Source organism: Tripterygium wilfordii, chromosome 13 (genome assembly GCF_013401445.1).
Source record: "Tripterygium wilfordii isolate XIE 37 chromosome 13, ASM1340144v1, whole genome shotgun sequence".
Lineage (NCBI taxonomy): Eukaryota > Viridiplantae > Streptophyta > Magnoliopsida > Celastrales > Celastraceae > Tripterygium > Tripterygium wilfordii.
The window spans coordinates 10,985,317-11,124,332 of record NC_052244.1 but is presented as its reverse complement, the minus strand read 5'-3'; the positions used below and the strand labels follow the sequence as shown (position 1 = coordinate 11,124,332).

Below are 139,016 nucleotides of genomic sequence, written 5' to 3'. Positions count from 1 at the left end.
GCAACCACGAACTAAAAGCAACGATATTAGACGATAGCAGAGCAAAAGACACATCGAGAACTTTCCAGGGACGACGCATGTGCCTGGGTAAGTGGGTTGGTCTTTACTGGGTTTATCGTTGCTTCATCAAAATCGGAACGAAAACATACAGAGTTGAGTGATGGGGCAGAAAACGCCATGTGGATACATGCACCAGCTTCAATCGTCGAGATCAGAACACGCAGGACAAAATTGACGGACACAAAAGCGAAATAATGAAGACAACACGCGCATACACAAAAACCAGCCTGGCTCGCCACAGAATTGCTCCAAAAGCACCCAACTTTAGAGCTATAGTATTAGATTAGATTAGATTAAACAAAGTAAAGAGAGCAACTGATAATTATGTTTAAGCAAGTAAATACCAATGCTCGAGGAGTTAACTCACAAGCGGCTCGAATTACAAAAGACACTAAGATTCAAAAAGCAAATGCAAGGATCTCCTCATCACGTTCGAATCTCGCCTTCTCTTGCTCCTCCAAGGTTACCCAAGCTTCAATTCCATCACCACATCTTGTTTCCAGCAAGACAATTTTGTTTGTAGCACTGCTTGGACTAGTAGCCCGTAGGGGTTTTCCCCATCCAAAATCTACTCCATAAAATGGAATCTTGCACAAGGTTGAGCATACATAAGTATTTACTGAGTTTTTGAAGTTTTCTATTTTCCTTGAGGCTTGCACATTGCCTCATGTAGGTCATTACTGTGAAATTTATGCTCATCTTCATTGTAGAAGTTCAATGAACTTCCACTTATATTGCCAACCATCTTGTTTAGTCCCATCTCATCTTCCTCAAACACTACTAGAATCGACCAAATGATGTTCCCCATCGTAACAAAGATCACTTTTCTACTACTTTGTTGAAGCACAAACAGACCCAGCTTAGAAGCCACTTGTTCTTTGGCTAAATGGAGGTGTGTACACTAATTTGGAATGGGGGCATTTGTTGACCACAATCCTTTTAAACCAACTAAAGACAAGCTAATAAAAAATCATTATAGCTGCAACAAAAATTATTACAGAAAACGGTCGGGAGACGGCACAATCACAGCACTGAACATTAACAGTTCCATTGGAGTTCATTAAATCATGAAGGGCAATCAAAACTCCATCATGCGTAGCAAAATATAAGGTATAATAAAAGGCTCAAATACTACACCATTAGAGCCCCATAAGCATTCTCCCATTAAAGTTCACAAAAAGTGAAAAGGTGATAAAAAATCAATCATATCTAGCAAAATAGAAAGTAGAAAGCAGAAAGCCCAAAAACAATTATATATATAAATAGAAAGTCCAAAAACAACAATATATATATATATATATAATAAAAGGCTCGAAGACTGCACAATTAGAGCCCCATAAGAATTCTCCCATTAAAGTTCACAAAAACGTGAAAAGGTAATAAAAAAATCCATCATATCTAGCAAAATAGAGAGAAGCAGAATGTCCAAAAGGCTCGAAGACAGCACAATTAGAGCCCCATAAGAATTCTCCCATTAAAGTTCACAAAAAGGTGAAAAGGTAATAAAAAAAATCCATCATATCTAGCAAAATAGAGAGATGCAGAAAGTCCAAAAACAATAAAATATATATATATATATATATGGCTCGAAGACAGCACAATTAGAGCCCATAAAAATTCTCCCATTAAAGTTCAAAAAAACGTGAAAAGGTAATAAAAATCCATCATATCTAGCAAAATAGAGAGTAGAAAATAGAAAGTCCAAAAACAATTATATATATAATTTAGGAAAAATGGTCAGACCTGAAGACCACACTATCACAGTCCCATTAGAGTTCATTAAATTGTAAAGGGCAATAAAACTCCACCATAAGTAGCAAAATCGAATGTATAAAACATAATCTTCAAAAAACAATTTTGCAATTTTGCAAAAATACTGGATCGAATGGAATAAGGCTGGAAGACTACACACAATTACAGCCCAATTAGAGTTCATCAAACATCTTATAGAAATCTTCCTTCCTCATGTCACAATCTTCTTCGTGTAGGAAAAATATAATTTAACAATCCTCATAATGTCTCGACACAGGTAGAGCAAGTATTTGCATTTGCATGTTTCAATCACACTAACAAAAATCCCACCGCAGGAAGGAGAAAGGAGAAAGCCCACACAATTTATATCAACATCAGTCTCACAGTAGGGTCTGCATTGATCCAACGTCATGCAATAATGAAAATACTACCAAACAAATATGGAATCGGGATTCTCAATTTCCAAATACAATAACAATTATAAGCAAATAGATCAATTTCAAAATATCAATCAGGCATCCAAATCAAGCCCCCTATAACTCGAGAAAACAAGATGATATGAAGCCAACAATAAAACAGGAAAAATCATACCGTTATGACAATATAAAGTAACCAACCGCCATAAGAAAATAATGATTAACCCTTCCGAACGAACCAGCGACATCCAGAATCTCAATAGTCTTGATCGACAATCAAGCACTCCAATTTGATTGCGTTGATCAGACTGAATGGCTTTCATAAAACACCAAAGACCAAGGCGAGAGACCCCCAATATGATTTATCGAACCCTAAATCTTCCAAAAAAGAACCTGGAAGAAACAACAATCAGAAAGACCCCACGGATTTCCGTCTCGAATTCAGAAAAGCAAAATCTGAAAGAACCACCACCCATGAAGCGGAGACACCGACATGAATTATCGAACCCTAAATCTTCCAAAAAGAACTTGGAAGAAAGAACAATTTTCGGTCTCGAATTCAGAAAAGCAAAATCTGAAAGAACAACCACCAATGAAACGGAGACCCCGACAAGAATTATCGGACCCCTAAATCTTCCAAAAAGAACCTCGAAGAAACAACCATAAGAGATTTTCGGTCTCGAATTCAGAAAAAACAAAATCTGAAAGAACCACCACCATAAAACGGAAAAATTGAACCTTGACAGTCTCAAACACGAATAATTGGTAAAACCTAAAACCGCAACCCATCTTCGGAGTCCGATCACCAGGAAGCCAGAAGAGAAACTCTGTGAATCTGACGATGACGAACGAGAAACTTTATTTAAAGATTGAGATTTGAGAGATCAATATAGACGGGCTAGGATTAAGAACTGACCGATACGCTCACGATTAATCCTACTAACGGACTCAAAAGGCGGTGGTGTTTGAAATTTGAACAAAGCTGAGGTTCTACGCGACGCGTTGTCGAGTTTTATTTATTTAAATATCACATTTTCCCGTTGTCAAACGTACAACACTTTCCGCACGTGCTGCATGACCCAAGTGTCCTGAATTGAATAAGGCTTATTTCCATGCGGCCCATCAAAAAGCCCACAAGCAAGGTCCAATCCAAATCCCAAGAGAGGGCCGCATTATTTTTTATGAACTTCTAATCACAGCCTTACAAATTACAATGTTGTGCTTTTAATCAACATAAACGGATGTGATTGAAATGTTGTTTTTGTCTCAAAATCTTATGGTAGTCCCAGAGTAGTAAACTAGTATCAACAGCACCGGATGTGATTAAGATTTCAGACTCTGCAGCAGGTGTAAAAATACTGCAAGCCTCTCCTCTCCTATGAAGGGGGACCGTTCCAAGTCCAATCCCTCTCCCGTCCCACCCTTTCATAACTGTTGATTTTAACGCAGATCGTTAAGGTTAGAATTAAAAAAAAAAAAAGGGTGGGATCCCATCCCATCTTTTTCTTTTTTGGGACGGATTTGGGAAATTCCCCTAAGAAGCGCCATGAGCATCATTCATTAATGTAGTTAAATATTTGGTAGGCCGCCAATTTTGGATTGTTCCATTGCAAGGCCCAACCCCACCTCACAGGGCCACAACTGGTAGTGAAAAAGGATAAGCCTCTTTGCAATGTCATTTGTGCCTAAATTCTGCAATCAGGTTTGAGATTATCCGACATCATTAGCCATCAACTCACTTTCTGCACCTGCAATTAACATGTGGGATCCACCAATTATTGAATCTTTATTACAACTTGTACATTTGCAATAATTAACATTAAATAAACAATCAACACGAGGATTATGAGATTATGTTTAGGAAGGACACTTCACCTTCATAGAATCTAGGGAGTAGCTACTGTTTCTACCTAATTAGCGTGCTATAACCTCAAATTACCAACCCTCTTTTCCCTCCTTGATAAACAGGTAAGAAATACTGCTTAAAAATGGAGAAGAACTAAAACGGTTAATCACATGGCCTTAGCCTAGTTGGTTCTCTCTCCAAACTTAGAAAGTATGCAACTGAGGTCAGAAATTCAAACCAACCAGTTAAAATATTTCTTTGTACAATACTACAATCCTTGTTCCATGGGTTTGTCTTACTCACATGGACTTCAACCCAATCTTATCTATTATTAGCATGGTTCGCCTGTTTTGGCGGCCCATGTACCATGATGGCCACAAACACATGGGGAAGGAAAAGAGAATGCCTAAACCAATCAAGAATTGAATATCATAAAGTTTCTTGCATCCATGTACTAGTGTAGACAAATGAAGGCTTCAACATAAATCACTGCTTGTAAATCATCAGGTCACTTGCTACTTAATTCATGCATCTATAATACAGATGGATGGAGTAACCAGCAAAACCAAGTTTACATTCCGTGAACATCTAAGCATAGAGAAATCCATTGATCCCTCAGCTTTTCTTGTTATAGATGACAGAAAAAAATAAAAAAAAGTTTTTCCAAAAATTTCCACATAAGCTGAAGATCCAAGAAAGTATCAAGTCATCAATATGTATTAATGACTAATGAGTGCATAAACAGAAGGGAATGAGCAAGAAAGAAAATAGAATTGCAGAGAAATAAATGGGTTTTTATTCACACCACAGGCACCCAAAAACAATCCACCGACATACATGCAACACATTATTTTCACACAGAAGAATCTGAGAAGAAATGGCTAAAGAATACGGAAAATTATTTTTTTTTCCAAAACAGAGGTATTACAGAGAGGCACCAGAGCCTTTCATCTCTCACGCACTTGATGATGACAAGTCCAAAAGAAATGCGGTGAAATTGGAAGAAATGGAGCCAAGACAATTTGTGACCAAATAACCTTCCATAGTAATCCAACTTTGCATCCAAGAAAACAATCTCTGCCCGACCCGCCATAGAGAATTTGAACAAATTCAAACGGGAAATATTCCGCGCAAATGACTGGGATTACACACTGAATTAGAACAAATTCTGCAACAGAAAAAGGGAACCATTTTCTCTTCAAAAGCTCCAGAATTCACTCATTGCTTCCTTGAAGCAACAACAATTACCTAATTCTTGCAAACTCGCAGTAAAATTTCAGTCTACGAGCTGTGGAATTAGCACCATTTGCTATTTCCACACAGTACAAACAAGGCAATTACGGAATTCAAACAAAACCCCAAATTCCACAAAACCCTTTGCATTGTACCATGATTTTCAATCGCAAAACCTAGTTCTTTGCTCCAACTCTCCTCCAATAAAACCTCCTCAAAACCTAAGCAAATTAAACTTCAAAATGCTAGTTAATCTTCCATTGATCACTAACAAACCCTAATTGAATGCAATAATTCATACTTAAAGTTCCCAAATTCCACCAAATCCTAAACTTCTAACCCTAAAATCCACTAAACTTTCTTCCCATCATCACACACAAAAAACAATAAGAAGCATACACATTAACCATATTCATATATATACCAACAACCACCAGTCTTCCATACCAATTATCAACGCGGATCATCCTCTCTCCGACCAGAACTACCCGGTCCACCTGACAACGAAGCCAATAAATTGAGATGTCCAGGAAGGTAATTTCCTACCCTCGCTGCCGATGCTTCACCCATGGCAGCCGCAGCCGCCTCCTGCTGTTGCTGCATAAATAGGGTCTGCTGTTGAGACACCGCTGAGGCCGACTGCACCAACATCTCCGGAGGTCCGGCGGCAAAGCCCAAAAAGTCTGGCCGCCCCGGCAACGCCCAAAAACCTCCTGTCGGCATAGCGGATGTCTGTCCCGCTAGCGAACCCACAGTGGGCCACACCGACATACCACCCCCATCATCCTTCCCGTCATCATCGTCGGCCCTAACTCGCTTGCCGAGTATAAACGGTGGACCAAGCAAGGGCTTGTGATCGAGAGACGAAAGATTCCACGAAGTAGAGTTAGTCAAGGACGTAGAGTTTCCCCCACGAACAGATACGGAAACCGTAGAGAAACTAGCCGGAGTGCTACCAGTACCAGTGGCGGCGATAATTGACGGCTCAGCCTGGCGGAGCAGCCACTCGATGGTCTGACCATCGGACTTGTGACCTAGCTCCCGTGTCAGCTGGAACACACGAGCGGCACAAATGATCGGCATCCGGATTCTCCGTCCACGACCATCTACCTTGCTGTGACGGTCTTTCGACGGCGGCTTTTTCACTACAAGAGAACCGTTCCCCTGCGTCAGCTGCGAGTCAATTACAGCTCCATTTGATATACCGTTACTAGCTCCCTCTGTATTTGACATGATCAAGCGAAGCTGTGGAATTCGCAAGTGAAGCAGAGAGATATAGAAAGGGATAATGAGGGTTTTGGGGGGGGGGTGGGGGAAGAAGAGGGAGGGAACAGAAGAGCTAATGATTGAGCGGCAGGAGCTGGTGGAGACAGGAGGGAGGGCACATGGGTGGTGGGTCCATGTACTCTCCCCCACAGCTCACGCCCCACGCCCTCTGCCCCTCTCTCTCTCTCTCTCTCTCTATGATATTTTCCCCACTCGCGGAGGCCACGCGATTTTAATGTCTCCAGAGGAATTTAAGTGGGTGTTGTCAAAGCAGGGGGCCCACTAATCTCCGTACCCCCTTGACTTGTAGGCTCCAGTTACGTGCGGTAACTTCGTTGTCCATTCATCACTGGGCACGTCACAGTGTTTATCTACATATTGGATGAGGCCTGTTTGGCCTTTGGTGCTAGGTTAAGGGCAAGATCAAGCCTCATGAATGATGAAAGAAAAATTCATATCATCACTATAGTGAGGATACATATTGCTCAGTTTAGGTCACTTATCACTTGATGAGGTTCGTAACGTCTAATAAGTAATTGAGAATGAGAGTCATTTGGATTATGGTGTGGGAAAGTCCCTTAATGGGTGTGTTTTTGGGTTCAACCATGTCAACGTGCTAGAGCTAACAGCGGGTTATTTGTTTAGATTGTGAATTTCACTACGATAATTCTTAGGGCAAGTGGGAAGTCGTGAGTTCAAGTCACGTGAATGTTTTTATTATCGCAATTTACTAGATGAACTCTTACTCAATCCAATGTGTGTAGATGTCACCCTGCGTTATCTCCTGCACTAGGCCTCAAACATAACTCAACTAATCCATGAACAAGGGTGGGCGGCTGCCCCCTTAAAAATAAAATTTTAATAGTAAAAAATTAAAAAGTAACTTAATTACACCGCCCCATCCCCTTAAATATCAAGAAAAAACTATAAGTGTATGATCAAATTTATAATATTCATGAGATTGCTAGTCTTGAAGAAAAAAATGGTTACGACAAAGTATAACTTGGTGTATCACTTATGTATAAACTAAAAACATTATCATTGACTTTACTTGTGGTAACTGCAACCATAGAGATGACATTTTCAGCTATAAAAATTGTGAAACAATGATTGAGAAATTGAATAGAAGATAAATGGTTCAATGATTGTCTAGTTACATATATTGAGAAAAAAATACCAAGAACTTAAAACAGAAAAGCTCTTAGCACGAAAGTATGCAAAGTTGTGAATGAATGTTTACCTTGTGAAGGGTACCTTTTTATAGAGTTGGAGTGGTGGTTCTTCTTCAAGTAGGAGTTGGACTCCTGTTTCCTACATGATTTGTGAGACGTATTCTGTTTATTCTCATTGTCATAATAGAAGTCTTATTATAATGTCCCGTGAATATATTGAGGTAATAACATATCTCAGTAATGAGATAATGCTCATCTCGGGACTGAGGTGAACATAGTCATTTGAGTAGTTGATCCTGTTCAGGTGGTGCTTTAGCTTATCCGAGATAATCATCTCAGTCCGAAGAATTGTTTCTCGGAGACTAGGTGATTCTCGATTCCTGATATGAACTTTAGTCATAATCCAGTTGATTTATGGATGTGAACGTCTTCAAGTGTTTTGCTCGTGCCACGAGTTGTGTTAGGATTGGCGACGTGCATATGGTGTCATCACAAAATTTCCGAGGACATTGCTCTTAAACCCTCATACTAAATTTCACACCCGAACATCCACCGTTGGTTCCACCCCAATGCATGAAGGTTGTGGAATTTTTCATGTGGTTTGAGATTTGTCAGTCACTCGGTTGTTCAGTGAACAATTGGGTGAATTCCACATAAAAAAAACAAGAGTTACGACTTTTACGAACGACTGAACAAGAGTTGCTTAACTGGCAAACTTGGTAGAAAAAAATTAAATAACGAAAACGTGTTTCTCGCGGAAGCGTGTTGGTACATGCCGAGCTGGCAAGCGCGTAGGAACCAACATGTCTCTGGCTTTAATGAACCTGTCAGTAAGTTAGTCAGAACTCGTAAATTAAAATCACACTTTGCCAGCTATTTATTTACGTGATTTGCCACTGCGACTTTTCTTTCTTTTTTTCTTTATTACTTGAAGCGTTGGATTCCGATGCCGGTGAATCCAACGGATACTATTTCTCGTTGCGTGTTATAATTGTGGGCCCCACCTTCCAGAAATTGTTCCGTTAATATCAAATATCAAATACCAAAACCGCCCACGGGCTCATTTCTTTGCTCAAAATTTGAAAGGTTTTTCAGAAGGTCAAATTTGTCATTGCACTAATAATGTTCTACTCATATTTGTTAATATATTCCTTTAAGCAAATTGGCAAGGGCATCTTGAGCAGATTTTTGGGTCACGTGTTTGAGTGATACTGTTTCCTTAATTGGTCAATATATTCAAGTGTAAATATATAGATAAGTAGGAAGAACATTGGGGTTATGCTATAAACCAGTTTTTTGTCTGTTCCTTTCAATAATTTTTATTGAATATTCTTTATCAATAATATAATTTTGGTTTCCTTTTTTTTTAATGGTTATTCTAGGATTCTAAAATACCCTACCGTATCCATAAGTACGGGGAGTGTTAATACTTGTATCTCACATCGATTAGGCATATTGACCAACTACATACCCGTGCTCGCAAGATTTAATTTATAAGTAAAAGATTCAATATTTCTTAGAAGAATATTTTTTAAAAAAATAAAATCATGTGGGTTTTAGGTCTAGAATGGATAATACCATTTTAAATTTCTTTGGTTGGATTTATGCGGTGTTCTTATGACTATTTGATTTATAATATTAAATGAATGGAATTTGGTACATCAATTCTTTTGTTTTTCTTTTAATTATTGATGGGGTCTATATATAACTAGACTTGATTAGTACATGCTTATGTTACACATTGGAGGCTTATTCATAAACACATTATTTTGCACTTTTGACTCCCCCCGGCCACACCCCACACCACACCCACACAAGAAAGTGCAACATTGTCCGCAGCCATTTTGCCAATTTAATCCATTTTTAAGGTTCAAGATTATGCGCATCCCATTTCTAAAAATTCCTATGTCCCATTTGCATGGGCTCTCCATGTGGGCCTCTTAAATTAAAGTAGTTAAGGTCGATGGGCTCAATATTATATACTAATTGACTAATCGACAAGATTAGCTAACAAATCCCTCAATTAATTATTGTAAATGATGTCATTTGATTGATTGATTTCGGTTAATTACTTGTCGGAATGGACAAATACAGTACTATATGATTAATCCTTGACTAGTGTAGAGGTCGTGATAACCACTAGGGTTATAAGTTAGTCGGCTAAACTGTATGGACTCGAAAAGTTTTAAGTTTGATTTCTTTTAGGAGCAATACTTTTATGATTAGGCGTTGAGCTTTAACTCAACTTACATTAGGGAAATTTTATATGCACACTATAAAAACATTATCTTACACTACTTTTTGAACATGATAAGTTTATACGAAAAAGTCATAAGTCTAGACACAAAATTATAGTGAAAATATCAAATTTCATTGTATACAATAATATTTACGTAAACTATGAAAATTTTTAAAAGTTGTGCAAATATAGTGTTTTTATAGTGTATAAATAAAATTTCTCCTTATTTTGTCATCTTGCATGAAACTTTTGTATGAAGGAGTCCGATAATTCGAGTTTAAACTCATTAAATATTCAAATGAGAGGCTCGTACACGTGGTTGGTTTACCCAAAAGGAAATGTAGAGGTCGTGATTGATGGGCCCACGTAACGCGGTTTCTATGGATATAATAAAAACAATGAGAAAGAGCCACATATATAAATTTTTTAAGGCACACGAGGACATATATTCCATGATCATCATTGATTAATTAATTTTCAATTATTAGTGATTAATTAATGTTCATTATATATTTGTTTGTAGTAACCCACTACCATAGGAAAGTTAATAGTTTGATCAAATGGCGACAAATAGGGTTGCCACGGATTCAATGTGTGTTTGACAATATGATTACGGTCCGATTATTTAAATAGATATCATGATCTGATTATAATACTTTATCATGATCTCATTATTATTATTATTATATATAGTGAGACAAACTTACATCATTATGGCATCACTAATGATTGTACATCATACCATCCTAGGTTACTCTTAATTACATATATGTAAGTGCGGATGTGTTTTTGCCTCCAAAGATATTGTATGCTCTAGGATATCTCTACAGATATTCTTATATTCACAATAAGTTTTGTTTTCCAATACTAATACATTTGGTTAAGTGATTGTAAAAACGTGTTTACAAGATGTTTAGATATTCGGTAATGTAATTATATAGAACTCCGATGAAGACGTAGGAAGAGAGATTGAAAGGCATGGGCATGAGAAGAGAGAGATTTGTGATTTTGATTTTTAGGGTTTTGGTAGAGAATAAGGAATCATTTTTCAATTTTGTCCAAGTTTTTGAATTATCGAATAGCAACTCGAGTGTTAAAAGTAGTGCTACATGGGTTTCGACTATCAAAATAGCACCCCAAACTAAAAAAATCTACATTTCAAGGGGAGTGCTATATGCGGGTGCTAAAATAATATTTAGGGGGTGGGTGCCAAACTTGGTACTTTTTGATGAGAATGAGAGTTGTGCTATAACTAGAGGGAAATGTATTTAAGAATGAGATGTATAATTGAATTTCTATTTCAAATGGGTTTGGCCCCAAAAAAACCCCATTTTAACATCTCTCATTGGAATCAATGAATCTTAGCACTCCCCTATTGTATTGTTTGAGATACTAAAATAAGGTGTACATGTGGAATTTGGAGCTTTGTTTTTACGACTATTAGTAAAAGTGATACGTCAATTTTGGATCGTGGATTGATCAGTTAGAGTGATATAATTATAGTAAATATCAAGACTAATATTTCATATCAGATTGAAATGACTAAACTAAGTAGTATATAAGTAAAGTCCTTGCACCTCTCATACATCGACGCAATTTCTGACCCTACAAATTAATGACAACGACCCACGAATATCAAATTCATTTCAACTTCTAACTTGAAACGGACAATTTTATTGATGTGTTTGGGTTTCGATTTTCAATAGTAAAATTAAGTGATGTAATCTCACATGTGTACTTTACTTATTTCATGAGGGAATGTGAGTTGATGATGACGAAAAAAGTGGAAAAAAATTTAGAGTCATATATATATATATATATATATTTAAATTCAACACGTCAAAAACAGCTGGAGCCCATTAACACCTGTTTCTTGGAGTTATTCATATTTCATTGATGAAAAGGACTACATCTGATATGTAATACACAAAAGCATCCAATCTCTAACCAACCAAACATATCCTAAAACGATGACGCTTCCAAAGATTTTGCTAATCCGACAACCAATGACCACATGACACGTCACTTTCTTTCCTTTTGCCTTTCCTCTCTTTTAATGGGTATTAATAATCATATGGTCCAAGTGGAGAAAGAAAGAAACGTACTACTACTTACGTTTACCACATCCACTGTTCCACTCATCTCGCAATTATTGGCTTTCCTCATCCATTATCTGATGGCATAAGATTTCCATGCTATTTTTTTTTAATATAATAAAAATTCATTCTCGTCACTAAAAGATATGACTCATTTCAATTTCACTTAATTTTTTAATTTCTCAACTCGATCATGCATTGTTAAATTTTTCTCACAAACAATCACCGAAAATTGATGTGTCAGCCAAACATTCATATGACTTCGCCCTTAAAATTTTCTTTTTCTGTCAAAGTTTGACTCATTACAACACCACTTGACTTATTAGGGCCAAGCAGCCTGACCGATGGACTGAGCCCAAAATCCAAGCAGATTTGATTGGGCCTATGGCCCAATGGGGCAAGGAACAGGAGGCATTTGAATCTTAAGCCATGCTCTCATCCACTTCTTACACAGTGCATATCATAGCTAGATTGATTGAAAAAGGAGGCATCCCCATTTTCCAGCTTAATTCAAGTGACCACAAGGATTTTCGTTGGAGCCTCGGATTTTCCACTACCTTACAAGATGTTTTCATGGCCACCACATTGGACATCTCCGAAACTTCCAGTCTACTCCAGTACCAACTTCAGGTACCTAAGTTCTTCTCATTTAATCAATTCCTGTCTCATGTCCAATGTTTAATTCTCATCAGCAGCCACAATCCACAGCTGGTCCTGAATCAACAACACACTTACAGTAAAAACTTTAGAATCGTGTTTCGTTCCTGGCAATGAATTGAAATTACAACCATAAACAACACTCGTGCATAAGGCTCCCACGGGGGGCGAGGTCGGGGGGACAAGCAAGATGTACGTAGACCTTATCTCCACATAATATGCAAACTTGTAACCTCTATGAAGCCCACAAAAAAACAAAATTAACTAAAAAGGGAAGCCTTTCAGACAAAGCCATTGGTGAAGAAAGAAAGTTTCAAGTCAGAAAAGAGGTAAAACTAACATCACTTGTGTACATTTCTAAAGGAATAATACATTTTGACAGATGAATTTGAGGGCCAGAAATCGTAAGAAATATCATGAATGAAGCAAAACAAGGATTGTTGAATATTCAGTATCCTGTCCAGATGAATATTGTAAGATGCAAGTTCATCTGACGAAAAAACTGCTAAGTTACAGTACCTGGTGATGCGTAATCTATGTTCCTTTTTCTCTACAAAATTGGTGCTTTAGAACTTCCTCGAGTTGTTGGATTACTGATGAGAATGCTCCTGAAAGTAAAATAATCCACAAATTAGCGAATCTGCCATGAGAAACCACAATTACTTGACAATGCATGATATGAAGTTAGGGTTATGACTATCATTAACTTTATTGAAACATAATGCACTTTTTGACCAGAATGCAAGCACCAAAATGCGCATCACCCTTATTGGGTCACATGTAAGTGAGTTGCCAATGTGCAATTTATTTATTAATGGCTGATTGAAAGAATTAGAGGGCAATTGCAAATTTGGCGAACCATAATTTACGAGTACGGAGGCTATGATTTAGAATTTAAATGAGCAAGAAGCGAGCACAAGTCTCGCACGCACACTCTTTTTTTTTTTTTTTGCATAAGAGTAACTGCTTAACAATTAATCAATCAAACAAATATAAAGCAAATGTGAGACTTAAGAAGACATAATCCCTAAAGGTCATAGTTTGCTTCTAGAAATCGACGCCACATATTTTTCATTTTAGTTGATTTTAACACTCAGAAGGAATGAACTTCACAAATTGTGAGTGTAGTTGCAAAGGGTCTTTGATATAACCACCTGGCTCAGGTGGCACTTCCATATTTTGAATATCAAACAAGCATCAAGCTAAGCTAAGACTAAAAGAATAGATATAACCAAGAGAAAAGGAATGCTGTGTTGGCCAACCAACCACACTCAAAACATGCAATAAGAATCCATTTAAAAGAACAGATGCACTCAAAAGAAGACCTCAGCTGAACTAAAGGGAAGAATGAGATAAAACTGGCAGATAGAGCTTGGTCATGACTGAACCCATATAAGTGTTGCAAAGATGAGTTAAAAGCTAAGTAGGAGGCGTGAAAAATTGAAGGCGCAAAAGGAAGGTAGTATGAGAAGAAGATAATAGTGTCCTCTGATCAGCCCAAGTTATATTGTAGATAATTGAGGTAAGCGTACTTCTAAAAGAAATTGCTTAGGATTGAAAAAGAATTATAGAAAGTCAACAAAGAGCTTGTGCAAACACCCAAAAACTGCCACTTTAACAAAAACCAGAAGCACTGGGGGAACCTGCAATTGGGCTATCTCTATGTTGTAGTGATCCTTTCACTAGAAGGGTGCCAGCAATTTGCTGATAAACCTGCAAGAACAATTATTCGGAATCATTTAAATTCTTCAATCACATATGTCCTACCAATAGGAATGAATTCTGATAAGCCAAGGCTAAGATTCATGCTCACTGATATGCGGAAACTCGAGTTACTCAAGGCAGGGAGAGAATGCGATGAATGGTAAGACATCTCCAGCACATGTTCACCGTTGCTGGCTTCACTAGCCTCATTATTCAGGATCACGTCACAGTGTTCAACAGAAGCAGTCACCTATCAAAATTAGATTACACGACATGTAAGAATTCATCAAGGTTAAATACATAATAAAATAAAGATGGATAAATGGATGAAAATGAGCCTTACATCAACCGTAAATGAGGATGTATTCAATTTACAGGATGCACCACTACTGCAAAAGAAGGATTCAATTGATTGCAACACATCTACCGCGCTGAATTGGCGTTGAATACCCTATGGAATACAACAATTTCACGAAGACACATCAATGTTAATGAGAAAAGAAGTACATATCAATCTTTTTTATTGGAAAAGAATTTACTAACGCACCAAGGGGAAAAAACTGAAAGGATTACTAGGAAGAAAGAATTATATCAACAAGTACATTCCTAGAAGAAAAAGATACTAAAGCTTAAGACAATAAACTAGCTATCTAAAAAAAACATCAAATGAGGATTCCTTGTCATTGAGACTTAAATCCCAATCACCCAAAAATCAATCTATAACTTTTCAGAACATAACAGTACATATATGCATGTGATTGATACAGTCTATGCTTAAAAAGCACTTAACTGACCTAATTGGGAAATATTTTATTATCACACACAAAAAATGCTACAGCACATCTCTTTTTTGCTTTATTTACTCCTGGAGCTTGATGAGATACATCTTGGGGGGGGGGGGGGGGTGGTTGTTTTCAGGAGAGGGAAACATAATCTGCTATTCATACAATGGTGTAAAATAGACTTCATGTTTCAAGGACCTACTACGGTTGAGAATTCAGACAATCAAATAATGAAAGTCTGAGCTTTGATTTATGTTAGAACCGTCAGACCATGATTAAAGCGCCCTGACAACAATCAACACACCCAGACACACATAAGACAAGGCAGAGAGACCTCAAATTTGACTTTTTTACCATGAGAGTTCTCGACTTCTCAAAAAATAAACTATGCCAATTTGGCATTTCAAATTATTTTAGGCAATTATTATAGAATCAATAATGTAATTTATCCTGTCAATCCATGTAACATGTCTAAAACTCTAACTTGAAATGAGGCCATATTAATTGACTATACATGTGTGTTAACATTGAATTATTCATAGTAAAATGTGATTATCACACATGACAAACTATAACTTCAATGTGGATCATCCAGCAAGACAAATTTTTTCATGCCAGAGACATCAAAGCGTTGTTATGAAAAATTGAGAAAATATTCAAATGCAGTAAAAGTTCAAACCTCAAGAATGAAAGACAGGTTATTCCTCTGAGCAACACAAGGTGATATTATCTTCCTAGCAGGAGGTACAAAAGACCAAGCGAGCCCCCATCTACATGTATGGCCTTGGACAAATTCAGTTGTCTTTACTATGCTGACTCCGACTTGCCGAAGCTTTGATATGAGAAATTTAAGGTTTGATTTCCTTCCTACCATTGAAGTGTACCACCTGTGAACCAAGTATACACAATAAGTCTCCATATTGTAATAATACATTGAGATGCTAGACATTGATGAAATACCGAAACGACTGCTGCAACAAGACACTATCTTCAATAATACGGGTGATAAAAGCCTTTTCTCCACCGGGACAAACCATCTCATCTGGCGTCCCGCCACAAGAAGTTTTTGGATTTAGTCCTGCTGCCTCTAGTGTTTCAAAAAATGGAGGATTACACATGCAGAAGTCGAACTTTTCGCCATCTTTGACAACACCAAGAAGTACAGGTGGTCCATAATAACTCTTATCTGCACTGCTGGACAAATCAAATGGATAAGATGGCAATGGCTCCCCTTCCTTACCAACAGTCCAGCATAAATCGGTTTGGCTTTCACCAGAGCCTGACTCGCCATTATGTGATTCTTTGAGAGAATTGGAGTCTTGACTAGTCAGAACTTCCCTAATTTCAATTAGCTCTGATATCTGTGGATTATTTTTAACATTTTTCTTCGCCCATTCTAATGCTACCTCAGTTGCATCTGAAACAATTTCGAAACAAAATAATCCAAATTAAATTTTTTATGGGATTCAAACCTAAATAGAGCATGTTTCTTATCTGATTAGTCATCAAAACATAACTAAACACTACCTGTCCCAACAAAACTCCACCCCAGCAGAGATGCTCCAAGCAGTGGGTAAATGCAATTGGCTCCGGTCCCTATATCAAAACCCTTCACATTATCTCCATCAGCATTGGTCTTCAGAATAACGTCAGAGGAGAGAAGATCTTCAATCCAATGAATGTAATTTGATCTGTTAGGTACTGTAGGACAGAGCTGTCCATCAGGTATCCACCTAGAAGATTATAGCTTAAATTAAAAATAAAAATTTACCACATTGGCTATTTCAAGAGAAAAAAAATTTGCACACCATATTACCCATATTCAGAATTTCCAAAAGAATTCCAACATTTTATGAAATGATATTTTGAGAGTTTACCCAATAACCAAACGATAACCTTTTCTTCATACCTCAAGCACCCCAAAAAAAACTCAGCAATTTATTAGACTAAGAAGGAAAAAGAATAAAGAGAAAAACTTCTCGCCAGAAACGCTATTAATACCCAACCATAGTTCCACGCAATTGAGCAGCAAAGTAAAATCTCTTTGTACATTAAAGAATAATTGAAGTTTACCAATTAAGACCATGATCGTGGAGAAGGAGGACGCGGGTGAGCTCTCGGGTGGCGTTGAAGTTAGTCCAGTCGATTTTGGGTCGACCGTCGCGAGAGTATGAGACGAAGGAATTGAAAGAAGGATATAGAGAAGCCAAGAGAGCAAAGTCGGGTGGGTTGTCGGAGTATTTGTTGTTTGGATGGATGGTGGGTCGCTCCGCTCTCTTCCTCTTGTTCTTCCTGCCCCCCATTACTTCACCTGTACAGTGAAAAATCACAAACTAAGGTTTTTCCCCTTCAAATCCGGAAGAAGCAGCCCCGTCTCACTTCTGGGCGGGTCTGGTAGAGAGGACATTGTGGGCCTTGGGCCTTAATATGAGTAATGAACTGGGTTGGATTTGGGCTCGAATGTAAGTTGTACTTTTTTATATAAAATTATTAGATTATAGAAAATTTTGAGGTTAGGGATCTCACTCTTTATTTTAAGTGTGAGATCCATCTAACACCATTTATTTGGTGCAAGTGCGGCTTTTCACACATGATAGAGTTCGCACTTGAGAAGCTCTTGTTAGATTAAAATGATATATATATCCATCAAGATGAGGATATAGTTCACGACTTCTCAACTGTGACGTCTGTAATTTTGAGTTTATGCACATTCGTTTTTTGTATGTATTCAAAAGTGAAATAGATGCTGAGATCAAGCTTTATGGCCGTGCCGTAAAGTATGAAGATGATGGAAGGCTTCAGCCGCAACAATAAGATTATCAGTAATAAGCCTGCCATGAATAAAAGCACTCTGTTGTTATGAAATTATAGTTGCCATAAGCACTTCGAAATAATTTTGTACATTACAGTACATAGGCTAATCGGCCTAAAATGAGGGATATTCTGGGACTTTTACTTTAGGGATCAAAGCTATCAGAGTACGATTAATTGACTGGTGGAATTCTCCTCCATTCAAAAGCTACAGAACAGCTTCAGTAACTTTTGGACCAACCAAGGCCCAAAATTTTTGGAAGAAAAGGGCAGGGAGACCATCATGACCTGGAACTCTTGTGGGATGCATTTGGAATAAAGCAAACTGAACTTCCATCTGACACCATTCATTTGGTACAAGTGTGGTTCTCCACACATAATGGGGCCCGCACCTAAGAAGCCATTGTTAGATTAAAATGCTATATATATATCCATCAAGATGAGGATATAGTTCATGACTTCTCAACTGTGAACATCCGTAATTTTGAGTTTATGCACATTTGTTTTTTGTATGTACTCAAAAGTGAAACGGATGGCCCTCACTGATTCACATAAATAGCATTTTTATATAGTCAAAAGTAAAATAAATGGGACCCTACTAATTAACAGAAACAGCCGATCAGACATCCGTAATATATAAAGTTACGAATGTTCGCATGTAAGCAGTCCTGGGATAGAGTTATACTGTGTTTTATTTGAGCGATAAATTCTCGTGTTGATCCACTCCAAACTGGACAGAAATACTCCACAAAAGAACACATGGGAAATAACAATGTAGTAGTAGTGTCATTGACCTGCTGAAAGAACATGAACTACAACGTTGTGATTCATGTAGAACTTACAAATCATTCCATTACATAATCAAAGAGAATGTACAGCTCAAGACTCGCTGGGAAGAACATCGAAGAAATGATAAACCTCCTCTTCGTCAATAACTCCAACTTCAGTCGAGCAAACTGAGCAGCAGACTTTCTTGAATGTTTCAGCACGAGCAGAACTGGGTTCGCTCCCACCAGAATCTCTCTTCCTTTTGCCTCTTCTCTGGTTTAGACTTATTTGCCGTACTTCTCCACGCACAATCTTGCAGTTGCGAACAAAAACCGCCCTGTATTGGGTTAAATATTTTTCATGTCTGCGGAGAAGTTGATCAAAATCAGCAACTAATTACATCGCATATAGTAGTACTTCCAGCTAAAAACTGCTTCATACTTCAAAATTAACATCACATAGATCCTTAAGGGAATTCATCAACATTACAACTACCACTGCAGAAGAGCAGAAATGATTTACTATTATAGCATTTAATAAATAAATTTCCCCTTGGAAGAACTTAAAATAATTCAGTCATTTAAAACACAAGAAAGCAACTTCTTAAATGCATACTCAACAATTAGCTACATCCGCTTAACAGATTCAATGATATGAGCTTATTCTTTTCCGAACAAATAATCAAAATTTTTTTTACCCGATAAACGACACATTACTTTTCAGGCAGGGAAGAATTGGGTACATTCTTCATCGTCATAATCAATATGCAAAATTCTGCTCGTTAGACTTCAAAATCAGACACGAGTTATAACATGAATTTTAGCTTTATAATGACATAGGAACAAGCATTTATCTCATGCTTTACAAGCATAAAGCATTTGCTGCAAAGAATGCAACAGAAATTGCCTACTAAAATGATAAGAAGTGCCTCTTTGATTGTGGATAATAATTGAACAAGTTCCCTAAAACACAGAAGAAGACGAAAGACGTGAAAGAAGGAACTTCTTCTAACTCACAGAATGCCAGGCCTTCAGGAGTAGCTACCACAAGCATGTCATTTTTGAAATCTAGCAAGATGCTTTTTGAATCTGCTATACCCTACAGGTTCACCATAAAGACAACCACATAATATCTATCGCATGCCATGTGCCACTATTGCATACCAGTAAACCTAGTGAAAACAACTCGTAGAATAACAACTATGGAAAATGACAGTATAACCAAAGTGTTGCTTTTGTTGTAATTTATTGCCACTAGTAAGTTCTGAAATACGAATTTCAAACAAAGAAAAGCCCAAATACAGAGATGCTCCCCTTGTCACAGCCCCAAAAAATGTGTGTATGTACGAAGGTAAAAGGAACAAAGCCTTCTATATAAGGCTCCTGCAGTGGTACAAGGGCCCGGAATGCATCCTTACCCCCTGCAGATGCATGATTGATGTAGCTCCTGTTTGCACATTCTTGGTGCTGCAATAAATTTCCAGCCAAAAAAAAGGACAAAAGCATCTTGATTAACTTTTTACTTCCATTCTTAACTTATGCTTATTGATGTTTTTCACCATGTTCATAAAATTAGCTTTCGTCCGCAAAGCTAGACGTTTACTTATGTAGCATTCTCATCCATCAGCTCAAGAACAATCTTGGAAGACTAATGACGAGACTTTGACAAGCAATGCACACAGATAAGTGTAACTTTAACAACAGATTCAATAGAGAGCAGAATAGGAGCATATCAAACAATATCTTATTTAGAATGAAGATGCAATTGACTAACCTTTGACACTCCAAACAGAGGGTCGTGAAACAAGCTGGACAGCTAAGTACAGCATCAGTATTAGATCCTCTTCTCTGCTTGTTAGCCCATTTTTCATCTTTCTCATCAAGATCTGAATCATAGAACTCTGGTTTGATAGAATAGTCTATTACATCATCATCTGAAACTGAAAAGTCCAAATACATACTCTTATTAGATTGTGTGCCTTAAATGACTGTTCGCAGAAACGTAAATTTTCGCAAATCAATTATAAATAAAAGAAATAAGCCATTACAAGTTGTAAGTATCAGAAATTTGTAAATACTCAGACGATAAACTATTTTTACAAAGCCACTAGTTGTAATTCCTTACAAAGCCTATAATGCATAAATAAGCTGAAGTAGAGATATATGCACCTAAAACAACAAAAGAAACGTGAAAGTTGCACTCAAGTTGAACCCTAAACCTAAACTCCTAATATAAACAAGAAAGTTCATAGATAGCTGCTATCAGGAATTTCCTAAGGAATGGCAAACAATGGAGACTTATAACAAAAGAGAGTAACTTGAAAACTAGTGCTGATTATTGATTCAATAAAAACTGCCTAAGAAGAGAAGTGAAGATCTATACAGAGGCTCAAAACATTCAGTTGAAAACAGTGCATATGAATAGAGGGTCATAAAATCATTTTGTTTCATGCTACAAAGTACAAACTATTGGAGTAGATATCAATCCAAAGGATACTGAAGTGGCATGGTAACAATAACACATCATGATACTAGTAATTAAGTCCCAAACAACAAGAAAGCAAATGATTGACAGATATATAACCCAGCAGAACACTGTAAATATATGTGTGTGTATATATATATAGCTAACAGTAACAGCCAATGAAAGTGCTACCTCCCTAGATTACCAATGAGAAGCAAACAGTCAAACAATATGGAAAAATTATATCCAGTGATTTTTGAATTATGAAATGAAGTGAATGGATTTTACTATTTAGTATGATACAAGAACACAGACATGTTAGATTTCAGGAAAAAAATCATCAATTCATCAACAGTAACGAGTGTTATTCATATCTTGCCAAAAAACAGCCCATGGTTGTGGCAATTACAATGGTGGGAATACATAAAAACCCATCAATTCCTCGAAAGTAACACAGCTGCTCTTACAGTTTAAAAACTCGAATTTTTATTTGAGATGAACACAGAACAGGTGAGCAACGATTGTAAATTGTAATATTTGCAATTGGATGTGTGATATAAAAAAATTAAACATACCCGTTTGTTGTGAATTAGTTGGGGATTCAACGGCATCTTTGTTTTTGTTCTCTCCTTCCATCTTTGTCCAAAACTGGACGAGTCGGCCCCAACTCGTATAACTAAGATGAACGGCGTCTGTGGGAGTTCAATTCAATCACCACAGGTCTTGGGCGGGTTGGATTGTCAAGCGAGGGAGAAAGCCACACCTACGGTCGGTTTGTTTGGGAATTAAGGTGTTGGGAGGTGATAGGGGTCAGGCGAGGTTAGGCCGGGGTGACAAAACTCTGTATACCAAATTTGTCCGATATGTATTAAATCAGATTTTATTTGAAATTCGGGTCTAAATATAAAATTTTTATTCGATTTAAAATCCAATCCAGATCCAAAAAGATAAATATTATCCAGGTCCTACTTTGAATTAAGTTATTATTCGATTTATTTGCCTTGATTTAAATCAATCTAAATTTGATCAATTAAACATGTTCTAAATCCAATTAGGGTTAAGATATAATATGATCGAAATCGATTTTTTACCAACCTAGGTAAGGTGTCAACGTGGGATAGCCCGATCCTGCCCGGAATGAGATGGCAATCGGCCTTCAGCCCGGAACGGCCTAGTCTGTTTGGGGCCGGGAAGACGGCTCATTGTCCAAGGTCAACGTGTCATGCCAGGCCCAGCCCAGCACCTCTTCATGGGCTGGGCTGGGCTGGGGTTTCGGGCTCACCAGACCGGCCTGTTTTGTTGACGGGCCGGCTCACCTAGCCCGTCCCAGTCTCCCAGAGCTGTCCAAGCTTCTTCTTCATCACTTCACTTGGGAGTTCCAACTGCTCTAAATCCCGCAATCTCTCTACCGCAAACTCTTAAAGCCGTGGACACGGTCCTCTCCAGTTCAACGACTTTCTTAAGCTCAACAATTCGTCCGGTTCGTGCGGTTACAGACTCCAATAGACTACACAACATAGCCGCCACTCCCTTTCTACCCTGGTCAACGAAGCTTCACTTCTCATTCCCAAAGAAACCTGAAAGTGCGTTCTCGAGGTTCCTCTACGGTTCTCAAACCAACGTAACGAGTGGGATTACGGAGATTAACCAAAGCCAATTCTCATAATTTGTGCATACTTTATTGACATAATGAACATTATATTAGACTCTCGGGCGGCTTGTAAATAAAGATATCTGATAATTTGTACATACTTGATTGGCATAATGAACATTAGATTAGAACTTGAGCTGGAGAAGTATGTAACTTTTACATTAATTTCTTTGTAAAAGAGAATAATAATAACAACCGGGTGTTCTCTACAGGATGTTCTTGGCAGAGATTGCCTGTAAAAATAGTAATGGAAACAACAACTATGGTTGCTATTTAGGACAACATTAACTACATAAAAACATTAAAGAAACGTATTTTAAGAAAATTAGCCACCACAGGTTTGCTTTAATAATATCCCTTTCATTTGGCAATTATAGAAACATTGTTAGCCAAAAATATTGAAAATAAAAACAGCCAATATTCAGGTAAAAGTTCAACAGCAAAACCAATAAAATGGAATACTGTCTCCTAAAGAAAGGCCACCACCTATTTTCCTGCAGTTTTGGATTCCAACTAAACCCACGAATAGTGTCATAAACACTTGCATAATAACGTGTCCATAAGACCAATTATCCAAGCCGCAACCACTTCCTGCTTGGCATCCTTTATAGTCGAAGGTATTTATTTTCCGAAGAACTGTGCATTTTTTTTCCTTACATAATTCAATAAGATATTAGAATAACCATTTGAGATGATGATTAAGTAAAGAGGAAATCCCCTGAAATGCAAACAAAATCTGACATCCAAAAGCAACTTTAGTAGTTAAAAAACAGCAAAGTAAAAGGTGTGTTTTAAACAGTTGAGCTCATGGAAAGTTTAAAGTTCAATCCCTGGAGTCAACCTCATATTAAGAACTTTTATTCTTTAGGGAACTGTAAGAGTTCGCCAGCATTCAATAGAATTGATTCAAAGACACTTGTGATTTGCTAGTATAATCAAATCCTTTGCCAGGTATTGAATGCTTGTGTTTCATCCCATCAGTGGAAGGGCGTATCTTGGGTTTTGTCTCTAGTTGAGAAATAAAGCAGCCGGTATCGTGCAAAGATGAGATTCGGGTAACAGATGAGTGGTGGTGGGCCAGATGATGAAACGATGGGACCAGTTTTAAATTATTTTTGAGCCTGATGTGTCGGGCCAGACAGGCTTGGTTCGACCTTTTTTTTTTTTGAACCCGGCCTTATTAGGTTATAAGAAAAGAAATGACAATGGTTCCTCGTAAAAAAATTTTACGGCCCCTCTTATTTCGTAGAGGAGTTGAATATTTGAATGTAAGCTAATGAACAACTTTAAAGATAAAATGTAAAATTCGCTCACAATTAACAAATTTAAATTACAAGGTTTTATTTGAAAGAATGACACAATGCTTTATTTAGTACAAAGATGAAAGAACACAATAATTTCTTTAATAATTATAGCTAGTCATCTATTGCATACATCAATAAATCAAACAAATAGATCTACTTCTTCTTGTATGGAAGGGTAGGCACACTTTGTTCATTCTTAAAGAAATTACCAGGATCAACCTTGGTCTTAATTTGCACCAACCTGTTAAAATTCTCCATAAAGTATTTGATCCCATAAACCCTACCTTCAAAGTATCTGTTCTTGCCTTGATTGTTAATACCCAAATCAAGATCCTTATAGTTCAAGAATGCATGTCTAGGGTTCTTGGACACAAATGGTGTCATGTAACTATAGAGCTCCCTGGTCAAATTGATATACTTATTAGCAGCCTCAGTTCCATCTTCATCCCAATTTGTTGCATACATGATCTTCCACAAGTTCCCAGCCCGGTGCGGAAAAGGTGTCGCAGTGGCCGGAATCTCAGCCATTCTACCACCATAAGGATTGAAAGTCAGGATTGGTCTCTCTAATTCAATCATTTTCTTCCAAATCCCCTCCAAGCCCTCCTTTGGAATTGGTTTTGTGACGTAATCTGATTTTCTCTTCAAATGGGTTAGTACTTGGGGTACCCTGCTAAGTAGAGCATTAGTTGGTGTCCCAATTGGGAAATTAGTCCAATACAAGACTGATTCAAGCCAACCCATTTCAATACAATCAGATTGAACCAAACCCAATTCAGGGAAGCTCTCATTCATGATTTTGAGTAGTCTAGTTGAGTCACCAAGAAATAGGGCAAGAAATGAAGCCCTAATTGTTTTCCCCCCAATTCCACTTGTACTGCTACTATTCACAACATCCATATTAAGCCTAATGAAGAGGTTTTGATCAAGATTTGGTGCAACTTGTTCCCAACTATGCACTATATTTGTTGCATTTTGTTCTAATGTCCTCCTCACTGTAAAAACAGTGACTACTTCAGGGACATGGATAACTTTTATCTTGTATGAGACAACTACACCAAAACTACCTCCTCCTCCTCCTATAATTGCCCAAAACAAATCCTCCCCCATTGATTTCCTATCAAGAAGTCTGCCTTGAACATCAATCAACTTCGCGTCGACGATGTTGTCGACGGTTAGGCCGTATTTTCTCATCATATTACCATACCCTCCTCCACTAAAATGTCCACCAACACCAACTGTTGGACAAACCCCAGCGGGGAACCCCCAGGTCTTGTTCTTCTCATTGATGCTGTAGTAGACCTCACCGAGAGTCGCCCCGGTATGGACCCAAGCAGTCTCGGTGGCTACATCGATGTCGATGGACCGGAGATTGAACATGTCGAGAACAAAAAATGGGACAATGTTTGATACATAAGATAAGCCCTCAAAATCATGCCCTCCACTCCTGATTTTCATCTGCAATCCATGTTTTTGAGCACAAATTATGGTAGCTTGGATGTGAGATTCGTGCAATGCAGTGAGGATTAGGATTGGTTTGGGGGTCGTGGACGTATTGAATCGGAGATTTCGAATGTAGGATTGTAGAACAGAAGAGTAGGAAGAGTTGCCTTGAGTGTAAATTGCATTGGAGATTGGATGGGATGGCAAAGCATGGTCTATTAGGCATTGGAGGAAGGTTTCATTTGTTGAATTTGAAGTAGCGAAACAGGGTGTTATTGAGAGAAGAATTGATAGCAATGGAAGAATCCTAAGCCTTGAAATGCCCATATTTGGAGTTCGTTAATCTCGTTAGGATGTAAATGTATATATAAGAGAAGGGTTTATGACTTTTCTTTTTCTTAAGCAATATATTGGAGGATTATGCAAGCCACCTAATGAATTTGTTGACCAAGAAAATTCAAAGTAAAATTTGGACACGTAATGTAATCAAAAAAAAATTCAAAAGGAAACAACATGAATGATTTATCAAAAACAAAAAACACAATGAAACAATAAAATCCCATAAATAAAAATTTACATTAGAAATAATAAATGTAGAGATTATTTACGATCACAATGAATGAATGTAGAGATTATCATGCATTGAAATATAATGAATTAATGATAATGGACAATCATGAAAGCATATAAAGGAAAGTAAATAAATTATAGTAATTTTTAAATAAAAATAAATCACAATAAATGTAGATAAATTCTTTCCGTTCGAAGACGATCTATACATTAAATGAAGATTATCATGCATTTAGATATAATGATAACAGATACAAAAATATTTATATCTGTCTCAATCAGCGCATAAATGCCATTATTAATGTACGCCATATTATTGTGTCTGAAGTATACTAAAAATATATGTACGTGTATATACTGATAGTATAAGTAAATTAGTCAACATGGTTGGTTAAGTTATCTGCTCAGAACTTTGAGATCCAATGTTTCATTCTCATCAGGGGGTTGAGATTTGGCATCCGCTGTGGTTGCCTTCACGTCTCTCGGGCATGACTTATCGTCGTTGGAAACAAAAACATGCATTAAACAGTGATATTGAAGACCTAAAAACCTAGCATGACTCTCCCTCTTATCTCTTTCCCTTTTCTCTCCATCTTTTTTTCTTTTTGATAAGATTTCTCACAAAGTTTCAATAGACAAAAATTACTTAATTTTAATTCATCACCAATTGAAATCACTTTAGTAATCAAAGTGATATTATTTAGTCATGACTAACATTATTTAATTATGTCTAGGCAAGTTCTAATTGATCTTAGTTACTCAGGACTAACTAAGATCACTTAATTTTAATTCATCACCAATTGAACATTATTTAGTCATGACTAGGTGATGCAAATGGGCTCACCTTAATTATCACAAGGATATTTGCATCACTAGGCAAGTTCTAATTGATCTTAGTTACTCATGACTAACTAAGATCACTTAATTCTAAGTCATCACCAATTGAGATCAAATTTTTTTTTTTGTTTTTTTTTTTTAAATTCATGACTAGGCAACACCTAATTGATCTTATTTAGTGATCAAAGTGATATTATGTAGTCATGACTAACATGATTTAGTCATGATTAGATAATATCTAATTGATCTTTGTTACTCATGAATAACTAAGATCACTTAATTTCATCACCAACTGAGTTCAGTTTATTTATTTATTTATTATATTTTTATTGATCTAATTGATCTATTTTTTGGGTTTAACGAATGGGTGTGTTCTCTGCATATTTTATTCACTTTCCAACGTCCATCTTCACGAAGCACTCAATCTTACTATACATCCAACCCTCTTTGTCCTCCTTTTCTTTATGCAAGGATCATCATTGTACACCTCTCCTTTCCTCTCCTCGCACGATGACAGCTAAAAGTTTGAAATTTCCACTCGCCATTCTTGCCTTTAACACCTGAAGCTTTTAGGACACATAATCCTTGCAATCTTGCGTGAACTTGGTACAAATCAAATAACTCCTCTAAACTATTGAAGCTTTTAGGACACAGATTGAATCCTTGCAATTTTGCGTGAGCTTGGTACAAATCAAATAACTCCTCTAAAATTGTTATCATGAATTTGCATTGGAAAAAAAAATAGTTGGTGTCTTGGGAACTTGCTACATGTGTGCATGCTGCTATCCTTTATCAATAATAAGGGTATTACGAGACTAAAAAAAACCAAGTATTTATTGTTCTCCACTTAGCAATTAATACAAGTATATTTGAATCTCTAGTATTCTCTATTCAAAAATACTTTTCCTTTCCACATACTATCCTTGGTGGATATATATCTATCTATTACTTCCATTCTAAACTTGGAAGGAAAGGCGGGCGAGTTGGCGTTGCTTACTGTCGTCAAAGCTGACTGTTCGATTTGTCCTGCTTTTCTTTCATCTTATGGCTGTGCTTGGGTGTTGTTGCACATTTGATTTTCTCTTTTTCTTTGTGTTGTCGTCTTATGAGTTATGAGAGCAGCTTCTGCACATCTTCTTGGTCTAGCTTTTGATTTCTGCAGTATTCCCTGCACGCGGTTCATGCACAGATCTTTCGCTTTTGTTCTGAACTTTTGGGCTTTCGTCTTTAAAGCTTCAAACTTGGCAATTGTTCAAACTTGCAAATGTTCAATATAATGTGTGTTATGAATAATTCAAACAATTTGATTGACCCACTAGAAGGTCTAAATAACATGCATATACATATATACATACATACATATATATGAACACTATTAATAGCTATAGCCTAGAAAGAAAATAATACGGCAGGAAGTCGTATTTACAACTACTACAAATTTTATATGTGAATGCCTTACATATATAGTAGAAGTGGTTGAAGTTGACCAAATTTTATAATAAGTCTTATACTATACCTCATAGGAATTCTGATGTATGACTATCCCACATTGTTAAAATTGGAGTTTCAAATCTAGCTTATAAGGGTGGACACAATCCTCTCTTTGTCAACCATTGTTTTCAGTTATGAGTTAAATCCAAACTTATGACGTTGGGCTAAGACTCAGGCCCACAAAACCCTCTTGGGAGTGTGAGGTCTATTTGCATCAAATTCTCCTATGAATTTTTAATTTTTAGGGTCATCTTTATGGTTCAAATTATTTTTAAAAAAATATATATTTATTTTGATCGGTTTTATGAATCCAACGATATATTTTTTCGTTCAAAACAAAAATCAAATGTAATATGAAAAGTGTATAAAATGTTTTCGTTTTATGTTCCATGATCTAAAATTATCATGCACTTTTCATGTTGAATTTGATTCTTGTTTCGAATAAAAAATATATCGTTATTTTCGTAAAACTGATCAAAATACAAATATATTTTTACTGAATTTTTTAAAAAATACTTTGAACCCTAAAGTTAGGATCTCATAAGAAAATTGCTCATACTATATATATTTTTAATATATATATTTTTTTACATTCTTTCATTTTCCTTATCTGGATATATTGTCAATCATTATCATTATCATATGTGTAAAAGTTTGAAATGTTCTTCAGTACATTGATTGAATATGATTCGGGCTCCAAATATTATTATTGCGTGCACGGATTCATATTTTGCGCCTCTTTTTTCTTTGAATTATTAGGTTCAAACTTTTCAATAATTTTTCTAATTAAGTTGAATAAAAGATGTCACTATTAAAAATACCTAATTTTGAGTTACGTTTTAGAGCAAAATAAGCGTTAGAAGTTCAAATCACGAAGATTATTCACATTATTAACCGATTAACTAAAATGTTTGTAATAAATTAGGTACGTTTTAGGGTAACATAAGCGTCATAATTTTAAATCACGAAGAATATTAAGAATGTCCAATTTAGTGACCATGTGAAATTACAAATTAACTATTTTTTATGGTATGCATGATCATTAATTAAAAAAAGCCATGCATTGGTGGTGTTGATATATCTATTACTATCTATAAAATTGTAAGTGTAGGCGTGATTTGGCGGCGAGTTCCCTCCTCACTTTGTACTCTCGCGTGTGGATGTATATATCTTCAAATGTACCGTTGGATTGCTGTCTTTCTTCTAATAGATGGCTATGATGGGCAGTTGCTTTTCATTTGTTTGTTTATATAGTTTTGTCTTCTTTGGTCCCAGTTTGTGCACGTGTCAATGCAAGGGTAGTAAACATCTGAAATCTGGTGCATGCACCTGCTTTTTACTTCGCCTGAGGCCTTGCTTTTCTTGGGTTCATGCACGGGGATTGGAGTCTTGCTTTCTTCTCCCCTCCCAATACAACTCAGCGACCCATCGTTGATCTTCTTGGGTTCATCGTTCATCTTTGCAATTCTTTGCTCTTTTCATGTTGGGTGATTAGATCCACTCATCTGGTGCGTTTCTGTGGTTTTTTCCCAGGTCATCGATTACATGGGCACATGCGAGCCTGATTTGACTAGGCGTATCTCGGATCTCCGTCGATTCTCCCGCGTTCCATGGAATTGCACCTTCGATTTCGTCCGTTGTCAAGGTTTCTTCTCACTCTTTAATTTCCTGATTTTTAAATTTTTGGGAATTAGATTTCATGTAAAGCTTACCGAAATCTCTGGATCTAAAATTGTAAGTGTAGGCGTGATTTGGCGGCGAGTTCCCTCCTCACTTTGTACTCTCGCGTGTGGATGTATATATCTTCAAATGTACCGTTGGATTGCTGTCTTTCTTCTAATAGATGGCTATGATGGGCAGTTGCTTTTCATTTGTTTGTTTATATAGTTTTGTCTTCTTTGGTCCCAGTTTGTGCACGTGTCAATGCAAGGGTAGTAAACATCTGAAATCTGGTGCATGCACCTGCTTTTTACTTCGCCTGAGGCCTTGCTTTTCTTGGGTTCATGCACGGGGATTGGAGTCTTGCTTTCTTCTCCCCTCCCAATACAACTCAGCGACCCATCGTTGATCTTCTTGGGTTCATCGTTCATCTTTGCAATTCTTTGCTCTTTTCATGTTGGGTGATTAGATCCACTCATCTGGTGCGTTTCTGTGGTTTTTTCCCAGGTCATCGATTACATGGCACATGCGAGCCTGATTTGACTAGGCGTATCTCGGATCTCCGTCGATTCTCCCGCGTTCCATGGAATTGCACCTTCGATTTCGTCCGTTGTCAAGGTTTCTTCTCACTCTTTAATTTCCTGATTTTTAAATTTTTGGGAATTAGATTTCATGTAAAGCTTACCGAAATCTCTGGATCTAATTGGTTCTAAGGTTTGATTCTTTTGCTTTTCCATTTTTGTCTGTTCATTGAGTTGGGTCAATTGAAGTGGTCATTTCTTATTATTCTCAATTCATATGACTGCAGACAGACCTTTCTCAGTCGGTTAGTATTGCAACTTTGTCTTCCTAATTTCAGTAATTTTTCAACAATTTTTAAATCTACCAGTAAACATTTAATAGTTTGTATACTTGGATTGGTTAGAAGTGAATAAGAGGAGTGAGGAAGGGTGCAACGCTACACTGATTTATGTAAAAAAATCTATTCAACTGAGTGAAGAAGGATTATTATCTGAAGAGAGTTATAATATAGTACTATCAATCATGCTCTTTCTATTTGTGAAGCAGAATACAGTCGGGAAAAGGAAGGTTAGCCTAACAGTTCAAAAATTCAATATCATGTGGTTGCAACTGTGAGTTCTTTAACTTGGTTTGTCTTAGCTGTGTTAAATCATCAGTTAGCTTTAAATCATTATGTGATAATTCTTTGTTTCAAGTATTGGTTTTAATGGCCTCTGATCAAAGAGTCCTAAGACTTTGGAAGAACTTTTTTTCTACACTTTTTTGATGGTTTGGTCAATGCGATGTTTCAAGGCATGCATATTTGGTCATTTGAGTTCAGGCTTATGGTTCTCAAACTCTTCGCAGGTAAGGAGTAGAGCTCTAACTAATATCTCCAAAGATCATTATGCTTTGATGTTGGTGGTGGTAATGCTGTTGAAACTTAATTTTATTTAGATCTCATTTCTTGAATTTAGTTGTAAGCCAGTAATTAGGATGCTATTTGAGATGTATAGATTCATATGGTGTTCTTTTTGTTCTCCTTTTTGGTTTGTGTGAAGGTCTGTGATTACCTTACCAATAAACACTCTTTTTTGTGGTTATGAATCACACTTTCTTTTCTCTCATATGTTTGTCGTTGGGTTCCATCTTTGTTCTTTATTGTTGATGTGCTTTTATTTTCCTTTGCAACTGTCATTGATGAAAATAGAAGCAAAAAATTTTAAAAATACTAAACTGGGTGATTTTTTCCTGCTTATTTTCTGCCACTTGATGCTGGTGATGGATTGTAGCAGTTATAGGTCAGGACATGTTGCCCAGTTATGGCAGGAAGCCAACAAATAAAATTACGCAGCAATTGGTCTATATTGATGCTCATGAACCCTTGATTTGATTTTCTGTTCTCTGTTTCTTTTGTGCTGCAACAGGAAACTCAGCAGCTTCTCATTCAACCAAGTGCGGCGTATCGGTTTCTCTCACCTAATTGAATTATCATTTCCTTTGACATTTTAGGTTTGCCCTGTTCAATGTCTCAGTTTGTGTTTTATATTTAAGCTCTTACTTTGACGATGTTGTTCTTCAATTGACAGGGGGCTTGCGTGGAGGACTAGGTTAACTTTTCAGTGGCCACTACAGGACACAACCGAGTGCTTTGACCAATTTTCCAATTGACAAGGGGCTAGGATAAACTTCAATATAAGTTCCCTCTCTATTTGTTCTCTATTTCAAAGCGTATTTTGTGGTATTGTTTAAGTCCTCCATTTTTATTATTGTTATCCTTTACAAACTCTAAAAGATTTTTCACTACGATTATTGTACAAGTACAAAGATAATGATATGTTATAAACAGAGTGGAATAAAATAAAGATATGAAGTTTACATGAATTATTATCCAACCATAACAATATAAGTCCCGCTGCAACGCGCGGGCACTGTAACTAGTATATATATATATATATATATATCAATGATATGGAGATAATTAATTAGGATTTGATTCTCTGATCGACTATCAATCCATTCAACAGTTAGTATTTGATTTGGTTTCTTCTGCGCTTGGTTTAAACTTCAGTGCTTGAAATTGATTTAAGAAAGAATCAAAACAAAAAACTTGGAAAGCCATTCCTGGTAACGATTATGGGGCGCCGAACAGCTAGATCCTCTTTTGCCTCCTCGAAAAGGGAAACCGTTGATTGACCAGCGGGAGATGCATGAATTCGATCGAGAAGAAACGCCCGGAACGAATGAGGTGAACATGAGAGAGATGCATGATTGGAGAGCAGCCAGAGAAGACGGATAGGCGGCGAAGGACAGAAGATAGAGATTGAAGAAAGCTTAAAAGTAGGAAGGAGAAATCTGTCGATATATATATATATATACATCTGTCCTCCGTTTTAGTATATTTATGATGATGATGATGATGATATGATATTCCACGAATAATTGATCGGTCATGATACGAGCATTTTTGAGAAAGATGGACATTGTTCAAGTCCATAAGTCTAATGCTATGTCATATAAATGGTCAAATTATTATAATGCTGCCCTGTAAACACAAACTTGGCAAACATGTGTAGTGTTTAGTTATTTTTTAAGTAATTATGAGCATTGATATTGATAAACTTGTAAGTAGCTCTGGACATTTTAAGTAACATAGCAGTACTCTTGAACTCACAAACAGAAAACATATGGCATTTGCAGAGCCCTGTTAATTTCTTCTGCTTCTTAATTTCAAGCATCTGGGGTTTTCCTGGTATTGTTGCTGCCAATGACAGCGTCATCTGGGATATACCTGCCCCAGAACCAGTGTGCCTTCCACACTGCATTCATCTCTTCAATGGGTACGTTCTTTGTCTCGGGCAAGAAGAAGGCCACAAAGATAGTCATTATAACGACAAAGACAGCAAAGAAAAAGAAGAGACCAAATTTCATGTGGCAAAGCATGGTCAGGAAGACTTGAGCAATGAGGAAGGTGAAGAGCATGTTCACCGAGACATTGATGGCTTGACCTGCTGATCGGATTTCCAGAGGGCATATTTCACTAGGTACCAACCAACCCAAAGGTCCCCAGGACCATGCGAATGCTGCTACGTAAACGCAGATCAAGAAGAGGATGAAATTGGCATCGAAACTTGACAGTTTTCCATCACCTTTGACACCGAATTTCACTGCTATCATGACTCCCACTAAGATCTGCATTGGATTTTATCAAGCATCAATCAGTAAAAATTTAACAGAGCAATGCAGTGATGGAGGAAAATTGTAAGACTTTTTGATGATGATGATGATGATGATGATGATTTAAAGTACCTGGCTGATAAGCATCTGGCCGCCACCTTCAAGGAACAAAGCCCTGCGCCCGAACCTGTCTGCACAGTAGATGGAAACAAAAGTGGCAAGGACATTAACACCACCGGTTATACATGCGGACATAAGTGAAGCATCATCACCAAAGCCCAAAGTCTTGAAAAGGACTGGAGCATAGAACATGATGACATTAATTCCAGTGAGCTGTTGGAAGAATGGAACAAGGATGCAAATGACTAGTTGAGGTCTGTATTGCGGTTGCAAGATGTTTCTCCATGGATGCTCAACTCTCTTTGCAGCTTCAGTTGCATCAAGAAGGTCTTGAAACTCCTCTTCGACATTGTCAGTGCCACGGATCTTTTGAAGCATTTTCTTTGCCTTCTCAGCATTGCCTCTCTCAAGAATGGAATTGGGCGTGTCTGGTAGGCAGAGAGACCCAATGGCCATAATCACGGCGGGTACGGCTGCAAGACCTAGAGAAATCCTCCAACCGTTATTGCCTTCGATCTTGGCTGTTCCGTAGTTGATAAGGCCTGCTGCTAGGATACCAATTGTGATGGCCATTTGGAAACACATGTTGAGAGCTCCACGAATCTTGGCTGGTGCCATCTCAGAGAGATAGACCGGAACTGCCTACAGAAAATAAACAGCAGCAGCAGGAAAAAAAAATACGTAACCGCGAATATGAACACAAAATGAGAGAGGGTTATCATGAACATGCAAAAATATTTACCTGATTAGCAAATCCAACACCAATACCAAGCAACAAACGTCCAATAATTAGCATCTCAATGTTGGTGGCAAATCCGTTCAGAAGAGCACCACAGAGGAAGACAAGACCTCCGAACAACATGGAGATTTTACGGCCAAAGGCTCTGGTTACTACGGAAGCAAAGAAGGAAGCCACCAGTGCCGCAAGGTAGAGGGAAGAGGTAAACAATGTAAGCATCTCACTGTCAAATTTGCAGTATTCAGTTTCATGACGGGTTTTGTCATTCATCTTGTCCCACACCGAAGGGAAGAACTTGGTCAAGAATTGTGGCATTGATGTCACACCACCTGCAAAATATACAACATTCAAGCATGAGATCATATCAATAACACAAGTGAAGCCAATGTGGATTTGGAGAAAAAGAAAAATTGTGATGAGAAGTGAACCTGAGACACCAATGTCATAACCAAAGATGAGACCTCCGGTGGCTGCAACAAGACAAGTGATCACCACAAAGAGGGTGACTTTGCCTTCATAGACCCTTCCCCCACCATGAGCTACAAATGCACCTCCTGCCATCTTTATATTACAAGAAACCAGCAACGCCTTTATTTAATTTGATACAAACAAAAGATTATCGAAGGAGCTTAATTGCTAATGCCTTTCTTTTCCAGGTGAATAGGAGGGATCTCTCAAAGCAATTTGAGTTGCTAAATCCTTCATACGCACCGACGGGAAAACAAAGGTTCTCCTTCTACAATCTTTTGTTTACCTTTCAGCCCAGTTTACCTCTATATTCAAATGAGACTCACCATTATTTATAAGAGTCCAGGTTGAGTGGTTATGCTGTAAAAAAGATGGATCCTACATAACTCTGTCCAAAAATAGGCTTCTCTCTTCCTATCCACTAATTAATCTTGAAATGCTATTTTTTTTTTTTTGTCAAATCTGTTCATCAATTGCCTATTTTTGTGGAAAATTTATTCTGTTAATGTGGGATTATTAGATTCTTTTGATGTGATAAGGAGTAATGTGAATATGGATATAACCAGACAGATTGCCTTAGTCAGGATATAGCTTGGATGACCTTATATTTAGGTGACAATTTCGTCCAAGTCATTTCCAACTTTCATCTTCCCATTGTTTTTTTTTTTTTAATTTATTTATAATTATTCCTTAATTTTATATGCTTGTCATTAAAAACCTTCAAAAGACTCGACTTTTAAGTGAGAGTATGGATAGTAAAATCTTCACATATAGAAAATGACCCTATAATCTTATTGCCAACTCGGTGGCTTTTGCCCAACCTTCTGGGTCGCCCACTCGAGCAGTGTGCGATAGAACTAAACCCCTACATTTTCAATTTGGACTTAGACACCCCTTCATATATTTTCACAAATTAGTATTTTTGTGCTTCTATTCCAAACCCAAAAACTCCAAATGGGTACAAGAGTTTAGTGAGTGTTTTGAGAGATTCTTTGTTACATATTAACACAGGAGTCTTATCCCTGCTTCAAACGGACCATAAATAAAATCCCTCCCCATTCTATTCCTGAATGGGGGGGAGGGGGGAGGGGGGGTGGGGCAAAGAACCCTAGGAGAAAAACGAGAATCAAGCTGTTCTACGATCCTAATTCCACAAAATCTATTTCCTTGAGAACAAGAACCTTCATCAAGGAAAATAGCAAAAGAGTGGTAGAAAGAGTTGTTCTCGCAGTTTCATGATACTGATAAACTGGATTAAAATAACACTTTCAAGCGACATGGTCCAGTAACAGACGGCCCATCTTCAAACACTAAGGTATACTTCGGTAGATTCTGATGAAAAGAAACAGAATCTGACTATCATTGTATAATAATTCCCTTAAACTGAAATGCCTTAAAATGAATTAAACACAGACGAATTTCGACGCATTGATGATACATTGAAATAATAATAATGGATAAAGATGATGCTCTTTCCTCCACCAGGAGAGAGCCCGCATAATAAACAAGCCGTATGCCCCAAGTCATGATGCAGTGGCCTGACTTGCTGAAAGAGACGGTTATATCTCCTACTAGCTATGCCCTGATGTGGAGACCTCAGCACTACAAACAGGACAGACCTGCAGTCTCAAAGCAAAATTTTACAGATTTAGCATGCATTGCAAGATAGAGGATAATTTAAACCAATACCAACTTATAAAGAACAGAAAAAAGAAAATTTCTTGCTGCAACATACTTGCCAATAGATAGTCTTATCATTTCACAATTGAAAAATAGGTAGCGCGAATGACATTTAACTTATTAATGGGCAATGATATGAATGTTTTTCAGCAATAAAAAGTTTCGCAAATTAAACACATGCAGTAAAGATATTGTAGTACAGGTTTTTTTTGGTGGTTCAATGGGATGGGGGGTATAGTACAAGGCAAATTAAAAAGGAGTAAGGAGAAAAACAAGAAAGTAAGGCTAAAAGAGAACAATATGAGATTAAAACATTGAGAAGAAAATTGCTTTAACTGAATCTTACTCAAAGAGGACAGTACCTTGTTTATCTTTAACCAATTGTTGATGCATTCAGAATGGTAGGAATGTTTGCAAGAAAGCACTGTCAAGGTCTCATCATCTTCATAGTCTAACCGGCATATAACACACCTGAAGCATAAAACAAAATCTTGAATTTCACGAGCTCACTATTGAAATTTCAAACATTATGATACGAGTGCATACGAATCATTGCTTCCATTCTGACTACTTCCTGCCTTGTAGTTTACTGAAGGCAAAGATGCAATAGTATCAGCTGAAAGCCCTCTACTTTCACTTCCAACCACTTCACCCAGTGCAAGCAACTCCTGCAATAATCAGATCAGACTCTTGAAGAAATAAAACTCCTGCTTGAAGCACTATAATCCTAAAGTTCTGGTTACCTCATATGAAAGTTCATCTGGATCAACTTCTTCCCAAGTATCCTGCAAAACATGAGCATATGTGACAGAAAACATAAAGACGACCCCAAGATTAGGGGACCAGACAATATCAATTGTATTGGTAATTAAAAATCTTTTCCTCAATAAACCCCACTGCCTTGAGTGTGGTTGGTGCTTCAGGTATTGAGTAAGAGAAACAAGCATGACCACAAACCATGCAATTCTTGGTAGTGGGGGTGGTGGCTGTTTTAATAATTTATAATCACACTGGGAACAGCTTCAAACAAGTCAACTGATGAAGAAATGTGCATGCATGGGTATTGAAGGATGAAGGGTGGGGGGTAATAGGGAGAATCCAAACCCTAGGAAAAAAAACAATTTGGTGAAACAACCTCAAAATAGTAGAAAACAATTCCAACTGAAAATACACAGATGGGAGTCATTTTATTTTGAACGACAAAATTTTTATTAAAGAACTCAGCGGCTGCAAGTAAGGAAACATTATAGCGCGTCTATGAAAAACCAAACAATTCATTATAATGAAATTTGATGGAAAAAATCCACGTTAATATCCCTGAAAAACTTTATAACGGGGGCTGGCATCAGTTGGTACTTTAAAAAAAATAATCTAAGATATCCGAGGTACCTCCGTCTGAGAGTAAAAGTCAAACTCTTGCAACACAAACCTATTTTAACTTCTTTTTTCTCCAGTTTCAATATTGGAACTAAAGTCCTACTAATTTGTTAGCAAAAGAGGGCAATTCTCATTTCCACCATAATGCAAATTCATAGTGAACCTACTTCTCTCTAACAAAAAAGATAAATTAAAAACGGTAAGAGGGCAGAACAGATATGGAAGTATAAGATAAAATGCCATACGAAATAAGTTGACCGAAATTTATCACTCACAGAAACAGAGAGAAAGAGAAGTGGGGTGAGAGCGAGTTGTTAATAACCCTACTTCAGTTAACTAGTACCTGAGAGTTACCATCATCATCCTCAGAGTCCTCAGCTTCTCCTGCAGACAGAAACAGTAAACTCGAAAATGTTGGCCATGCAGTCACTACAGAAACACAGAGGGAACTACAGATGCACAGAGGGAATATATAATTATGTGTCATAGATATTTACAAATTACAACACTCACCATCATTTATCCTAGTAAGTGCCAGCAATCTAGTTGCCATTTCTCTCTCTTCGGCCTCCTGAAGGGCTCTAGCATAAGCCTCATCACTTGAATAGACATCTGGGTCAAACTCAATGCTGGGGTTGTTAGCCTCTCCATCAGAATGAGCATGCACATCAAATGCATCTGCATTATCATCTGCATCAGTGCCATCATCCTCATCCACATCAGTATCAGCATCGGCATCATCAAAATCGTCCTCGTCATCATGCAAATAACTTCCTTCCCAACTTCCATAATCGCTACCATTGTTGTTCATACTTAACAGCATGTATGCCCTTTCCTACTCCAAATCATTCAGTGTCAATCAAAGAACAAAAAAGATACAACTAACCAAAAGCCATCATAAAATATAAAATGCCAATAAAGACAAAAAATCAGGATAAGGGGGAAAAGACCTCAATTGTTTAGAACAACTTTTTTCTTTGGAATGGAATGTCGTTCATAAATATGTACATCTACACACACACAAATACACATGCGCAGACCACTTAACCAAGCCACATAACAACAATGGATTAATGCAAAGAACAAGAACATCAATCATAAGTGAGCTGGCATAGCTTCTAGCTATTTCTAATGAGTCTCAATTTGTGTTTAAATGGTTCTTAAGTTTCATGGTTGTTTGTCCAATTTTATTGGGTTTCATATATTTTTTGTGGGACTACATGCACTGAGTCAAAAGAGTACAAACATCAAGTTGGTCTCTTAGGCTCTCCCCAGGACTTAAAGCTAAATATATCTCCCATTGGGGGTCAAGTACACAGAGGACTAGGATTACCAGGAAATCCAAAAGATGCATGCACCCTAGAGTACTATGATAATGAACAAAATTGAGGATATGTTTGGCTTGAAAATATTATTCCCTGTCTCGCCTTGATGGTTACAGGTAAACATGTGGCCTAGTGGTAGAGTTGCCGGGGCAACCTAGAAGTCACAGGTTTAATTCCTAGAATCAGCCACTCCACATATGTGGTGATTAAGGTATGCCCTATCCCCAACCCCGTCCACTGCGGGAACCTTGTAGACGTGAACTGTTTGCCTTTTCTTTTTTTAGTCTCGCCTTGATGTTGGTAGAATTTTAAGCTCAGGCAAAATAAGCAATTTCATACAAAATATCTGTACTCATCAAAAACAAAAGGAAAGGAATACCAATACTCCTAAAAGGGTTCCCATTCCCATCAAAACATAAGCAAACCAAATGTACCCAAAGAATAGAAAGGTTGAATTGAGATTGTGTGCTGCAATTAACCCTTCAGCATGATGCCAAAGAAGCCAAGAGAAGTGCCTACAAATATTTCTTCATCTCTAATTCTTCAACAATTGTCAACAGGTCAATATTTGGTTTCTAATCTTTCAAATCCTAAAATTCTTGGTTTCAGAAGCCCGAACAATAGACCCACTAATTTTAACCTTAATAGCCTCCGATCTTCAAATAAGCCACACTAAGTCAGCTTCAAAATTAAAAACTTGACCTAGGGCCTAGACACACACACAGAGTCAAGGTGCAAGGTGCTGAGGCACTTGCCTGGGCAGCGCCTGAGTGAAGGTTCCTCACCAGAGGTTTGGTGACCCCTGCATCACCCTAGAGTCTAGGCGGACCTTTGACAGCACCGCCTCTGATGACAAATATATATAATAAATATGGCTATCGATACCAAGAAGTAAGGTGCATCTCGTCTACTCTTCTCAGTCCAAGTCAACGATTCACTCCAGTGCGTCAGCTTCTACACTTCAGACATTTACTTTGGAATTGGAGTGCTTTACAAGGTAGTCTCTTCGGATGATTCACACTAACCACCCATCCAATCTTTAGTTGAGTTTACAATGAATCTTGGTAAATCGAGTTTTGGATTATCATTTGAGTTATGCTAAAATGGGAGCTTGATAAATTTGAGACAATCAAGAGTCTGCACCTTACTAGCAATCAAATAGCGAAAAATAGGGAAAAACGAGCCAACGGAGTAGAAAAAACTAAACCGATAAGATGAAACATGGCTTATCAGGAGGAAGCAAAACCGGATGATAGTCCATAAATTTCGCAGACACTAGAAACCACAATAATCCATTTTTTCACATCCAACTCCATACCCCAACTAACATGAAATCGATACAATCAATCAACTAGAAATTGAAAGCAATTAATAAACTAAACTATTTTAAAAGCCTCTAGATTCTCACAACTTCAAATTGCATACATCTATGAATATACATATATCAAGGCAAGAGAAAAAGAGAGACCTGTTCTTGCAGGGTGCGAGCGAGAGCGAGGTCCGCTTCTTCCTGAGTTAGGTTAGTGAAAGGGGTTCTTGCGGTGGAGGACTGTCGTGGCAGCGTCTCATTCGATGCAATCGCTTCCTGTTCATTCAAATTAGGGTTCTCTCCTTGTTCTTGCTCGCCGTCATTCGTCTTTCGATCACCAGAACCTACTTTCGCGTCACCCTCCATGGATTATTAATTAAATATCGAATCGAATCGATTAATTTTCCGTACAAAATAAGAAATCGTACTTAAGGATCGATTAGGGCTCGATCGATGAATACATATGATTCAAAAAAACTCGAAGGGTAAGGAGAGCCCCCTAGTGTCGATCGATGAGAACGACCAAAAAGAAGCGGCTCTATGGTCTCTCTCCGTCTCAGACAAACAAAGCACCGCTTGTATACGGTGAGTTGTTTAATGGGGTATCTGACCAATGAAATCGTGCCATGTCAGTGTTGTACGAAAAGTCTTCAGTCTGCTACGTTATTTTAACACTAGTGTACACGTGCATGGTGTGTGCTGAGTAGGATTCAAATATACTCTTAACTTTTTCTTTATTTTCAAATTATTCTATGACCCCCACCTTTTTTGCCCTTTTCAAATCTTCCTTTTGATGTCGGACAACCCACGGCCCCACCGCGGGGCCCACTTTTATTTGGTAAACTCAATACAATGATACATCAAAATACCTCGACTTCTGAGTTAATGTTACTTTTGATCATTGATAGATAGACCATATTACAACTCAGTACCTCATGTTTCAAACGTTTCGCTTTGACCACTAATTTAACTGAGTTGTTACACGATAATGATTTGTGTTGGTTCGGTCAATCAAAGTGCTGGCATAGCACATTGACATGCCAAGTCCCGCCGATCTTAGGGCGAGGATATCCAGCACTATACCGACTCCGAGTACCTTGTTTGCTCAATTCTTGGCGGAGGTATCAACACTACTCCAAACCCATATGGTTCTTCTTCAATAACAAAGCTTGATAATGCATACACTGCTCTTCAAATATTAACTTGTTTGATTATATGTGATTTTGGATTACTAGTTATTTGTGATTGTCCTACTCTTGTGTTGCTTATTGTTTTTGCCCCTCCGATTCAGAAGTCATTGGGACAGTCCGATGAGGTGACAGAGGAGTTAGGGGTTGTGACAGCTAGGCTAGGTTGGGTTTTGATGAAGAAGATTTGGGGAAGCTTTTTGATAAGTCGACCGTTTGAAATTGTGGTTGGAAGATGAAGTTACCATTGGAGGCAGCGATTGTGTTTGTTATGTCCATTAGTTTTTTATGCCATGTAAGCATTTGGCTGACCGAACTAACAAAACATCTTATCATAGCACGACTCAATAAGGTCAGTGGCCTATTTGGAACGTTTGGAATATGGAGGACCGAGTTGTACCATGACCTATTTATTATAGGTCAAAAATGAAATTGACTCATCAAAATACATATCTCATTTCATTCTTGAATATAATCTCATGGTGTGTGTGGAGTAGGGTTCAAATAATAAGTATACTTTTAATTTCAAATTATTTTATGCCTCACCCTTCTTCTTTTTTCAATTTTTTTAACGGAGAACTCACTCCATGAGTAGCCCCATCCCAAGACTCACTCTTACATGGTAAACTCTAGAAACGATAGTACGTACCAATTCATAATAAACATAATCTCATATACAAAATCAAACCTGATTACATATAGAAGGAGAAAAGGGTATTTTCAGGGGGGGGTTGAGAGTATTTTAGCTAATTTTCTAGCAATTCATGCCTGGAATTTTATCATATTGTCTTTTAATAGAATAATTTTCCTAACAATATTTTGTTAACCGTACTGCATTCATGCAAATCATTTGAATACATAAAAACACTCTTATGTATGTATACAGTATATATTAACCAGATTGAAAAGAACAAACCAAAAAAAATAATAAAATTGAAGCTTCCAATCATGGATATTTTACTTGAGCAAGAGATTTACAGAAACATGACGGTTGGTGCTAGCTCAACTGGCAAACCATGGTTGATTTAAAACAAAGATGCAAGTTTACGTACACATGACCTGAAAATATCATATTTACAAGTATAATGTGAGGAATGTGAGGAGAAGGATGAACAGAACATTAATCACCTTAATGCAACCAAAAGGAAAAACCACCTTAAATGCAAAGACATATGTACATGGTCTACCTTCCTCAAGGAACTCTAATTACTCATATTCCGCATCAAATCAGATTCACCTTGGTTTCCTTGATGAACTTGTTATCTCACTCCTGTAATAAACAGAGAGCCAGTGTCATTCCACCAAAGTAGCTGAGAAAATTCAGGAAAAATTAAGTTATTAGACAACTACAGAGATACAAGCAACATGTAAAAAAGATGAGTACGCGGAATATTTTCAACTTCAACTCTTTGTGAAATAATAAATATCTTCATATTCTCATGACCATCTTTCTCTCTTTTTTCCTTACTTAGCAGAATCCTCATCCTCATTCACTGGTCATGAAAGATTATATTTTCTTCACTTCTCAATGGATCAGGCTTTGTCTAGAAATTGTTCATTGCATTTTCCAGCATTTGGTACATATATGAGCATAAGTCAATTGAAAATCCTTTCGAGCTTAAGGACCCCAATCTTAATCTTGTAAGGGGAAAAGAAAAAAAAAGTAAAGAAGAGACCATCCTACATCTGCAAATACTACGCATCTATTACCCTTAATCACCTGAATCTAACACCCCATAATATTGAAAGAGGAGTTGTGCTTCGAAACCCATAAAATATTAGGAAATTATATGAAAATAAGTTATTTAAGATTTCACATAGGCATGTTTCAAATGTAAATTATTCTGTGGAAATATTGACAGCCTTGGTTCCCTTAACATATAAAGACAAAGTTTCTCTTGGCTCCATAAGATCACCATATCACACAAAAAGAAGCCATAAAACACAATTATTCAATTGCTACTACTTATAGCTATCACTCGATCCCAGAAGAAGGTATAGCCAGAAGTGTTGTTATGTCCTATGGTTGTTGAGAATTAAGCTTTGAATGATAGTTGTACAAAGTGCTCTAATAAAAAATAATATCATTGTGAAGTCTTAAATAAGAGCATACCTCAACTGATGATGCTCGAGAATTTGATGCCCGAGAATTTGATGCCAGATACAGGATGATTATGGAAGAATCATGGTTCTAACCAGAGAGTTAAATAACACACCACATAAGACACGACTCTTCGATTCTTCAGCCTAACAGTCCCAATCAGCAGCACAATCTCCATGAGCAAAAGCAAGGACACTGCTATAATTCAAATCAAACAATGGGCTCAAATCCACCCTCTCTTCCCACATCTGAAAGGGTAATTTGTAGAGAACTGTTTTCCTCAATAAGTTTCCTAATACATGATGAAGTTCTAGAATCTTCTAAAAGTTTATATATTGCATCTCTTAAAATTGGGTAATTGTTATCAGCTGGATCTGGGAAACTTCCTCCATCAACCATCTGTTTTAGCATCTCCAAAGCCATGGCTAGGTTTGAGTTGGTAATAAAAGCACTTATAAATCCTATATAAACATAAGTATCGGATTTCATTTTCTTCTCTTTCATGTGGTAGAAATGAACTAAAGCTTCATCAGTCCTACCGCACTTGCAAAGACCATGAACAAGGGCCTGATAAGCAATTCTATTGGGAGCACATTTTCTTCCCCCCATTTGATTCAAAAGCATGAGAGCATCATCAGGTCTTCTAGCAGTACATAGTCCACTTATCAAAGTCGTATAACTAATCACATTCGGTTCTCTCTCACTTTCACACATCCTGGAAAACCAAAGCATCGCCTGATCAATACCATCATTTTTGCACCATCCGTCTATCAGCAAATTGTAGGTGGCTACAGAGGGAACAACTCCCTTCATCAGCATCTCATTCAAAAGATTTTGTGCTTCTGCAACTCTTTTGGCTCTGCAGAGACCATTTATTATTATGTTGTGAGCAACCACATCAGGACAAAACCCACGCGTACTTAGTTCTTGGAATATCTCCAGAGCACCGTCCAGTTTATTAATTCTAATCAAACCATCCATTGCAGCAGAGTAGGCAATTATATCGGGAGGAAACCCTTCTTGAGCCATGGTATCAAGAAATTTGCATGCTTCCATTACCTGCCTATTGTTGCATAGATTTTTGACGAGTAACGTAGAGTTTTTTATCCAAGGCTCGTGTCCAAAAACTCGCATCTCCCTCAACAGAGCAATGGCTCCCATAACATCCCTTCTCTGGCATAGGCACCCAAATATGGAGTTATGAGTAAATTGGGTTGGCTCAAATCTTGACTCCTTCATCTCTCTTAAAAGCTCATAACTTTCCTCAAGTCTATTTGAATTGCATAGCCCAAAAATTAAATTGTTGTAAAGCACTAAATTAGGTTTGTAACCAATTCTCACCATATCTTGAAAAAGGTTTAATGCGACGTCTAATTTCCCACATTTGAGAAGGCCATCTATAACAATAATGAAAGAAGTCGTGTTAGGTACTGCAACTTCCTTATTGCTTAAGACACTACGCAATTTAATATCACTAGTGACCTCCCTCCCCATCATCTCCAATAGTAGATCATAAGCTTTATCTATTGTGCCCTTGCTAACAAAAATATCCAAAATACGATTGCAAAGCAATGTCCTAACTTCCTCATCCATGTGTTCCCAACTTTCTCTCAGCATTTGAATTAAATCCCCTTCTTCAGAAAATGAAGATAAGAGCTTTCTGGTTATTCCAACATCAATTTGAATACCCAATTCTTTCATCTCTGAATACAAATGAAAGGCCTTCACAACTTCTTTCGTTTTACAGAGCTCTTCAATGAACACGTAATAAAGAGAAACATTAGGAGTAAAACCTGATTTTCGTATCTCATTGAAAAATTGCAGAGCCTTATCAGTCCTGGACTCCCTCACTAGCAGATTTATCATTGTGGCAAACGTCTTCTCATTCAATCTAATACCATGACCATCCATTCTTTCAATCAACTTGAACGCCTTATCTACTTCACCCCACTTGCAAAAGTACAGTAGCAAGATAGAAAACACGTGTGCATCTAACCAACCCTGGTCCTGGATCTGTTTGTAAACGTCCAAAGCTTTATCAAACTCCCCAGCAGTGCAATATACCTGCAACAATGGGGTCAAAGTGTACTTACCGCAGTCAAAACCATAATCACGCATTTCTTTCAGTCTCATATCAGCCAAATCAATTGAGCTAGACCGAGAAATTGCATCCAACAAACAATTATAGCTGTAACCGTTTGGCACACATAGACCCTTCTCTTTAACTTGATCAAACAACAAATTGGCCTCTTCAACTAATCCCACACTACCCAAACACCTAATCAAGAAACCCAAAGCCCCCGGACTCATAAAGCAACGAGATTCCACAACGTTTGTGGCTAAATCTCTCAGTGGGGCATTTTGTCGAGCACTTGACAGTATTGAGGCCATGGCATTGTACGTATAAATATTGTGCTTGTATCCATACTGATTTGAAGCCCAATCGAAGAACATATACGCTGTCTTCCAGTTCTTGAAACCTGTCAATACAGTCTCAACAATTTTAGTACTAAGCAATGGTGCAAGGCTGTCAAGTTCTGAGTTATTTGTGCAGATGGGATTTTTGGTGAAGATGTTGATGAGGTCATTGACGACGTTGTTGTTGGTTGGAGCGAGAATAACATTATTCTGTGGTTTGGTGAATATGGGTCTGCAGAAACGCGCGCTGCAAGAGTAAATCCTGGCGGTGGCGGAGAGAGCACGCGACTTCATAGGCACGAGTGATAGACGTGAAAGACTTCGGCGGGTCCTGCTTTGTCCGTTCTCTCTTATTTTCAACTATACACCAGTAGAGACGTTAAGTAGGCCAGCCCGCCAGTTTCATGGGCCGGGCCGGCTCATCCTTTAGATTTCGCGGCTTGCCGGGAATCTCGACCTTGCCCATGTAACAGATAAGGTTCGGGCCTAAGCACAGCCCGTTTGACTACTAAAGTCATTGGCTGTGCTGGGCCAGTTCTAAATGGGCCGTACAGGGATCATGGGCCTTCAGCCCATAACTTTGGATAGTAGTCACAGCTTAGTGTGGGCTAAGAACCATTATAGTCAGATTAGAAGTGAGAGTTTTATGTTCAAAACCTTGAAAACCAAAAAAAGGGAAAGATTTCCTCTTTTGTAGCTTCTTCTAATAGACTTGAGTCCGGAAACAATGGTTTACCCACACCAATATTGCAGAACTTTCAAACATCTAAAAATGGCATCAAAGAAAAGTCACATGGTGGACAATGCTAAGTGAAAACCCACATGTTGCTATGTTCTTCAACCAAGTGATATCAAGTTATCAACACATCCCTTATATATAAAGAAGAATCAGGGCAAACTGAATAGATCAAAACTAAATATACAAGGAAATACAAAGGAAAAGTGTTCACTACTTTCCTTTGGTCACTATAGAATCATCTAGTTTACTGCAACAGAAATGGCTGGAGGAGTTTATGTTTCTAGTGGAGGGGGTGGCAACTATGAGGGTCAGGTCACTGCGTTTGTGATAATTGCTTGCATGGTTGCTGCCATGGGTGGTCTCATTTTTGGATATGACATTGGAATCTCAGGTTCATAACAATCTCATTGAACATGTTTTTCATTGTGATTTGATCAAAAAGTTTATACGAGAGTGGGGTACTTACTTTTTAAATCTATTGCAGGAGGGGTGACTTCAATGTCGGAGTTCTTGATAAAGTTTTTCCCATCGGTATATAGAAAAGAGATTTCAGATGGTGCCAGTCAAAACCCGTACTGCAAATTTGACAGTCAGATGCTCCAGTTGTTCACCTCTTCCCTGTACCTGGCAGCACTTGTTGCTTCTTTCTTTGCTTCTGTAATAACCAGGATGTTTGGTCGAAAATTGTCGATGTTTATCGGAGGCGCTGTCTTTCTTGTGGGTGCTATTCTCAATGGTGCAGCTACTAATCTCGCAATGCTTATCATTGGCCGCGTATTGTTGGGTGTAGGCGTTGGTTTCGCGAATCAGGTAATATCACATTGCTGTCAAACAAAAACCAGACACTCAAGAGAATATAATGTGATTAATATGTTTATAAATGCAGTCAGTACCAGTGTATCTATCTGAAATGGCACCGCCGAAGATCAGAGGAGCTCTGAACATTGGCTTTCAGATGGCAATTACAATTGGAATACTAGTTGCTAACCTTGTGAATTATGGTACATCAAAGATGAAGGGAGGAAATGGGTGGAGGATTTCCTTAGGTCTTGCTGCTGTTCCAGCAATAATGATGAGTGTTGGATCTCTCTTCCTACCCGACACACCAAATTCCCTGATTGAGAGAGGCCAAACTGACAAGGCAAAGAAGATGTTACAAAAGATCCGAGGCACTGACGCTGTGGACCAGGAGTTCCAAGATCTTATCGAGGCAAGTGATGCAGCGAAGCAAGTTGAACATCCATGGAGAAACATCATGCAGCCAAGATACAGACCTCAGCTTGTCATTACTTGCTGCATCCCATGCTTTCAGCAGCTAACTGGCATCAACGTAATTATGTTTTACGCTCCAGTTCTCTTCAAGACTTTGGGATTTGGTGACGATGCTTCTCTCATGTCTGCGGTTATTACAGGCCTTGTTAATGTCCTAGCCACAATAGTTTCTGTTGTCTGCGTCGATAGGTTTGGTAGAAGGGCCCTGTTGCTTCAAGGAGGTGCACAGATGCTTATTTGCCAGGTGAGTTCAGAATTTTGACAATGTTAACCAATAGATATTCCTCTAATATGATCAATGCAGGTCATTGGTCTAACAAAGCAGTGCTGAGTTAGGAACTAACCATTTTTTGTCCGATCGCTGTAGATTGCTGTTGGAATTGTCCTAGGCTTGACGTTCGGGACCAGCGGTCAAGGTTCATTGTCGAAAGGCGTTGCAGATTTTGTGCTGTTCTTGATATGTGCATACGTCGCAGCATTTGCATGGTCTTGGGGTCCGCTAGGGTGGTTGATACCCAGTGAAATATCACCTCTAGAGATCCGGTCAGCCGGGCAAGCTATCAATGTCTCAGTGAACATGCTTTTCACCTTCGTCATAGCTCAAGCTTTCCTCTCCATGCTTTGCCACATGAAGTTCGGTCTCTTCTTTTTCTTTGCAGCATTTGTACTGATAATGACTATATTCGTATACAGCCTCTTGCCTGAGACCAGAAGGGTCCCCATTGAAGAGATGAATGGTGTCTGGAAATCACATTGGTTCTGGGGCAAGTACATCCCATTTGATGCGCCAGGTACAAGCCACAGTGTCCAGCTTCCTCCGGGCAAGCAGGTTTGAATAAGCAGATAAGCAAGTTCTGAATAAAAGGCAATAGTCGAGGTTTAGATTGCGAAAGTTCATAAGGGCACAAGAGAGGACATGAAGAGCATAATGAAAGATATATATATATATATATCACTTGAGCCATGCTTGGTGATTTATATATATCTAAGGAAATGTAATCTAAGATGCCAATTTTGATTTGTTTTGACTACTTTCTCCACCATTACTCTGTCACTTGTATCTTTTCTTTGTACTTGAAGAATGAAGCACTTGCTTTTCCCTTTTCAGATATTTGTTCCCAACAACTATCAAAGTCTTTTTACATACTAAACCCAATCCTATCACCTACAGCTTTCGCTACATAACCAATTCAGCACTGGTATTGAAGAATGTACATCACTGGATTTACACAGATAGTAAAAAATCAACAATAAGCATTGGAATAAATAATATAAGGAATAACCTGTTCTCATGGTTTTCTCTTAGCTGTTTCAGTTGCTTGCTCATTAGCAGAAGCATGTCTGATAAATCTCTTAGAATCATTGGCAGGTCCAATTGGAACAGATTCAGATGGATAGAACCAACCATGACCAATCAATAGAAAACCCTATGCTGTGAACAACAATTCTCTTCAACCAATTGACATATCTAATTAGTTATTCTGAACCCAGATTTCATTTATACAGCTACAAAAAGTTGACAAAATGTTCAAATCACCATTCATTAGATCTTCAAAGATGTACAAAAACCTCCATTGATAGAAAAACCTAAAGAGTATGACAACTAATTAAACAAGCACTAGATAGTAGATCTGCTACACATTCAAGATCCAGACAATAATCTAACCCTCTAGGCTCTCTCACCCCTGATTCTACGCGCAAGCTGAATATCTTTAGGCATAATAGTCACACGCTTGGCATGAATAGCACAGAGATTAGTATCTTCAAACAGACCCACTAAATAAGCCTCGGCCGCCTCCTGCAGTGCTGCAACGGCGCTGCTCTGGAAACGCAGATCCGTCTTAAAATCCTGCGCAATTTCTCTCACAAGTCTCTGGAAGGGGAGTTTCCTGATCAACAACTCAGTGCTCTTCTGGTATTTCCTGATCTCTCTCAAAGCCACCGTCCCAGGCCTGAACCTGTGTGGCTTCTTCACTCCTCCAGTCGCTGGCGCAGACTTCCTCGCCGCCTTCGTCGCCAGCTGCTTCCTTGGAGCCTTTCCTCCGGTCGATTTCCTCGCTGTCTGCTTAGTACGAGCCATTCTTGATGCGAATTAGGGTTTATTTTTCTAGAATGCGAAAGACAATTGAGATTTGATTTGATTTCCACTCTGTCTAGGTTGCTTATAAAGGAGAAACGTTGCTGAGGCGGGGAATTTTGAAATTTTGTTTGCCTAAAACCAAAATTTGAGGCGAGTTAATTCTGATGGTAGATTAGTCCTCTTATCGACGGTTGAGAGGCTTTGAAAATACAATCCGTGTGTGCATCGAATGAACCAATAGCAATGATTTGCGAGGAGAGATACAAAAGATATGTGAACCGTAGATATTTTAGGCCAATCGACGGTTTAAATCCGTGATCCGCGTCATCGCGTAAACACCAATCAGTATCATTGTCCCACCTAACACAAAAGCCAGAGTTTCGAAACGCTTAAGAGGAGATCTACACCGCTAATTGGTAACATAATTGACGGCTTAGATTGTATATAATTGAGAAGGAGTGCAAGCAAGCACTTTGTAGTTTGCAGTTTGCACACAATGTTTACGTCTATAAAACGGCATCGTATTAATAATATATTTTGTTATATTTTAACTTTATTTTATAATATATAAAAGTAAAATTCCTTAAAAGAAAAGAAAAGAAATTTAAGAAACAGAGCATTAATATAATATACGCTAAAATAATTAGTACAAGGACAATTGAATATCGAATCAATTGTTAATATTGTATTTTAACATACCTTATCGATGAAAAAAATCGACTCAGGCACTACCTACATGGTACCCGGTCTTTTTAGAACTTGAAAATCGATGGTAGTGGTAATGATCTATTCGATAAAAAAGAATGAATAGTATATATATATTTTGTTGGGGATTTTTTGAAAAGAAAAAAAACAGATGTATCTTCCATTGATTCTTTATGAAAGATATTCAATTCTTCATAATAGAAATGAAAGATGGTATTTATGTCCGCCGTGTCCTTTATATGAAAATTAGAGGTTAAGGGGCAATTCCCTTTAATCATACTGATGAGAATTTGATTTCACAAGAAATTGAGCAGAAAACGGATGAATTGTACTATTTCTAACATATACCCATTGAAGTCTTTTGAAATGAATAATGTTTTCGGGAAAAATAACAAACAAAAGAATCCCTCAATTCTCTAGAATAAAGATTTTTTAAAAATTGTTTTTATTTTGATTTTCAAACCCCCGTCACAATTTCGGTATAGAGCACTTTAAATATAAACGGTTTTAGTACTCTCTAATTAGAAGGATACCCGACCCATTACCATCCCTATTTATACCTCTCCATTTCTACATATATTCCACAGCAACACAAGATATATTATAGTCCACTTCACTAGATAATACAAACACGGTCGACAATAAGCTATACATCAATTTTAGGGGAAGGTATTTGTTTTGAAATTTACTATTCAACTATGTCCTTTTCCTTCTCAATACAAAATATCTCACTTTAATATCTCCCAGGCCATAGCAGATATTCTAAATCATTGAGGCTCTCTTTCTCTCCTTCAATTCAGCTTTTGTGCCAAAAAAAATGGCCACAGCATGCCTCTCCCTACACAAACTGAGCAATACTTTGATCACAAACAATAATTTATTATCTCAAAGGAGGATGAGGAGGACAAGTTATTGTCCTATGACATGCAGAGCTACTTCAAGATCATCTTCTTCATCTTCTTGTTCCATAACAGAATTTGATCTCTACGATCTTCTTGGCATTGATAGCTCCTCCAATCAGTCGCGGATCAAATTGGCCTATCGGACGCTGCAGAAGAAGTGTCACCCAGATATTGCAGGGCAGCCTGGACATGACATGGCCATCATACTCAATGAAGCTTATTCTGTTCTATCAAATCCAACTTCAAGAATGGCTTATGATAAGGTCAGTTGCTTATGACTAACTTGGCTATATCATCCCAGTAACTTAAATAAATAAGAAAATTGAAATAAAGGAAATTGCTGAAATTACGAAAATGTCTAAAATATTAAAATGCTAATTCGAATGTCTAAACAACGAAATTTGACAAAAATAACATGGCGCTAATGACAAAGCACTAGTCTCGATGACCACGTCGAAATGAGTCATCCTTCCAAATTTTACGCGATTATGCACTTGTGACTTTTCAATCATACTAAAAAGTATTCTTGTAATTAAAAAAAAATGAGTAGTCCCTGTCCTGTATCAAAAATTGCAGGAAAAGGACAATTGTTTGCTGCTTATTATACGAGATGGCATTTATGATACATGTTCTAAAAATTGTTTTGGTTTTGAGATTTTTAAGAACAAAGGGACATAATTGTGTAGGAACAAGCAAAGATTGCTGAACTCAGAGGCTACACAGGCAGACCTATGTACTCAGCATGGCATGGCTCGGAGGGCGAAAACCGAGCTGTTTTTGTTGATGAGATTAAATGTGTTGGATGCTTGAAATGTGCTCTATTTGCAGAGAGGACGTTTGCCATCGAATCAGTTTATGGACGAGCGCGAGTTATCGCGCAATGGGCTGATCCTGAACACAAAATCCAGGAGGCCATAGAAACGTGCCCTGTGAACTGCATATCGTAAATCTTCTTGTTGCCTTCTTTTGCCTTAATATTTGTGTGGTCTGATATAAACTGATTTTGATACCAAGTCAATTTCATAGGGTTGTTGAGAGATCGGACCTACCAGCGCTGGAATTCCTCATGTCTAAGCAACCGCGGGGCAATGTCAGAGTCGGCGCAGGCAATACAGGCGGAGTACGTGTCTCGAACATATTTGCTGATGTCAAGAAATTTCAAAACAGATATGTTGATGCCATGGATAAAGGTGCAAAAGAAAGCTCCAAGGTAAACTACTCCATACCGTCTTAGGATGACTAGGAAAACAGGTTTAGGGTTACGCTGTAAAATAACAGAAAACAATGAACTTCAGGAAAAAGATTCGCAGCGAGAAGCGTGGATTTCATCAATTCAAGCCATCAGAGCCATCTCAAATTGGTTATATTGGCAATCAAACAGTGGAGGATCACAATCATCAGAATACCTGATACACATTGCACAAAAAGCAAGCGAACCTGACATCGACAAGCTTCGTGCTGCTGCTGCTGCAAGGAAACAGGCAAGAAAAAATGCAAGACCTACATACCAGAAACCATCCAATTTTATTCAAGATGAATACTGGGCTCCTACACTCCACGCTCTGCCAGCCTCTTCACCGGGCAACGTTGGCTTTACCGAAGCTGTAAAACCTTCATATGCTAAGCAGGAGAAGGAATCAATTGATACAGATGATGAAAATTACAAAATGCAAGTGACCAAACATAGAAATCCCATCTTTGGAATGGTAGTTCCAGCAGGGGCAGCAACATTGGCAGCAGTTATGATCCGATTACAAGTAGGAGAGCGACCAGTTGCCGAATTGAATGAACATATAGGCGGCACCATGGCATTAGAGATTGTCAATAGCCCCTGGTTACAAGTCATTTTATCAGGTTTTACTTGGTATTTTGTTGGGGTGGCCATAGTAGAATTAGTAGACGGCATTCGGAACAGGTAAATAGAATATGCATACGCAGTTAACTTATCCCAAATTGTAATTCTCAAAATTTGTACATCCATATTTGTCTATCAATCCCAAATACAACAAGATTTTATGGTAAAGTATCTTTCAAATGTTGTTTTACAGTAAGCGAACATTAATCATAACACAAACTAAAATAGGATATTACATAAATCTAAAACCGCTCAAAACATAAAATTTGCAATTGAATCCACATATTGTACTGAAAAAAAAGAAGAAGAAGAAGGTGAAACCAAATGCGATGTGTATATCTCAATATCTTGTCTATACTCGTACTTCACCAAGTTGTTTGAGTTTGAGTTCCCGTGTTAATGTTCTCTATCTCCCATAAATGGTATCCCAAAGCTTTTTTATCTGCGATATTCTAATGTAGCTCGTCCTTGCAATTGATTGCCACGTAAACCATTTCATTACCACGCACGGACTTATTGCTCAACGTCAAGTCTTTTCTTCTCTTTCTTACTCTTCAATTTTTGATAATTTCAATCCTAGAATATAGTGTTTAATATAATTAATCCACCACGACACTTGTTTAGTTCTATAATTTCAAGTATGTGAAATGTTTATGATGTAATTAGCTGTGTTCTTAGCCATTTCCAATTTACTTCATTAATTTTTTTGTTCTATCTATCATTTTCTGCAAAACATTATACATATCCCCTTTTGCTCCACTTAATTTTAGTATTTTCCTCCAATATCTTACATTGATGCAAAATTTATTTTGTTGCCCAAATTTCTTCTCGAATTTATTACTAAGCTACACATCAAAATGCTTCACACTCTAGTTTCCAAATAGACATGTCTCATACAATATGAATGCAATGGTCATTATTTGCTTATGAATCACATAAGTTTTTTTTCCACCTGCCAATTCATTCAACCCCATCTATGAGCAACAAATGGCATGTATAATACCACTAATCGTCATGATCATTAAAAAAATTAAAATTATTTTAATCCAATAATCTCTCAAATATGTTTGTAGACCCAAAATTCTGCAATCAATTTGTAAAGTCGAGCGAGACCTTCGACAACCTACAAGATCACATTAGATAACTCAAGTGGTTCAGCCCCTTAATGAGGGGTCCTCCCATATTTATAGTGTTCTGATCAAGTGACCCGAACGTGTTGACCCCCCATATGGACAAGCCTTGGGCTTTGATTGGGCCCAAGGACTTTAGTAGGAGCTTCCTTGTCAGCATGGGATTTGGGCCTTCTGTAGAATGGACAAATGCATGAGCCTACCAGTGTCAGTTCTTTGACGGGCTGCGTTGTCGACTGGGATTCAATGGGCCTCTTTGTCAATTGGGCTTCAATAAACCCCTTTGGTCTATTGGGTTTCAGTGGGCCTCTTTGGTCGATTGGGCTTTAATGGACCCATTTGGTTGATCGGGCTTCAATGGGCCTTTTCGTGTATGTTTGTATGAAGACGATTCTTTACCCATACAACATTGTTTTACAGTAAGTGAACACTAATCATAAACAAATAACTAAAACAATTGAAGAAAGAAGAGTAACACATTTCAAACATCTAAACCCCAATATCGTCTCCATTGTGGATCATTTTGGTATAAAACCAAATTAGTTTTCAGATATCATAAATACCGATTTCAATCTCTGTTACACAACTATTTTCCAAAATTTCAATTTATTGCTCATAAACTTGATGTCCCTATAATCATTACAACTTTGGATATCACATTTATTTTTTATAGTCTTTTTATTCCATTCATTAGACATCCTTAAAACATTGCAGTCAACGTGGTATCGGTGAGTTATAAACCTTGAAAAAGTTTACTCAGCCAATTTTTAGCAAAATATCAATGGCAGTTTAAAACAAAAAATATTTTCTCGTTTTTCGCTGTACAAAGTGGGTGGACTTTTAAGCTTTATAAGTCATTTAATTAGGCCCAGGTCTTATGGGAGGCCCAAAACTCACAGAACATTGAAGATTCAATATTGGCCCACACAAAAGCCCTGTTGGATTGATGCCCATAATATTAGTTGCCACCAGACAGACAGTTTTTTAAATACAGGTACCAATAATGGGGAAGGGGAGGGGAGTGGGATTGCCTCAACAACTCAACCAATGACTCATGTGACCATTAGTGTTTCTAACTTCTACCCGCATGTACACCTTGGGGTTGCAATATTGAACTCAGATTCATCAATGAACCTTTCAAAACAAAAGGTTCACAAAAGTTTGGCTTAGTGGAGGTACCACTCTTTAATTTTACATTTCATGGCTGTATGGGCCAAAAACCGTTGGTCCTAAAGTATTTGAGTACACGGTCTGAGGTTTGGCATGGGCCCTAGTTGTCTCAAGTCCAGATATGCATCTGACGGCCTGCCTGGCCCAAGTATTGGGTAAAGCCCAAGGCCCATATCCAGATTGGGTGCAAAGTCATCTAAAGGCCACGATATCCTGTATGTATCAGAATGGGCCACGGGCCCAAACACGGGCCAACAAGGAAGCTCGTCCGTACGGTCAACACGCGCAGACCACGTGGGTGGGAAACACTATAAATAGAGGAGGGGTCCTCCTCATTTACTCTCTCAACTACCTGGTATCTCTCTCTATCTAAAAGCTTTTCACTTCTCTCACTTAAATACCTCCCACCGTTGACTGACTTGACCGTCGGAGCTTGTTCGGCCGACACCACACCGGTGTTCAAGTTTGACGGTCAACCCTCTTTTGATCTTGCAGGGTTGTCATAGGCCTCGATCGATGATAACAAATTGATTGTAGATTTTAGGATCTACATTGACATACTACATTAATCTAACTAGACAATGATTAACAAGGAGATCTTCGACATGACAACCCGAGTTTATCAAGGGTAAACTTGTATGAGATTGTTCTCGATTAAAAAAAATAAATAAATCTCAGCAAATCATTTGAGAAAGGACAAGAGTGAACCCAAATTCATTTACATTATTTGTTGGAAATTAAAAACAAATTTGGTGCATGTCTCAGGTTGATTGTTGGTTGTTGATTGTTGGTTCAAGCCCTTTACTTACTAGTCTCTATCATAAAAATTAAAAACCACTAACAACCCCAAAAAAAGCACCCCATACTCTGTATTGACAGTTCTCTATTCTCCTCCCATACCTGGGGTACCCCTCCCCAACTGTTTAAATTTAATCTTTGAAGCCAAATCATTTCAACCAAAAAACTTGATGATGATATCAATGTCTCTCCAATAAGTATGGGGATGCTCATCAACACTAAATTTTTCATTCGGTTTTCGGTTTGGTTTTTAACCATAACCAAAATATCCGAAGTGATTCGGTTATGATATTTTAGTATCCATATCCGAACCATTATGTTCGGATAACCATAACCGAAATAACCATATTTTTCGGATCGGTTCGGATCGGTTATCGGTTTTGTCTAAAAATACATGGCGCTGCTTCTTTTTGACCTCCACGAGAGCTTAAACAATTCATGTAGTGGGCACAAATTAATTAATAGGAGCTGCTACATCGATATGCATCATTGTTTCAAATTCATGGAGTAATTTTCAGTCTTGCACGCTAAGTGTTCGACTATTTGCGTATAAGAGTATCAACTCTTCGTTTTTGTAATTGTGAGAATTAGACTTGGACTATTTGAGTTGGGTTGGGCCTAAACCTAAGTATTTGGGCCTAACTTAAGTCTTTGGTTATTTCGGTTATATCCGAAACCATAACCGAAATAATCATAACCGAAAATTTATCCGAAAATTTGTAAAACTCATAACCGTATCCAAAACCGTAACCGCAAAAACCGAATCCGAAAACCAAATAACCATGGTTACGGATCGGTTTTGGACACTCCTACCATTTACCACTCTTAGAAGATCACTTAATTTGGCAATGAAAATAAGTTGGCAACTTGTTTTATATAATATTGACTTGATAGTTGAGAAAACTTGTCAAGAAACATATATCTAAATCCCACAAATATATATGGTTCTAAATATTCTACCAACCCAAACAAACTTGAATAAATTATTTCCAAAATAGTGTTGGACATCTAACTAATTAGGTTGCTTAATACAGACTTGAATTAGCGGACCAAGTTGAAAATGAAGGGAATGAGAGGGGCATCTGGGTGTATGCCACGTGGCAGTATTTGTATCTATGTAGCTGTTGGTCACCATACTATTAGTCTACTATTACCATCCATTCAATTGTCAAAGTATAAAACTAATAATGTGATTTTACAAAACTTGGGTAAGAAAACTATTGAAATGGTTGCTTATGTTTAGGTAATCAGTCACCACCCACTTCTCATCCTCCTAACATCTCCCACCACTGAAATCAGTGTCAAAAACCCATTTCACTAATTAACACAAATTTCATTTTTACAGAGGTTGCACATTCTCAATTTGGTGTGTGTGTGTGTGTGTATCTATATATATTCACCCTAAAGTCTACAAAGGCCCCTGGTTTAAGAAAACTGTAGTCAATACAAAGGTAGAATCAGTTATAGTCACATAAAAAAGAAGCAAGAGCCACACACACACACACACACATTTCTGCTCACCAAATCAAACCAATTAAGGCCAAAACATGCACGCCAAGAAACACAACCCAAACCCCCATATAACACACATGACCACCTCCTAACCCAAAACACCCATAACATGCTCAACAACAACGCCACCACCATGATCAACTCTAGCACCACCAACAACAACAACAGCACTTCCTTCTGCTCCTCCTCCTCCACCTTCTTGTTTCCCGGTGACGATGCTGCCGGTTTTTTTACTTTCCGGCGAATTTTCTTGCTGCAAGAAGTGCAAATTTTGGAGATTTTTCTTGCTCTCTCTGTTTTCATAGCCATTCATTCTTTGAGACAGAAGAAAAATCAAGGCCTACCCATATGGCCATTTGTTGGTATGTTACCGTCCTTACTGCCTGCCATTAGAGGCAACACTTACGAGTGGCTTTCTGATGTTCTCTGTAATCAAAATGGGACTTTTAGATTCAAAGGTCCAGTGTTTAGCAGTCTCAACTGTGTTATCACAGCCGATCCTCGAAACCTCGAGCACTTGCTCAAGACCAAATTCTCTAACTTCCCAAAAGGACACTACTTTCGTGACAATCTTCGTGATCTTCTCGGAGAAGGAATCTTCAACGCCGACGATGAAGTCTGGCAGAAACAGAGGAAGACAGCGAGTATTGAGTTTCACTCGGCGAAGTTCAGACAATTAACGATCGAGTCACTCCTCGAACTCGTCCACTCGAGGTTGCTACTAGTCCTTGAAAATGCAGTCGAGAATTCAATCTCAATCGATCTTCAAGACATCCTGTTGAGGTTAACATTCGACAATGTCTGTATGATCGCATTCGGGGTCGACCCGGGTTGTTTGAATCCGGGTTTACCCGAGATTCCATTCGCGAAAGCATTCGAGGACGCGACAGAAGCAACAGTACTGCGTTTTGTTTCTCCAACTTGTCTGTGGAAGACAATGAGATTCCTTAATTTGGGGACAGAGAAGAAGCTGAAGAGAAGCATAAAAGGAGTCGATGAATTTGCAGAGGAAGTTATCAGAAAAAGAAAGAAAGAACTGGGTCTACAAGTTGACGATGATAAGAAGCAGCGATCGGATCTCTTGACAATTTTTATGAGATTGAAGGATGAACAGGGGAGGCCATTTTCGGACAAGTTTTTGAGAGATATTTGTGTGAATTTCATACTTGCAGGGAGAGACACTTCTTCTGTGGCATTGAGTTGGTTTTTCTGGTTGATTGATCAAAACCCACATGTGGAAGAGAAGATTCTTGCAGAGATGTGCAGGATTTTGAGAGAAAGAAAGGACTTTGGCAATGGAGAGAGTGATAATCCTCTGGTTTTCAAGCCGCAGGAGATAAAGAAGATGGAGTATCTACAAGCTGCAATATCAGAGGGTCTTAGATTGTATCCTTCAGTTCCAGTTGATCACAAAGAGGTACTTACTCAATTCATTCACTACATAGTAATAACTTATATACTCAATGAAAATAATTCAAGTAGTAATTTGATCTTGAAATCATTTGATATTCATGATTCATATGTGTGCATATTGCAACTTGGTTTCTTTCTTTTTTATGAGCATTCTAGCGGATATCCGGTATCCGTGTTTTTTGTTCAAGGATTGTACGCATACAATTTCAGGTGGATCATGTGTGAGACCCACTACTTTACATGAATGAATCATTTGCGTCCATCTTAATATTTTGGATAGTTAAGAAAAAGTAATATGATCCTTAACATTTTTGTTTTTTTTATTGGATTTATTCTTATATTTTTTAATTAAGATTGTGTATTTAATTAATTTGGTCAAAATTTGATTACCTAAAATGGCCTAAGGTACTTTAGTACTTCTCATAAAAAAAGCAACTAATACTAGGAAATTAAGACCTATATTTGTAGGTCAAAATCAATTTGAATAGCCAAAGCTTCTTGGATAGAGTGTATAGTTGGCCATATTTGCATGGCCACACATAACAATGTACGTTATCCCATGAAATAACACAATCCCTAAATTTGGGCTGATAGAGCCGTTGAGCCATAAAACAAGTCCCACTCTGCATCACCCTTTATCTTTATTTATATTAATATCATAGTGGTCCTGGTTCCTGCTACAAATACTAGAAGGTCATAACACTTAAGTGTGTGTATATATATCATCATACATATATTTATGATCAAATGTAGTACCGTAATGTCCTCACTATCTGTCATTGTCTATGACCATCAGGTTGTTGAAGATGAGATCTTTCCAGATGGGACAGTACTGAAGAAAGGAACGAAAGTGATATATGCAATTTATGCAATGGCCAGGATGGAGGCAATTTGGGGTAACGACTGCAGGGAGTACAGGCCGGAGAGGTGGCTGAGAGTCGATGGCCGGTTCATGAGTGAATCGGCCTACAAGTTCACCGCCTTCAACGGCGGTCCGCGACTGTGTTTGGGGAAGGACTTTGCTTATTATCAGATGAAATTTGCTGCTGCATCAATCTTATATCGTTACCATGTCCAAGTTGTGAAGGGACATCCTGTGGTGCCAAAGCTTGCCTTGACAATGTATATGAAGCATGGATTGAAGGTTAATCTAATCAAGCGCGACGAGTTCGAGCTTCATAAGTACCTTAAGATGAACTATTAATTGTCTTTGATAGTATGTTTTAATAACTATGGTCTTTCATCAAAAAAAATTTCCTGATTGTGATTGCTGAAGAATATTACTCCATATATGATTTGTTATTTATAAAGCTGGGTAGATTGAGAAGGTTGAGCTAGTAATATACAGGTAGGGTAAGGGTTGCTCATGACATGATAATGGCTTATCTATGTCATATAAGTATTTATAGTGTGGGGTGTTTAGTCAAATAATCAATTTCAAGTCGAGATTAGTTATTTTGTCATTCAATTTGTTGATTTAGAACATTTTACATCATTTATACATATTTTAACACTCTTCTCACGCATGGATTTGGAACATTTTACATCATTTATACATATTTTAACACTCTTCTCACCCATGGGTTGGACAATCCTCCAACGGTCCAAACACGTGCATAACAAACGAAACCCTAAACCCTCACTTGGGCACCACCAAATGAGGTTAAATTCATCACAAAACCACACTTCAATGTGTTTGACGTGTTTAAAGCACAAATCTATATGCATGTCTCGACCATAATTCAACAGGGGTTGGTCACAGCCTGGGTCTCGAATCTTGTGCTGCTTTACACCAAGAAAAGCTCAACGATCAACATCTTGGGCAGTGAAAGATTACACATTTTTTACTTGCTAATTACTTGTCTGACACAAGCACATTTTTGTGAACACAAGACTCTGGCACTGGCACCATATCTAGGAGGCCTTCCCCAGTCTCTATACCATCACAGGTATGGTTTTCTTCTTAACAATCTAAAAAGTTCCCAATAATTATTTGGATACTAAAATCATCCAAGATAAGGAATATTACATTGGTACCTTCATGCTCGTCCATCCCACTCTTCATAAAACTCTTTCAGAAACTCTTCCATGAACTTGTGCCTTTTCTCAGCTCTCATTTGACCAGCCTGAGATTTTTGCCATAAACAAACCCCGTAAAATTTTAATATTGGTTATGATTTTAACTTTACATAAGTACAATGATGGATGCAGGCATTCATATTGTTTACATGAAACAAAGGAAGATTGGTTTAATATTGCCTCTTTCATACCTTTGTTTTCATCATATCCTTCAGCTTGAGAAGTTTTTCATGAAAGTGATTCACAGTGGTTTGCTCCTCTTTCTTCGTATACTGCTCCTTGGACAAATCAGACCGCGGTTTAATGGCAGGATCATGAAGCACGCTGTTCCTACTCCCACCAAAAGTAAAGCAGCGAGCAATTCCTTGAAATGGGAAAACAACTCATAGGTCATAACCGTATGTCGAATCTATATATCACTGTGAGGAGGAATTCAAAATAACAATACATACCGAATTGAATAAGTAATAAAATCAGAGGCAAGTAACGAAACAAAATGACTTTCACCCCAACCAAAAATTGAACCAAAAAATTTAAAACAATTATATCGAAGAAAAAAGACTAAAAAATCGATCTCTTTGAGCTGATAAGAAATTGCAGAGAGATGGATCTCTTATCCAAAAGTTGTCCAATAGCATAAGAGAACTTTAATAGAAAAATAAGTAAATAACCCTTGCAATAGCTGTCTAAGTTTTAATTACACGGATTCAATCGCCATTCGTTTGTATATCTCTACACTCTCTACTATAAAACCCAGATCCTTTTCTTATTACTGCAGTCATTTCTTAAATTCTGAAATAGAAGAAAAAAATAATAATCTAAGGGAGTAACGGGGTAAGAACTGGTGACTTTAAATAAAAGACTAGGGATTACCAATAGCACCAATTGCATCAAGGCGATCAGCGTCTTGCACAACACCAAACTCAGGAGGAATTTCACCATTTGCATGCCCCGCAATTTCATCTTTAAAACCTGAAATTTGAAAGTGCATTACACAAAATACTTACCATTTCCATGTCCACTAATATAAAATTTTGTAAAATGGAATAACATAAGCAATTAAGTTCATAAGTTTGATGCTATACAATCATATCAAGGTTACTGCAGTCCATACATCTGATAGAATTGGAATGAAGAATCTTATTAGTTCAGTAAACTAGAATCTTCATTCATTCCGCAAAATGTATTCGTAGTTCATATAGTAACTCATTATCAAAGCTTTACCAGTAATTTTATAAACAGGAGCTTAAACTTTATTTTTGCTTAAGGCAACAAATAACTGAACTATCCCTGCTCTGTTAATTCCTTAGAATGTCTTTCTTTGCCTTTTGCCAACACAGCCTCCACTGCAAATTTGTTCATTTTTGCAAGAAATAAGTCAAATTTTTGTCAGTACATGAGATTAACTTGTGACAGTAGGATGTAGCTAATACTACTTATTTACCAAATGTACAGTGATATGAATTTTTTTTCTTAGTTCAACTCATCAGATGGGTATTTCCAAAGTATCACAACTCGCAAGACAATTCTAACTGACTATATCAACCTAAATCTGGTTCTGGTAAGTGGTAACCAAGACTGTCTCCCATCCAGGGTACCATATAAGCAAAGACTATATGTTATCGAGAACCAATGAAAACAGAATTGTTCTCAAAGCTAGCCCCAGAAAAACTGAATATCAAGTTCATCCGGCAAATCAAAGAAGCTATTAGGAAAGGCATGGCCATTGCCTTTTTGTTTCTGTGTGCAAATAGCAACAGCTTCTACGTCAAGTGGCCATCCTGCACAGATGTAAAATCTGGCAGAGAAGAGGACCGAAAAAGTTCTATAAGGATATAGAGCTAATAAACGACATAAACATAACTTTAGCAGCTTCATGACTGTAAACAAGATAATTTTATTTCTAAGATAAAACTTAGTAAGAAATCCAACCTTGCCTTTTAAATTTAGAGCTTTAGCCATTATAGATTTGAAAGGGAAAAAAAAGTCACATAGTAACAAACCATTCTTTAGCCAAAATTGGTTAATCATACACCCCATCAAATCCATCACAATTTGAATTAAAAAATTAGTAAAAAGTGAGAGAGGAAGCTATTAGGCCGAGAGAATGTTTTCTACAATTCCGGAAACAACAGAATTCGTCATAGACATAAAAGCTATTTCAATCTACAATATGAGAGAGTAAGATAAAATCATGGCAATAGAATTGTTCATACTCACTGACTCCTGAGTCACATGATTTGGACATGTCATCAACTGAATAAAACTTATCTTTTTTTAATGGATTTTTTAATTGAGCACCCTAAAATTAATCTTAGGAGCAAAATGGTTATCTAGTAACTGAAAAGCATACATGTTAAAAGCGATAGATGGGAAAAAAAACAACCAGAAACCGCCTCTAGGTGACAGGTTCAAAGGCAATAATGGTCAAAACACTTACCCATTCCTCCCACAATTCTTAATATTTTCATCCTTTTGTTTTCCTCCACTTTCTCTTCCCGCAAGAAATTTTCAACAATCTTCTTCTCAGCTGGATCTCTAAATGCCAAAGAAGCAGGTCAACAATCAGGTAAATGAGTAAATCGCAACAATTAATAAGAAACGATACTAGATAACAAAAAAAGCATAAGAGAAATAAAGCACGAGAGAATATGCCGATTATACAAGATGATTATATGGGGAATGGGGTTGAACAGCATAAAGTGCAAGGTTTCTGGACAGTCATGTACATTGTACTTTGGTGTTAATACAATTACACTAACCCAAGTAGAGGTGCAAAATTTATACATATGTGAACCAGGACGAGTAGCAACTATTTATCAACAACGCACACTAATGTATATGCATTCAAGTGAAACAATGATGAAACTAATTAATAACAAAACATGAAGCAAAAGAGAAGACTTACGGGTGATTGGTAAATCTCGATTTAAACATAAAACTAAAAGAATAAACAAAAAACGAAATGATATAATTAAGCACTACTTAAAGTGCATCCTAACTTTATTCTACGAATAGAGATACAAACCTTAGGTATTTGTAGTCTTCTGCAAAAGGCAATCATAAGTGAAAATGTCAATAGTTTTGAACAGTAAAATATCTGATACAAGATTCAGACACACACATGATCACGACTCAAAAGACAATTGAGAAAAGGATTTACGAGTGTTAAATTCCAAGTATACGGATGTCTGTAGCAAAATGATAATACTCAAAAGCATCTCCCAAAATGCTAATACTAACAGAAAAGTGAGCCACAGGTATCAAAAAGAAAATGCAAAAGGTATACATGGGAGTGTGTGAATCTCGGGCATTATCATGTTCCATTATATGTCTTCGCCAAAGAAGTCATAAGATCATATGGTGATATAGAATATAGCTTTCTCAGATGTTAGAGCAAAGGAAGGATGGGAAAGAGTCTTGACCTATATCATGGAGAAGTGCAGCAAGCTCTACCTACAAAGAAAACAACTAAGATTCAGACACAACACCATGAAACAATCTATCTGACCACAGAAGTTAAATAATTTCATGAGCAAGTTGAAACAATCAAAGCCAGTAAACAAAGCAGCAATCCCAACTTTTTGGATAATCTGAAGCACACTCCCAGAGAAATAAACCCACGCCCCAACTATTTTATAGTCAATGTTGCAGCAATTCAATTCTTTCTACACACATAACATTAACAAAAACAAAACCTAATTGATCTTTCCATATCTGATAAAGCACGCAAAATTGAACCTCCGTCCTACCACAAACGGAAACAAAAATGTGATCAAATGAAGCATCAAAGATGGAAGAATATACGATTTCCATGGAGTCCGGGTCGGAAGAGAGGCCTTCCTCGTGAGCAAGAGAAAGAGCGAGGTCCCTGACCCTCCAGATATGGGCAGGGTCGTGCGACGCGTCGTTTCCTTTCATGGTTGTTTCCACCAAAGCCTCGGCCTTCTTCACCGTCTCGCTCTTCGACATCTCTTCACGCCCACGCGAACAGAACAATCTCCTATTTTTGAGCTTAAATCTCGATTGTGAAGACTTGAGGACTGAACTTGTAAATAAAGCACTGCTTCCCGCCGTCCCTGACCGAGTGACCGGTACAGTCAAAAAGTTCAACGGCCGCCATGATCCTGTGATCATCATGGACTTGAGCTCTATGGCCAATCCATTGTGCACTCGCCTTATTGGGCCGCCGTCCAAAGCCGATGGCCCGTACCTCAGTCACATACGTTTTTAAAGTAATTGTGGGCTGGGCTGGAGAAAGCTTGAGAGTTTAGTGAAGCAAAATTTTATTTGCACATCATTAAAATACTAAGTTTACACCATTTAATTCAACCTAATAAGGTTTACATCAAAAATATAATGAATAGACCAAAATGACATTTATTTGTAAAATATTGATTGAAAGTCGTTAAGTTTACACAAGAAAACAGAGAAGAATAAATTGCCCACTACACAAAGGTTTTTCCCGTCTCAATGATGCTTCTACAGTAAAAACTGCTGTTGGGTTATTTCGACTTTCACTTTGGTATTAGTGCTAGTGATTTGTAGCGTTGGCAGCTATGTTTGAATACGGGAATAAATCCGTTAGAAAACCAAAGATTTCATGAAAAGGAATTACAGGGCTTGTTATCATTGAAAGAAATAGAGAAAGAAAAGGATTGTTACCATAACCGAGCCATCCCCTAGACCCTAGCACTCGGAACTGGTCTCGGTTCCCCTCATATGTAAACAGCAATAGAGCCATTCCTTTCAGTCTTCATGTTAAAGGGAGCAACTAGGGGTGTGCATCGGTCGGTCGGTTCAGTTATCGACATGTTTTTAACCTAACCAAATTTTTTCGGTTAATTTCATCCATTTAACCAGACCAATATTTTTTAGAGAGTTAACCATCGGTTTTGTTAACCTAAAATTTCGGTTTTCGATCGGTTCGGTTAATTCCAAATATTTTGGACCAGAATCATGTTACTAATTTAGCATATAATATCATTTATAATGTTAGAGTTTAGGATTTATAATTTTAGGGTTTAAATTTATAACTATTGTACGCACCAAATTCCTCAGTATAAATTAAATACACTTAGAATTTGATACAAATTACAAATATTTAAATCAAAGTGGATTTGATCTCTTCTTTTGACGTATTCCACACGAATACGGAATCCTCTGATTTTAGTTGAGTGCTTCAAACAAATTCTACGAATTTGTAATAAAATCCAGTTGGATTTGGGTGTTGGACTTGAATTTTGGATTTGATTGCTGGACTTGAATTTGGGACTTGATTTGCTGGACTTGAATTTGAGATTTGACTTGGATTTGAAACTTTAAAGGAATTCTAAGAATTCCAGATTTAGAGAACTTGAACTTTCACTTCCGGGACTTGACTTGGACTTGAGATTTGAAGGAATTATAAGAATTCCGGATTTAGAGAACTTGAACTTTCACTTCCGGGACTTGACTTAGACTTGAGACTTGAAGGAATTCTAAGAATTCCGGATTTAAGGAACTTGGACTTTTCACTTCCGAGACTTGACTTGGATTTGAGACTTGAAGGAATTCTAAGAATTCCGGATTTAGAGAAGAAATTTGAGAGAGTCTTTAGATAGTTTCTCTCTACTCCTCCTCTTCTTTTTTTTTCCAAATGAGCTTGGTATTTATAGGCAAAGGGAGAAGTGGAATTTACTTATGTACCCTTGGCCTTAACCCTTGACATTAAGGGTATTGTAGAGAAATCACTTAATCAATGATTATCCCTTTAATTTTATTTTTATTTTATTTGAATTTGATTTGATTTGTATTTATCTTAGATTTTATCCATTTAACAATATTTTGGGCTTCATAAATTATTTTAATTTAGAGCCCACTATTTTATTTAATTGGGCTGCAAATTTTTTGTGTCTACAACTATATTATAGTTAATAGGGTTCAGGGTTTGCATTCATAAGGTTTTGTAGGGTTTAGGGTTCCCATTTAAAAAAAAAACAAAAGGTTTAAGGTTTTATAGTGTTAAAAGTTTAGGATTTATATTATTAGAGTATAATTTTATAGGTTTAGTGATTTATCGGTTAGGGTTTAAGTTTATAACATGACTATAGTTATATAGTTAATAGGGTTTAGGGTTTACATTCACAAGGTTTTATATGGTTTAGGGTTCCCATTTTAAAAAAACAAAAGGTTTAATGTTTTATAGTGTTAGAGTTTAGGGTTTATATTATTAGAGTATAATTTTACAGGTTTAGTGTTTTATTAGTCAGGGTTTAAGTTTATAATATGACTATAGTTATATAGTTAATAGGGTTTAGGGTTTACATTCATAAGGTTTTATAGGGTTTAGGGTTCCCATTTAAAAAAAACAAAAGGTTTAAGGTTTTATATTGTTGAGACCTTTAACCTTAGAATTTAGGGTTTAATGGTTTTTATAGTATTTGTTTTGTCAAATTATTAATTTCATTATCATATTTAATCTTGATAAATATAAATATATAATATATTGAAGGTGTTACATTACATGGTAAGTTACTAAGTTGGTACTTGGTAACATGAATTAATACTTATTAATTGATGTATATTATATTTATTTTGAATTTTTTATATAAGTATTAATAGATTTTTTTAGAAGAATATAAGTATTAAATTATTAATATGTGGAAAATTAATAATAATTATATATTTATATAATATGCTATATTTTCAGTTTGGTTAATTTGGTTAATTTTTTATGTTAACCGAACCATTAATCAAAAACCGAAACACTCACAAACCTTTAACCGAACCGTTCGATTGGTTAACATTAACTGGTAAATTCGGTTAACGGTCGATCGGTCCGGTTCGGTTAATCGGTTAAAACCGAATTGTGCACAACCCTAGGAGCAACTAATGATGAGTATACTCTGTGATATCTTTCTCAGCAACCAATGAGGCAATGACAACTACAAGCTCATTGGTCAAAATACCCAGAAGATCAACTTGTAGTTGTCAATACCAATAATGAGGACCTTTTGCTCTGATGACAACAAGCTGATCTCCTGGGGAGTCTCAACCTGCTCATCTTGAAACACAGGAAGAGAGAGCAAAGAGAGAGGAGTCAATCCGAGTGTTGTTTGGCGAAGAAGAAAGAAAAAAAGAGGGCAGTGTCGTTTTGGAGAATAAAGGGTTACTTTTTTCCGAGGATTTGATGGGTTGAAGGAGTAGTGTGGGATAGAGAATTCGGTATAAACTTAGTATTTTTTAATTTAATATGTAAATATAAATTTATTTTGTATTTTAAGTTAAGGGTTGATATGTCGTTTTAAATAAGGATATTTATGTAAAATATTTTTTTTTTAAAATGGTGTAAACTTAATAGTTTAATGGTGTGTAAATAAAATTTCCTTTAGTGAATCGTTTGGTGGGGTCTACACGGGAACAAAAGCAGTTTCATATGTCGAAGTAGCACTAAATATGGGCTCAGGCCTTGTTTTATTGGGCTGGATGGCCCAACATCTGGTTATATATGGGCTCAGGCCTTTTGATGTCGGTTTCTTAAGTCGGTTCCGGATCCCCTTCAAAGTCCAAACTGAGTTGGCTAACCCTAGACCGGGGAACAACATATATAAAAGCTCGTTCATTTGGAAGGACGCCCGTCCATCTTCTAGGTCTCCGGTTCGTGGCGCAACAGAGCTCTCAACCATGGTAAGTCTTCTCTCTCTCAAGACTCATAGTCGCACATACGAATATCTCCAATCATGTACAACCTGTTGCTGGCGAAGCTAATGAATTTCTATATAATCAAATGTTTTGATCTCCGACTGCTGTTCCTTATCAATTGGAGGGGGTTCTTTTGGATTTGAGCTCCCTATTTTAATTTTTAAACCAGTGTTTGTTGATTGGCAAAGGAATAATGTTAGATCGGTGCATGTGTTATGCTTTTGATTGGAAATATAATTAGTTTGATACTTTCACCTGCGATACTTGGAAACTGTGGGGATTTATTTTTCGACCTGCGAAAGAATGCAAATGACTATTAGTTTAGAGCGTATGCCGTACGTGGTAGGAATGAAGTTTGATTTCAATGGATTGTACGGTTATAGTGTGTGCATTAGATGCTGGGTTAGTAATAATTTGAATTGGCTAGTTTGATTTCATATCATCGACATTATTACAAGAATACAAGGGAAATACATGTATGGCCTCCTGAACCCAACTTGGGTATTGATTAATGTTTCTGTTTTTCGAATTTCTTTCAAGTTTTAATTGGGGGTATTATATTATTTTCACAATGACTTGGAAGGAAATTTCATACATGTAAGAACTCTTGGTGTGTTATATTGGTTAGAAATGGGTTTGATGTACCTGTTGCTGGGTACATTAGCTATCTGGTAGAGGAAGGAGTTGGTAATTAAGAATGCTGGAGGAACTAAAAAGGGGCATAACTTTTTGCTGGAGATGGTAACTGGTAGTTGCTGAGCAAATGCTAGATGGCAGAAGTTAGTTTTCTTGCAAGCTTTTAGAGAACCAAATTCATGGAATGAGAAATTTTTCTTTTGTGATACTTTTAGTGAGGCCTGATATTTTACTAGCTTTGCAAGGAACTTAATTTTCATTCATTGTATATGATACATTTTTACTATGCTTTCTTGTTTCTGACTTTCAGTTTTGTGGCTCATATGGTACTATGACATATTGCAAGTTTGTCTTTTGTGTTTTTACATCAAGTGTGTTATCACTTGTGTTTGCAGGTGAATGTTCCAAAGACCAAGAAGACCTACTGCAAGAGCAAGGAGTGCAGGAAGCACACCCTACATAAAGTCACACAGTATAAGAAGGGGAAGGATAGCCTTGCAGCTCAAGGTAAGCGCCGTTATGATCGTAAACAATCAGGGTATGGAGGACAGACCAAACCAGTCTTCCACAAGAAGGTAAAAGCTTTTTCCTCTTTCCTATTCCGTGCAGATTTGTGGTCTGTGTTTTGGCCTCCTTTTTTGTCTGTTTTCGTTTCTTCCCGGAGAAGACAAAACGTCTTTGACGGTGAATGCTCTTGTTTCAATAGGCAAAAACAACTAAGAAGATTGTGCTGAGGTTGCAGTGCCAGGGTTGCAAGCATGTTTCCCAGCATCCAATCAAGGTTAGGGCTTTGTACCATTGCACTCTGAAGAAGTTATTTGTTTTGCCTTCCGCACCCGTTTGCTGACAATTAATTATTTCTTTTCTGTTTCTGCAGAGGTGCAAGCACTTTGAGATCGGTGGGGACAAGAAGGGAAAGGGGACTTCTCTTTTCTAAGTGACTATCTTGTTAGTCTTAATTTTTTTTTTCTCACTTTTTTATGAAACTCAAATGCCATTTTTGGCTTGGATAAGTGGATTGGTTTCTAGTATATCTAGTTGTAATGTTTCTGTTATTTTAAGATTGCTGGTCTATCTGAGTTACTCTCTATGGAATCAGCATCAGTTAACCCTGGTTCTTAGATTTTGTGTCTAATTTACTTGTTTCATAAGATGGTTTGGTAACTTTGGTTGATAAGTTATGTTGAATATGGATATTGTTTCTTGGGAGAAATAAATGTATTATGGGTTCGTTAGATAAGTAATATTCAGTAGTATATATGTTAGCGAGGAACCAGGGTGAATACTAAAAAAAACTGACAAAATTGCAATTATCAGAGGAACTTTGTATTTTGTTCAACTTCATATTTGAACCATAATTTTACCTTTGCAGTGGATTTTAGTAATAAATTGAACAGTGGATGGAAAATAAAATGGCAATTCCAAGAAACTCGTCATCTCTCTATACCGTGTGCATGCTGAAGCATGATGGCTTGAATCAGCTGCGCAAAACGCAAGAGCAACAGACGAACCTGCATACAAATGAAATAGACCAGTTTCAGCATGGATTCCAAGTAGAAACCCTAAGAGGAAGACAAAAAAGGTAACTACTATAGATTCCATGCATTACCTACAGCTTTTTATCCGAGATATCGAAGCAAGACCCCATCATTTCCCAGCACGAATCCTTTCTTGTCATCGATAAACCTAACCATAGATAAGAGATCAGTAAGCCTATTAAGCATTATGTAACAAAGGGCTGTTGTAACCATTCCTCTCTTTCCCATTGTTTGCCTAAGAAGCTGAAAATCCAGAGTGTCTCATCTCCTCTTCAGTGTAAGCAGAAATTATTGGAAAGTAAAAGATTTCCCTCATCATAAGTAGCTAAAAATATCTGCACTTTTTTTTTTCCCATTGCCTTGTTCACTTGGCAACCAAAGGGCCATTTGAAATCGAAAGGCAAAAAATGGATAAGTGATGGAATCTTCAAAAATAATTGGCAGGAAAGAAAAGCTATGCTGGAGGGACTAGAGATATATGTCAAATCTACAAAAGATGTAGATAAAAAGTGTGAAGCCGAGAAAGGGGCAGAGTTCTGCGGGATCATACTCACTTTACCGAGTAAAGATTAGCAGCAATATTGTCAGCAGCTTTGTCACGAGTCCAAGTCTTGCCACCATTAGTGGTTCTCAATAGAATCCCACTACCCCCTGCTGCCCATGCTTCTTCCTGCATAATATGAATTTGACATCTGTTTTGACATACTCTGCCTCTATTGCTGCCACAAACTAGGTTTATTCCCTCCCAGCATAATATATATCTCTCTCTCATCATGATAAGCTTACAAGCATGTATTCACTCAAGGAAAAAGAAACACATGCATACAATCTGTACCATGTGATAACAGGAGCTTCATTCCATGTAAATGCTGATACACCAATACAAAATTCTATACCTCAGGCATGTAAAAGTTTGTAAAAAGTTTGATTCATCATATCCATGCCCTGTATCATCTAAAGATGTGTACGTAAACTATTCCCTACTCCCTAGATTATCCCCAACACAGAACCCATCCCAATTCATCTGCACACTCATCGTTCAGTATTTCTTACACCCACATCATTCTGATGGAACAAGAAATGCTATCCGTCACTCAACAGAAAGTATTTGTTTTTAAAATACAAGTTTGTTACCTGAGAGCGGTACCCAACATCAAGAATGCCAAAACCCCGACTTTGTACTGGAACTTCTTCAAAGTCTTCACTTAACTGCAATGTCATCACACACCATATCAACTTAAAAAGTAAGAAGTTAAAGACATTTTTTTGAAAGGGACAAGTAACTAACGATTGCAAACCGAAGTCAAGGTATTCAAGACTTACCTAGAAAAGTATGAGATGCAGTCAAACTTGAAAATAGAGATGAAACATTGTGAAAGGTACAGAGAACGCACAACCAAATTTATAACTAAATAAAATATCATGATAGAAAAGGGATCGCAATCGGGAAGCATCTGTCTATCTCATGTATATTGATTGATTATCTACAATTTCACAGCGTGAAAACAATATGAGTCCATGTCAAGAAACTCCATCCACAGTTTCTTGAATATATTAGAGATTCACAAAATAAATAAACAAAAAATGGTGGCCGATACATTCTTTGTATGCTGAGAAAGGAGTCACGCCACATCATGTAAGACACAAAAATTTATTACATGGAGGTGCTGAATAGACACATTGGAGTCGGTATCAGATGGGTCAGTCAAATGCCAATGACACCAAAACAAATTAGGACGTGTTGTTTGGTTCTTTCTACCAATAAGCGGACATTCATTTCACTCATAGCATTCGCCACTTTGTTTCTTTACTGCACATAATAAATGCCCAAGTTTCCTTTGGGTCCCAACTCCAATATGATCACCATGCCTCATAGTTAAAAGGATAAATCCTATACTAATAATATTATCAAACTCCAACAATATAATTGTTGAATCAACCGAGACCTATAATAATTTTTAGAAGAAATAAAATAAGTTTATAGTAATACAATGCCACCTCCATTCACGTACTGAATCTAATCAAAGAAAAAAAAAGTTATTTACAAAATTATTGCTTTTAAAAAGAAAGAGAATCCTTATGATTTTTCGAAATGTAATGACTAGAAGAGCCACTGATAATAATGATCCACATAAAAGGGCCGCATAGGCCAATATCACCATACTCCAATGGGATTGGAGAGCCAATACTAATAGTGCAGACTGATGCATTTGAGTTAAAAAAAATGAGAAGTAGCAAAGCCTTAGTAAAAGTGCACTTGGCGCATTTATTAGTCCTAAACCTTTTTGATGTTTTTGAAATAAGAATTTATATGAATAAAAGATAAAATCCATGAAAGAAAGACTAATGATTCATATAATATATGCTCTAAAGTAGAAAATATCATAAAAGAAGAAGAAAGTGTCTCCATGATTCTATAGAATCAATTCAAATAAGTAATTGAATTCAAATAAAGTGAAGACCTCATCCAAAGATCGTCAAAATTTAAGGTAAAATGCAACTAGTTACTAGTTACTTCCATAGAATTATAGATCTTATGGCACTTGATTATTTAAGAGTTCAAATCAGAACATGCAAATGTGTGAATTTCTTCAAGATATGTTTGGTGATTGGTACTTTATGGGAGAGAAATTCTCACATCTACTTACCCCTGTACCTCTGCTTAGGTAAAGTCCTCCTCCACGGACAAGAAGCCAAAGACCACCATCAGCCCTCCATCCCATGTTCTGAATTCTTCTTGCAACTGCTCTGTTATGTGGTTGCCAGTATGGCTGCAATTATTAAGAAAAAATTGAAGCTTATATCACAGTAACTATCAGAGGACACTTCAAACTTGTAACTCAAGAAAGCCACTTATCCCACTAATGGCACCTGGGAAAGAGAAAACAAAATAACCCACAAAAGCGAGCTGCTCACAATTCACAATTTCCTGTTATCTATTGTCACATGGATCATAGAGCATGCCAAAAAGATGGAGTGAGCCTGATGTTTCATGAAATACTAAGTAGTCCTAAAAATGTTTCAACGATATGATTTAAAATTCTATATAAGGGTTCCTAAATTACTGTTCATGATGGGACAATCTGATAAAGAAAAGATCTGCAAAAAGTTTTTTAAATAGGTTCTCCAAAAACCAAAAGTTGATGTTTTACATTCACGACCAAAAAGGTTCTGAGAATTCAGTTAGGTCTAAATGTTAGTGATTACATGGGAAAGGGTCAGAGAAAAGAATATTTCCCCAACCCCAAGACACCTATTGGTAACGTTGCAAAAGAAAGCCTGACAGGATCCAAGAGAAGAATCTCACCTGTCCAGGCTCCCAAGTAAGGTAGAAGTTACCACGGCTTGAGACAGCAACATAGCGTCCGTCTGGAGATCGATTCACGGTATTGAAAGTTCCAGTATAATAACTGGCGCCACTAATGCCACTAGAAACTGTTCTGCAAAAGGAACAAAGCTACGTCAATATCTTGCTATATGATCTATTGTTAGTCAACTAGAACAAATACGTCCTTGCCTTTGCATAGTGCTCTAGAAAATACTTAAGTTCTGCAAAGAGAAAATCAGTGGGGAAGGGAAGGGGACAAATGAAAAAGGCCATCATGAAGACTCTAGAGGATAAACTATAAGTCTATAACTATAGGAAGCGTTTCTGCAACCAACTCTCACAAGCAAAAGAGTAAATGCTAAAAATTAAGTTAAATCAACTTAATAAAAGAGTACAGCTAAACCGAGTGTGTTGGACCTAGTAGGATACATCTCCCCTTCCCCTTGCCACACTTATTTATTGAAAAACATTTTCTTGCAACGGCTTCTACCTAATAAAGCCAAAGGCTTACCTATTAAGAGTAGCTGAAACAGTTTCCTGCACAGCAGCTCTCCAATTATAGCCCCTGTTTGATGTGACATATATTGCACCTTCATCTGTAACCATTTCTGCACTCTTTTCTCCAGTTGCCTTAATATACACCTAGAGATGTGATAACAAAAAAATGTCTCAGCTCTGGTCAGAGTTTCCAAGGATCAATAAGCTTTTTGTGTAAATAGCCTGCAAATTTAAGTACAATCTAACCATATCTCCTGGAAGTTGAGAACTTAAAGGTATCCTTTCCCAGCTTTCCCCAGCATTAGAAGTGTACAACAAAATTGCTGGTTTGCCCACAATCCATCCTTCCTTCCCTTTGAAGCTGATGGAATTAAATCTATAATTGAAATCTTCATCTTCAGCAGAGGGTATTGAACGTGGAACCCAAGTTCCTCCACCATCTTTGGTCTCTAAGAGTGTTTGCCTGGTCCCCAATACAAAACCTACAAGACAATCAAGTGTCAATGTCCATCGAATTACTATAATATAAGAGAATAAAACAGATTGCATAACAGAAAGAAAAAAATCAGACAGATATTACAGCCCAAAGATATCGTAAGGCAAAAAACAAAAACATGATTATTGATCGCGTACTTATATCAATTTCAAGCTGCCCTCTGTATATAAGCATAGCTTACTCTTTTGAAAAGTATGACAAGAAGTTGGAAATTTCAAGCAATGCAAATGTAGAGAACTTATAAAATCATTCAATGGAGTATGAAACATACAAAATTTTAGTTTCTTTTCATTGTTGTTCAGATGAGAGCAAACACACAAATCCGAATATCATGTTAGGAGATAAGAAAACCAACATGAAGACATCTTAAGGCACATTAATTACTTCCAGTAGTTATTTGAACAATTTTCACATTCCAATTTAATATAAAAATAAAAGAGAAGTAGACAAGTACATAAACGCCGAACTTCAATGAAGAACTTTTACAGGAGCTTGACAATGTAAGATAATTGAAACTTCTATTTCCTATTTTCAACTTTTGACAATCAATTAAGCATATTACTGGCAACAATGGTGTCACGGGCACCACAATTACTGTAATGCAAATGAGTGTAGGTTCCCTCTAACTAACCCCTGAAAAAATGAAACGCTTCTACCTATATGTATAGATATATATTGGCCTTACCTTATTTTCGACCAACCAATCAACTCAAGAACATGAATTCACTAACTATTATAAAGAAACAAAAGAACAAGAAAGAAGAATCTGAGCTCAATTAAGCCAAAATCAATCGATATTAAATCTTCATTTCCCCAAAAATCCTGGAAAAAAAAAGAGAGGAGAAGAAACGAACCGTGGTTCAACTCATCGGGGACAAATGCGATATCGAGGAGGACAACGCCGGGGTCAATAGGGAGGTACACTCTCTCCCAGTCGGAAAGCGAGTCTTCGGCAGCCTTTGCCGGTTTCCCTAAGAGGAAAGTAAGAGGAGGTAGTAAGAGCGAAGTAGCTGCAGTTTGGGAAATAAGTTGCCTGCGACCGAGCGATACAGAATTAGAATGTTGTTGTTGTTGTTGAAGAGAGGCTCTTGGAGAGTAGTAGCGTTTGAGGTGAAGTCGAGGTGTGTTGCTTGTCAAGGGAGAGGTCAATGAAGAGACAGCAGCCATGGCGGATTTCTTCCTGTCTCTCTGTGTAGATGCCTCTCTTATCCGAATGGTTGTTTGTTATCAACGGCAACGCTGGCGCCACAAAGTGTCTCAACACAAGTTGCGCTGCGCCTGTGTATAATTATTTTCTTCATTTTTTAATTATTATAATCTATATTTTTTCCTTTTCTTTTCTCTATATTAATATATTATTATTAATCTATATACCATTGGAAGTTTTGAACGTGACACATAGCTTTAAAAAATCAATAAATAATTTAGGATTCAAATTAATTTTTATATAAGGCATAGACCAACAACTGTGACTCTTCTTGATCAAATGTGGGTTAACTCCATTGTTGAGTAATAAGTGTTTGTTGGCGAGCAGTGGGATGATTCTAGGTGATCTGGTTTGGGAATGTAAACTTAAATCAACTAACTGTTCATGTTCTCATGGTCTGGTATGTATATAACCACCACTCTCATCGTAGAATAATGAAGGAAGGGGAAGAGATGATCAGCAATTTTAATGTAAATTTTTTGATGGTCACATTTTGAGGTATGTAACATTGACAAGATTGCAACCAGATCACAACCAAGCTAGACTGGACTGAAATGGATGTGTGACTCTACCTTCTTTTTTTCTTTTGACATACATGCATTTTTCGTTAACCTTGTACTTGATTGGTTTTGAAAAATCCCATTTCAGTAACCATCGTGTATTGGAATACACTTTCAAAAATAGTTTTGTCGTCTTTTGATTGAATAGTGCAGCCGTGCTAAATTTTTATTGACCATTATTATTATGTATGTTTTGTGGTTCAAGTAAAGGATCCACTATACTTCCATCCATCATGTTGTCACTATATTTTACTTAGTGACACAATGCAGTCGTGCTGCATTTCCCAAATTCTTTTTCAAGTAGCGCGTTGAATGTCTCGTCATTAGTACTTGGCTGAGAAAATTAACACAATGATTCATGAGCAAATGCAGATAAATAATGTATTCCGTTGCATAAATTCTTATGACTGTTGGATCCATTAAACTCCAAAGTCTCTCTTCAGTGTTGAAAATAAATTTAAGAGTCATATTACAAGACATTTTAATCCTAAAACAAATGACCAAAAGTTGCCAGGTAAAGCAAAGAGTAACTTAAAATTATCAGGTTTACCTTAATTGTTCTGTGCTAATTTGGAACAATAGATATGTACCTAAGATGTTCATTTTGCTAGATCTGTACAAATTATTTGCAGTGGAATCACTTGTGCTATAAAGTTGAGCAGAAATTGATTAGATTTATCTAATAACTTCAAGAGACTATAAGCAAGCAATGTGACACGCCCTGGATTCACCATGATAAATATTTCTTATGTAACAACAACAAAAAAATAAAGTTCTGAAGGACATCGATTGATCGATATATACAACTAATTTTCATCTTCTTCCCAAAGACGAGCTTGGCAGAGACAAACAAGAATATGAAGCTAAAATGTACCCCTTAAAGATCCCCTAGTATTAACAGCGAAACGACTTGATCAAATATCTACCCAAGTTCATTTCATTTTCATCAAGGGATGATGCAATCACTTACGATAAAAATTGAGTTCTGGTGGTTCTATAAAACCTAAGGGTAAATATAGGGCAAGAAGCAAAGTCATATATCAACATACCAAATTGAAAGTTGAATTTATGGCCGGAAAATTCTCAACGTTTTCGTGACCTGAAGCCTACAAAAAGGACACCTCGAAACAGCAGATGAACATCTACGACAAAGAACATGGCCACAAGGGACTATTGTCATATCAACTTCATTACTCAAGCAGACCCGACAAATCCAAGCTGCTTTGGCCGCATCAGCTTCTTTTGCTGCTACATCAACCTTTTCCTGCACATATTTTCCATGATTTAAGAGAATTAAATTATATTGATATGTGTGGACACGTGACATGGCTATAAAAACTCTGTATTCGATAGATTTTAGAAGATTAATGTCATATTAAAACAGACAAAAGTCTAGGGTTCAGCTCAGTAAGAGTGTGTTTGGATATGGTAGCTCTAAGGAACCCCATAGTTGATATTGCACACATACGAAGTAGGTTTTAGCACAGGCATATGAATTAAAACATTCAGGAGCTCTTCAAATTTCAAACAAAAAAATAAAAAATCAACTGCTTCTCGTAAGCAAACTCCTGAAATGGAAACCAACACAGGCATCTGTTCAACCTACATACTAAGTTTCCGCAGATGCTATAGTCATCAATATCATTTCAAGGTGAACAACTTGTTACATACCGAAGGACCAAGTGTGAATATGATAGAACTTTGGCAGGATTCACATCACTACATCAGCCAGCTAGGTACAGAATCAAGACTCGAAGTCTCGAACATGTCTTATTCTGACAAATGTGACTCCATATTGATAATCATAGATTGTAAGAAATTGCAGGTAACTAACCTGTTCAAGCAAAACAGCTGCCTGAGACTCTTTCAGTTGTTCTCGCAGTGTTATGGCCTTCTGCAGAAGAGATTGCTTCTCCACATCCAAATTGATTCCAGCAGCAGAAAGCATCTCATGAACTGCCTGAACAAGTTCTTGAGCTGATACTCGGCCATACTGAAGCTCTTTAACACCCTGCAGAGGTACCAGTTAGTCATTTGACTGATGTTTAGATGGAAGGATTTAATAGTCCAAAGACCTAATGAAGTCTTCCAGACCAAAAATGAATAGAACAAAAAACAAAATAAATAAAATGCAAAACACAAATCCTGGGTGACTAGAGTATCAGTATTAAAGTCCAGCACGAAAGTAGCAATCAAGAAAATTGAAATGGAAGAACTATAGGAGTCTTGAGCAGAAATGTGACTGAAGAATATGATCCATGAATGATGTTGATATATAATATCCTAACAAGAAACATAAAAAGTTTATAGTTATGATTTATGAATGTTCCAATTCTAAGTTTGATGGTTAACCAGCAAAAGGCCCAAACCTTGGAAGATTTCGCTTTGCTTTTTCCAGAGCTTTCTGGCACCTCGATAGAAGCCCTTTTATCAACTAGTATGTGGTTACTGTCTGGCATAGTTGACGTGGAAGCCTCATGTCCCATTAATACACTTCTGAATGAGAAAATCTGTGAAGAAAGAAGGGCCTCAGTAACCCCTGGTGCAGTTTCAACTTTAAATCTGTAGAGCGCTTGGCCAGCTGAAGGTCTCACATTCTCAGGAACTCGGCCATATTTCAACTTCTCACCATTTTGATACCGCCAAGCCACCATTTCCCCTTTATAAAAGGGTCTCATCGGAAGAAATTTCACTTGAAGGGCATCTTGAGGCAGTAATTCTTTGCCAAGCAGACTGTTAGTTGAGGAGTCATTTTCTACCGTTTCAGAACAAATCTGCAGGATGTCAACTACAGAAGCTTCAGAGCCTTCAGGGCAAGAAAATAGGAATCCTATAGGTAATGGAGTTCGGGAGCCTAAAACCTGGCTCAAAACAATGGCAATAACATCGTGAACAGATATATAGTTCGGTGGTTCGGCAACTAAAACACAACTCTTGGACCGGTTGACAAAGTAAAGAGTGCGGTGTCCAGACCCATCTGCCCATTCAGGAATAAATGAATCCTTTGTTACAAGAGTGATGTCTACATAATTAGGAAGGAGCTTGAAGCGGGTGTGGAGGCACTTTACGAACTGCAGCTTTTCTGCAACAGTTTCTAATGAACTTTGTACAGATTCCAAAGCCAACTTTTGAACAGTGGGAATGTAAACAGGGGTGCTATTTAAAAGATTCCATAAAGCACTCTGAAATGATCTACTTAAGAGCTTCCCTCTGATCACTGCCAGTGCAACAGATCCAATATGCTCCAATGTTTGTAAATGCTCTTGATGATCAAGTTCCTGCAAGTGCGAGCAGTTTCATAAATGCAAACAAAAACTACTTGTTGATAAGCCCCAATAATTGAAAAGACAAATTCATAAGGAGGAGCTCAAGAAGATCACACTACCTCAATAACTACATCAGACAGCTTTTTTATGCCCAAGCCTGCACAAATTCTCTCTGGGAGATCCGGGTGAACAAATCTGAGCCTAGAAGTGTCTATGTGTTTAACATACTGGGAGCCATAAGAATCAATATATACACAGGATAGTGCGTGAACAAGTCTGCACCCGTCATCTGGGACAATTGCATCTGACGTCCAGCAAAGCCCATCAGACGCGTCTCCATCAACAGAGCAATTACAGAAGTACAAAATTTCCATCACAGCACGAAGTTCATTTGGATTTAGATGCTGATATCCACATGCTTTTTGGAGATCTATCAGAAGCTTCTTTGCAGAAGATATTGATAGCATGTCCTGAAGCCCCAAATCTTTGAGAATCTTCACAAAAGGAAGATATAAAGAAGGAAGTTCAAATGCAAATGGTGACAAATTTATTGTCAAATGCACAAAAAGAGAGTTTGCTGTAACCAAGCGCGTCCCATTTGCAGCAGGCAAAAATGCCACTTTTTGCAACTCAATTACATCTGCATCGAAGAGAGTACAGGAGGTCATGTATATGTTACTTCTAAGTATTTAAAATCCACATATTGCAGTAATATTAAAAGCAAGTTTCCCTTATATGTTCAGATAACAAAAAATTGCAATGTTCCTGCAAAATCACTTTTTTTTCCATTCCCAAACTATCACCTTTGTCTCATTATCGTCCCTAAACTATTTTTCCTAGCAAAATTTTCCTAAAACTTCAATTTGCTTCTTCTAATCCCCAGCTCAGCAAAAATGTAAAAAATGGAAGCAAACATTCATGCATCTTCTGTCACAGAGACTAACAGCTATAATGGGAAGGAAGAAACATAACAAAATGTCAGTTTAAGGACAACTTTGTGATGAAAGATAGTTTACGCAAGAGAACAAAGAAGGGTGATAATTTGAAGATCAAAAATATAAGTTTGATTTATTGCCAGGGTACTATTAGTCTATTATCAGGAACAAGCAATAATACGTCACAGGCATAAAAGGCAGAGCTCAATGAATTCCTATCACCAAACTAAGTATGCGCTTTGGATGTCTAAATTTTGGTGAAGAACTGTATTTGCACGGTCAAGATTCAGTTTAGTATCCCTGCATATATCTGACAGCTCAATCAATGCAAGGGCTCACTTCCATTGACCAATGCAGTGAATATAAGGCTCCCACCACTACCTGATACCCTTGCATTTTGAGTTACTCACATGGTTTGAACCCATAACTAGAATGCAATGTAAAATGAACTAGAATGCATCTAACTTAATTTCCTGCTACAACATTCAGCCCCAATAAGGATATTGACCACTTTTTCTCATTTGTAGATTGATTCAAAGATTGATATTTATTCATTCTGATGCACTATTAGCTCTATCTGAAAAGTAATAAAAGTAATGGGGACGAACGTTCAGGACAAGTGTTCAGGAAAAGGCAATGATGTTCAGAAGCAGGGACAAGTGGAGAACAGAGTAGGGAGACACCTGAAGCAGAAACGGAACCCCAAACTTTATCCAGGTACTTTAAAACTTCACATGAAGCTTCGTCAATGGTCATCGTGCCTGATGCAGTTGGCCAGTGCGCAAGAGTATCTTCACCACCATTTCTTCCAACTCCCTGTGCCATCTTGTTGTTAGTTCAACTGCATTTTCATGAGCTAAGACTCTGAATCAACATAAAAGAAATCAGTATTTATTACTTGCAAATGCTTTAGAACTGTAGAGAATTCAGGAGGACTCCGTAGATGTAGTGCTCCCCAAGCATAGTCAGGTGGAACAACATTTTGTCTGGAGAGAATGGGGGCACAACTCCAAGCAAGAGGCCAGTCCTTCAACAGAATAGCTTCACTGTATGAAGTAAGTACTCTTCTTCCACCTTTCTTACCACCGACACTTGGAAGGCCTAGTTCAGCTGGAATGAAAGCAATTTCGCTAAGTTGATTGCAGAAGTTATTGCCAAACAGGACAGCAAAGTTGGAGAAAATAGTTTCAACAACAGACATTGCTAGAGCCCATATTTCCACAGTGATTTCGTTGCCAGTGTGAGTGATGTCCATTGTAAAATCATCAAAATCCCCAGCAGATTTCATGTACTCACTTCCAAGAAATTCTACTCTTCTAGCACATTCAAGTATCACATCCGCCTCTGTTGCAGTTCGAAGGCCTATTTTCCTTAAAATACGAAGCCACCCATCTGTGGTAAACCTCTCCCCAGGAAATTTCTTCCTTTCACCAGCGAACACAGATGCTAATAAAGCATCTCTCGGATCAAATATATCCCCAGGCTTGCACAGATCTGTGGAAAATTCATCAGCATTCTTTACAAACTTAGATTCCTTTAAAGCGTCAACAACAGAAGAATCAGCTTGCAAATCGTGCCAATTGGTATAAAGATAAATCAATACGTCCTCCTGCTCAGCCTGAGATTTCCCTTCAAATCCAGGCAATCCAAACCTTACTAAAGTCTGTTGATCATGCAACTCAGTAATCCCAAGTGCTCGAAGTAATAAACCTTCGGTCGATTCAACAGAATAAGAAAGACAACGCTCATCATTTGGCTTAAAGAATGAATCCAAAGAGATCAAACACTGTTCTTGGCCATTCAATCGCGTGTATGAACCTATTACGGTCTTATATATAGGCAGAGAGCGTAGTATTTCAAGCTCTTCAGCTTTGTAGCAAGAGCCATTAGAAACAAAATCATAAGCAAAAAAAGTACAGAGATCATCACGATCTGAAGCTGAAAAAGAAGCAAGTTCAGCAAAATAGCCAGCATGTTTGGCTGCAACAAGCTTAGAAGCAACGACCTGTCCGATTGACTGACCTGGTGTAGCTAAACAATTGCAAGGGCCAGCACATTCCATGAAAGCAATATCAAATATTGGTATGTTGCATTGGTTCAGCAGTGACAATAACCAAGGATACCTATTTTTGGCTGCTTCTAGAGCTGAAATGTAGCACTCGATTGACACAGATTCCATAGTTTGATTGGGAGACGATACAGTGAGGCTGTTTCCCGTTGCATCCCTATCTATTATGAGATTTTCAGAGAGACGATCTGTAAGAGGAGGAACAAACACCAGATGCCACTCCCTCACACGGCATAAGATTGGGCGACCGAGAAAGGCAGGAATGAGGGGCCAATCAGAAAAGAGTGCAAGCTCTTCAGATGACTGAGCAAAACATTTCCAGAACAGTCTTATCCACTCAGGGGAAGGACCCTCTTCACTACCAGAAGTTGATGTGTTCTCCCACGAAAACCATGGAACCATATTTGACTCCATTACACGATTCACCCAATTTTCATGGAAAAGTAACCTCATATGACTGGCAAGAAAGTGCAGAGAGAAAGTTTGCAGCTTTAGTAACGATTGAATTAATCGTTTTGAAAAAATATTGGCCAGTACAGATTTATCTAATACTTTTGGATGGATGAACTTTGCAGCCAGAGGCATCATTAGTGCTTGTTGCTCCTTAGTTGCAAACCAAAGTTCAGTAACTCCTAGACGTGCTAAATGATTTGTTGCAGTTGGACATGGCAGCCCTTTGAGCGCAGCTGCTAGTGATAGAAGCTTTGGGTCTCCACTTCTACTGCTACTGCCATTCCTTTCAACCAGTGGCCCTCCAGCCCTACCTATGTCTTCAACAACTCCCCGACCGAAATCAAACAAAGCCCTTCCCAAACTTGTCATCATTTCAACCGCATCTCCTGAACTGGCTGTACCTTGGGCAGACAAGCCATGAAAACTTTGAGCATCAGGCACAAAAACAGATGTTGAACTGTTACTTGTCAAACCATCATTGCCATCATAATGTGACAATGCTGGGAACTGTATATCAGACAAGCAGTACTCAAGAACATCAACATAGACATCAACAGACTGCAGAACAATAGATGTTGATGAAACGAGTAAAAGATCCCGAACCATCTTGGGTTTAATTTCTCGAACTATAATCCCCACAGCCTGGATTTCAGACACCAGCTCCCAGGGAACAGAAAACACAGGATAATGTTCCTTCACAAAGCTGCACACTGTAGCTGGAAGCAAATTTCCACCCACCCCATTCCGAGGTTGCGAGAGAAACATACCTTCTTCAGCTTTAGCTAAATTTCCAGAGAACAACTGCCATACAGGAAGATCGGCAACACGAATATAGAAAGGCCTTACGACTTGTTCTACCAGACATTCCCAATCCACTTTAGGAATTTCTGCAGGTACAAAGTTATTGGCATCCCCAGCTTGAGAGACAAGTGCATGGGCATTAGAACGTGGCCAGAAAGAATAAACTTGATCACCATAAGCTTTGATAGACGGAGAAATTGCACGACATGTACTTAACTCAATGCTGGAACTCGAAGTTTCTCTTTTTATCTTCAACATTTCTACCACCAATTCAATATAGCAATCACGTACACAAGACATCAGTTCTCTGTTCCAAGCTTCAATAAGCTGGTCCGCAGCATCTGGCCGTGCAGCTGCCAAATCTTCCTTGTCTTGGAATTTAAAAAGATAACGACCCCCATTGTGTTGCACAAGAAAACATCCAAGGACAGCTACTGGCAATGTTATTCCTCCTGACAAAGGAAGAGGGGCCATAACAGAGCCATTTACAAACGCTTCAATGGGGTGGCCATCACGCGATATATGTGCTGCCACTCCAGCAACAGGTGTCAAACTGTAAGCCAGGTAACGCCTGTAAAGAAAAAAGATCATTTAAGAGAGAATGATTCTACGCACACCTATTCAGAAAACTTTGCAGGAAAGACGGAGAAAACAAGTGGGGATACAATTATATGAAATGTGCCTAAAACATGTTGATTTCCTTCATCAATCAATTTAGTTCTCAAATATCTAAATAAGAAAGACGAGTAAAAAAAAGTGATCAGAAATCTCAACAAAAAAGGAAAAAACAAGGAATTTATTGCTTCACGTATAATATATTCACAAACATACAAATGTCTATTCCTCTATGTTAAGATTAGCTACTCTATCATTCAACCCAATAAGTTAACTTGTTGGGTTGGGACATTTCAAATCCTTTATACATATTCTAACACTCCCCCCTCATGTATAGGTAGGGCAATCCGGTGGCCTAACACATTCACAACAAACGAGGCCCAACATTGGGCTACTCTCACACAAGGCCCTCACTTGGGGCTACAACAAACACACGCAAATGCCCACACTTGGGTCAATAACAAATGGGAATTTAGATTGTGGAAGCTAAAGTTTGAAACCAAGACCTCCCACTCAGATACCATGTTAAGATTAGTTACTTTGTTATTCAACCCCATAAGTTAACTTGTTGGGTTGAGGCATTTCACATCATTTATACATATAATCACACTCTACAACAACACGAAATATAGAAAGCCCCAAATGAAAAACTACTTGATGTGCTTGATACCATTTTATCATTTATGGACAACAGACATTAGAAAGATGCAACATAAATGCACAGAGAAAATAAGATAGAAGGGAACATTAGCCTTTATGGTGCTACTAAATAAGTAGACCTGCAAGCAGATTAGTTCAAATTCCAAGTAGTACCAAACTAAACGGTACACTGTCACTCAAATCCACTAATGTACTCTCCAACTTGATCCAACCAGCTTTTCTTTTTCTTTTATTTAATGAATTCCTCCAACAAGCATCAACCATGTTGACCGTCATTATGAAGTATGGACCAAAGATTTTTGAAAGTCACACTTTTTAATACTTCTTTCTCATCTATTTCTATGATCAAATTGCATAATAAAATCATGAATAGTGCACCACCTTGGATGCATAATTACTTTCCTCAACATGAGGATCAATAAATTCCCCAAGGACATCCAAAACACTTTTATTCACTCAATTTTCAAATTGCAGACACATAGCAAAAGATACCCAGAAAAACTTCACCTTTAACATACCTATCAAGAGCCATATTTCTAGTCTGTCCAGATCCCAGGCTAAGAACAACAAGCCATCGGTCAACAATTTTAGTATCTCCGTGGAATATGTTCACATCTATTGCATGAAATTTAATTGCTGCATTTGAGCTACTAAATAGTCTTGATAACTGAAACTTCCTCCACTTTTTTTCTGAAAATGGATTCCTCATACTTGCAGATGCGAAATCAAGAGAAACTACATATTCCTGGGATGGCTCTACACATCCTTCTTCCCATGTTGAGAATGATACCTGAAAGTGTATAAAAATTTTAGATATCAACATAGTGTTGGTAAAGTAACCATCACAAGCCAAAAACAAAGGGTGACTATTTACAAGCAAAAATAAAAGATATTGCAGTAAAAATGAAAAGAATTAGGGGTTGTTTGTTTCAATGTTTTCCTTTCCATGAAAATAGAAAAGTCAATCAAAACATGTTTGGTTTCCATTTTTGAAAGTGTTTTCTAGAAACCACAGGCATGTTTACTAGGAAATAAGAAAGAGATAAATTCTAATTTTTCCCATTTAATTAAAAAATGTAGAGCTCACTCACTTGCATCTTTCTTAAATGCATTTTCCGCAAACTAACAAACATGAAATGAACAGTTTTTAGTAAATAAAAACACCGAACTATTTTTCAAAATCAAAGAGGCTATGTAACACTTGGCTCGAGTGGGTGGAGCCACAAGCCTTTGCAGTGCAAGCTTGGTGGTACTGGGCGAGCTACCGAGCAGTGAAGGGGTTAAGTCGTTGTCCCACATCGCCCAGGGGAAGACATGAATTACAGTACATAAGAGGTCAAACTTTCAAACTAGTGACAAGTGCTTTTCCTTAGAGTGGATGAACCATATCCTATAAGAATTCCGCAGTTAAGCGTGCTTCTGTCATTGAAGAATGCTAAAGAACCTGACAATATCATTGTTAGAATATGTATAAATGATGTGAAGTGTCACAACCCAACAAATTAACTTATTGGGTTAAATAGCAAAGTAACTAATCTTAACAAGGTATCAGAGCGGGAGGTTTTGGGTTCAAACATTATCTTTCACAATTTTAACCCCCATTTGTTGTTGCCCCAAGTGTGGGCCTTCGTGTGTGTTTGTTGTTGCCCCAACCCCGAGTGAGAGCCTTGTGTCAAAGTAGCCCTAGTGTTGGGTTGTCGGATTGCCCAACCCACAAGTGAGAGATAGTATTAGAATATGTATAAATGATGTGAAATTCTCCAACCCAACAAGTTAACTTATTGGATTAAATGACAAAGTAACTAATCTTAACAATCATAAAGCTCCCTGAAACTTTTCCAAATTTCTCATATAATTACTTATCAGCAACTCAAATGATAGAGACAGACTTTGTTTCCGGCTGTTAATTCTCAATTCTACTGAAATTACCTCTCAAACTTCAAAATAATCACTGCTTTCAAAAGTAATACAAGTTTATCTACTCCTAAACAAGGTAAAATGACCAAATCAGTATGATCTTACATCTCTAAACTACTATAAAAGGATTGAAGCATGGGAAAATATATCCAGTGTGAAATTTGGCCTGAATGCATCATCACCATGAAATAGAATCAATAGTACCTGCAACACCGACTTTAAAAAGATAAGTGTTCTTGATGCATGCTCCAAAAATCTGTCAAATATTTGCTTTACTCGCTTCACTCCCAAATCAAGTCCATCTTTCAAGCATTCTGGTGATAGAGGCATGCGGATAACAGTAGATTCTAATGATGATCCAAACACATTTTGACCAATAAGCAGAGGATTAAATTGATCATGGAATCGCTCTGTCAAATTAGTACCTGAAATGCAGCACAAAAGAAAGTTGAGTTCTTAGATTGACTCAAACGAATTTAGTTCACAAAAAATAACAATGAGAAAAGAAGCTGAAAGAGTACCAAAACAAACTACTTTGAACAAGACATGAAACATATTGATTGACAAAGATTTATACAAGTTAGAGGAAGCAGGAAAACTAAAGTGTTAACAGGGAAAGACCACACCACTGCCTGCATATAGCAAATGTGACATGCAAAAGTGATGGAATGAAATAACATGATTTTACGTCAATCATCAAAATGTTGTATCTTGTTTGAATCCCCGAGCAATGAAGAAAATAAGTCAAAGAAAATGCCTAGCACGTCATTCAGCTCCCTCATTAAACGACCAAATGGCATGAGTGTCAATGAGATAATCTAGAAACTACAAAAACAGTTCAGTTTGGTTAAAGTAGAGTTGGTTTCTAGAAGAAACAGTCTAGAACTCCACATTTGAATGTGTAATCCAAATTTGAATTAATATTATATAGGTGCTATGTATCTCATGTAAAACGCTCCACTCCTAAACATATGGCACCAAGAAATGATGAGATCAACAATGAATTTTTAACAAAACAATTAGGCTCTGGAGAAAAAAAAACACCTAAGCGGCCTTCCATTTAAAAATTTTGTTGTCTATGTTGTAGATTATAACAGCCCACCATCATGGATAAAAAAAATCTCCCTTATCTTTGGCCAATTTCAAAGATATTTACAACTACTCCTTGAATCCAAAGTCCACAAACAACCATAGAGCTCCAGAAGAATAAGTCAAATACAATGCAACATGATTGACTGACTAATGTTTGCAAAATTTCCATATCGCCAACAAAGATATTACCTATTACATAAACTCACTCAAGTCCAAATAATCAACATTGGAAGTCCACAATTCATATTTATATAGGTTCTAAGATTGAGTGTGGTTATCATCCAATTGCTTATGTAGCCAATTGTTGACAGTTTATTTCAGCACTAGGAATGCCATGGACCTCGAGGGAAAAAAAAAAGCCACTAGGAGCACAGAATCTAGACTAGTGATAACTAATGTTTTGAAGATACTGCTAACCTAATCAGCACACGCTAAACATCTATTCGTAGCATTTTCTATATGTATTTGATTTAGAGTGGTGATTCATACAGGTGTAAATGATCTGGGCTCTTCCATGTTCAAGTTCCTTTTGTTAAGAAAACTATCGAGCTCGAGCCAAGGTGAGCTTCGATCAAGCTTTAAAATCTTGCTCAAACTCGTTTGTTGAGAAAATTATTGAGCTCAAGCTTCTTAATACTCAAGCTAACTAACAAGTTTGTATGTAGATAGTTAGTGATCTATCTATCAACATATTGTTAGTGATCTCTCTATCAAGCTCATAAACGAGCTCTTTTTTTCAGAGATTCCTATTGAAATAAGCTCATTCAATAAAATATCGTATATGGATAAAAAATTCTCACTAATATTACAATTATTTACAAAACATCCTTAATGCTTTAAAGGTCATTGTGACCATATGACTAAGCATGTTCATGAAGCAAGCCAGTTCACAAACAAAAAACGAGTCAATCTTACCTTTTTTTAAAGCTCGGCTCATTTATTAAACGAGCCTAATAATCTCATTCGAGCTCATAAATGATCTCCTAACAAAATGCCCATTTGCAAGGAGCCAAGGAGGTGGAGGAAACAGACAATTATTGTATCTTACATTGCAATATAGTATAGGAACCGTGGCTAAATAGGGGATTTCAAGAGCAACATCCAGCATAATCGGAATACAAGCTTGAAAAATCAAGGAAAGGTCTAAGAAGAAAAAAGCAGTAAAAGATGCCATACCTTCTATGACTTGTAGGCTTATAGATGAAAAGAAAAGCTTGTGAAGGAAAGGAAACTTCTAAAGGAATTTGAAATAGAAAATAGCAGTATTCTCGTTTAGTGCACTGGATAAACTAATCTTTGATTCTTGTATTTCGCTTTGTCATTAGGTAGCACCACTTTGGTGCCCTTTTTTAAAGAAACTAATTTATTCATTCAGGAAGAAGAAAAAGAAAACATGCCCTATGATTTAGATTAAGACTATTTCGAATAAAATGGTGAACAAAGCTATATAAAAATAAAATGGCAGAAAAGAAATTAAAACTGCAATACAAGTAACACAAAAGCAAAACATTTAATGGATGCTGACTGAAAGAATCACCTATCAGAGAAAACATTTTGGCCGCTGGTGCACGATTTGAAGAGACCCCAAGTGCCAAACCACGGGGATCAAACATGTAGAAGTAACCACCAGAAACAATGGATAGGAAATCACATATAAAATAGCAACTAAGAAGTCCTAAACCATAGTTAAGGGTATCGCCCCGAAGTCTCCATGGAGGGAGAAGCTGAAGACTGCTTACTTCCTCTCTAGTCAGGATGGCCCCTTCCAAAATGGCAACTAGGGCTGGCCCTTGAAATTCACCTGCACTAGGAACTATTTTAGTAGCAATATACAGGGTGATAATCCAAATCACATATGGGTGAAACACATGCAACATGACATAATATGGTATAAACACAGCAAAATCAAAGGCGAAAACAATGCTCTGGTCATATAAAATGCACCATTAATCATACTGGATTATGAGCTGACTTAGCCTATTCACATGGAATTACTTGCTCTTGTGCAGGTCTACAGACTTTGTGACAGCATTGATGCCATATATGATATATCAAGCAGAATTTATTTATTTGTGTAAATCACCGAACCACGGATAATAATGGCAAACTCAACCAGCATGACTGAATCTCTTGAATGATCAAACTTAACACCTTCCTGACCCACCTCCCCAAAAAAAGGGAAAAAAATCTTAAGCTCTTGGAAGAATCAATGATTTAAATTCAATCAAAGGTTAAGCAAATGGAAAGGGTGATAATTTAATTATTCCTCTAAACTCCTTCTCATGGCTGGCTCAGACTTACCTAAATTTTGGGAGGCCCGACATGTGAGTTTTTTGGATACCGGTGTTAAGTTTCAAAACCATAACTTAACACTGACCAAAGGGTCCGAGTCCCAAAAGCTTAAGCCAATGGGAAGGGTGATCATTTAGTTATTTAATTGTCTATAACACAGGAGAATTGCGAAAAGAATATAAAAATCTATGCTAAAAGATTGATGTCTTCACCTGAAAGATCAGAAAAGATTTTAGAAGATCATCTAAAACCATAGCAAATATATTCTAAAAAAAAAAAAAAAAAAAACTATAGCAAATTCAAGCTCAAGTCAGTTACCTAAATTGTGCTGTAGCAAAGACTGGCGAGGATGTTCCCTCTTATCAAAGATTAGGTGTAGCTTCCTAGCTTTGCAGCAATCTGCCAACTCAAGCAGATCGAACAACAAAAAATCATTATTACCATATACTGATAGAAGCTCATTTATTCTACCAGTGTCCATGCATGACAGATCTTTCATCGTATCTTCATCTACTAATGACAGACAGCTAAGAGATTTAACCCCCAACCGATTAGCCAAATCATAACTGATAACTGGGTGAAGAAAATGCTTTCCAACAAGAGCATTATTTTCCACCCACGGAGCATCATTATACACAAGATCCCTTGCAGACATCAGAATTCCATAAGAGTCTGGAATTAACAAGGAAGTATTTGATGCCTCAAGCAATATATTCGCTGAAGAATTTTCTGCAACAGCTTCAAGAACACAATGGACGAAACTCAACTGATCAGTGGACAGAGGAGACCCTTTTACATCATCTTGTAAGCGCCGAATAATATGGAAGTAATCCCAAGTATCAAAACTAAGTTTTACACCTAATTGAATAAGCAGCTCTCTGAACTCTGATAACTCAGATGGGACAACGTATATATATGGAATGAATTTCACTGGTGAATCAAATGCAAGTGCACCTGGAGATACAAAATCATCCCCGATCCAAACCCAGGAAACCCCATTTAAGGCCGATTTTAGCATCGCAAGATCATCAGTGCCAATATATTCTTGCAATTTTGAATAAAGCAAGAAAATGCCCTTTTGCAATTCAAAACCAAGCTCTACTGAAGAATGTATCTTAAACTGGTGATAAGATTTTGAAAGTTCAATTAATTGTGTGCACAAAACATCAATCTTAGGTCGATCTGTCCAACCAAGTTTTCCTTGTAGATACATTGACCCGCATTCACCATCTAGTATATGCATCATAGAGGATACCATCCACATCTGTGATTTAGGTCTCACACTGCCAGGAGATGCTACTTTGTTACTAGATTTTAACCACGGCAGTCCTTGAAAAGGTGGCACAGTGCAAACAGGACACCAAGCAATCGTCTTCATTTCAGACCAAAAATTTTCCTCTGATTTATCATCAGAAAAGTTTCTGATCAGACAGTCAATGTTCAGATCATTCTCGATGGTCTTACTGCTTTCAAGAGGGTCAACATTCTCAACACTATCAGTCTGACAAAATACAATATTATCCAACTCATTGAGATTGCTTTCTTCCTGCCCGACTGAGAGCTTAAGAGCAAGAGCATTTAAGTGAACAAGTAGCCTCTGCCCAAAACTATGTGCATCCAAGTCTCGAGAATCATGCAATATTGATACAGATTTAGCACAATCAAGAAAACCAGTAAAATCCAAAGTCCTTCTGAGTCCAAGGTGAACTAAAGTATCCAAAGTTGCAGGGTCTGAGAACTTTTCACAAGGAAAGAATGATTCTTTATGAAGCAACTTTTGCAACTCAGAAACGCGAGGATCATAAAGCCTGCAAAAATTCATACGAAGTTTAAAATCTGTATATGGCTTTTGAGATGCTATTAGGGCTTGATTTCCGATTATATAGCTTTAATCACACCCTCATAAACAATGAACATTGCTTATAATTTTTGTAACTGGTTTCATCTTCCTTGTGCAGTTTCTACTTTCTAAAGCTGTTGTTCAAACTTGATAAATATATATAATGTATTAGTTTTTCTTGTTTTATTTTTGCTAATAAGGGAACATAAAAGAAGCAAACATGTGATAATTTATAATTTCATGGGCAAGTCTATGTTGTCGTCGCTTGAAATTTTGTTACAACAATGTTTTTAATCTTTTGCTAAGTTTTGAGGCCCAAGTTACTAAAATTTGAGGCTAGTTACCATTTGCAATGAAAAACACATAAATGCTGGACTCACTAAAAGTTTAACTAAAACAATCATATCAAATGTGGCATCAACATCATTTGAATGCAACCATATTGAAGTAAATCCCATAATACCATGTTTCCTGGGTCATCGCAAGAAAAGAACAAAACAGAAACAAGTAAACAACAAAACAAAGCCAGAAAGCTAATTAAAACAGATACCACAAATATGTAGCTATGTAGATAATATGTGGCTGTATCGTTTTAAATTCCAAACAAAAGTGCTAGGAAAAGAAATATAAAATAAAAGGCAATGACCCATGTCCAAAACAATGGCATTTGTATAAATGATGTGAAATGCCCCAACCCAACAAGTTAATTTACTGGGTTAAATGGCAAAATAACTAATCTTAACATGTTATCGGAGCGGGAGGTCTTGGGATCAAATCTTAGCCTCCGCGATTTAAACCCCATTTGTTGTTGCCCAAGTGTGGGGCTTTTGTGTATATTTGTTATTGTCCCAAGTGAGGACATGTGAGAGTAGCCCTAGTGTTGGGCCTATTTGTTGTGCACGAGTTGGGACGTCGGATTGCCCAGCCCACACGTGAGAGGGAGTCTTAGAATCTGTATAAATGATGTAAAATGTCCAACCCAACAAGTTAACTTAACAGATGAGTCCCTCAAGCAGGAAATTAAATGAACATCCAAAACTGGGAGTAGGAAAGGAAAACACTAAAACCTGGATGGTTGTTGCCAAGATCCATTTGCTGTAAAAACGAAAGGTGTCACAGAAAGTGCAGATTTGATGGAATTATCCTCTTCAATAAGAAGCTTCACATCTTGTAGAATTGCTGAAAAGGCTCCCTCCTCTGAGACAAATTCACACATCCGGTTGAGTACATAATCTTTGTAAAACTCCACCCTTGATGGCTCTCCAATTTCTAAGTACCTTTTCAGAATATTCCTTTCTCTGTCCGACTTTATGCGTATAAAGTTGTCATCCAAAAGATTCTCACGAACACTATCAGGATTCAGCCATTTGATGGGTTTAGACAAACTTACAAGTTTCCTGCTTCCATATGACTCAAACATAGGAATGTGTTTGATGATTTCAATATGTATATTACTCATTTGCTCTTCAGAGAACCACTTGGACTGAAGGATGAAACTTCGAAGCTCATACATTTCTCCTTCTGATGCATTGCAAAAGAGCCCCTCAATGTTATCTGGTTTATCAGCAACTGCCAAAAATGCATTCAAGATGCCAATTGCTGTTGGAGACTGCACAAATTTTCCCAACTGTAGATGTTCTACTGGTATGTCATGCCGCAAGAATAGACACCCAGCTTTCAGCAACAAGGAGGATATGTTCTCAGTCCAACCATCATTTCTAATCACATGTGAATTTTCAACTAGTTGTAAAAGATAATTGTCTGCAACCGGCAATATTGGCCACTTAGAAAACACTGAGAGGTCATCACAACATGACTTCAAATAGCTCCACAGTAACCTTATCCATTCTAAACTTGGTTGTCCCTGATGATCAGGAGTCCAAGTTACCCTCTTAGCAAATTGCCAATCTGATGGGAGTAATTTCAGAAAGAGTTTCTCAAGCAAATGGCATGACAGAAATGATATACTTGATTCCTCGCTCTGGGCTATGTCACATAATTTCCCATAAACTCCTTCTGGAATCCCCTGCTCCACAAGTTGACGAGGAACAGAATATCTGAGAAGGTTGTACTCCTCCCCCTGGGTAATATAAATTCTTTCACCAGCCCCCCTCTTCTCAAATGTTGTGAATGAATCATCAGCAAGAGGTAAGAGAGGTAAACCAAACAAACTATCAAGCTGTACAGGAATTTTCAAGTCAAGCAAGCAATATTCAAGGGCCAAGATCATTGCATTCCTGTTTTTAAATTCACGTTTTCGCCGAATCAAAATGGTTCTCAACAAATGAGGCTTCAGAAAATGCAACGATGGGGACACTTCCATAAATCGCTCAACAAGTGGCTCGGACACAGTCACCAACGGTAAACCGGCATCTGATAAAGCTTCAACAAGTTCATGAACCCTATAAAATGTAAAATCAGGAAAGATAGCTTGTTTGGTTGAAATCCACTGGCCCCCTCTCGCTTTTGTATGTAATACATGAAGACCAGATTCAATAATAAATTTGTAGAGTTTTCGAACTAATGATGCCCAAGGTTCTAATCCAGTTGCTGTAGGCCAAAGTGAATAAAACAAATCACATGGGCCAATTTGAGAAGCAATTTTCTCAAGCAAGCGACCATATGCAGGGGCAACAACATCTTCAAGGATATGAATATTCCACTCTGATCGTTTTTTCCCACCCCCTGCCATGTCATTACCAAACCATATGTCCCTCCGATTGGAAGACAATTCAAAATAAGCATTAACATGTACTGGAAGACCTGTACCAATTGGCAGGGGAAGAAAGCAAAACGCACGGCCCTCGAAATTTTTTCTTTCCTGAATAGAAGAAATGGAAATTCCAAAGATATCAGAAGTGGAAGCATTACTTGGAGTATTACTCAACTCCCCACCGACATTGACCGAGTCTATGTAGGCAGCAACACAAGCCCATGGGATTAAAATATGAGACTTGTTAGCAACTTCAGAATTCTTCTTAGCTTGCCCACCACCTATACATTCACTAGTTATCCAACAATGCGACACAATATCAGTTAAGCTTTTCTCTGTGACAACAACCTTCTGACATCTATGAAGAAAATCTCTATTTACTAATTTATTCAACTTACTCAGCAACTGATCTTTATCCATTCCATGATGATGATTCCCACCAATAAGATCAACTATATGATGCTGTGCATTGGATTCCATGTCTGATTCGGTAATACAATCCCTGTTTACACGATGTATTAGTTTCATATCATAACCACTTCCTTCCTTCACATAAATAGATATAGTTTTCACATTGCGAAGGAAGAGAAGTGCATCGGAAACAACACTGGAGAAAGAATCAAAGAGACGTAAGACATCTTCAGGCCTATATTCCTCTTTCTTTATCTGGCTTCGCAAGGCAACACCACCACTTCTTAAGGGGAAACGGAAGAGGGTGCCAGGAAATGGATGCCGCAAGTCACATCCAAAGTGTAAGAATGGAGAAAATTGATCAGGAAACTGTTCCAAGATTTTTCTCCCAACATATTTGATTCGCAAGCCTGGGTGGGAAGGAGAGATCCCGGGCAAATTATAGGCATGAGGATCAAACATAACAATGTTTTCCCCAGAAACAAATGTAGGTATGTCCGTAAAATGATAGACACAATTAAAACCCAGCCCAAATCTTCCAATTGCAAAAGGCTTCTCTAGTTTGCTTTCTTGACCAATGCGTGAGATAGCATAAAGATCCTGAGAACTGAAAACGGAATCATTGAAGCAGTACAGCGCAGGGCCTTGCCAATCTGCCATTTCAGGGGAAAGAACAGAAGACGTTCCATACTGAGTTTTATCCAAAAGAAATATTACCTCGGAAGCACCTGCATCCTCCGCATTTTGTACCAGTTCAAAAAGAATCCCAGGACCATCTGCATACATCTCAAGTATGTGCTTGAGTCTTGTTGTCAATGCTTCATGCTGTCCAAAAGCTTCAGCAGCCCCGGATAAACTCATATTCATTGAATCAGCACTCTCAGCAAGCAGCATCCGGCGAAGCGAGCACACGCCTAACCTCTCTGCAACTTCATTAGATATATTCCCATGGATAAGCTTCTGAGCTGTTTGCTTTGCATTTAAGGCAACAGTAGGTGCAGCATCGAATGTGCTATTCATATCATCTGATCCAAGCAACCAGGGAGCATCATTGTAAACTAAATCACTTGCAAGTAACAATCTGCCTGAAACATCAGGTAAATAGATCTGAACTTGGTGTTCATGAAACTGAAATTCAGCCAGACGCTGAGCAATCAGTATTGCTGCCCTGAGTTTCTGTGCATCTAGGACAGAGGAACCTTCTCTCACAGCCATTCTGCTTAAAATGTTACCATAATCACTGGAATTCAAAGATTCTCGAACACCAAGCTCCAAAAATAATTCCTTGAAAACGGCTAGATCAACAGGTATAACACGTATATATGGCGCCAAATGAAGCGGTCCATCAAGAATAACCTCATCCACAGTTGCAAATCCATCTCCCACCCAAATCCAGCGACTCCCTTCAAGCACAGCCTTTACTATGTCCATCTCATCCGAACCAATCAACCTTGCCATTATTGAGTATATCCTTGGCATTGCCAAAGCTAATTCTTGTCGAAGCACCTGATCGTTCACAATCTCATTGTTCTTTCCCAGTTCAAGCAACTGGGCAGCAATTGCACTACCTCCTGGCGGTGATAACCAGCCAAGGTTATATGATAATGGTGTGGAAGAGCATTCTCCATCCAGTATCCGCATGCTCGCAGAAACAAGCCACATATCTGTTTGCAATCTCACAAGCTTAGGAGGAGCAACTGTGGATGACGTAAGAGGCCATGGCAACATCTGAAATGGAGCGGAAACCGTTACTGGGCACCAGCATATCAAGCATAGATCATTCCAGAATTTGTCTAGGTCTGATTTTAAGTTGCGAGGCCTGAATGAACTTGTAGCTCGCGAAAACATTTTATTCACAGGGCCATCATTTGATTGACTGGGTATCCACTTCACAGCATTCACTTCCAAGTAGGAAAGTAGCACTTTACCTCTAGAATGTGCCTTTTGTTGATCCTCATGCATTAACCGCTCTATCTGTCGAGCACTTTCTATAACTGTTTCAGGAGATACAGATGTTCTGAGGCCCAAACCCTGAAGCATATCCAAAACACCCGATTCTTCGAAAACACCAGAAGGGAAACTATCAGAATCTTCTAGTAAAGCACATAATTCTTCATAACGAGGATCATAGAGCACTGCAGGACACTTAACAGCACCACTAATGGTTGGGATGAATTCTAAATTTTTTAAATATTCTTTAAAAAATGAGTCTTCAATACACAACTGCGGTAAGGTTTGCAATACAGAAAGCATAGTGCTGTCACGAAGATCAGGTTGCAACTCCTTGATTCTGTTTAAAACATGCTTCCTGTAAAACAATGATTTCCCCATTCTCTGAATTCCATAATATCTGGACAGAAGTTGTTCTTCACTACTGCAGGAGCTACTTATAAACTCAACTCCCAGAAAAAAGTCAGGAATATCAGATGGCGGGAAGAACTTTTGAGGATTTTCTAGATCAGAAAAGTTAAATTCAGCCGCAGGTCCTTCACCGTGAACTCTATAAATGGGCAGCCTCCTGCAGTTTATTATGTAATATTCATCTAGTGCATCTCCCATGTACCATTTTGGATCAAGAAGAAATTTACGAAGCTCATCCCTTTCTTCAGCTCTCAAATCACAGAACAAAGTTTGCACGGTGATGCTATTTGAAGAGACAGAATCAAAAATAGATTGCAGAACACCTGCGCAATCAGCCTCACATACATATTGAAACAAATCTGGATGTTCAACTCCATAGACAGGGTTGAGTATCTTGCATCCAATCTTAACAAGGATATCCTGCATCCTATCAAAAAGCTTTTCGGCATTAATCAGTTTTGATTCTCTAGAAGCTCTGTACAAATGCCCAGATATAGATGGCAAGATAGGCCAGTCACAAAATAATGATAATTTTTCACATTGGTCTCGAAGATATTGCCAAAATACAATAAACCACGACGAACTCAGATGATTGTGACAAGATTGTGGGTCCCAAACAACCTTGCTTTTATACTTCCAGTCAGCTGGCACCAGTCTAGGGAATAACTCAAGGAGATACTGGACATTAAAAACAATAAGGTTGGCCTCCGAGCAATTTGCAACAGCAGATAGCCGGCTGATTAAATTGACAGGAATGTTCTGATCAATCAATCTATTGGAAATTTTTTGAAGCAGAATGTGTTCTAACTCATTACAGATAATATATGGAGTCTCTTTTGAGGCTTCAGACAGTGATCCAAAATCACCATTTGCTAAAGGAAGCAATTGCAGGTTACTTGCATGCTTAGCAACATCCGCATCAATTAAGTCATCAAGACAATATTCTAACAAAGCAAGCTTGTACGACTTGCTCACAGTCACAAGACCTTTGCATCCCTGGAGAAAATATCGCACCGCGCAAGGAGTGACCACTTTCAGCTGAAACCCAGAAGCATACTTTAAACACATGTCAGAAAGTACATTAGGCAAGTGGACAATAGGCATTCCAAGCAGTAACAAGGCCTCACTGAGTTCTTTGCTTTTAATGAACTCCTCATCATGCAGAAAAGCATCGACCAGGGCCACCCATTCCCCCCCTCCAAAATCTGAATACACTACTGGAGCAGAACAAATGTTTTTATAGAAGTACTCCACTAATAGACTCCATGGCTCTTCAAATGAGCCACTTGGCCATAAGGAATAATAAGAACTTGTTGGACCTAGCAAATGTCTCACACCAAGTAATAGTTCTGTAAAAGCGGGTGCCACAACATCTTCTAAAAGAAGCCTGTTCCAAACAGAACGAATTTTTCCACTTCTGTCCATGTCAGCTCCATACCAAATGCCACGACGATTCGACGACACCTCAAAGTATCCATTAACGTGTACAGTTAGTCCAGTTCTTACAGGCAGTGGAAGGAAACAGAATGCCCGGCCAATCTTTACATCATCATTCTGTTGAAAATCAATTTTTAATCAATGAATGAGATAAAGATCAGGACAAAGAAAGATAGATGCCATCCTACTAACACCAAGCACCATGCCCGTTTTCTTCAGAATTGCTTGAACTCAAATATACAAACAAATACATCCTGAGATTAATTCAAATCATGTCTTCTAAGACTCATAAAAAGTTTAGTGAGCCCTTGTAAACTCAGGAATTTAAATTGCATCAAATGATGCTGAGACAACTGAGAGGATAATGTTAATGTTTTCCAAAATCATGAACTGTTAATGTACTAGATAATTAAGCCAGATGAATCATGCAATAGGAAATAAACGAATCTCCCAGGAAGGACTATCAAAACTGTATACAAAATAGGGAAACATAAAACAGAGTTCAAAGATAATGACCATCTCTTTTCAAGTTTTCATGGGTGACAGTATCGACAATACTCTATGAATGCAATATGCTTCAATGTTTCAGTATAGACTTCTTGATGTATTCTTGAGCAAAAAATTACTGCTAAAAGAGGTTAACACACAAGTCAACATAATGTCTACCCTATTTTCAATAAGACCAGTTTAGAACTACATATTTGACATTGGCTCACGGAGATAAAAGTGGGTGGGGGGGAGAAAGAGAGAAAAGAAATCATATATAAGAAAAGAAAGCTGCAGTTTTTAGCAAATCGGTCTCCAACAACTCAAGCCTCTGTTATTAAAAAGGATGCTTACTGAAATATATGCAGATGTGAGATGATTACGACAATCAGAAGAAATATTTAAACCAGCAACAACTGACTCGTCCAAATGGGGGTCAATTAACTGATTAAGAAGTTAAAACAACGAGATTTAACACATAACGAAGACCAGTAACAAAAGTCTTAATTCAAGACCTCAGCTAAAATGAGCTTTAGGATGATATGGGGACCGTCAAAGAGCGCTGTCTTTATATGAAACATGCATGAAAAAATTATGGTTGTATTGAGCTTTAAAAACATCTTTCCATGCACTATAAGTCAGGTAAATTGACCAAAGCAAGCAGTTATAATATCACATAATAGGGGCCAATGGGTAAGAATAACCTTAAATTGACCCCGCCCCAAATTGGACTGGATGTCTTTACTCTCGTCAAACCCCACCCATTCTCAATTAGAATTCCCCAAAAACTTTCCAACTTGAGGAAAATCTAGACAAGGTCCGATCAGAATCTGTAAAACACCCACCTATGAAGGCGTATAAGTTTATCAACATTTTATTACCATAGAAGCAAAATGTTAATGCATGCGTAACCAGCGCCCAATACACAAAGGTAAAAAGAAATTCCTTCTCAACCAGTCAATGTAAGAAGAATGTTCTATGATATCATGCATTGCGTAGAGACCTTAGAAACTTGCAACTTTGCCCTTGCTATCATACCATTATTCCAAAGACTAACAGAGTTCTAACATGGTACCTAACATGTCCAACACCACTATTTATTATTTTAATTTGTAGTTCAATACCATTTGTTCACAATATACTGAGCAACATAGCTGCGATTTAGCTGTTGTATAACTTTTGCATCTTTATATTTCATAAGCTCTGGCCAACTAATACTCGCAGGTATCAAGTTTCAACTCATATGCAACTAAATGGTCTTCCGAATTCCGATAGATGTAAGGTTATTGTAAGACAGTATAAAAATTAAGTAGAAAAGGCTAATATGAAAAGTAAAACATAATGAAACTTCCAACTCTCATATAAAAGCTAAGAATAATAAGAATTTACTGGAGTCAGCACTATCATCACCCAATCCACAAGATTGTGTAGCCAGCACTAAAATAACTAAACAAATATACCAGCTATGTGGAGTTAGCTATATCAATACTTGTATGTGGCACTATCTAACTCTATCAAAATAATAATATCCACAAAGTCCTCGGCAATGTGTATATGACTATTTTATGCAAATGAAGATCTACAAATGGTCAGGTTTAATAGCATCTACCCTGAATAGGCATTAAATCTTTAAAAGATTGAAGTACAGAGACATGCATGAATGAAGAAAATGGAAATACTGAGAGAGGTTCTGATTGAGTATCTATATTAATTGGCAAAATCTAAAAGAAAGAAGCATTCATGTCTGCATGTGATAGAATAGGAGAGTGATGGCGGATTTGCAACTAAAGATACTGACATGTGAAGGACCGCAACATACATCTGATAAGTCATTGGATATGCATGCGGCAACTGATGCCCATGGTAGCAGGTGAATATCATGTTCTTTCGATGCAGCAGTAGCAAAAGAACCAATTCTACTAGATGCCAGAGCCATTTTCTGAACAACATAAAACTTATCAGCTCTCCTTCTAAATTGGCTCCCAATTCTTGCCTCACTCAAGAATTCCACAGAATATGCATCCATCTCACTCTCTATAGCTCCATTTGGGTTTGACAATCTCAGAAGTGCCTGCCGATGCCAAACGGTGTCATTATTTTCTGAGTTAACAGAACATGAATAGAACTTCCTGGGCTCTTGTTCTCCAGCATCCCATGCATACATTTCAATAGAAAGTACACTTTTGAGAAAGAGTAACGAGAAAACACCTTCCCCATAGAGCTGATCAAACATCAAACGAATGTCCTCTTCTAAATACACTTGCCGTGAGAGCTTACTTCTGGCCGCTTGATCTGCATTCCTCAAAGGGAAACGGAATAAAGTTCCAGCAAAAGAACTTTTCATGTTGCAACCAAAAACACAATAGGGAAAGAATTGGTCTTTATAGATTGAGATGGCTGAAGAACTGACATATTCAATTCTCTTTCCAGGATTTGCAGAAGAAACATTTGGAAGGTACACACCCTGAGGATCAAATAGGACAACATATTTGCCACTCACAAAAGAGGGCAAATCAGTTAAATGATACACCGAATTGAAGCCAACCCTAGCAAAGCAAACCATAAACACAAGAAGGAAAAATCAGAAACCCATTAAAATTAAATCGTAAACGCCAGCTTAAGATTGTTACAATGAGATCCACAAAGAAGCACTATTTCAACTCAAACAATATGAAAAACATAAAAAACCATTTGGATAAAAGTAAACATATCAAATAACAAATGAAAATGTTCCCATTTATGAGGACAAGTATGCAGGCGAACATGTGGCCCACTAGTACAGTTGCAGAAGTGTAACCTAGAGGTCACAAGTTCAATTCCTAAAAACGGTCTCTTCATAGATTCCCCCACTGCGAAAGTCTTGTGCAAGGTGGCTGTTGTTTACCTTACAAGGAGAAGTATCTTTTGAAAACCATTATAACTGGAAGTGGATGGAAGGTGTTAGTTAGAAAGGATATGATAATGGCAAGGAGAGATTGGTCAAAGTGAAATTCATGTGTATAGCAAAAACACCAGCCCTTTTACCAGTCTAAGAATAGGGAATCCGTTACTATATAACAAAACTTCATTTTCATCAATATTCTCACCATGCCAACAGCAAAGGGTGTCTAATCACCTATCCCATATGATACACAGTGACAATTGTGACCCATCAAAGACTAGTTTCTTTCATTTAGTCCATAAGTTCAACAAACCACTAGAGGCTCTGAATCTACGACTTCCAAAATATCCACAGCCACCCACAATAGAGCTGCATATAGTTTATTTGTTCCCCCATTTTGTTGCAAAGAAAATACCTATCAGCGAAGATTCAAACTCCTGCTAAGTTATTGTTGATACTTGACAAACTCATATCTAATCAAAGCTTCCCATACAGAGCATGCCAATAGTTGAAATCAGATCCAACTGCAGCTTCCCATACAAAAAAAAAATAGTTGTGTAGGTGATCTCAACTTCTACATAGCATCCAATGGAAACTTCCTCCCTCCCCAGCCATCCACATTGCAAAGGCCATGGTTGCAAATTTTTTACTATAACATTTCCTCCATTTAAAATGCTCTTCTCAAGTGATGACGGATGACTATATTAACAGGCAGTTCAAACTTTGCATCCCAATTTCCCTTTTTCTTTCTCCTCCTCCTGGTGAATTAGCATATCTGAGTTCGAAACTACTAGGGCAATTTTGTACCTTAACACCAGCAAATATTAATATCACTCTAAAGACGCAGACTTAACGGACAAATGTGTGGCATTACCCGAAACGACCGGTCTTCCATGCTTGACCGTGCTTGCTACTGCCGCCAATTCTGGAGATACTAACGAAGTCTTCCTCGGTGAAGACGGCGTCGTTGTAAGCAAGAAGGGCAGGACCCTGCCATTGTGCCAAGCTCTCTGATAGAAGGGAGTCAGAACCGTGAACCCGCCGGTCAAGGCAGAGGCGAACGGTTTTGGCGCCGGCATCATCGGCGTTCTGTATAAGTTCTTTGAGAACAGTCGTCCCCTCCGGATAGTTTAACAGAACCTCACGAATCCGCCGCGTCAGGTCCACCTTTTGGCCGAAGTCTTCAAGAAGGACAGTTGCGGGCTCAGACGCCGGAGACTCCATCCTAATTCGATTCGCCCGATTCCCGGTCGAAAGTTTCAGACCATGAAAATTGATTTAATTACGCATGGAGAGGTGGAGAATTGTGTGAGAAATTCAAGGGTTTGACGAGTAATCATTGTTTTGGTTAACCCGACTAAAAAGGTTTGAAGTTGGAGCGTCCCTGTCGTTGTCTTTTACATACATAACAACATTCCTCTGTTGGTATATTTTATGATCGTGTTAAATCTGATCTTGGTTTTTTTACTTCTTGAACACGAAAAGTCCAATAAAACTTCAAATAAATCCATTTATTTATTTTTCCAAACTCAAATAGATTTTACAATGTACTCCACTCCTTATTGAATATTAAAATTATGAAAATTTTGTTTACATTATTTTAAATTAAATTAGTATAATAATAATTAAAAACCAAAAGTAATCTAATTGTATGATGACTCTCCTATCCTAAATTAAATTGGTAGGATAATTAGATAATCACTACAACTTTTTATTCATCATAATTCATAACAACGAAATTAGTTGAATCTCATTTGTGTATTTCTACCCGTGGACAGGGTTCAAACCCTATGGATAGCATATGTGTGAGTTGAAGGGTCACATGTGTCATGTGTGGTGCATCTCTATGCTTCTATTGCCTCTGTAAACAGCGCAAATGCTAAGCAATGCTAGTATTATACTTCATCCGGTTATTCCGTTAGCACTACAAAATTTCCCTAGAACTGTTCATATTCATTCATGTTTTTTCGGCTCAATTGTATCTTAAATCATATTTTTTTTTTCTTGGTAAAGGACGAGTTGTTAGAGGAGGCTGGTGATGAGTATTACTGGAAGTAAGTTGTGAATAACGCTGCGTGTATAGGTGGAACTGAATGGGCTGTCATAGAATTCTCCTGGAATAACAAATATGCTGGTGTCCAGATCCTTCTCTCAAAGGTAACCCAAATTGCGATTTTCCTAATTCAATGGAGAATTCAGATTTGCTGCTCGAATAGTACAATTGTGATGTTCAATACATAAGCAACTGAAAACTCGGTGCTGCCCTACAGAGACTGATAGTGGGAAATGGCTGTGCATATGAAATATCATTCCAAAGCTGATTGCTTTGCGTATGCTTGTCAACAAAAGAACGACGACTACAATGTCTAGAAAATTCTTGATTATCAATCACAGTTGCTAAAAACTAAATGCAAATTATAATCTCTTCACCAACTTTCTGCTCAAAATTTCGCCAAATCTCAGGTACTCGGTGTACGCTCAACGATGTGTCTAATTACGACAAAATAAGCCTACACTTTCTGCCACTGTTCCTCTTGTAGGCCTAATCGCCAAGCTAAAGAGCACATACAGCGCTGCAGGTGCGAATTTAACAATCATATACATCCTCAGTATTAGCACAGGCATTTAACAATCATATACATCAACGACAATAGTTTCACCAACCGCTACTTCCTGTGAAACAAATGACTATCAAGAACTAGTAAAGGGTCACAAAATAATTCAAACGACAAAAAAGATAGTTTCCACCCATCAAAATTTTATAAGTCAACTTCCAGAACAATATAATAAATAAACAGAGCCCCAAATGTCGAGTAGCGAGCATATATCTGTATTTCATACGCCATAGCTATGAAATAGGAAAAAACACAACATCTTAACAAAAAACAAAAGGCCTTGCCTCCATATGCTTATCTGCTTTAATCATCATCGTTAAATGTCTTCTTTTTTCCTGCAAAAAAACAAAAGGCCGCTTATTTAAATTAGGCAAGTCATTATAAACATATCCACTCAACTTCAACTGAAGCCAATTTTGAATATAATGACAAGCTCATACGGGTAAACTCCTACTCAACCTACTGAATACGACTCACTAAGCAATCAAAATTATACTTCCACCATTTGTTCTTTTTGGACATTTGTGTCCTGACATCCGAATAAAAATTTGAAGTGGTCAAGTTTTTGAAATTCATAAGCCAAATCATTGAATTCACAACGAAATGACCACCAGAAGAAACAATTTCCTCGAATGGAACAAACAAAATAACCAAAGGGGAATTTTATTAACATTCTCAACTAAAAGCCAAGACTAAAACTAGATAATAAATTGAAAAACAGAGGCATCACAATAGAAATAACCAAATAAAAATTTGCAGCAATTCTTTTTCGACTAAACAAGACCAAGTATTCAATAGTTTTCAGCCCATAAAATTCCTTAAAATTTTCTTTACCAGAAAGGACGGAATTTGCTGGATAACACTAAAGTAAATTAGCCATTTTTATAACACATTATAATATTATATCTAATAGCCAGAAATCCCTTTTCAATGATGAGGATGGTTACCAATGCAGCAAGAAGGTGCAAAGCACTAAAATGAGATTCATACATTTAAAAATCATTGAAATAAACTGAAAAAATGGGCTAGGAATATATGTACCTGTGCCAGGAGTAGCCATGCTTGGTTTATTAGGGGTTCCGCGTCCCCTGAAACCACCTCCACCTCTTCGTCCTCCGCCTTGTCGACCACCAAACCGCCCTCCACTATCTCTACCACCAAATCGCCCTCCACTATCTCTACCGCCGAAACGCCCCCCACCACCTCTACCGCCACCACGACCACCTCTACCACCACTGGCACTGTCACGAAAATCACCACGCGGCTTTGCCGCCTCCACAGTTAAGTAATTACCTCCAACTTCAGTTCCATTGAGTTCTAGAGCTTTGTTGAAACAATTTCCATCATTGAACTCAACATAAGCCATCCTGCGATTGGTTTTACAATCAAAACCATAAAATAAAGACCAATAAGCTACGTCTTGGCAGATAAACCAGCAAAATAACAATAAATAAACATTTAAATCAAAACTATTTGCCTCTTGAGCTGTCTCTTCAAATGTATTAAACTTATATTTTATCCACAACCTTTAATACTTGTGAGGGATGCTACACGAAGTCTTTCAAGGAAGCCACTCATCTTAATACTACTCTAGCCCAAAAGCACATTAGACCTGAGTTCTAATGGTAAAACCTAAACATGGATTTTTCCAGCCTCGACTTGGGAGATGAGAAAAATATGCAGGGAGCTCCTGAAATTATAGCAATAAAGGAAGATAATCTCATCATCTTTTCAGTAATTTTATTCAAGGAAAAAAAATTAGTTCCAGTTGGCGCGCATACACAAGGTAGACTACACCAAGTTTAGTCATCAACAACTAAAAGGAAAAACAAAAAGAAAGAACATCAGCTGAAACAACAAATTGGCACAAAGTACACTAGCACTTCGCTTACATGAAGCATTAACATCATAGAGGGACAAAAAGATGAAGATACTCACCCCTTCAACATGTCAGTCTCACGATCTTTTGGAAGGGATATCCTTTTAATCTCTCCACAAGAACCAAAATGCTCTTCAAGAGAGCTCCTAACCTGTTTGTTGTAGGTTTCATGCACACAAATGAGTGTTAGAACTTCAATGTTAACACCGCAAAAAGTTAAGGAAAGTAAGGGAAGCCTAGAACATTTACCTGATCTTCTCCAAGTGAATTATCAAAACCCCTAATGAATATGGTTTGGGACTCGCCTCCTCCTCCCTTCTGGAAAGAACCATTATCTTTGCTACAATGGTTTGCAATAAAAAAAGATAAGTGACACAAACTCATTGATCTAATCTAATAGAACGGCAATATAGAAACTAGTACAACAGTACCCGCTGTGCGGAGTGTAAGCGCCCCTTTCACGAGCCATATCAAGGTGAACAGCACGCCTTCCCAACATTTGATCTTGCAATTCAAGAGCCTGTGATAGGAAGAAAAATTAACAAGCAAGCCGAAAAAACACTTATAATACAATGAGACTGCAGAACTGGAGAAACAAAGCCACTAGAGAACTTCATTTCAATAAACTTCAGTACAAACCATATAAAAATCAAATAATTTTAGATAGTACTTACTGGTCAACAACATTATATAGACGCAAAAACAAAGCAGATATGTTAAATGCAACCAGAAAAATCTGAAAAATATAAACTATAGATATTTCATCACTTCAAGAGATAGCTGAAATGCTGAAAATGACAGCCATTTGTTATTCACAGAATTATCAACCAAAGCTATATGTGCGAGTGTGCGACTGCAGCCAAAACACAGGAAAAATTATCCCCACTGAACGTATATCTACATCGAATTTTGATGATTTTGATTATCTATAATCATCATCAAATTTTAAACTATGTGCTATCTAATAATTTGAACTCAAGGAGGAGATATCACATCTATTTTGATTGATTACAACCGGAACAAACCAGTAAAAACCATATAAAAATCAAGTAATTTTAGATAGTACTTACTGGTCAACAACATTACATGGAAGCAAAAACGAGGCAGATATGTTAAATGCAACGAGAAAAATCTGAAAAATATAAACTATAGATATTTTATCACTTCAACAGATTGCTGAAATACTGAAAGTGACAGTCATTTGTTATTCACAGCATTAACAACCAAAGTTAAATGTGCGACTGCAGCCACAATACAGGAAAAATTATCACCACTGAATGTAGTTCTATATGTACATCGAATTTTGATGATTTTGATCACCTATAATCATCATCAAATTTTAAAATCTATACTATCTAATAATTTGAACTCAAGGTGGAGATATCACTTTTATTTTGATTGATTACAACTGGAACAAACCAGTAAGAAAATTTGAAGAGAGAACAAAATAGTATTGTAGCAAAATAAAATACCGTTTTCCCAAAATAACTAAAAGAGACAAAAGTTGCTGACCCCGCATGATATTAATCAGGTAAGCAGGTACACATCATAAAATATTATTTCTCAAAAAATAAAAAAGACAAGGAGTTGACCCAGCATGGTATTAATCAGATATGCATGTATACGGCCATGAATAAATGACCTTGTTCAATAAACTATACAGTGAACAAATATGGATATATATTAAATTTCACCTATACCTTTTGGGCTGCTTCCGTTGTGGCAAACTCCGCATGCCCAAAGCCTCTAAATTTTCCTTCTGCATCCACCGCTAGACGAACATCAACCAATTCATCATCAACTTTATTTTTGAAGAAACTTTCCCTGCAAAACTAATCCTGTCAGACAAAACCAGCTTTCACGGCTTTTAGAGACAAAAGCTAGGGAACTAGACATACACATCAGTCACAGAAATATTATAATCTAGATTGCCCACAAACAATGTTTTCGATCCTGTGGATTGTGTATGGGGAGTAAAAGGTGATTTGGACTGCAAAAGAAGAAGAAAAAAGTGTTAGCTTACAAGATGACATGAGAGGCAAGCAAATAGCGAAATTGGCCTTAATACAGCGGAGCAAAGAGGTTAACTACTGTTATACAAAAGAGAGGATAAAAAAAAACTATTACATCTTTCTTCTGGGATCCTGGTACTTCACCATCTACCATTTCAACATCAGTGACCTGCATTCCACAACATCAGTGTCTAATTAATGTAAAAATCTTTGCAAGCAAGAAAGTAATATTACATAGTTGCTCACAAAAGTCCACTTCTTTAAATTGCAAGATGATTATATCTTTTTGGTAAGAGCATCAACTGTGAGCTATATGAGCTATCACATCTCCAAAAAAGCCTAGTGTTGGCAACACATAAACCTCTACCTGAGCTCATTGTAAATAATCAAACAAACAACCAACAGCATATCTTTTTTGTTTGTTTATCAACTGTGCAAAGTAGAAGCTATCATGTTTAGAAAAAAGCCCTAAAAATATGAAGTCACACCTCGCCACAACACAATTCTGTCTTTCTACTAATTGCATCCAGACATTCTTATCTATGTTGATTTTTTTGGACTAAAAATTATATGAATGGGGCACCCACAGTGGACACCACCCAAATACGGCATTCCAGTTTTTGTATAATCTCCAGAATATGCAATTGCTAGATCAACACAATGAAATATATTTCAAAGGACAACAAATTACAACACTCTAACATACGTTTACCAGGATGTAATAATAAAAATAAGTATACCAGTTTAATTTTATCTAAAGCGGGACAAAGAAAGCATTACTTTTTTCTTTGGTGTCTTCGGAGCTTCTTCTTCCTCACTTTCTTCTTCACCGTCACTCTCATCAGAGCTCTCTTCGTCAGAACTGCTTTCCTTTTGAACAGATTTCACAGCTGGTTTACCACCATCTGAAGAAGCCTTGGGCTGTTGCATATAGCATCAAAATAAGCATTTCCAAGAAACAAAGAAAAATAGCCTCTTGTCAATCCAAACCACTGAAAGACTTTTCACCTTTTTCCTGTTAGGTTCTTCCTCACTTTCATCCTCGTCAGTTTCTTCGGAGGATTCATCATCAATTTCCATCTTTTCCTGTACATATTGCAGCAAAAATTTGATGAACTCTGGCAACCAAATAGTGTGAGAACAAATACAAGTGCCTCCCCTAACAAAGCATTTTTAAAACGCCACAACAAATCACATATCCTAACTCAGATAGACAACAAAATTTTACTGCAAATTGTAATTTAAAGGTTAAAATAGAAGAATTTGTGATTAAGCACAACAGAAAATGATCTAGAAGACTAGAACATATATACAAAGATAGACCTAATTCATCCAAAAAATAACAAATCTTTTAACCAGAAGCAGAAACCTCCAAAAAAATTCCAACAAGAAAATGCTTTGCACAATATATCACCAGCACCATGTATCATTCCAAACACACAAGGGACAGTTGCATTTTGCATAACAAAATTGAATTTGAAGACAGATAGGTAAAACTTACAACCACCCCATTCTGGAAAAAATTTAGCAAATCAAGTGTAATAAAAGATGAAAGATGTATTCGTTAGTTAAGCCATGAGATCCAAAAAGAAAATGCCAAAAATACTAAACCTCGGAAAAACCTGTCATCACATTAATAATTTAATATACAAGTGGACACCAACAAACTTCATCATGCTAACCACAAGAATGTTAAAAGAAAATCGAAAAGCAGGAGGTTTAACCTTTGCAGATTTCTTTGTTTCATTTGCCAGTAATGGCCTCTTAGATGGGGCAACCTTGGCAGCATTGGCCTGCAACACAATACGACCACATAAAAAATTAAGTCATGATGGTGGCATGAGAGAGAAATGTCGGTGTAACAATGACTTGGCTTGCCCTCCCTAGCTCGATTCTAAAACCCCACAAAAGAAAAGGAACAGAACTACAAAAATATTTAACCTATATGATAGAGCTGAGCAAGTAATTTAACTCACATCGTCATCTGAATCGCTCTCTTCCGAAGATTCACTCTCAGAAGAACTTTCAGATTCCTTTTTCTTGGGCATTGCCGCCGGTTTTGATTTCTTAGTAGCATCAGAAGCTTTCTGAACATCTTCCTTCTATCATTTGCATGGCAAGAATGAGATGAAGCAAACAAAAAGCATCAACACAAAAGAATTTCAATCAAAACATTATGACAATAAGTCAATCACAGTTACAGCACACCTCATCTTCATCAGAGCTGTCGCTGCTCGAATCGGGTTTCTTTTTGGCAATAACAGCTTTAGGTGCAGAAACTTGAGGAGCTTCCTATAACAGGGGAAAAAAGAAGTAAATTCAACAGCCAAAACCTTCAAACTGCTATCGTATACCCCCACAGTATAAAAGGGAATTACTTCAGTTGCCAAGAAAAAACATCCATAACACATCAACTACAGTGCAGTACCACAAAGGCATAAACACTTTGACAATTTTCATATTTCATATGATCAGGAAATATTACGCTTTCTCCACATTACAAAAAAAAACAAGAATTTAGTCTTCTTCATCACAGTAACTAGGGAAAGCCTTCTGAGAGAAAATCTATCAAAAATAGTCGAACAATAGTTATATCCCAAAAAAGAAACTTAACACAGTACTCACATCCTCTGAATCCGAGTCTGAATCTTCTTCATCAGAACTCTCGCTGGATTCCTCAATCTTCGACGCAACAACTGTGGTTTTCTTTGAGGTAGGCAACTTCAATTGCTCAGTCGCCTTAGTTGTCTTCTCCTGTGAATATTAATATACGATTATTCTCCAAGTCAACGAAAGGGGAGATTTGAAGAAATTGAACATATTCAAAATTAATGCACAATAAAAAACAAAAATGTTTTCATTGAATCTAGCAAATCCTAAGTTGCAAAGCATGAAATATGTGTCCCCCAAAATCAGCCAGAAAATTCTAGGTTGACATATGCTATCTGTTGGGCTGTTCTTGGTGGCAGCCACAGCCAACGTTTTAGATGATTCTGTTGCATTAAATTTGATAACCTATAAGAAAGTATTCTTAAATTACGGAATAAAATTTATGAGGAAATGCAAGAAACAATTCAATAGACTTACTTCCTCCTCATCAGAATCCTCATCTGAGGAATCTGTTTCAGAGCTATCACTTGACTCAACTTTCTTCTTTTGAGCAGCAGATGAACCATTCTTGGCTGCACTTGCTTGCATATTATTGGATTTTACTGTTACCTTAGGTTTGGGGCCCTACAACATATGCAAACATCCTCTTAGACTCATCAGACAAACAAAACTATGAATATACCAAGAGATAACTGGGAAAAATGCATTCATGTCCAACCAAATATCCTTACCTCATCCTCATCAGAGTCGCTGTCTGAAGTTTCTGAACTGCTTACTGGCTTGACTTTCTTTGCAGGGGCACCAACGGAAACATTTTTAGCATCCAACATTTGCTTCTTAGAAGAAACCACTTTGGAAGCAGGTTCCTGATGTAATAAAAACAAACGAAAGGATTCAATGGCTTGTACAAGTAGGGAAGAAGAATAGCTATTAGTATTAATGCAATGCTCACCTCATCTGAAGATGATTCCTCACTACTAGATTCCTGGGGTGGTTGTGCCACATTCCCTACCTTCTTGGTTGGGGCAACAACCTAATAATTAATAAACGCACATATCAAAAAAAACACAATTTCTTTTGAATGCAAACAAATAGCACACATTTCCACAATATTAATTAAAACATAGGCAAAAACTTTGAAGTGTGATAAAAAAAAAAGAAGTTGCATCCTCAGACTCAAAGGAATTATATCAAAACCATAAATAAAACATGTGAATAATTATTTTTTCCATCTTGGTTCTCCAATTCGGAGGACTAATTCCCAAACCATAAACATGTGAATAATATCAATCAACAACTAACTAGTAACTACACCTTCTTTTCATCCTCAGACTCCGAGGAAGAAGACTCATCAGAACTACTGGATTCCTGTTTCTTCTTCTGAGTCTTCACTTCAATCTTCTTCTTCTTCTGAAGAGCCTGCTGTTCACTTACTTTCTGCTTCTTTGCACTCACTAGCTTCTCTATATCCTCTTCAGCTTCTCTTTTACCTAAAAGACCAAGAAGGCAACTTTAAAAGTTTAAAAGAGCCATTCAAAAACATAAATTACACAAAGTAACAATATAAAGATAAAAACATGCAAACACAGAATAACTATATAGCACAAACTGAAGCACATGGGGCAAACACAAAAAAATTCTTAAACAAGCCAAAAGCATTAGCATAGGCCATTCCCAATGGAAATTTTGACCAAAATATAGCAAAAAGGATAACTAAAGGTTTATCCCACTTCAACCAGAAATATATCTCGCACAAACAAATTCCCATATGTATTTTACACGCAGAATTCGAAATATCAACACTACATATGCATCTGGGGCAATAGAGAGACGAAGCAGTTATGCAAGCATATACTGCTTCGATCATCTTATAAGTAAAATACAAACTCAGTATCACCAAAGGAACCGCATAACTTTCCGAACTTATTAAAAAAGCATAAAACAACCAAACCTTTCTTGCCAGACTTTGGAGTAGGAGCAACAACAGCAGGAGCTACCTCGACCTAAAACAAAAAGACGCCGACAAATTAGTTCCAGTTCATCCATCGAACACCAGCAAGAATAACAATCAAAAGCCGATGGTACAGAAAGAAAAGCCATGCCTTTGGGTTTGATTTCTTGCTAGACTTGCCCATGGTTTGATTTCAAACGGCCTTCCTTCTACCTTTTCTGAGCAAAACCCTGGGTCTGAGATAAGTAGGGTTTTGGGTTAACGCCCCTTATTTATACACGGGTGTCAAGTTTAGGGTTTGGTTCCGCGGCTGCCATCAGGATTTTTTTTTTGTTCTGTTACAGTATTATTTCCATTTATCGGATCGGATTTTTTTTAAAAAAAATTCCTAAAAAACGTTGGGCCGAATACGGCCCATGCGATTATATTGGGTTCACTGTTGGGCCACCTAAATGAGTTTATTTGGGCCCAATAATACTCCAGACGTCAAGTTTGGATATAAGTTATATATTCGAAATTTGGATCTAAACACAATGATTTACTTGTCTAGACCCTAATCCACATTAGATTATTTTCTAATTTACTTGTCCAAATTTAAACCAATTCAAGTTTGGTCAATTAATTACGTCCGAAATCCAATTCGGGTTAGGGTTCGAACACGTAAATATTTCATAAACACATTATGTCGTCCAACCCAAAACCAATTTTTTGCCACCCCTACTTTTCTTGTTTATGTTTTAGGTTTAAAATATTTTATTACTTTACTTTGTTCATTTTTTATTCCTGGTTGTCTTTTCAAAACACAAAATATCAATTCTCTAAAAAAAAGAAACTTCATTTCAACATGAACATGAGTAATTATTTTATTTCAAAGGACTCTACTTTTGATTATCTTAATTATGTGTCATATTTTTAAAAAGTATTCTTTTATAAAAAAAAATTTGTCTTTTGTCGCTGTCTTTTCATGTAATATTGTTGATCAAGATTACAATTTATTTCCCATTCCAAACAAAAAATCAAATTCATATCAAAAGAATCGTTGAATATCATTTTCATGTTAATTTAATTTTTATTTGGGACAAAAAAATATACCCATGAACTTGTAATCTCGATCAAAATACAATCATGTTAATAAGTTTTCAGCGGGCATTGGATCTGCAATGCTGAAGTGCTAAGAATTGGAGTGCTACTCTGAATATACATACAGAGGGTGCTTTGACCGTTTGTGGGAAACAAACTCAAGAGGATAGGATCACATAAACTTGCTTTATCGCAACTTCCGAAAGAAAACATTCCAATATCCACCGCTCGATCAAAATTCGTCACCCAAAGAGTTTTCCTCTTAAAAAACTCACTGTTAAAAATAACCAACTCAACATCATAAGCTTGCACAGAATTGGTTTAAAGCGGCAATGGCCAGTAAGAAATTGACTATTTTATGTTACAGGGATTTGCAGTTTCCTGATTTACGGCTGTCTCCATTGCCCAACCGCGACTCCTGCAAGAGATTGGCTAAATTGGGGGGCCTTACTATCAACAGACTACTTCCTCAGCTTTTCATTGTTCCTCACCATGACTGTTATGTGCCTTGTAATGATACGCTTCATCTTAAATCAAGTTCTCGAAAACCTAGATTAAAACCTGAAGCATAACAATGTTGTGTTGAAAAGAAAAAAATACTCCAATAAAAAGATAAATAAGGAAAAACAACGAAAGCCCATAGCCAAAGTGAAGTTTGGCAAAGTTTACAACAAATGCGCTAGTGACAAAATAAATAAAACGATCTAATACTTACTTCTTCTGTCAGCTAACCCACAAGGCCTCCACAGAAAAAGGCTTCTCGTTTCGGTTGCGAATAGCTGGAGTACCAGGTGGAGGTGCGTGCACAGTTATAGGAAGAATCCACTCGCTTTTGTCTCTGCCCTCTATCAGAAGAGGATGCTCGTATCTGAAAACAGAAATCCAGAATGTTTCAGAAATCATTATATTTCACTTAAAAAGTCATCTCAAGAGGGGAATGCTGAGTCCAGAATCAATGTTTTTTTAATCTCAAAGTACACAAAAAGACGACGACATTTCTCTGTTGATAACAAATCTAATAATCTATACACAAAGGTTCTGAGATGTTTTAGATAAAACACAGGTAATGAACCCAAATGAAAAACGTACATAAAGTTGACATTAAAAATCATACTACGAACGCTAAAATCTGAGTTCAAATAAGTGTTCAGGGAGCACATAGGATACAAAAGTAACCAACTGTGGCCGACTGGTCGGGTCAGTGACATTCAGTCAAAAGTTCTTCAAATCATACAACTAACACATAATCATGCACTATATTCAATCTTTATTCATCGCCCACATGGAAACTGCCATAATAAAAAGAAAGGCACATAAAAAAAAATACATCTAATAACCACAAATCCAATACTAAATTTGCTTAAAGATTTCTTACAAAAGATTATAACAAAATCTTATGTTTGAACTGCAATTCCCAAGGAAATAGAAGGTATTCATCCACCATTTACCAGGACACTCAGGTGCACAAAGGGCATCTTAAAAGGGGGCCATGGATCCTAGGGGATAAAGACTTGCTTGCCATTTTGATGACATTGCAGTTTAGGCTTGCCAACTTGATTTACAATCTGCTAGCACCTCACATCTGCAGTCTGCCCCAAAATACAAATCAAACTAATTCCCCAAAACCTTTTAAGCATAAGGCGAAAGCTCATAAAATAATGATGGTTTGGACATAACGGTACACTTGTGTTCTCTTTTTCCCTCTTCATTAGCCTACACCTATAGCCAATCCATGCCACCAATGGAAAACCATCTGAAGTCTGAACCATGTTTGTCAACTATATTCTATGAACAAGAGTCCAATATTGAAAAATATTTGCTATGATAGGTTAAAAGTAGAAGCACTAAATACTTGGAATACCTTGTCAAGTCCACATTCTTCGGAGTAGAAAAAAATTCAAATCGTAAAGCCCATTGCACAGAGACATTAGGAGTGGAAAAGGACATTGGCCCATCCATGGGAACTGAAAAAAGAAAGCTTGTCTGCACCAAATCTGCCACAACTTCTTGATGATCGCTCTGAATCTAAGAGAAACAAAACAAACAATCCACAATATAGAGTTATTTTAAGATGCGAAGAGGCATAAGTATATCTTTTTTCACATCTAAAATACCTAAGTTTCATCTCAGTCCAAAATTTATCTTTACCTGGGTTATTTCATGTCAAACCATAGTGCATAGACATCTAAACAAGTCACATAAAGGGCGAAAACCCGAACTTCGTGACTTCTGAATTGAAATCCAGTTTTTTTTTTCTTCTTCTTCCTTTTGTAAATTATATTTCTTTTATTATCATTATTAGCGCGAGAGGGAACTCCAACCTTGGAACTTGTCTAGGTACTAATCCTAAGGAGTAGGCTGCCATTAGGCCAAGAGCTCCTTTGTTAACTTATTAGTTTTGGATAATAGCAAAAATGAAGAAAGCTGGCATTCAAAAGAAACTGATAACACAGCAGAGAACAATATTTACCTTTGTAATGGTTGGGGAATTTCTCCGAGAAGGATGAACAAAGCGCCGATTTATAGTCTCCGAAGTTTCCAGAGTTATTGAAACCTGAATGACACCAGTTTTTCTAGTCCATGTTAAGCCTATCCAAAGAGGAAACCACCTCCCTTTCTATCAATCATTCAAATTCCGCAGATCAAGATACATCTATGGAAATAAACAGTTTGGAAGTATCTGCCTCTGATTTCCGTTTGTAATATGCAATTACCTCAAGGCATCTCCTAGCTCCTTCTTCATGAAAAAATGTAAGAGTTCCTCCTACCTGTTGCCATTAAACACAAAGGGAACAAGATTGTTACATTACACAAAACCAGCAGAAAAGTCTGTAAAACTGCCATTACAGCAGAATATACAATGAAATCAACTGTCATTACCATATCACTAAAGTAATATGTTGAATCAGAATTCTTTGGTGAGAATCTAAGCAGAACTTGGTCGTCCATCCTGATATTATAAGATCTTCCTCGAATGAAGCCTTCTGCTGCGGAGAATGTTTCCAGCAACTAAGTTTACCAGAATTAACATATTAAAGAGCTAAATGGATCCAGTGGATCAGAAATTTGAAATTTTTTAAAAGTACAGATGCCAGCTTACATGCTGCAGGTTCAATGGATCCTGCCCCAGAGGCAGAGGATTCTGCTGCGCTGTCATCTGCAGATAGGGGCCTTCTAACCTTCTGCTGCTGACTTGGAGAAACGATGGCTGGTGACTTGTTAGATGACAAGACATCTGATTAAAAAAAAGTTTTTTGGTAACTCAGCAATCTTTCTTAAAAAGAAATGCTCTATAGTTCAGAATAAATCTGATCCCATGCTTCAATAGTCTAGCTACCAAGATATCAATAAGGACAATGCAACAAGATGTCAAAGCTGAAAAATGGAATCAACACATTTCAATCACCCTCAAGTTATATTCACCTGCGTTATAATCATACAACACCTCAGCCACAGATACCCGGGGGAGATTCAAAGATAAACTTGTACGCTCTCCTTCAAAAAATTGGGCATCCTTACTCGAAGACCTCGCCATAGATGATTGCAAGGATAGTGAACTTCCAAAGGCCTTGTACATACTTTCTCTATTAGGATTATAAGAAGAGACAGATGAAATCTCATCTCTTGAGCTCTCATATCCTTCCTCGACTCCATCATATGTATCATTTGCTCTAGTCTGTAACAAAAGATAAGTACAGTGAACCATAACTTTATTTTAAACTAGGTGAAAGAAATTCCTTTAAAAGAAATCTGACCGAATGCCTTTATATTAATTCAATTGTCAGACAACAACAATTTATTCATAATGCAGGAATAAGTCGAACCTACCCATTCAGAGTCTCCATCCATTTCTTTCCAAAATATATCCAATTGGACGGTATTGGTAGGAACAATCCCTGAAAACATTAACACATAGGCCATGGATAATCTTTAATACTATAAATAGACAATTGTTAGTCACAAACGTCTCAGTCATGCTACTAGCTTGAAAGTAATATATACAACATGAATCACAAAATTCAAGCAAGTCAGACACATTACCACCAACGCTTGTGGCTTTAAAATTAATGTGCTGATGTGTTACACCTTTTTCCATTTGTTGACAAATAATTTTGGATTCTATACACTACATGATTCCGTAAAAATTCGTGATCGTCATAAAAATAACTCAATTATTGTTATGCCCTCTTCCACCATACTGCTGAAGTAGACCAAAGAAATAATATAACAGAAAATACCACCACCTATAGGAAACATCACCAAGCTTCAAATGCATAGAATGTGTCTTTTTTCACCAATAGAAGTAACTTAGAAATTATTGAATGAGGAATAAACAAAAAATAAATATTTAGCTGACTCTTGTTTATATTGGACAAAATGGGGAAATGAGAGTTAAAAGAAAATCAATCACAAAAGTCCACCACCCTGGCTGAATGGGATGACAGCAACTCACCATCAGTTTGAGTCTCTTCAATCAGCAAGCCATTGCTTTTCTGAGAGACCCATATCTGTATCGGAACACGAACTTCCTGAAGAGATTTAAAATTTATCATGTTATGGCTCTAAAGCCAAAATTGGTACTCAGGTTTCTCTCCAAATTATACATGCACAAAAACTGCATATAAGTTGATCTTTAAAACATGAAATTGCATGCCCCTGACAGGATGAAAACATAAAAAAGTCATCTCCAATTTTCAACTGAAGATTGAAAATGGAACTAACTTAAGAAATTAAAAAATTCATTTGAAAATTTCTGTAAATTTTAAATCAAGTGAGAGAATTATGCAAGCCAACCACTTCAGTGAGGTCTTCCATTGACTCGCCATTGGAGTGGCCATTTTCCAGTATCAGCCATTGTCCAGATAACGTACTCTTGACATAGTACAGATAACGGATGGTAGCACCCCTATAAGATGGTGGTATAATGCTAGGCAAGACAGTCCGCACCATATCTGCAAATCATATCAAGAGCTTTTTCCAATTAGATTTAATTTCAATCACTTCCCTTATAAAAAAATTACAATGACCTCATGAATAAAATATGATATTACTCTTTGCATATGAAGTGAGATCAATAAAAAAATCCCACAACACAAAACTGCCCAAAAAATTTCTGAAAAAGTTACAACATCCTGTTTGTTAGCAACTATTTATGCCAGTGTTTTCTAAGACGTTTGTGATGTGCGTTTCGGTGCACGAATTGATGCGAAATGCCATGAAAAAGCATCAAAGCATATTGATTATACGAAACCAAAACGTTAAGATGAAGAATTCTTAACAGCTACCCAGTGCCAACATAAATGTTAAGACAAGATTAGTCGGTCAAGTCTTATGATCAAAGATTACCATAACGGCATTGTCTATTCAAGAACAGGTCGAGCATGAACCCCCATAGGAGTTTGAAATTTTACTTCTCAACTTCTTCTTTTTTTCGGGATTGAACATCTTCCTAATTTTTCATGTCAGCCAAACGCCTAGACACCCTCATTTTCTTTGAAGATTAACCTCTGGCATAAATCTTTTCTTATCTAATATTGAACAGCTACTTTTTTCCTTTCATGTTAAAAGAAAGACAAAATGGGAAAGGGCAGACCAGATGATAATCACGTCATACTGATCTTAAACCTTTAAGTTATAAGCAAGCGGCAGATTCTAAAAGAAAAGGCCAGATCTACCCTTTTGCTAAAAAGCAATAGCCAATTGAATTATCAGTGATGAAATATTTCCTAGAACCAGTTTCATTTTTTTCCAGTGTTAAAATTTGTTTCCATGCAGCTTCCCAGGTAATGGAGGCTATTTTGGGTATCCATGTACTCTGCCAAGGGAAATTACAATCACTGCAGTTCAACTCCTGTTAGCTCCTTGTAGTACATTAGAGGGTAGCAGATCCTGTCCTCAGACCAAACACGGATATTAGAAGAATAAAGCATGCTCCAGAAGTCTGTGAATTTTTGCAACTCCCAATCATTTGCATTCATAAGGAGAAAAAACACTCCATGAGAAACCGGAAGCAGAATAGTTAAAAAGATCCTTTATTGCAGCAGCCCTGTAAGATGTAAAGCAAGACCTTCAGTCCAACCTTTACTAACGAATTTTCAATTTCTTGAGCCATAAGGATCACTTCCTTAAATATTTGTCCAGCAATGATATTCCAATGCTTCTTCACAGCAGATTTAATGAAATTCAATAGAGATCTTTCCTAAGCCTCCTTTTAACTTGGGCTTAGGCAGATTGGCAATACCCAGGCTGACAAGGCTATTCCTTCCTTTTTTCTAAAAGAATCTCCCCAGAAGAACCTGTTTCTAACAGAGTTCAATCTAATAGCAATAGCACTAGGCATAGGAATGAGAGATACCTTCTTTTTGATTGAGAGACGAGATGAAGTTATCGGTGCTTTGGAGAGAACTTTTCCAACCAGTGAGGTTATCTTCAAATTTATCTACCATTGTGTTCCAAGAAGAAGCTCAATGTGCTGGGTATAGTGTAGCAACTTAACAGCCAAGAGCCAAGATACCTCGAAGCAAATTTCCATTTCTAATAATAACAATTGCAGCAATGTTTCTATGTTAGCCTGTGGGCCCTTCATCAGAGTTCACCCAGAGGGAAAAGGGGTCAGGCATGCGACCGTCGCACCCTACCTCTTTTGTTCTTAAATATTAGTTTGTTTTCTTTGTTTGCACATCAATGGGTGTAGGGGGTGCTCAATTTAAGAAAGCAGATTTGCATAATGTAAGTTCTGTTGATGCATGGAAATGATTACTTGGTCAAGTAGCAATAACCCCAGGCCCCCCAACTCCATGCTCAATTGGCCAGGCTTCAATTCCTATCCCCCACCTCCTTCTCCTCCCCTCAACCACAACTTGGCTACAGAAAAGAGTTTCTTCCTTGTATTTCAGGTATAATTCCATTCCTAAAGAAAATCAAAAATTTCTGATATTAGGCCTTATTGCTTTCACCTCTCTAGGGGAGGAAATTCCATCTTTCTTGTTGTGTTTCAAATTTCTTGAAAAAGATTACCATGAAGATATACATACATATATATATAATTCGACATTGAAAGCTAAGTGACTAGCGGGGCTAGCAAAAAATCGGTCTCAAGGGTTTACGAAATATTTATAAGTCCAGACCCTAACCCAGATTGGATTTCAGATGTAGTTAATTCATAATTGACCAAGCCCGGATTTTTTTAAATCCAGGTTGTCCAATTTATTCAATTTGTTCAAAATGTCATTCCCTTTTGTGATATAATGTTGGATGACCCGACATACATTTCTTTTTCTTTTTAAAATGAAATTACAATTAATTGAAACAATCATAGACCTTACAATAAAGTAAAATACAAAACAAATAGTCATATCGTTCCAAATATAAAACAAGTTAATAATGACACAACATTCAAGTTAAGAAGAAAAGAAAATTACAATAAGTTGGTAACATCAAATATTCTCAAGTTCCAAACCAGCTTGCCCTGTACAATCACCATATGCCATCAATCAATCTCTACATGGTTTTGAATCATGAGAAGATACATCAGTTATATGTCCAAAATTCGGGTCCAGGTTTAAATCGGACAAAATTCTTGTGTTTGGAACTTGAACCAGTTTTAAACCGGACAAGAATTTTGTATTTGGCCCCGAAATTCGGACGTATAATCAGACAAATTCGGTCATCTGCACTGTACAGTATTTTGCGGTGCAATGATATGCAGTTTGATGGTTCAAAGACAACCCTAAGATCATCTAGTCAACTGGAATAAACACTATAACGTCACCATTGCTTCACAAAAGGGCAGCATTAGCAATGATGTACAATAAGCAATTATGAGCTATTAAAGGATAACAAACATCAACTGCACTGGGTGAATCAACTGAAGGTAAATGCTTAAGTTACATTCAAGTAAAAGAGATAAAATTTCAAGTAACAACTTGCTACATGTATGAAGATGAATAAAAATCAAATTCTAGAATAACTTTGAGATGGCTGAAAATGGACTTACATGTTTTAGAGGCACCCGAGGACAAAATCTGGTTAGAAGCTACACGTGGTGTTGAGCACTCCATAAAAACATGTTCACCTGAATGTGAGTCATTAGGATAGAAGTAGTTAAAACAACAAGAAGAAAAATGCCAAAGTGCACCACAATGAACATGTTCTCTCATTCTCTGTACTTCCATCTTCAACATCCAAGTTCTAATTCAAAAGCCAGAAACCCAATGATCCTAGTATTATCTTAACGCAAAGTTTAATTTTGATATTAAAGCTTAAAAAACGATCCAAATATATAAGGAATTCAAATTAAGACAACAATGAACGAACAATCAACTATCAACTATCAAATATCTCACCTCTCCTTTGCTTCGATCCAGGCAATGGTTTTGGAGTGGCGAACCACTGAGTATCTAACTTTTCAATCCCTTTAATTTCAAATCCAAGCCTTTCAATCAAAAGTGAAGAAGCGACATTCTCATAACCGTTTACACCGCTGGGGTTGCAGATCTCAATAGTGATAAATACGGAGTCGCCAGGTCTATAAACATCCTTATCCGTCTCTAATTTTAGCTTCGGTGTGAGTCTGCTCTTGAGATTACCGGAATTGTTTGATCTCCCGCTTCCAAAAATCGAAAACCTATTCGGCAACATTGTCTCCGGCTGATATTTTTATCTTTGTCGGTGATTTCCCAAGCTGAGAGTCGTCAATAACATGAAGAAGATTTTCAAATAAACCGGCAAATGAGAATTACCCTGCGAAAATCAAAAATAAGACACACCTGCATGAACAATACACGGCTAGATTGAGCTGAAACACAGACGGGTCTGTGAATTAGAGATACGCAATTTTATCGTCAACCAAACAGAAAATAGTCATTCGAAACGAACCTTCTAGGGATCCAGGGAGATTTGTGTATAAGATCCAATAAGAAGAAGCATTCCCAGGACAAAAGAGTTACAGAAAAAAGCGATGATGACGGAACAATAGAGAGTCAAGCAGAAAATCGAACGAGAATTAGATCGTATTCGTATTTACAAGGAAATCAGCAATCGAAGCTTTTGGCTGTCACTGTAATTACCGTCGGGGAATGGGGATGAATCTACCTGGTTGTTTACTCAGAAAACCAGAAGAGAGAGACGCACTTTTTTATTTTATTTATAATATTTGTTATTATTTGATTAAATAATAAATATAACATTTTCGTTTTTTTGTTGATTAGAATGCGAGATGTCATGTCACTGTCAGGCTTTTTGGTATCGCTAAGTGGGCCTGAGATTGTTAGACTGTTATTAAGCCGAATAGTGATAATAGATCAGTTGATGGGCTTTTTCCATATAAAGCCCAAATCTCAGCAGAGGTCGAATGGATGATTGGATGAGATGCACTTCACTATTCAATGGGCTTGCAGGCCATATCACCTGGCCCATATCTATTGTTCTGGGCACAAGGTACTGAAGGTAGTCTATAAATAAAGCCTTGTTAACATGTCATTGAGAACCGCTTTAACAGCCTTTCCTATCTCAGTTGGCTGGAGGAAGACAAAACACCATGACTCGAAACACTTGACTAAAAGATTGATTAGCAATGAGAATCCAATGTATTGAAAGGTTAAGGAAAAACTCAATCAAACCTTAAGAATTTCCACAGAGAAGCCATCAACTGAAGCCACCTTAATGAATCATACAACACTGTACCAGACTGTCACAAGAACCACCTTAGCAAGAGGAAAAAAAGAGACACAAAAATCAAATAAAGCACATTTTTTATTAAAACAATAACAGTATCAACAACTCATCAAGAAGTTTAAACACTATCTAGAATTCTCCAGAAACCACAAAACCTAATCATCCAAGCATCCAAGAAAGCCATGGAACTCAATTTCCCAGGAGAAGCATTGTCAGAAAGTGGATAGGCATGGTATTCGAAGAAACACAAAAGTAAATTTATACCTCATATTCAATGTTATGTATATCCAAAATGTAAGAAAGTTGCATCCATCAAAATAAATTTGTAGTGAATGAAAAAGGAAAACCCAAGATTCTCGCTTAGAAGACAGTAAATTTTACATCCCTTGCATGTGCAATTTCATCACTAGTATCTCAACTATGATGGGAGAGCAGGTGATAATAGTGAACTTAGAGCATCCACATCAGATTATCGAAACACGTGTCTATCTGTAAAATAGATAAATACTATAGAGAATTTATTAAAATTTAGCTCTGCATCAGATTAGTTAGAGGTTATCTATTTTATAGAATATGAACAATGTTTCTCTATATCTAGAGAACCATTATTCACTACCCTAAACATAAAATAATACAATTTATTACTTTATTATCTTTTCTCTCTTTTCTCTCTCCTCACTTTTCTCCCTCCCCTCTTTATCTCTCCTCACTCTTCTCTCTCCCCTCTTTCTCTCTCTTCACTCCTCTATTGTCAAAAAAAATAATTAATCTTCTCTAATTTTTAATAGCATTAATTTATTATTTTAAATAAAATAATTGATTTATATCAAATATAATTAATCTACTGTTTTAAATGGAATTAATTTCTTTCCTCAAAAAAAAAAATGGAATTAATTTATTATTTTAAATAGAAGTAATTTATGTTAATAGAATAGACAATAGAAAGATAAACAAATATTATTTTAATGCGTTAGATGATATGACAGATAATCTGATGCAGTGTTGATTGGATAGAAAATCTGTAAAATAAAGAAAAGTGATATTTTGTGTGTATTTTAGAGAATCTGTTAAGATAATCTGCTGCAGATGCTTTTACAGTTAGTCTGATAGTTCTTGTAGAGAAGATATATGATCAATGACACACAAACAAAAATCCTACCAATAATATCATAAAAACAGTCCAAATATCAGAGTTTAGAATTTAATCAATTTATATTTAAATTAAGGTTTGGTTATAGTTGGGAGTGTGAATAAAGTCTTGTACTCTGGGAGAGTTGGAGGCGAAAATTTTGGAAAATATGGCGTCGTTTTGGGTGTCTGGCGCCTCTCGTGGTCGCCGGTCTCTGAAACCCTCTCTATCGTCTATCTTCCTCTCCAATCCACTCACCTCTCCGACACGCCCAACACCTGCCCTAAACCCTAACCCTAGTCTCATTGTCATCCCGATCAGACAATTCTCGATTTTGACCCCCAATTTTAAATTTTCCCGCGAAAATGAAGAATCCAATTGTTGTTCAAATTTCGCACTAGTCCGGCGAATATCCACATTGTCGAACTCGAAGAATGAAGACAATAAGCATGGAAATGGAAGGGAATTGTCGTGGATTGACTTATATTTGCCCAGGCTGGCTCGGCCTTACGCTCACCTTGCCCGTCTCGACAAGCCCATCGGCACTTGGCTCCTCGCTTGGCCCTGTATGTGGTATGAGTATGACCCTCTGTTAGGTTGCTGAGAAAATAAGCAAACATTGAAGAAAGTTTGATCTTGAGACCATTATTAGATAATACTTCCATTTACTTTCCTTTTTTCTTATAAAATTTGAGTATAGGTCGATTACTATGGCGGCCTCATCGGGACACCTTCCAGATTTCAAGATGATGGCTTTGTTTGGATGTGGAGCTCTGCTATTAAGGGGTGCTGGCTGTACTGTAAACGACCTCCTTGACCGGGATATTGATACAAAGGTACGCTTGAACATTTGCTTCTATAGCTGTTGTAAATGGTTATTTTGTTATTCATATCCACTGGTTTTTTTTAATAAATGTATTTTCGTTTTAAGATTTGTTGGTGCTTGACAGTTTGAATTCCTTTTTAGTGCTTGACTGCCCCAGAGCACACGCGTACCAACAATATGTTATTTTGCATAAGAAGGGGTTTTGTGGCCATATGCTTTCACTTTCTGTAACTACTCATTTTATGCAGGTCGAACGTACAAAGTTGAGGCCAGTTGCTAGTGGTCTTTTAACACCATTTCAAGGCGTTTCTTTTCTTGGGTTTCAACTACTTTTGGGTTTGGGTATTCTGTTGCAACTTAACAATTATAGGTTAGTGCTGTTCTCACTCGTTGTTGTTTCGTCGTATACAAAAGCTATTTGCTTTCTCCAGAGTTTTGCAATAAATAATTTCTGTATTTACTGATCCAATTTAACAATCTAGTATATATGTTGTTCACGAATCAGGTGTTATGTAAAGCTGCCTCTTTGTGTGGCATAATATTCATTCTCTAGCACTTCTATGGCATGGTTGCTGTGAAGTGCCCTCATAGCCACATACTTGCAATCCTTGTGCAGAGTAACACAGGACCATCCAAAACTTCTGAATGTTTATGTAGAACATTTGTACGATGCTACTCTCAACTCCATACTTCCAACTGGAAAATATAAGTATTCAAGGAAAAGCATGTCTAATAAAAGATTGAGAAAGTCAGAAGATTGACTTTTTTTAATATGTTATTATATCAAATACATACTATCATCTTCTACTTTATAAAGTTTATCTTCTTGTGCATTGCAATTTGCAAAATATGTAAATTTTGATCATGGTCAGTATTTAAGCACGTTTCTTTAAATATAATATCCAAAAATCACTGATAAAATGAACTAAAACAGTCCATAATTACATAAGGTTTAGTTCTACAATTATGACTGTCCTTAGGAAAAAGATTGTCATTCTTTTGAGCTGCAGCATTATCACCAGCACTGTCATTAAATTTATAGACCTAATGTGATTTCATCTAGACCTTCTCTATCTGCTTGAGTTCAGTGCATTGTCTTCCTTGTTGGCTCATTGACGCTCTATGCAGTGTCAGATGCTTTTGTTTTTTCCTCAATTCCGGCAACTGTAGCAATACCAGCCCAAGTCAAGTAACAATCATGAACAGTAAATTATCTTGCATACATATATCGAACTCTACTTCCACACTCCCGGTCAACCATGCATTGCTATCATCATGAGCTACAAAGAGGGGAGAGGGACAGGCTGAAGGAAGGAGCAAAGTAAATGTAGGATCAATACCCTCTTATAGGCATCTGCTACATGCATACTCTTGTTACAGTTTTTTGTGCCCATGCACCTCATTGGATGCATATTGGCCTGGAAAGGCTTTCGCTATTTGTGTGTTCGGAAGTATATTGTTCCCTTTGTTTCTGACCATAAGTATTCTTTTTAATGGCGCCTGACTTGATTTTAGCTTTTGCTTTGCAAATATGTTCAGTTCTTGTTTACTAACTTTCAATATAGTGGCAGAACAATAATATTTTTCTGATTATGTTTTACAGCCGCATTTTGGGAGCTTCATCTTTGTTTCTGGTCTTTTCCTATCCTCTCATGAAGAGGTTTACATTTTGGGTAAAGATACATTTTCTCAATCATATATCCTTTAGTTTTTGTTTCTTTTTGTAAGTTTGATGCGATGTTTCATGATAACTGATCAATGTCTATGTTAAATACAACTTTCTTAGGGCAGCCTCAAGCGTATCTTGGTTTGACGTTTAACTGGGGAGCATTATTGGGATGGGCTGCAGTTAAAGGAACTCTTGATCCAGCTATTGTGTTCCCACTGTATGCTTCTGGAGTTTTTTGGACTCTTGTATATGATACTATATACGCACATCAGGTTGTTATCTTTTTTACTAATGTGTACTGACTGTGAATCTGACCTCTAAAACTTTTGGATTTTTAATGCATTGATTGTGTTAACTCCTATTTATGAGGTATTGCAATTGTGTAAAATTTATCTACCTAGTTACAATGTCTGCAGCCCCTGAATTGGATTATTTTAGGGATTTGTGATGCTTCTGCATTAATAGCCAAGGGTTAAGTTAAAACTGGGGAGCTATCATCTATTCAGCTATATTAGCTTGGAGGCTGTCTCTATTTACCATTCTTGGGTGTTGTTCATGGGGATGGTAGATATGGGTCATCGAAATACGATGGTCGGTCATCGATATACATGATAATTAATATTTGTGAAATCATCTTTAGTGATTTGGTGCTGATATTAAATTTTGTGATATAGTAAGAGTCTACATCTTTTTTTCTTTGTTTAATGACATGTATCATTAACTGCCATTCAGGATAAGGAAGATGATTTAAAAGTGGGTGTCAAATCCACAGCCTTGAGATTTGGGGATTCAACTAAACTGTGGATAACTGGATTTGGAATGGCATGCATTGGTTGTCTTGGCATCAGTGGATACAATGCTGATAATGGTACTCAAGAACTCTATATTTCCTCTCATTCAGTTTATTGCAGTTTTCTAAATTTGAGAACACCTAACTGTTTACTTTGAATTTCGAAACAGGGTGGCCATTTTATTTATTTTTGGTGGGTGCATCTGGACAATTGGCTTGGCAAATATGGACAGTTAACATATATTGCCGTACTGATTGTAATAGAAAGTAAGTGCGTGGCCTAAAATATTTTTTTTTTGACTTTTAACATGCTTAGAGGTTACTCAGTCCCTTGAGCGATGTTCTTGATTGACAACCACTTATTCCTATGCTATTAGCCACTTATTGTGTACTGTTATTTGAATTATTATTATTTTTTTAGTTATTTTCCATGTCATGCAAAGTTGCATACTAGTTTTGCCCCTTCTAAATTGTGCTTCATTTCATTGAGGATCCTTTTTCAAATAATGTCTCATTCTGCATTATATAGCAGTTTTTCTTTTGGTATTGTTTATGATTTCTCCTCATCTCAGTATCAATCATGACAATGCTACTAGTACTAGCTAACAACGATTTCTTGGTTGCAGGTTTGTGTCTAACAAATGGTTTGGTGCCATTGTCTTTAGCGGGATTCTTTTTGGTAGACTCTTGTCATAGAGGTATGGTTACTTTTTAAAGCTCTTGTTAGCTTAAACAGGAAATAAAATAATCTAATACTGGCATACTATACATACACTCTTAATTCTGGCGTAATACACATATACTTGATGTCATGTCAATGATTATTTCCATCAATTATGAAATGCGTGCATGCTGAAATGCAGGTGAAAAGTTTTCAGTCCAGTTACAGTAGGAAGTTTAAACTGCTTTACTCTCACTCACTCTCTCTCACACACACACAGAGACACACACAGAAGCACCTGTGATGCCTGCAGGCAGTCATGCATATGAGGCAACCACTCCTTAATAAACTAATCTTGCCATCAATTTTTCTTCAGAGTAGCAAGAATTAGGCAGTGAAACCTTGTTTTGCAAGTAAGGGGAAGATCTAGGAGATTATATCAAATGAATTTATGCATCCTTTTGGAAACTAAGAAGTGCTTCTCATGCATTGTTTGTGGGGCACTCCTGTCTTTGAAGTTTATCTCTCTTCATATGACTACTTAACAGTAATATTATCATTTTTACTTCCTTTCTCAGGCATTGTTTTGTGAGATGCTCCCTTTCTTTTATGTTATCTATTTTTGGCTTTTGATTTTTTGGAAAAAAATCTTGGAGTGGTTTCATTTCACAATTTTGCCCATCAACCCATGTTTCTGTTGCCTCAGACTGGGAAATCATCAGACATCCTTTGCTGCCGATGATCAATAATTGAGACAGCTCTTTTGGCTCGGTTATAGAGAGCATAGAAGTTTCACCAATTTTTGCTATTTGATTTATATCCCTTTGGACACTTCTTCAACTTCACCCGAGAATGCTAATTTTTTTGGCCAGACACAAGCATAGGATTCATGTTGTAATAAAAATTGTATAGTTTTACAGCGAAAGGGCCTGTTGAATGTATGTATGATATATGAAATTATTTATATATGTAATAAGGAAAACATGCCTATCTTGTTCTAAGGGGTAATTGAAAAGTCTGAAATCAAGGACTTAAATGGTGGTACATAAATCCTTAAGGGAGAATAGTGTAATTTAAGGAAATACGCTTCTTCTTTTTTTGAAGAAATTCATAAAATACAAAAAAAAAAAAATCAAAGGTGCAAAAAAAAAATCAATCAAAGACAATAAAATGTGGTAAACATCAGTTTAATGTCATTATTCATTTTTTTCCGTTAATGTTTCTTTAAAATATTTAATAGGTGATATAAAAAATATTATTTTAAATGTAAAGACGTTACATAAATTAGGAAATATTCTGTATACGTTGTATATTCTTGTTTGATTTTTGCCTCCACGTCGAGAAGGGGGAAAATGGAAAAGAAAGCAATTATATTTTTGTCTCCTTTAATTTGGCCAATCGATTTATTATTAGTGTTTGAATAAGAATCTTTCTGGCTATTGTTAATCTATTAGTGTTTTAATCCAAGTTATTCCTGGTTTTTGTAAAGAAAAAACAATGAAATCTTTTGTATGTTAAACTTGCGACAAACCATTGAGATTTTGACTTGATGACCATAAATTCCTTATGCATAAACACATATACATATACATGATATGATACATACAGACATATATATACATATATATATATCCTCCCCCTCTGGTGATTGTTTCTAAATCATCTGATGCTTGGAATTCACCCTCGAAGGAGCAAACTATGATCGATTCCATTGTTTGCGTAGATGTCTGAATTTACAATTGTTGACCATGGTTAGGAACACTTCCTAAGACATGAAAACAAAGAAATTAAAAGTTAAAACAAAGACATTCACCGTAGTTGATTCAACTAGGAATACTTCCTAAGACATGATAACAAAGACACTACTCTACAACTAAACTATGGTGAATACATCTACAGTGAAACTACGGTGAATCGTCTTCTCCAACGTGGACTGCATCTACGGTGAGGTCCTTCATCTCCTGGGGTAGTAGGTCCTTCAGCTCTTGGGATAGGAGGTCCAACAGCTCCTGGTGTAGTTCATCAATGATTCCTTCCATTTCCTGGAAAATTCCAATTACCGCATCCAGTCGGTCGATAACGTCAACCGGGTTGACGTGGAGAAGCTTCGGCAACAAATCATCATTCAGCATTCGTCGAATATCTCCCGTATCCAAATTCTCTAATTCGAGGACAATTTGAGCCATTTTCTCGGAGGAGAGACTTTGAGGAGGGGGAGAGGCCATTGATGTTGCTGTAAATTCAAAGAGTTTCTTTTGTTTTCTTTTTTTTGTAGAGATGAAAAGTTGGATCCTAAAAATTTATATGAAATTTGTGTTAAATTGCATTATTGATAGTATGTCTTACAATATATAGTGATACAATTTCCTATAATTATGATATACAAGAGGAAACTAAATCATATACTAGTTAGGAAACTGAATCTCTTACAATCAAAGGTGATTCAATTGACTTGTGTATATGGAGAATAGAGATCATAGAGAGATCACGAGATCCCTAAATTTATTCTCTATCAGATCCTCTCTATTTATAGTGTAAAACCCCAAAATTTTAATTATTGGATAATGCCTATTTACTTCAAACGATTTAATTATTGGATAATGTCTATTCTTAAAATGATGTCGTGATTTTTAGGAATCAAAATATTTTTAATAAAATTTATGAAAAAATATATTTGTATTTTGATCAGTCTTACGAAGCTAACGATATTTTTTTTGTTCGAAACAAAAATCAAATTCAACATGAAAAATGCATGATAATTCTGGATCGTTGAATATAAAACAAAAGACATTTCAAGTTGCATTTAATTTTTGTTTCGAATAAAATATATATCTTTGGATTCATAAAACCAATAAAAATACAAATATATTTTTTCCAAATTAAAAAAAATATTTTAAACCCTAAAGGGGAATCATAAAAATTAGTATCTCATTTTAAAATATGATAGGAGAAAATCTCAATATCAATCTTTAGGCTACATATTAATTAGATGGTGTGGACACTTGTCCTTAGTTATGGCTGGCTCTCTAGTCACATTGTAGGTATAAAGATATATATGGTGCTTGTATAGGTGTTCTTGATAAATCATGGATAATAACCCATTTGTGACCCGTGGACAATATTTGAATCACATGAAATAAATTCTCACCTTTCAGTTTGAATAACTTGTCCTAAATTGTGCTAGTAAATCATGGATAATAATTGATGGCAATTTGTTAATCTTTCGTATACTAAAAGGATTGGACATATATATTATGGGTAATTGAAATATTTCTTATGATCATCTGCTTTTAAGCTTAAAATATATATTTAAGGAGACAAATAATTTAAAAGTTTACCACGCGTAGCGCGGGCATTCACTAATGGTATCTGATAACCACAACGACAATAACAAGCCTTGATTTCATTCGTGTACATGTTTTTTCTCTATCACCACCCATTATGCGCACAAGTCTATCAATCTCCTGTCCGTACCAATGTGTTAACAAACAATCTACTTAGCTCATAAAATAACAAATAAAACAAGACTTTCAGCAAGGAACAACATCATGCAAATTATGTGGAAAAATCTCACCACTAAGAATTGCTCAATGGTTCATCTTCTTCCAAGTTTTAAAAATTTTCAACAAGAAGACTTACAGTAGGGAACAACAACATGCAAATTTCAAGCCAAAAAATAAATAAATCTTCCTCTCAGAATTGCTCAGTAATCCACCTTCTTCCAAGCTTTAAGAATTTTCTAGATTATTTTTCTGGGAACCATCATTATGCTCATTAGCATAAGTTGGAAAGTTCAAACAAGCAAAGCTCACAACTTACAAGCCTCATTGGTCAAAGCTTATAAGCTAAGGACATAAACTCTACCAAACACCTCAAATAAGCTAGCTTATAAGTTAGCTTAAAAGGTCTAATAAGCTCCAAAAAAAATAACTCCAAATTAAAACTTATTTTAGAACTTACATTTATTTTTTTTCTTTTTGTTCTTCTTTTTTATTAAGTTAACATTATATATGATATATAAATTTTTTTTATATAAAGATATCTTGTAATTTACATGTCTAAACATAAAAGTAAGATTGATAATCAAAAAAATAAAAAATCATAGAATAACAACTACAATTATTTATATAGTTCTTAATGTGTTGTGTAGTTTTTATTCTATATTTTAAACTAAAGTAAAATAGATTTTTTTTACCGCTTATAAGTTAGCGTTAGCTTTATAAATTTCACCAAACACCTGATAGCTTATTACATAGCTTATAAGCTAGTTTTTTTTTTCCTTTTTTCTACAGCTTATAAGCTAGCTTGTTTTGACGGAAAATAAGCTATACTAAACGGAGCCTAAATCATCTTGTAACAGTGTTTTAAAACACCTGAATAAACAAAACATGTTCATTACTCTAATTTTTCTAAAACTAAAACAATTCAAACCTACATCTACATGCCTCAAATTTATTTTATATTTTCCATTTTAGCTATCATAACATGTAGGTAAAACGAGAAATGTGGTAGAGCGTATTCATACATTTTCAACAACTACTATTCACTCTCAGAAATTATGTTACTGTTCCTCCCGTTGCTTTGTTAAAAGACTGTAAAGAGAAATAAAAATATGTCATTTAGTATTACTGTGAATGAGAATAAGAAGAAAAGAAATGAAAACTTATATATTCGTCTTTCTATTATTTTCAAATTGAACTAAAGAATTCGCAACAAAAGCAACACATGTATCCCTCACTACTCCACCCCACGCTATGCTCTCCTTGCTGCTGCATCACAATGTTCTTTCCAATTCTTGATCTCTTCCACATTCTCCAACCAATGCTAAAATCCATCCTCTAGCTATCCCTTTGTATTCTTTTACCAACATGATTTTCTCATCAATTAACCAAAAATATGAGGATTCCTAAATAACAACTTTCTCAAGAAAATGATATCAACAACGTTCATAAGTAAAAGTACAAACCCGCTCCATAGATACCCCTAATTTTCTTGATATCAACAATGCTCATAAACAAAAATACAAACCCGCTCCATAGATATCCCTAATTTATATGTCTTTGAAGTATTGGGACACTTGAAATGTTTTTTTTTTTGCGAAGGCATTTCAAGACCTTAGAAGTTACTCGTGAATCCCGAAATCAAAGTAGATAAAAGACATCTCATCTCATCTCTATAGTCATGTATACATCCAAAAATAATCACCATAATAATTTCACATACGAGAATAATAATAACTCTTAGTGAAGTCCCTAAATCTAAGTTTAACATCTATGTAGGCTTAAAATAATATTAGTGATGCATAAATTTGTTCACTGAAAATTATGACCAAGTAAGTGATATGACTTGGTAAGCAGAGGTGTATTACTTCCATGATCATCATTATAAATGTCGATTTCTTGTTGTTGAAAATATAGTTAAGGAAAAAAAATAATTGTGCTTTTGATATTATATCAAGAGTAATGCCCTTATATCAAGATATTTGTTCAATAGTTTCTTCTAATTATCTCCAACAACTTCTTTAGTAACATGAATATTACTTTATATATGAAAATAGTCAGGTCGTCAAACTTCAAATAATGCACACTTAAAATTTGAAGAATAAATCGAATTTAAGTTTTGGAACACTCTTAATTTTGGAATTAAGATTGATAGTCCTAAAGAGTTCTAAAATATTTCATAAATATATAAAATAATGAAAATATCGAAATATAATAAAGATATGTATTTGCATCATAAAGACAATGTGTGATTATACACGTTAATAATAAAGTTAGTTTCAACAATGTTCACAATCAAAATAATAAACCCGCTCCATTGAGTTCTCTAATTTCTTAGGTCAATTTTGCCACGAATCGAAAAAATTGATCGAATATGAGTGTTAGGTAGACGGTCAAGTATGCATACGACATAATGATGAGTTTCTAAGTGCATAATCTTACAGCTTCAGACGAGTATTTAACAATACTAACATTCTTTTTTAACTATGTATATTAACTACTATCATGTTTTTAAAGTACTGTGACACTTGAAATGTCTAATTTTGCTCCAATCAAACATTGAAAAAGTCGATAAAAGTTTATATTTTTCTTTATATATAGCAAGTCTTTGGAAGTATAACAAGCAGGTTTGAATACAACACATAAGTTTTTTTAAAATTAAAATGACATTCATTTGTCATATGTTGGAAGTTTAAGGTCATTTAGCTCCAAATTCGTTTTCACGATCCTTGTTATGATAAGTTTGCTAGTGTATGTTTTGTGAGAAAATGGATCTTGAATAATGTGAGTGATGTAATAGTTGACAATGATGGGATAACTTGGAATTTCATGTGGCTGTCATAATATTGCAATTAGAATGACGAGGAATTAAAAAAAATAAATAAAGGTATATCTCCATCTCCAAAATCTAAAAAATAGATTATCAGAGCCCATCCCCATCTTTAAAATCTAAAAATGATGCAACCTATGTTGATAGTGGAATTGAAATTCTAATTACGTGGACGGCTTTGTGAAGATAGATGATTTTGTGAGTTTTTTTTTATTATTTTAATGATTAAAATCCAATAAAATTAGATTTCTACTTTCAAGGGCACAAAACTCTCCCCTATAAAATCGATTTAACTCAAAATATTAATTTTCAAGCAGGACACAACTGAGCCCTTTCATTGACAACTAATATATGAGAAATTTTATTTACACACCACTAATCTACTATCTCTACACCATTCCCGTACCTGAATCGACGTCCAAAACCGTGCAAGTAAACGACCAAAAATTTCTCATTATCAACGTCAAAAAGCTTTAGAGGAGAGGTAAGGTCTTGTGAATTCTCTCTTAAATATTTCTATATCTAATGAAATCTCTCAAATTGAACATGTGGGTTTGCCAATTTCTGTATATAGCTTGAGTGAATGTGTGTAGTTGTTAAACTTTGGGCGATTTCTGGTTAAAATATGATTGAAATAAAAATCGGCACATCAGGTCTGTTTCTAGGGTTATAAAACGATAACATCGTGTTTTTTATATGTTAAAAAAATACACATCCCTCATTTATTCACAAAAAAGACAGCTTCTGTCGATTTGTAATCTCTCCAAAAAACGATAGGGTCGTATTGTTTTTATTCTATAAAAACGCCATGCCATGTTTTTTTTAAGAAAAATGACAAGATCATGTCTGTGTTGACATCATGTTGTTGTTTTTTTTCCTTTGAAAAATTCTAGTGTGAACTTAATAGTCTCTAATTAAATATGTAAAAATTATTTATTTTAAATTTTTAGTTTAAGGGTTAATATGTCATTGTATATAAGGATATTTTTGTAAACTACAAAAATTTAAAAAATGGTGTAAAGATAGTAGATTATTGGTGTGTAGATAAAATTTCCACATACATATATCACCTCAATAGCAATATTTTTTTGGCGTTTTTAGGCTACACATTAGATAGTGTGGACTTATGGCTAGCTCTAATCACATTTTAAAATAGGGATATGGCTACATATTAGCAGAAGTTGCAACTCCAACGATTCATCCTGCAGAAGTTGCGAATCCGACGATTCATCCTCGAAGGCAAACAACGACCATTCATCCAGATATGACGATACAGACGAGGATGCATCTAGATGCTGAGGTGGAAGAGGATGTCTTGGTGTCTCCACTCAATATTTT

General features: G+C 36.9%; 18 protein-coding genes and 2 long non-coding RNA genes across 35 annotated transcripts in view; 6 read left to right on the top strand and 14 right to left on the bottom strand.

The window, feature by feature from the left end:
* LOC120011901 overlaps window positions 1-3,203 on the bottom strand; it is a 10,280-nt gene extending 7,077 nt beyond the window's left edge. The window contains exon 1 of one of the 3 annotated variants that reach the window (XR_005471173.1): window positions 2,404-3,203. This is a non-coding gene — a long non-coding RNA (uncharacterized LOC120011901). Of the gene's footprint in view, window positions 1,347-2,403 lie in introns of those variants that run through there. The other 2 variants (XR_005471172.1, XR_005471174.1) reach the window with 2 other exon arrangements.
* A 1,644-nt stretch (window positions 3,204-4,847) lies between these two features.
* LOC120013225 (transcription factor TCP7) lies at window positions 4,848-6,638 on the bottom strand. Its single transcript, XM_038864965.1, has one exon. It carries the CDS (start codon window positions 6,538-6,540, stop codon window positions 5,761-5,763), a length of 780 nt encoding a protein of 259 aa, XP_038720893.1. The 5' UTR covers window positions 6,541-6,638; the 3' UTR covers window positions 4,848-5,760.
* Window positions 6,639-12,317: 5,679 nt separating this feature from the next.
* On the bottom strand, window positions 12,318-17,592 carry LOC120011892 (U6 small nuclear RNA (adenine-(43)-N(6))-methyltransferase). Its single transcript, XM_038863056.1, has 9 exons — window positions 17,297-17,592; window positions 16,751-16,956; window positions 16,184-16,640; window positions 15,903-16,110; window positions 14,785-14,892; window positions 14,551-14,691; window positions 14,381-14,450; window positions 13,257-13,345; window positions 12,318-12,794 (listed from the first exon to the last, which is right to left on the bottom strand). The coding sequence occupies exons 1-8, from the start codon at window positions 17,524-17,526 to the stop codon at window positions 13,272-13,274; spliced, it is 1,494 nt and encodes a 497-aa protein (XP_038718984.1). The 5' UTR covers window positions 17,527-17,592; the 3' UTR covers window positions 12,318-12,794; window positions 13,257-13,271.
* Window positions 17,593-18,796: 1,204 nt separating this feature from the next.
* On the bottom strand, window positions 18,797-22,102 carry LOC120013460 (E2F-associated phosphoprotein). The gene is made up of 3 exons (XM_038865270.1): window positions 21,841-22,102; window positions 20,576-20,741; window positions 18,797-19,166 (listed from the first exon to the last, which is right to left on the bottom strand). Exons 1-3 carry the CDS (start codon window positions 21,899-21,901, stop codon window positions 18,914-18,916), a joined length of 480 nt encoding a protein of 159 aa, XP_038721198.1. The 5' UTR covers window positions 21,902-22,102; the 3' UTR covers window positions 18,797-18,913.
* A 2,195-nt stretch (window positions 22,103-24,297) lies between these two features.
* On the bottom strand, window positions 24,298-25,995 carry LOC120013548 (berberine bridge enzyme-like 8). Its single transcript, XM_038865384.1, has one exon. It carries the CDS (start codon window positions 25,988-25,990, stop codon window positions 24,374-24,376), a length of 1,617 nt encoding a protein of 538 aa, XP_038721312.1. The 5' UTR covers window positions 25,991-25,995; the 3' UTR covers window positions 24,298-24,373.
* A 3,647-nt stretch (window positions 25,996-29,642) lies between these two features.
* LOC120013549 lies at window positions 29,643-32,605 on the top strand. Of its 3 annotated transcripts, none has more exons than XR_005471439.1 (5): window positions 29,643-30,206; window positions 31,289-31,309; window positions 31,589-31,648; window positions 32,149-32,233; window positions 32,311-32,605. It is a non-coding gene; the product is annotated as an uncharacterized LOC120013549 (long non-coding RNA). The 3 variants fall into 3 exon arrangements; XR_005471437.1 differs by having other exon boundaries at window positions 31,289-31,353; XR_005471438.1 differs by lacking the exon at window positions 31,289-31,309.
* Window positions 32,606-33,290: 685 nt separating this feature from the next.
* LOC120013672 (sugar transport protein 10-like) lies at window positions 33,291-35,535 on the bottom strand. The gene is made up of 4 exons (XM_038865564.1): window positions 35,186-35,535; window positions 34,761-35,086; window positions 34,031-34,660; window positions 33,291-33,913 (listed from the first exon to the last, which is right to left on the bottom strand). Exons 1-4 carry the CDS (start codon window positions 35,316-35,318, stop codon window positions 33,452-33,454), a joined length of 1,551 nt encoding a protein of 516 aa, XP_038721492.1. The 5' UTR covers window positions 35,319-35,535; the 3' UTR covers window positions 33,291-33,451.
* An 897-nt stretch (window positions 35,536-36,432) lies between these two features.
* LOC120013533 (E3 ubiquitin ligase BIG BROTHER-related) lies at window positions 36,433-41,478 on the bottom strand. The gene is made up of 7 exons (XM_038865365.1): window positions 41,076-41,478; window positions 38,796-39,117; window positions 38,626-38,666; window positions 37,649-37,690; window positions 37,452-37,573; window positions 37,268-37,376; window positions 36,433-36,844 (listed from the first exon to the last, which is right to left on the bottom strand). The coding sequence occupies exons 1-7, from the start codon at window positions 41,280-41,282 to the stop codon at window positions 36,797-36,799; spliced, it is 891 nt and encodes a 296-aa protein (XP_038721293.1). The 5' UTR covers window positions 41,283-41,478; the 3' UTR covers window positions 36,433-36,796.
* A 1,447-nt stretch (window positions 41,479-42,925) lies between these two features.
* Window positions 42,926-46,975, bottom strand: LOC120011973 (putative pentatricopeptide repeat-containing protein At5g08310, mitochondrial). 3 transcript variants are annotated; one of them, XM_038863180.1, is made up of 3 exons: window positions 44,217-46,975; window positions 43,259-43,373; window positions 42,926-43,162 (listed from the first exon to the last, which is right to left on the bottom strand). In XM_038863180.1, the coding sequence occupies exon 1, from the start codon at window positions 46,914-46,916 to the stop codon at window positions 44,415-44,417; it is 2,502 nt and encodes an 833-aa protein (XP_038719108.1). In that variant the 5' UTR covers window positions 46,917-46,975; the 3' UTR covers window positions 42,926-43,162; window positions 43,259-43,373; window positions 44,217-44,414. The 3 variants fall into 3 exon arrangements, with proteins under 3 accessions (XP_038719108.1, XP_038719109.1, XP_038719107.1); XM_038863181.1 differs by having other exon boundaries at window positions 43,291-43,373; XM_038863179.1 differs by having other exon boundaries at window positions 43,111-43,373.
* Window positions 46,976-47,619: 644 nt separating this feature from the next.
* On the top strand, window positions 47,620-49,475 carry LOC120011979 (sugar transport protein 10-like). Its single transcript, XM_038863187.1, has 4 exons — window positions 47,620-47,752; window positions 47,846-48,171; window positions 48,248-48,877; window positions 49,001-49,475. Exons 1-4 carry the CDS (start codon window positions 47,620-47,622, stop codon window positions 49,466-49,468), a joined length of 1,557 nt encoding a protein of 518 aa, XP_038719115.1. The 3' UTR covers window positions 49,469-49,475.
* A 674-nt stretch (window positions 49,476-50,149) lies between these two features.
* On the bottom strand, window positions 50,150-50,780 carry LOC120011978 (histone H3.2). The gene has a single exon (XM_038863186.1). The coding sequence runs from the start codon at window positions 50,711-50,713 to the stop codon at window positions 50,303-50,305; it is 411 nt and encodes a 136-aa protein (XP_038719114.1). The 5' UTR covers window positions 50,714-50,780; the 3' UTR covers window positions 50,150-50,302.
* A 1,318-nt stretch (window positions 50,781-52,098) lies between these two features.
* On the top strand, window positions 52,099-54,343 carry LOC120011976 (chaperone protein dnaJ C76, chloroplastic). Its single transcript, XM_038863184.1, has 4 exons — window positions 52,099-52,583; window positions 53,007-53,263; window positions 53,347-53,530; window positions 53,616-54,343. Exons 1-4 carry the CDS (start codon window positions 52,236-52,238, stop codon window positions 54,237-54,239), a joined length of 1,413 nt encoding a protein of 470 aa, XP_038719112.1. The 5' UTR covers window positions 52,099-52,235; the 3' UTR covers window positions 54,240-54,343.
* A 4,240-nt stretch (window positions 54,344-58,583) lies between these two features.
* Window positions 58,584-61,661, top strand: LOC120011975 (cytochrome P450 86B1-like). The gene is made up of 2 exons (XM_038863182.1): window positions 58,584-60,202; window positions 60,995-61,661. Exons 1-2 carry the CDS (start codon window positions 58,895-58,897, stop codon window positions 61,400-61,402), a joined length of 1,716 nt encoding a protein of 571 aa, XP_038719110.1. The 5' UTR covers window positions 58,584-58,894; the 3' UTR covers window positions 61,403-61,661.
* A 301-nt stretch (window positions 61,662-61,962) lies between these two features.
* On the bottom strand, window positions 61,963-66,317 carry LOC120011977 (uncharacterized protein YpgQ). Its single transcript, XM_038863185.1, has 7 exons — window positions 66,085-66,317; window positions 65,703-65,733; window positions 65,306-65,324; window positions 64,718-64,815; window positions 63,151-63,249; window positions 62,469-62,641; window positions 61,963-62,324 (listed from the first exon to the last, which is right to left on the bottom strand). The coding sequence occupies exons 1-7, from the start codon at window positions 66,247-66,249 to the stop codon at window positions 62,238-62,240; spliced, it is 672 nt and encodes a 223-aa protein (XP_038719113.1). The 5' UTR covers window positions 66,250-66,317; the 3' UTR covers window positions 61,963-62,237.
* A 3,526-nt stretch (window positions 66,318-69,843) lies between these two features.
* Window positions 69,844-71,719, top strand: LOC120013572 (60S ribosomal protein L44). Its single transcript, XM_038865417.1, has 4 exons — window positions 69,844-69,945; window positions 70,992-71,171; window positions 71,303-71,377; window positions 71,474-71,719. Exons 1-4 carry the CDS (start codon window positions 69,943-69,945, stop codon window positions 71,531-71,533), a joined length of 318 nt encoding a protein of 105 aa, XP_038721345.1. The 5' UTR covers window positions 69,844-69,942; the 3' UTR covers window positions 71,534-71,719.
* Window positions 71,720-71,980: 261 nt separating this feature from the next.
* On the bottom strand, window positions 71,981-77,713 carry LOC120011877 (photosystem II stability/assembly factor HCF136, chloroplastic). Its single transcript, XM_038863032.1, has 9 exons — window positions 77,311-77,713; window positions 76,207-76,442; window positions 75,974-76,104; window positions 75,442-75,574; window positions 74,783-74,905; window positions 73,269-73,343; window positions 72,689-72,804; window positions 72,210-72,282; window positions 71,981-72,107 (listed from the first exon to the last, which is right to left on the bottom strand). The coding sequence occupies exons 1-8, from the start codon at window positions 77,621-77,623 to the stop codon at window positions 72,216-72,218; spliced, it is 1,194 nt and encodes a 397-aa protein (XP_038718960.1). The 5' UTR covers window positions 77,624-77,713; the 3' UTR covers window positions 71,981-72,107; window positions 72,210-72,215.
* A 1,236-nt stretch (window positions 77,714-78,949) lies between these two features.
* Window positions 78,950-105,850, bottom strand: LOC120011876 (sacsin). 4 transcript variants are annotated; one of them, XM_038863030.1, is made up of 14 exons: window positions 104,867-105,468; window positions 103,981-104,116; window positions 103,390-103,862; window positions 95,230-101,201; window positions 92,641-94,130; window positions 91,568-91,831; window positions 89,143-89,363; window positions 87,540-87,811; window positions 83,323-86,317; window positions 83,108-83,240; window positions 81,609-82,129; window positions 80,593-81,501; window positions 80,058-80,234; window positions 78,950-79,487 (listed from the first exon to the last, which is right to left on the bottom strand). In XM_038863030.1, the coding sequence occupies exons 3-14, from the start codon at window positions 103,801-103,803 to the stop codon at window positions 79,290-79,292; spliced, it is 13,566 nt and encodes a 4,521-aa protein (XP_038718958.1). In that variant the 5' UTR covers window positions 103,804-103,862; window positions 103,981-104,116; window positions 104,867-105,468; the 3' UTR covers window positions 78,950-79,289. The 4 variants fall into 4 exon arrangements, with proteins under 4 accessions (XP_038718958.1, XP_038718956.1, XP_038718957.1 ...); XM_038863028.1 differs by having other exon boundaries at window positions 103,390-104,116; window positions 105,326-105,850; XM_038863029.1 differs by having other exon boundaries at window positions 103,390-104,116.
* Window positions 105,851-107,153: 1,303 nt separating this feature from the next.
* LOC120013408 (nucleolin 2-like) lies at window positions 107,154-115,830 on the bottom strand. The gene is made up of 20 exons (XM_038865199.1): window positions 115,670-115,830; window positions 115,519-115,570; window positions 114,882-115,057; window positions 114,520-114,600; window positions 114,299-114,433; window positions 114,045-114,191; window positions 113,583-113,711; window positions 113,166-113,249; window positions 112,934-113,059; window positions 112,682-112,750; window positions 111,966-112,043; window positions 111,738-111,878; window positions 111,073-111,126; window positions 110,844-110,935; window positions 110,646-110,769; window positions 109,377-109,465; window positions 109,195-109,285; window positions 109,005-109,096; window positions 108,108-108,433; window positions 107,154-107,401 (listed from the first exon to the last, which is right to left on the bottom strand). Exons 1-20 carry the CDS (start codon window positions 115,700-115,702, stop codon window positions 107,370-107,372), a joined length of 2,151 nt encoding a protein of 716 aa, XP_038721127.1. The 5' UTR covers window positions 115,703-115,830; the 3' UTR covers window positions 107,154-107,369.
* Window positions 115,831-116,765: 935 nt separating this feature from the next.
* Window positions 116,766-125,732, bottom strand: LOC120013722. Of its 6 annotated transcripts, XM_038865631.1 has the most exons (15): window positions 125,476-125,732; window positions 125,367-125,395; window positions 124,944-125,281; window positions 124,595-124,672; window positions 121,393-121,550; window positions 121,052-121,127; window positions 120,427-120,494; window positions 120,022-120,274; window positions 119,699-119,833; window positions 119,479-119,585; window positions 119,313-119,366; window positions 119,069-119,215; window positions 118,460-118,623; window positions 117,314-117,466; window positions 116,766-117,159 (listed from the first exon to the last, which is right to left on the bottom strand). In XM_038865631.1, the coding sequence occupies exons 3-14, from the start codon at window positions 125,236-125,238 to the stop codon at window positions 117,322-117,324; spliced, it is 1,680 nt and encodes a 559-aa protein (XP_038721559.1). In that variant the 5' UTR covers window positions 125,239-125,281; window positions 125,367-125,395; window positions 125,476-125,732; the 3' UTR covers window positions 116,766-117,159; window positions 117,314-117,321. The 6 variants fall into 6 exon arrangements, with proteins under 6 accessions (XP_038721559.1, XP_038721558.1, XP_038721556.1 ...); XM_038865630.1 differs by having other exon boundaries at window positions 124,944-125,385; XM_038865628.1 differs by lacking the exon at window positions 125,367-125,395 and having other exon boundaries at window positions 124,944-125,366.
* Window positions 125,733-127,513: 1,781 nt separating this feature from the next.
* Window positions 127,514-132,363, top strand: LOC120012200 (4-hydroxybenzoate polyprenyltransferase, mitochondrial-like). Of its 2 annotated transcripts, XM_038863508.1 has the most exons (9): window positions 127,515-127,975; window positions 128,103-128,238; window positions 128,477-128,598; window positions 129,832-129,901; window positions 130,020-130,169; window positions 130,630-130,765; window positions 130,858-130,954; window positions 131,314-131,385; window positions 132,055-132,362. In XM_038863508.1, exons 1-8 carry the CDS (start codon window positions 127,572-127,574, stop codon window positions 131,381-131,383), a joined length of 1,185 nt encoding a protein of 394 aa, XP_038719436.1. In that variant the 5' UTR covers window positions 127,515-127,571; the 3' UTR covers window positions 131,384-131,385; window positions 132,055-132,362. The 2 variants fall into 2 exon arrangements, with proteins under 2 accessions (XP_038719437.1, XP_038719436.1); XM_038863509.1 differs by lacking the exon at window positions 130,858-130,954 and having other exon boundaries at window positions 127,514-127,975; window positions 132,055-132,363.
* Window positions 132,364-139,016: the final 6,653 nt, after the last annotated feature.

Coding starts and splice junctions, on each gene's coding strand:
- LOC120013225 (XM_038864965.1), bottom strand. CDS start 6,540: ATGTCAAATACAGAGGGAGCTAGTAACGGTATATCAAATGGAGCTGTA.
- LOC120011892 (XM_038863056.1), bottom strand. CDS start 17,526: ATGGGGGGCAGGAAGAACAAGAGGAAGAGAGCGGAGCGACCCACCATC. Junction 16,641..16,750: donor GTGGAGTTTTGTTGGGACAG/GTAGTGTTTAGT, acceptor AAATTGTTTCAG/ATGCAACTGAGGTAGCATTA. Junction 14,451..14,550: donor ACTCGAGTTTCCGCATATCA/GTGAGCATGAAT, acceptor TTGTTCTTGCAG/GTTTATCAGCAAATTGCTGG.
- LOC120013460 (XM_038865270.1), bottom strand. CDS start 21,901: ATGGAAGGAGAGAACAAAAACAAAGATGCCGTTGAATCCCCAACTAAT. Junction 20,742..21,840: donor AACTAATTCACAACAAACGG/GTATGTTTAATT, acceptor TGGACTTTTCAG/TTTCAGATGATGATGTAATA. Junction 19,167..20,575: donor CTCTGTTTGGAGTGTCAAAG/GTTAGTCAATTG, acceptor ACTTCTCCGCAG/ACATGAAAAATATTTAACCC.
- LOC120013548 (XM_038865384.1), bottom strand. CDS start 25,990: ATGGGCATTTCAAGGCTTAGGATTCTTCCATTGCTATCAATTCTTCTC.
- LOC120013672 (XM_038865564.1), bottom strand. CDS start 35,318: ATGGCAGGAGGTGCATTTGTAGCTCATGGTGGGGGAAGGGTCTATGAA. Junction 35,087..35,185: donor TTATGACATTGGTGTCTCAG/GTTCACTTCTCA, acceptor TATATTTTGCAG/GTGGTGTGACATCAATGCCA. Junction 34,661..34,760: donor GTGTTGGATTTGCTAATCAG/GTAAATATTTTT, acceptor TATTTTCTGTAG/GCAGTTCCGGTCTATCTCTC.
- LOC120013533 (XM_038865365.1), bottom strand. CDS start 41,282: ATGGAGGGTGACGCGAAAGTAGGTTCTGGTGATCGAAAGACGAATGAC. Junction 37,574..37,648: donor CAGATGAACTTTCATATGAG/GTAACCAGAACT, acceptor TGATTATTGCAG/GAGTTGCTTGCACTGGGTGA. Junction 36,845..37,267: donor ATTGGTTAAAGATAAACAAG/GTACTGTCCTCT, acceptor TTGAGACTGCAG/GTCTGTCCTGTTTGTAGTGC.
- LOC120011973 (XM_038863180.1), bottom strand. CDS start 46,916: ATGAAGTCGCGTGCTCTCTCCGCCACCGCCAGGATTTACTCTTGCAGC.
- LOC120011979 (XM_038863187.1), top strand. CDS start 47,620: ATGGCTGGAGGAGTTTATGTTTCTAGTGGAGGGGGTGGCAACTATGAG. Junction 48,172..48,247: donor GCGTTGGTTTCGCGAATCAG/GTAATATCACAT, acceptor TTATAAATGCAG/TCAGTACCAGTGTATCTATC. Junction 48,878..49,000: donor CACAGATGCTTATTTGCCAG/GTGAGTTCAGAA, acceptor CGATCGCTGTAG/ATTGCTGTTGGAATTGTCCT.
- LOC120011978 (XM_038863186.1), bottom strand. CDS start 50,713: ATGGCTCGTACTAAGCAGACAGCGAGGAAATCGACCGGAGGAAAGGCT.
- LOC120011976 (XM_038863184.1), top strand. CDS start 52,236: ATGGCCACAGCATGCCTCTCCCTACACAAACTGAGCAATACTTTGATC. Junction 52,584..53,006: donor CAAGAATGGCTTATGATAAG/GTCAGTTGCTTA, acceptor ATAATTGTGTAG/GAACAAGCAAAGATTGCTGA. Junction 53,264..53,346: donor TGCCCTGTGAACTGCATATC/GTAAATCTTCTT, acceptor TCAATTTCATAG/GGTTGTTGAGAGATCGGACC.
- LOC120011975 (XM_038863182.1), top strand. CDS start 58,895: ATGCTCAACAACAACGCCACCACCATGATCAACTCTAGCACCACCAAC. Junction 60,203..60,994: donor TTCCAGTTGATCACAAAGAG/GTACTTACTCAA, acceptor TATGACCATCAG/GTTGTTGAAGATGAGATCTT.
- LOC120011977 (XM_038863185.1), bottom strand. CDS start 66,249: ATGTCGAAGAGCGAGACGGTGAAGAAGGCCGAGGCTTTGGTGGAAACA. Junction 65,734..66,084: donor ACCCGGACTCCATGGAAATC/GTATATTCTTCC, acceptor TTTTCTTTGTAG/GTAGAGCTTGCTGCACTTCT. Junction 62,325..62,468: donor AGGATATGATGAAAACAAAG/GTATGAAAGAGG, acceptor CAAAAATCTCAG/GCTGGTCAAATGAGAGCTGA.
- LOC120013572 (XM_038865417.1), top strand. Junction 71,172..71,302: donor AACCAGTCTTCCACAAGAAG/GTAAAAGCTTTT, acceptor TTGTTTCAATAG/GCAAAAACAACTAAGAAGAT. Junction 71,378..71,473: donor TTTCCCAGCATCCAATCAAG/GTTAGGGCTTTG, acceptor CTGTTTCTGCAG/AGGTGCAAGCACTTTGAGAT.
- LOC120011877 (XM_038863032.1), bottom strand. CDS start 77,623: ATGGCTGCTGTCTCTTCATTGACCTCTCCCTTGACAAGCAACACACCT. Junction 76,105..76,206: donor CTCAACTTCCAGGAGATATG/GTTAGATTGTAC, acceptor TCACATCTCTAG/GTGTATATTAAGGCAACTGG. Junction 72,805..73,268: donor ATGTTGGGTACCGCTCTCAG/GTAACAAACTTG, acceptor CATATTATGCAG/GAAGAAGCATGGGCAGCAGG.
- LOC120011876 (XM_038863028.1), bottom strand. CDS start 105,675: ATGGAGTCTCCGGCGTCTGAGCCCGCAACTGTCCTTCTTGAAGACTTC. Junction 87,812..89,142: donor TTTTAAAGTCGGTGTTGCAG/GTACTATTGATT, acceptor ATACACTTTCAG/GTATCATTCTCAACATGGGA. Junction 82,130..83,107: donor GGGTTCCGTTTCTGCTTCAG/GTGTCTCCCTAC, acceptor TCTTCGATGCAG/ATGTAATTGAGTTGCAAAAA.
- LOC120013408 (XM_038865199.1), bottom strand. CDS start 115,702: ATGGGCAAGTCTAGCAAGAAATCAAACCCAAAG. Junction 109,466..110,645: donor CAACGGAAGCAGCCCAAAAG/GTATAGGTGAAA, acceptor TTCCTATCACAG/GCTCTTGAATTGCAAGATCA. Junction 108,434..109,004: donor GAGACTGACATGTTGAAGGG/GTGAGTATCTTC, acceptor AACCAATCGCAG/GATGGCTTATGTTGAGTTCA.
- LOC120013722 (XM_038865631.1), bottom strand. CDS start 125,238: ATGTTGCCGAATAGGTTTTCGATTTTTGGAAGCGGGAGATCAAACAAT. Junction 120,495..121,051: donor TGAAGAGACTCAAACTGATG/GTGAGTTGCTGT, acceptor TAATGTTTTCAG/GGATTGTTCCTACCAATACC. Junction 119,834..120,021: donor GTTGTATGATTATAACGCAG/GTGAATATAACT, acceptor TTTTTTAATCAG/ATGTCTTGTCATCTAACAAG.
- LOC120012200 (XM_038863508.1), top strand. CDS start 127,572: ATGGCGTCGTTTTGGGTGTCTGGCGCCTCTCGTGGTCGCCGGTCTCTG. Junction 128,239..128,476: donor ACCGGGATATTGATACAAAG/GTACGCTTGAAC, acceptor CATTTTATGCAG/GTCGAACGTACAAAGTTGAG. Junction 128,599..129,831: donor TTGCAACTTAACAATTATAG/GTTAGTGCTGTT, acceptor TATGTTTTACAG/CCGCATTTTGGGAGCTTCAT.